Raw genomic sequence first — 144179 nt, 5'->3', positions numbered from 1 at the left:
AGTCAAAAACTTCCAGGACCTGCACTCTAAGAAAAAATGGAGGAAAAAAGTAGCAACGGCGCGCCTTCCTCCCTTCTAGCGACGCGCCCCCAAGCGGACACGAGAAAAGGGGAGGAACGAAATGTTTTTCTCCTTCTCCAGGCAGACGGGAGAAAGCTTTCGCCCTCCCGACTCATCGTCTTTCGGTTTCGTTTTTCGAGCAGGTCGCGCACGTTGTTTAATAAATAGCTGTTGAGTTGATTGAGCTTCAGCGGCAGCGAAGGCCGCCTGTAATTCCGTCTTCTAGTCTAAACGTGCGGAACATTTCGGTTGCATTGACGTTTTTATCACTAATTTTATCAAACGAGCAAACGAAGCCGCTAGAAACAGCGAAGTTCCGGAGCAGTGCCAGCAGCGCCACGTACACTGGGGGATGGCCGTCTCCGGGGTCTCCGGATTGCGTGACTCGCGCGGCACGGAACTACAGCCACTGCAGGCTGCAGCACTACAGACTACAGGAGCGAAAGCACGCGGAACTGTGTCGACGTTTTCGACGTTATCGAAACCGCAGGAACTGCGTCCAAGACAGGCAGGTTTTGTTGCCGACTGCCTGGGTGCCTTCCCCCCTGAGTTCGGTTCTGTTTTCCGATGCCGAGTGCAACCGGCGTTCAACGTGGTTTTGTGTTTGTGCGTGTCAGCAGCATAGCTGCAACATCGTGATGACAGTGTTGGGTTGTGAACAGAAGACTGGAATTATCGCCGATGTGACCATGTGTTCGCGTATCAGTGGTGTAACAAGAAGATGAGATCGTAAACTGTTGGGCATTGATGCCGCAGGTCGGGTTGTGATTGGAGGGGGCGGGGTGTCGCAGGTTGACATTCCGCTTTACATTAAAAAGTTTAATACCACTTGAGGGATTACGTGCAATCGATCAACGTGCGGATAGTCATGTTGGAACGCTGGTCTGAACAGTAGAAGCTCCTATCGTACAGTGGCCAATGTGACTGTCGGAATGGTCTCGTCCCCGACAGCGATTGCGCTCTGGGGCAAGGACTGAACAGTACGAAATCGTGACGTAAAGTACGTATATTTACAGTATGGAATTTCGCCATTAAAAACAATAGTAGGTAAAATCGAAAAAAAAAGCTACCCTTTATTTTGCTGTTTAATTATACTACGGTTGCTGGAGAAACTGCCCTCCGTGGCGCGCTGGGATGAGCGCTAGAAGTTTTCGGGCTCGCCTCGGCGTAGTTCCGTACACTTAAACCTGCCGCAAGTCGCGGCTTTGACTGCATTCAAGTTGATCGAACAGCGATTTCTCAGTCCGTGAAGCATCACTCCCAGCTGACTGAATATCCGCTCTACAGAGATTAATTCAAACGGCAATTGCAGCTTTGCGCGAACAGCACAAATAGAAAAACAAATAGAAATACAAGCTGCGACGTGCCGTGTGGGGAAACAAACTCATGGCTTCGAACCGCATTGGAGCGGCTTGATTTATTGGCTTTCAAATAATTACGGCATGATTGAGCGTTTACTTTTTAATAAGAGATTCAACCCCTGAGCCATTCAAAATACTTTCAGAGGTATGACATTGCAGGGAAAAAATCAACATGCTGGGAATAGTTTTTATTGCTTAGGGAGTCACCGAAAAGTTCCGCACGTTCAAAACGACCAGTATAAAAGACGGAAACGCAGAGCACGGGTGTAGTGTTCGGGTTAGTGTGGTGTTCCGTTGTATTGATATTTGTGTGTGCAGTGCATGTACTTAATGTATGTTCACCTGATGCTTGTAATAAGTGTATGGGTGTCAGTGTGTATAGTAGAGGGTCCTCAAGCGCAGTAGTGACCTAAAAAAAGCAAATAATTTTTTGTAGAACATGAATTGGGCGGTACCTAGCGCCACCTAGCCTAGCTACTTGCAATTACTCTGCTTGACCCCGCCATCTGGTGGCTAGCGATTTAACCTTCTTTCACGCTACGCGATAAACAGCGGCTTCGAGTTCGTTCTTCCGAGAGCGGCTTTTGGTTTCGCGGAGTGAGTTTGCCCTTCTCCGTGATGTGCGGTTGACGAAGGAATTGTGACTCGAGGAACACCAAAGGTAAGACGCAAAGTGCGCGAAGTAACTGGGTATCGGTTGTCTCCGTTTAACATCGCAGTGCTGTCGACGAGAAGACCGAGTAACTGCTTTGGAAACGCAGGTTTCTGTACCTGTGGGGGGAATCTGGCTTCGGAAATAAAAACAGTTTGCGGAAAGCTCGTGTTACGCTTTCATTTGCTGCTGCTCTCGTCCCGTACAAGAGACGTAGCGTCCTCGTTAAGCCTTATTGGGCTCGATTTGCTCGATTCGGGGCCGCCATATTGAGATGCAAGCGACGGAGGAACTTTGCTCCCCTGCTTCAGGGACGAAGGTTTCTCCCTTTCTAAAGGAACATAGGTTACAAGACCGTTCCTCCCGTAAGGGAGGACTATACGTACCCTTTTTTCTAAGAGTGTGGGATGGGCACCTCCGACCAGCTTCAGGATGCGGGAATGCCTCCCTGGCGTTCGATAAGGCGGCGTTCGATAAAATGGCGTTCGATGAAACGGCTTCGATGAAACGGTGTTTGCTGAAACGGCGTTCGATGAAACTGCATTCGATGGAACGGCTCAATGAAACGCGTTCGACGAAACGGCGTTCGATGAAATGTCCAGTCCCACAGCAATACGAGGTTGGGTCTGTGACGCGTAAGTAATTCTAATTTTCTGAAATACGAGCGGTATAAGAGCCTCACATCATTCTTCCACGTAACTCCCACACACCGGTACCACCATCGCTGAGAATTGCGAGATTTGGGACAGTGAATATTCCGACCAAGTCCAAGATCGATGCGCACAAGCAGCCCTATTTCCGTCGCTATCCGAGCTTGCCATCGCGCCCGCGACACTGCCCATGTCGAATGCCGCCGTGGCGAGTACTCAGTGACGTCTCGCTCACAAAGTCAGGCCTAAGGAAGAACATGTCCCTTCCAACTCTTCAAAATGTCCTGTATGTAAAGTTTGCTTTCCTTGGGCAGAACAAGTGCTGCAAGGACATCAACCCTACTAATGACGTTTTTGCACGTTTTAACACGGAAATCATGCACGAGGCGAGTAAGCCGGGCACGACTGAGTGCTTCATAGATGTGACTGTAAAAACTCGTGTGGAAAATTTTTGTACTTTTGTGCTTGAAATAAAACGTTCAATACATATCAACATGTTCTAGATCTTGCAAGCTGCTCCTAAACCCTAGATATGCAGTCGAAGCGCCTTCTAATTGAGCTCCCACATTCGAGCGCACGATGTTTTGGGCTCTGCAGAATATGGCTACTTTAGGCATACATAAATCTCTTGCATTTGGCTATTTTTGGGCTGCACCGTCTGGCATTTTGGCGGTTTGAGCTAGAAACTACCTGGCAACCTTGATGATTAATAAGTCACATTTTGTAAATGCTTCACAGCGATAACTACCCGAGGCAGTTCAGCAACAACTAAAACATATTTGGGTGCCTCAACAATGTGTTCGTGTAAAATAGGTCGTGAAACAATTTTTGTACTTTCAGTGAATGCCGCTAAGAGCTAACGCCTGCCCTTAATAACTTGAAAAATAGTAGTACCTTAAGGTGCTGAAAAAATAAAGGAAAGAAAGAGCCCCCTCTCCCCCCTCCCTCCAACTCTTCATTAGAATAACCGGCCATGTTAACTGATGCTGATTATATACGTGCCAGTGCTCATCATAGTCATGCATTGGGGTTGGCGAAGCATAATGCATGAGCTGAGCTTCAGACATTGTTAGAATTCGACTATTCTCCTCTCTGACTTAACACGACGCACTACGCGAATGTCTGGCGATGCTGATTGTCATGAACTCGACTCCGACTCATAACAAGCCAATACGTTACGGTGCAACATGACTTGCGGTGCGACGTCATGATGTCATGTAACGTCACGGTGTCAACAACGCTAATAAATATAGTAACGTTCTAAATTTTAATTGATTTACGCAGTGGGTCTCATGACGTCATTGGGCCACGTGACATGATATTACTTGGCAGCATGTTTCTATAATAGGGCTCTTGAAGCGCGTTTCCGACTGGTGTGTTTAGCGTGCCATATCTCCCATACATCAACAGTAGTCCCAAGGTGTCACCAGATGACGTCACAAAAGCTGGAGTGCTCTGCTGTCGGATGACAGAATCCTGGCGGTTGGTCGTAAAAATGCTGGCGAAAAGCACGAGCGAACGCGAGTGTCGCTGTCGTCGCGGCGTCCCAACTTCTGGCTGCCGAAGCTACCGTGAACTGCCACAGTGAAGCGCGACCTGCAGCAGAACAGGCGTCTGCCACATCAACCACCGCTGCTGGTCAACACCAGGATCGCGACAGGCGACAGCACGACACTTCTATGATGTGATCAAGCGAAAATTGAGGGACAACATTCTTGGGCGGCGTAATCACCAGTCGGGGACGCGTTCCACTCATTATACCACTTGACATTATGAAGTGACCATGTGACACATGATTAATTATACTGCGGAAACAAAGGCGCTAGAAGAAGTCACAATTGATCACAAATTGCAATTCTGTATATGACAATTTGGTAAATATATAGAAACTCAATTGCCAACTTTTTAATCTCAAATATTTATTATGTGATACTAACAAAAAAGGAAAGAAATGCATTGAACTGTTTTGAACCGGTTACCGTTATATTTTTTTCGGTTTGGTTCCGGTTCAGTTCCAAGATGGCGGCGAAGATTTCGGTTCAGTTCAGTTCTGGTTCGGCTAAAATTAACGGTTCGGATCCGGTTTTCGGCTGGGTTCTGTTTCGGTTCGACACCACACACGCCGACCCGACGGGGAAAGCCAATGGCTCAATGAGTCAATTAGTAGAGCTGGGATTTCCGGGAAGAAATTAGTGCTAAATGAGAACAGCATCGGGGCAGAAAATGCTGAATTATCGGGACACTGTCCGGGACAATGTACGCTACTATGGGCGCGCTTAAAGTGCTTATTAACGCTAAAATGCCTATTTTACTTTTTTATTACCCAAACATACGTTCTTTTCTTGTGAGTTGAAGGAAATGGTCAGGGACAAACTGCTTGTTTGAGTCTTTTCTCGGTTAGCAATTTTCTAAAGTCCGATAACGATTGCTTCACTCCCATTCAGATTTGGTTGACATGAATGCGTCTCAAGATCATCGAATTTAAAGTCGACGGCTGTATAGGGGCCGAACAGGCCCGCGAGGAGAATCGGCTGATCTGACGGGTTACATCTAGATTCGACGCGCTTAGATTGCATGCATGTGAACCCAGCCAAAGGCGTCAGCGAAAGACCGAGGGCTCGTTCGACAAGTCATAATTGCCTTTTGAAGTTCTTCTTTGACGTAGCCACACTATGTCACGGTTTTTCTCAATGGATTCACGATCTTGCATTTCGCAAAGCCGTCCAACGTCTCTGCCACAGAATGGAGTGTTCAAAACTGCGTTTTTATATCGAGCCCCCCGGTTTACAGCCGCGCATTCAAGTTTAGAATAAATCCGTACTTTTCAATTCTGCACAGCTCACTGGCAAGACCGTCGCTAGTCGCAATATTTTTGCAGTCACTTCGTGGTACAAGTTGTTGATTTTAATGTCTTCGCAAAGTCCGCCACCTTGCAGTGGTTTTCTGCGTAGTGAACTGCTGCCCTGATTTCCCCATCGATAGGGTTACCACAGGCTTAGGAAGCCACCGAAGACCATTTGGAGCGCGAGTGGCTCTTTCTGGGGCAGATGCTGAGTTAAGGCGATTCGTCTGCAGCAGCCATCAGAAACTTCCGCTGCACTACCGGACAATGGCGTAGTGCATCCAGCGCTGTAGAATAGAGAAGGCAGCCGGCTTATTTAAAGCAGCTCATGCGGTTTGAATGTTCTCAAAGCATTAGGTGAAATACAGCCGGGGTGGCATCTTGCCGATACAAAATGTTATAATAGGCGAAAGTCACACTGTAAAGAGGCCCGGAGCTGAGCCGGTTGATTAGACATGCCTACTTGATTACCAGCTGAACATTTAGGAAAAGCGATGGAGAGAAGAATACAAAGAACCAGCAGTGTGGTTCTCTGTATTCTCTCCATCGCTTTTCCTAAATGTTCAGCTGGTAATCAAATAAGCTGTAAAGAGGCGTTTCAGCTAAGTAACGTGACACTTTATGAGAAATAAGAAAAATCGGGAAAATATGTTTTTTTTTTGTTGTTGTTTTCTGTTTTTTTTTTTTTGACACTCAACGAATAAACAGCACCATTCGAGACAACACAGTTGATGAAAACAAAATATCAATTGCTCGATAGACATGTACAGGAAGCTGACACTGCTACCAGGTCACTTTTCGAAATCTGGACATGCCCCGGAAAGTTAAGCTCTACAATTAGTCACTGGAGTGGAGAGGAGTGGAGAAACGGAGACGTATAGTTCGAGAAGAAAAGCCTGGAGGTTACTGGCGCTCAACCAAGAACGCTTTAAGTAGAAACACAATTGCAAAGCAATTGCGGTACGTTTCTTCTTTTTTTTACAGTGCGTTTTTGTCTTAACTGCGCTCGGCGAACGCTTTAGAATGCGAAAACCAAACGCCAGAAGCCCGCGTTCTGGCGCGTACGGCGAGTACAGTGGAAACAGAGGCAGCAAGCTTTAGGTCTCCCCACTAATTATACGAACCAGACGTCAGCGTTTTTTCGCGAGCTTTCTTCTCCTCTTCTCCGTCACTTTATCGGTGCGTACACCTGCTCAGTCTGACTGCTAAATTTGGGGGGAGAATTGGTAAGAACCCAGAAGATCACCGCCGAGACGACTGTTTTCTGCATTCTAAACAAATTGAAACTATCGCAGCTCAAATACTGCATTGCACGCATTATACGCCAACACACTGGTCACAAAAGAGGCCCGCGTCTTAACACACCAAGTGCGGGCACTGAGCAAACTCAAACCCCCAAAGCGCGGTAAGCGTCTTCGCATTCGCTGTCCTGGATACAGCGCGACGTCACACTCGCGTGCTGGTCTATAGGCAGGGACCTTCGTTTTCTAATATCATGTTTTTGTCTGTTTTTTCCAAAAACAGGGGGTTCAAATTGGACGGTATCATTCAAGTTTGTAATGGGGGAGAACTTAGGTTTCAATGCGAAAGCATTAACCGTCCCATGGAGCGAACCGTCGTTATCTGAATAATTGGCGGACGTTAACCTTGTCTGTAGCAGCGGTAAGCGGCACCGGAGTTTCCGTTGGTTGAGCGAAACGGCAGCTAAATTCCGTTTGTAGCACGAGTAAACGACAATCAAATTCTTATGAGCGAAACGGGACTTAAATTCCCATTAGATGCGACGCGACGCGTCATGTGGCTCCATAGCAACCGCGTCATCGTTGCTAAGGAGCCAGCCGATCTCCTGGCGGCGCAGCGGGTCTTGGGGGAGGGGGGGGGGGGAGGGGGAGACAGGTATGCGCTGGCCTGACGTTATGCCTAATGTTAGACTTAACGTTACATTTTGAGGTCGAACGTTGTCAATCGGTACCCACAGATAGGGAGACGACGATGAAGAGAGGATACGTGATTTCAGCACGCACTGCGCCGAGCTTCGCACCCCCTCCGCTGCCTCACCCAGCGGCGCAGCAGACATCAGCGAGCCAGGGATGCTTTCGTATTTACAACTCATAAAAAATGGTTAGGTGTCCTCGGAGTTTGTTTCTGGAGATCAGTACAGAATTGGGGATTTTTGGGTTAAACATAAAGTTCAAAGACAATATTTGACAATGAAAGCAATGACTGGTGGTCAGTGCATGCTTTATTTAGAGAAAAAAGTCTTTAGTGTGCGTAAAGTCGGATTAAAACCGGATACTAAGTATATAAAAGCTCACTTGGTCACTTCAATTTTCAACATTTTTTGTTTACAACATAATCATTTGCATGCCCAGCATTTACGATTCAGTAGTAGACCTGTCCAGTCTTCAAACATAGCTTGGCTGAGGGAATGTTTTCAAAACATAAAAGCTTCTGTTTGCAACGCGCAGCAATGTCAGCGTGGCATTCTGTATTCTCTAACCAAAACTGCCGGCGCAAGAAAAAAAGAAAAAAAAAAACAATTTCTACGAAAGTGTCCCTCAAATGTATTTGGTATTTCATATCTCATGCAATGCCTTTTTTATTAACAAGCTCGAATGTTTATAACGCCAAGAGAACAGAAAACATGAAAATGGTAGATTTTTTGTTTAGATTGCAGGTAAAAAAAATTAACCCGATCAAGAAAAAAAAAACATGTTTAGGGTGTAAAGAAAGAGAATCATCGTTTTTTACCGGAAAACGAAGGGCCCTATCTATACACCAAATAAACTCGCTGACGTCCCGCCACGGTCATGGCGCCGCTGTGAGCACTGCGCATTAGACTGCCTATATTTCAGAGAGTGTCTATCTACTCGATCGAAGTCACGTAGTGTATTGGCCGCATTCGCAATACTAGCTACATGGAGGTGATGAACGCTTTGATAGTCTCCAAACGTCTCCGACTTCCCTTCTGCTTTCCTCCTTGCCTCGCGAAAACACGGTGCGTGCACACTTGCCACCGATCGCTGCAGGTGCACTGTAAAAAATTTTGACGCCATTTTACGGGCAAAAGTTGCCGGTTCAATATTGCCGGTATGGTTTGCCGTAATCTAGAAACGGGACTGTCTGTAAAACCAAGGCATATAATTCCGTAAAATGACGAAACCTCCGTAGTTCACTTTACAGACAGTTATCCGTTTTCCATTTTACGGGTAAAAGTTGCCGGTTCAATATTGCCGGTATGGTTTGCCGTAATCTAGAAACGGGACCGTCCGTAAAAACAAGGCATATAATTTCGTAGAATGACGGAACGTCTGTAGCCCACATTACGGACAGCTATCCGTAGGAAATGTGAAAGCTGTCCGCACTAAATACCGAAGGACTATACCTTTCCGAATTATATAAGGCCAAAGCCTCGAGCCATCCGTACCACCTGCACCTCTGATACATCAGGCGACTCACCTGGCAGAGCTCTAGATCTGCCAGGGGTGTCACCTGACTTATCAGAGGTGCAGGACTGGTGCGGATGACTCGTAGCTTTGGCCTTATATAATTCGGAAAGGTATAGTCCTTCGGTATTTAGTCCAGGCAGCTTTCACATTTCCTACGGATAGCTGTCCGTAATGTGGGCTACAGAAATTTCGCCATTCTACAAAATTATATGCCTTGTTTTTATGGAGAGTCCAGTTCAAAAAGACGTAAATGTCAAGTGTTTCATTATTTAGTGCAAAAAGCTTCCATATTCAAGCAAGCCTAAGTCACATGAAGCTTTTGGGGTAGATTGGTATGGAGAGTTCATAGCTCCGTCATTGTAGATACGAACTTGAATAATCTTTCATCCTCAGCCAAAAAGTTCATGTTTTGCAAAAGAGAAAGAGCACACAACCGGCACTTCTCACTGCCAGGATTTTGTTTGTGTGAGCTCAGCTGTTTCTATAGATGACAGCTCAACAAACGAACCAATTAAGAAGTTTCGCCACAATACCTTTATTGGAAGAAGGCATGCCTTGCTTTAACTTTGGAGAAAATTTACATTATAGTTGTCCTTGTGCTGGCCATTTAGATGCCCCTCCATGCTTGTGCTTGAAGTTGTCATTCAATTCAAGACCTCCTCGGTATCTTCATGGTGCATGTAAGGGCAGCTTGAAATAAAGAGCAGAAGAGGATTTGCATTCAAACACAATCACAACAAATTGTATATGACATGCACGGTTAAAGTAAGTGAGCAACGTGCTTACCAACTAGCCTAGCTCCTACTAAACATGACATATAAAATAAACCCCCCGTAAATTGAACCAAAGTAAAAATTTGCATTGATTTGAATACCGAACATATCAAGTGCTTGAGAAATAAAACTAGCCAATTGAAATTGCACAACTATTCAGTGATGTTAAGCATATTGGATTGAGCCAGATCTCCCTTAGTATATACAGTAGGCTCGCGATAATTCAAACTCGGATATTTAATACTTCTGGTTAAGTCAAACAAATTTCAAAACTTTCGTTGACCCGCTACGTTTTCAATGTATTTATAAGCCGCTTAACTCGAACGATGTTTTCGTGTAATTCATACTTTTTGTTCTCGCAGCACCATTGAGCGCACTTCTTTCGGAGCACCGGTGCACTGCGGAGAAGCAACACCCGTGGAGCTTGCTTCCGCTGGTGTTGCTTTTCCGCAGTGCACCGGTGCTTGGTAAGAAGTTTGTTTAACGGGGTTAAAGCAGAGCAGAACCGTGTATAAACTGTTTTACTAAAAGAGTGCGAGAGATAAAAGGGGAAAGGGCTATCGTGCTTTCCCCAATGCTGGAGTGTTAAAGGCAGTGAAAGCCCCAGATGAGAGGCTTTGCCAGTGTTCGGTGTAAGCATTGCCCGAACTTCGTTCGTGTTTTGTTCTCTGTTTTAAACTCCCAAACTTAATTAGAGCCACGGCCTTGGATGGCGACAGTCCCCCGGTCATCAAGACACCATTGCTCAGTTATACGGTGCACGAATAACGACAGAAAGCGTCGAATACTGTCCGAGAGCCTGTGTAGCTTGCACGAAATCCGGCAAGGCGAGTATGACTGCACTGTCTTTAAGCTCCATCGCTTTCCACATGACTCCAATTTCCGGCAGTAGTGGCTTGCGTCCCTAAACCGAAAAGACTTTTCCCCAACACCATCCTCTCGACTGTGCTCGGAACATTTTGTGAATGGAGTGGGCATGACATTTAACGCTGTACCGTCGATGAACACGGGGTGCGCTCGCAAGGTGTGTGCAAGTTTTCTCCTGATATTTGCTTTCAGCTTGTAAAATTTTGGAACTGAATTTATTTTAATATAGATATTTCGAAGTGGTGACATTGACTCAATTTTATTATCTACAGCACTTAGTTGAAGGCTGATTTTCGTCGCCAGGTGTGGCTGGCGATTGTCAAAAAGTTAGTTCTATTGCTTTGCCTGAATCCCAATCTCCTGCGCAATACCAGAGAGCCATGAGCCCATGCTGACCGTCACAATGCGACTAGATTCTTATTTTCAAAATTAGTACATAATGTAGCTGGAAAGAAACCTTCAATTTCTGTTGCTTAAAGTTGAAACATGCTCATGCATCACTGCTTATAAACATAGAAACATGCTCATGCATCGGTGTTTATAAACGTTTTATTTGAGGATCCCGTGCCAACGAGTGTGTCTTTTGTCGAGAACTGAAAGCAGCAAAGTCGAGATGGGCCTTTTGCCGGAGCGAGTCGGTCAATGATTCAACGATTCGAAATTGATGCATGAGCATATTTCAACTTTCAGCAACAGAAATTGAAGGCTTCTTCCCGGCTACATTATGTACTAATTTTTAAAATAAGTATCTAGTCGCATTGTGACGGTCAACATAGGTTCATGGCTCTCTGGTATTGCTAAGGTGATCGTGATTCAGGAAGACCAATAGAACAAGCTTTTCGACAATTTTTAGCCACACCCGGCGGCAGAAATGAGCCTTCAACTCAGCGTTGTTGATAAAATTGAGTCATTGTCAACACTTTGAAATATCAATATTAAGATAAATTCAGTTAGAAAATGTTACAACCTGAAACAGCCATTATCTCGAGAAAACTTGCACGCACCTTGCGAGCGTACCCCATGTTCATCGACGGTACAGCGTTAAGTTCGGTGTGCGCTCCATTCACAAAATGTTACGAGCACGGTCGAGAGGATAGCGTTGGAGAAAATTCTTTTCAGTTTACAGAAGCAAACCTCTGCCACCGGAGATTGGGGTCATGTAGAAACAGCCGCACTCACCTTGCCGGATTCCGTGCGAGATACATAGGTCCTCAGACTGTATTCAACGCTTTCTGTCGTTATTCGTGTACCCTAAAACCGAGCAATGGTGTCCCGATGACCGAGGGACTATCGCCATCGGTGCTTGTTGCTTGAATTAAGTTTGGGAGTTTAGAACAGAGAAGAAAGCGCAAACGAAGTTAGGGCAATGCAGATGCCTAACACCGGGACGCAAATAGAGGGCTTGACAAGATCTCTTGGCCAACCAGAAGCCGAAAAGAATCTCCTAGCCGTGGTTTGGGATTGGAGGGAAATGTTAAAGAGCACCTCATGTTTAAGAGAGAAAAAAAAAAGCCGCTCACCTGATGTGCATTTCTGGAAACAGGCTTTGACTAGCAATAAATTATTGCCTCAGGAATGAAGTGCTGCTTCAGTAATGGTTCCTGCACAAACAATTCAAGTGTAAGAACACAAGCCCCAAAATTTTCTTGCCATCCTCCTCCGTCTACTTTTTTGTGCATCTAATTAATTTCATCCCTTGGCAAATCCTAAAGATTTCGAAGTGCTTATCCTACGTCTTTCTCCTAGAGCCTAGTTCATGTTGCAGAAACTTGGCTGAGTGGATAAGCTGGAGCGTTCATTGTTCATTGAGACACTTTTTCTTTCACCCCATCCTGCTTTTGAAAGCAGAAATCCTCTCCCTTGAGCACGGTCATTAACGACTTTTTACAGATCATACGCAGGAGGTTGGCATTGCCAAGACAAACTCATGTCTTTACTTTGAGCATGGAATAAATGTATGTCTGATCTACGGAAAGTTCCTGTTATACCAAGGCTCGTACTATTCCGTTGTCAAAGGAGCAGGCATTGTTCATAAAAGCTTCGCTTCATTACATTGTTTCAGAGAACAATTGTTCTTTTTTTAATAGGGATCAATTAATCATATTAGGACAATTGTCAAATAATGGCAGATTCACGCGATGGATTGAATCGCAATTTTCATCCGTGGACCGTTTGTCACGTTACCATCATGTCGGCTATTCCTCCGATTTGCACCTCGTCAGCAGACGCCCAGACTTAAGGGCAAAGTGCCCTTCCATGCCCAGATTTTTAGCGGGTGAGTAAAGGCCCGTTCACACTCTTGCGACCGAGAGAGACCAGACCGGTTTTTAAGCCTCTTGCGACTTCTTAGGTCCAACTCCGCTGCATCGCATCCGGTCCTAAGAAGTCGCAAAAGGCTTAAAAACCGGTCTGGTCTCTCTCGGTCGAAGTCAGTCGCAAGAGTGTGAACGGGCCTTAACAGTAAAAGCATTTACGGTAGAGCACCAACAGCAGAGCAATATTTTTAGTTTTCGAATGAGCCAAACAAAGATAGTGCACTGTAGTTTGTCCATTCGCTGTTTCATTTTGTCGAACCATTCTTATTTTCCACTCGTGAAAGAAGCTGCAAGAACTTTGCCAAGCCGACAAGCCGCAAGTTCTGGTACTCCTCCGGGTTGGTGTCAAGAAGCTTCAGTGAAAACTTGCCTAGCAAGCTGCAAGCTTCCCTGCATGTCCACCCAGTTTTCAACCCAGCCAAGACCTTTCTTACGGCTGTAGTGTGCTGAAGAGTGGTGCACAAGCAAGCAGTGCATGAAGGTATTTCCAAATGCCCCTCCGCAACACCAGGACTTCATCACTTAGACGCTGAAGCCTCCTGGAGCAGGACGATACTTGTGTCATATGGTTAGTAAAGCTAGTAGCGCTTCACGCTAAGCCTGTCATGATGCTTTGTCTTGCTCGGTATATAACAGCAGCACACAATACTTTTTCATAATAGCAGAGTGATCGTAGTCGCAAACATCACTTCTGACCTTGGAAACTGTGCCACAGTGCGATGTTGGCATTTTGCGGAAATGCAGGGCCGGGAATAGGTTCAGTTTGTCCTTGCTGTCATCTGCTCGTCTCCTCCGTAGGGATGTGCTTGGAGGACTGATGCTCCGTGGACGTCTTGTCACTTGATCAATTTATCTGCGGATAAGTCCATGTGAATCGGCAATAAGTGGACAGCGGAATCTGCGGTGACTTAAAGGGGTTATAACCCGAAAATTAAACGGATCTATTATTCTTGAAATGGATTGCTCATAGACTACGTAGTATATACACCAAGTTACGCAATTTTAAAGCTCTGGTAATTGCACTATTCAATTTACGAATTTGTATCATTTTCATCTAAAGACCAGGCAACACTGCCCAAGTTAGTCACATCATGGTGCCCATAAAGCATGTGACCATGAACGCTCTTTCATTCTAGGGGCCCCCATGATCGCCCAAGCTCTCCTCGCCGCGGTACGATCAAAACCGCTCGCGCAACTCGGTAACCCAAATGCTTTTCTCGTTCTCGCCGCCAGCCCGTTGACCTTCCATCCTGCATGCGCCTGCGAGATATTCCCGGGCGACAGTGACCACAACGAGTTCGTCCGTAACTCGCCGTCACTGGAGTCTGTCGCCAGCGGGTCGCAGTCAAAATGAACAGCTTTCAACATCTCTTGATAGCAATCATACTCATCGCTGCTGCAGTCAATGTCGAACACTCTGACAATGCGAGCGATGTCGTAGACGTAATCATCACAAACCGCATGCTCGAAATGTGGAAGGTAAACGAGAAAACTGAAGCTCGAGATGCCAAAATAGCCAAATCTGTCAGTGCGTGCAAGGAGACATCGCGCTGGAGGCTGGCTACAAAGCCAGCCTCCAGTTCTGCTTGGATCCGCCCCTCCGAGGGATTCACATTTAAGTGGATTTATCCACGAAACTATTGCGCCATTCTCAAAACAAATCTAGCAGGGTTACAGGAACATCCAATGGGTCCTAGCACTATAGCTATCTTATATTGTATTTTTGGCGTGTCATTTCACGCCAAACATTTTTGGTGACGTTGCCTGCACGTCATAAAAGTGTGTCTCGTATCCAATTAGACATTGTCGAAGGAACGAGGAAACTGCATAATAATGTCGCACACTGTTTACCTTAACCGTTTCTTTTTTCTTCAGTTTTTGATCCTAAGTTGTTTTTTCTATATTTATTGCACGTACAGCCCAAGCTGCACATGTCTCCACAATCAGTCGCCATCCTTAAAAATGTGTACAATGAAAAAAATACATGCTGCCATCTCTGAGCAGCACCGCAAACTATGCTCGGAACAAGCCTGGGATGTCCAAAAAGAGCCAAGGGGCGAGGTATAGTGCGCGGATGAGTTACACCCATCCTAAACGGTTTAGGAACAACCCTAGGTGGACGAGCGAGGCTCGTCCAAAATGGGTTAAGGTGCACCAACACCTTCCACGTTGTTGAATCTTATGTAGTAGTATATGATCCTAAATTACCAGACTAGGTTACAGAAAGTAAAGAGTAAGAGGAGGACGGGACGTCATACCTTTTTATGTTCTAATTTTTTCGCCAGTCCTGTATTAAAAGGTTTTCATAGTAAAAGTGACGGTTGTATTTTATCTACCCTTTTGTTTCTCGCAATCTCCTGCCTACCAACTCAACCAGCAAAGTAATGCCCCCCCCCCCCCCCCCCAACACAGATCCAACCCACAATAGATATTTTTGGATACAAGATGCCATGAATGTGCTGTGCATGTGAACCAAGCTGAAGGCAAATTTGCGGTCTGAGGGAATAAAGAGTTACAAAACTGACAAACATGGCAGTAGCATACTTTTCACTTTTGCACATGTACAAGAACCGCTAATTTCTATTAGAAAAGCGGAAAAGCCCAAGGCTATCAGGTTACTCACCGTCAGCAACTACCAGGAAGAGAAAGGGGGGGGGGGGGGGTCTTGATTGTGAGGGCAGCTGGTCTGTAATGCTTGTGCTTTCCTGAAAGTTGCAAGTAAGACTTTTAAAGAAAAATGACCCAAACTATTGCAACAAAATATTCTTTCATTTCATTTCTCATACCAAAAAGGTTGGCATGAGGAACTTTGCCCAACTGACACGACGCAGAATCTGGTAGTCATCTGCGTCGAAAAGCTTCTGTAAAGACGCGTCTACCACGCCGCAATCACTTTGAATCTCCAATCAATCTTTCACCCAGCAAGACCTTTCTTGTGGCTGTGGTGTACTGAAGGCACAAGTGCAAAGTGAGTGGAGGCATCTCCAAATGCCACTTAGCGGGCCCAGGACTTCACCGCCTCCACGCCAAAGTCTCCTCGAGCAGGACCATGCTTGTGTCTCTGCCATGGTTTGGTTTAGTAAGGCTAGTGGCAATTCGCACTAAGCCTATCATGGTGTTATGTCTCACTCCGCACGTAACAGTGGCGCACAGTTCTTGTTCAAAGCAGCAAATGTCGATTTCGATCTTGGACAACAGTGCCACAGTGTGGTCACAAACATGTTCGGCTCGTCCTGGCTGTCATTTGCGTGTCTGCTCCTTCGTGTGGATGCGCTTGGGAGACGGACGAACCGCGGACATGATCAATCCGTCTGTGGGTCAGTTCGTCGTGTGAATCAGCCATCAATAAGGAGTGCTGTTCATTTTGAACTTGATATAAATAGCCCTTTTGCAAAATCCCCCAAGCACGAAGATTTGTGCGAGACTGTCCCTCGCCTAGCCGCTCTGCCTTGAGATTGCATTGCCTTGTCGCTTGCCTCCTCTTAATCCTCGGTTTTTCGATTCCATTACCTGTACTTATCTATTCCAATGTATATTTTATTGCTTCTAAGCATAGGCGTAGACTTCGGGGGGGGGGGCATCGAGGCTCGTGCCCCCCCTGGTGAGATCCGCGGGGGGGAGAGGGGGGCAGGGCAGGGCCTTACCCTCGGGCCCTGCCCTGCCCCCCCCTAAGATACAGCGGTGTGCTGTATCTTAGTTAAGTAAGCGGCAGTCGAAGGCATACGCTACAGTGCGAGTAAATGGAGCGAGCGTGGGTGGCCAAATCACAGTGCGCTCGGCTTTCGCATCACGATAGTTGATTCAGAGCTGTGCCTATCCCTATGACATGTGCGCGGCTGTTCATAAACGGCTCCTCTCGACTGTACGCGGGCCTAATTGAACCAACACAAACAGCTAACAGTGCGATACGAATCTGTAGCAATGGTAGTACTCATACCGGGAAACGACGCGCGAAGCGGCGTGTTGTCCGTCGGCACTCCTATCGAAAAAGGCAAAATAAAGACACAAATACTATATATATATATATATATATACACAAGAAATATTGTGCACAGAAGAGAATAGAAACCCTTAGAAGCGATAAAAATACACTGGAATAGATAAAAATATGTAATGGAATCGAAAAACAGGATTAAGAGAAGGCAAGCGACAAGGCAATGCAATCTCAAGGCAGAGCGGCCAGGCGAGGACAATCTCTCCCACAATTCCTCGCGGGCGGGCCGGGGCGCTCGGGAAAATAGCGAATCGTCTATTAACTGAGCAGCACCTTTCTGTAGGATGGCTAACCCAACCTAAAACCCCTGGATATGTTTGTGTTAGTTTCTTAAGTGGTGTCAAAGTGCCAGTGCACGAGGCCCGTGCCGCACTTGGACGCAAATGGCAGTGTAGCCCTGAAATGAAAGGCATTTGGAAGTGTGTCCCTCGCGTTCATACAATTTAAGCTGAACCGTATGTACGCGATTTAGCGAGCGACGGCAATGAGCGACAAAGAGCTCTCATTGCTCGGTTTTTGGATCTCTAGAAAGCTTTGCTCATCGCCTCGGTCGCTTGCTCCCGTCGCTTTCATGTGGCTTGCCTCGTCGTGCAGCTGATCGAGCGATAGCAAAAAGGATCGCCATCACTTTTCTTGTTGCTCGCTAAATTGCTTACATGCGTTTTATACTTTATAGTTGTTGGCACTTGCCAAAATGTGAAGCATGCATTTTATTCAGGGCTTTGCCCTTGCTGACTCTCAGACTGCTGGGATAACTTTGGGTTCCAGTGAAATACGACCACGTGATTTCTCCCTTTGCTTATGAGCTGAGGAGGAAGTAGTTTAAAACACTTTTTTTTTCTGCTTTTTTTTTTTTGACAATAATCAATGCGCGGTTTTTTTTTGTTTTTTTTTTCTCTCCTAACCTTTACAGTGAAGTACTGCCAGAGGGTTAGTAAATAAGTGCACCATACACAGAATTTTTTTTATAAGAAGTCAGTGCCCCAGTCGGGAGAGAACTCGTTTATACTCTTCGCAAGCAACATCATCAATACAGACCTTACTTCTAAAGGCGCACGTCACGCAATGTTTCGAGTAGTTTCCGAGGACGAAAATCGAACTTGAATCTAACCTCGCACAGTGGAAGCGAATACAAGCGCCATCACACTAACGTGTACCTTTAGCAGTCATGGGTTCCGCAAAACACACCGCCTAGCTGTCTGATACCAAGCCGCCACCCGATTTGCAGAAATCAAGCTCCCTGATACACTCACCAAGTGTCTCGCTTGGCCCCCCTTGCCTCCGGTGGGACCTTTGCCTTTGGTTGCGTTCCCGCAATCTGAGTGCCCGTGCAGTGACAGGTCGGTTCCGTGGCTTCCTTGGCAAAAGCTCGAGGGTCATCCAATGCGGAAAGCACCTGTGCGACAAGGAACCGCACACGTTCGCTTTCACGCCGACTGCACACAAAAGGATCACGTTATAAACGCTCCGAACAGAAAGGACTCAAAAAGTAAAACGAGTGAGCGAGCACTCACCAATTAGACCCATATCCACAGCTGGCTTTATGGGCACGCCGGCACCTAGGACGCTTCCTTTTTCCAAGAACGTTCTTTTTGATGTTTGTTCCTAAAGTCTGAAAGCGCCCGAAAGTTGCGAAAGTTTTGAAACTCGCTTCGTTTTTGAAAGTTTTTGCGTTTTGTTACGATGGCGATGGCGATGCGGCGATGCTCGTTGGTTCCGAGTTCCGACCAAGTTTATTTGACGCAACATGAATTTGCTTGTTTTATTCGACTTAAAATAAAACTTTAAGATATAAAAAAATTGTTTTAAGATTTATAAAATTATTTGTAATAAAGCATGTCGAAGCGCAATGTGTACTAAGCTGGAGCTTGGCTTCGTCAGCTTCGTTTCAATTTGACATGGCGGCGACCACTATTGTGGCGTGTACCGTGCTCGACCTATTTGCTGTGCATTGGTTGTCCTGTTATCCACCTCTTGCGATCCTCATCAGCCCCAAGCATGCTGTCTAAGTATTGTGTCCTCGCCGGAAAGAATATCCAGTCTTCTTGGAAGCGTTGCTCGAATGTCGTCGGCACCCACGAACCGACTCGGCATGCCTCACGTCGTTGCTTGGTTCCTCCGCGTTTCCGGCGATGGATCCCCCAGCCCTGGCCTCAGCCCTACAGGACGTAGCCGGCGAAAAACAATCTACGACAACGCGGTGTCTTTGGAATGCGATTGCTACGATCAGTGGCTCTTAAAACCTCAGTAGCCCCCCTTCAATAGTGAACTCTGCGATGTGAACGCCCTTACCTTCAGTGTCCGGAGACTGCTGCAAACCTCCGACGAGAGCGGACGTCTTCTCCGGGCTCCGCAAAGCCCAGAGAACTGTACGCGACTGTACGTACGTGATCCTGGTATAAACATCGCCGCGCTCCGTCGGCCCGCCGCAGCACGTCCGCCGAGAGATCGGTTCGCTCGAGTCTCGTTCTGCGAGCGGCACGCCCGTTTCTGCTTCGAATATGGCTACAGCCGACATCGCCGCTTCGCAGCTCACCAATATCTCTGCGTCCATCCTGAGACAGGACATGAAAATCTCTCTAGAGCGAGACGACCAAGGTGGGAAATGGATCACCCCTGGAAAGCCCCGCAAATCTCGTCTTCCGGCCGACTTTGACCCCGAACTTCACGTAGTTATAGTGCATCTCCCAGTCCGTCGTGCTGGCGCAGCTGCGCTGCCTCTTGACAGTTTGCCGGCGTTCTTGCAAGCCGCACAGCTCCTTGCTCATACATGTACCGACGTGTCGCTCCACCTCCGGCAAAATAACCGTCCTCCGCACCCATCACGAAGCGATCGTCAACTGGCTACTTCGCATCACCAATATCACCTTACAAAACATTTCCCCTCCCGTCCACTCCTACCAACCCCCGACGAGATCATCAATGATCTGGAGTCTTATCAAGGTGACATCCTTTAAGCAAGGCGAGTAGGCACAACAGGTTCAGCCATCATCACCTTCATCGGAACCCATGTCCCTTACACAGTGTACTACCGCCGCCTTGAATTTCGCTGCCGTCCCCACAAACCTCGAGCCCATCATTCCAACAGCTGTGTCGAGTACGGACACCGCACTCTGGCCTGCCCGGGCAACCAGCGACGCTGCCCTTCGTGTTCCACCACCCTGGCCCGCCCAAACGAACCCCATCCCTGTACTCCCTGGTTTGCGTTGCCTCAACTCGCAGCGTGGTTCACAAGCAGGGCACTTGGTCCCGAATAAGCTGCTGCACCTTCACTCACTCCATGAGACGCATCCCTGAACAGTTCTAGCGGCATGTAAAGCGTGGATGCAGGATTCGGTTTATGGCAGTCACCTTGACAATTGCTACAGTGGAGCACACTGCTTACAGAAAGGATCGTGCTAAGACTGTAGGGGTGTGCTGGTCGTGGTACCTTTTCTACTGCCCTTTTGGCGACGCCACGACCTGGAGCTGGAACCTCTCACAAGCATGGCAAGGGGCTGCTATACTGTGCATGCTACCTGGCTTCCGTGAAAGCTGAGTCCTATGACCTGCCCAGCGAGCCACTGGTGCTCATTAACACGATTTAATTAAATGTGTGCATACTAGACGTCTTCAAGTTGAGTCGCTCGCAGTGCAGTGTATACCATAGAACCATTTCCAGTGGCCCCAAATACTCGACAGTTCGACGGTACAGTGTGCTCAGTCCACTTGTTCTCAACATGTTTATTAATCGTGATCCCTGCAATCAACTCCACTGCTGTTACGGACGACCTGATACTGGTGCCGGTTATCAGCTGGCCGCAGAAACCACCAGGGTTTGCAGAACAACATCGACAAGGTCTACTATAAACAGCCAGCTATGCTTTTTCGCACAGCCTGACGACAGTTTTCTTCAAAACGTGCAGAACACTGGGTTTTGTACTTAGCGTGTCCAGTAGACCAGGCCATAACAGACTTACGTGCCTTTCACCAGTGGCGTACCAACTTGGTTTTGAGTTGGGGGAGGGGGGGGGGGCAAACTAAACCCCCTTCCCCTCCCCTCCTCCCCCCCCCCCCCCCCCCGGGACCGAGGAGCGGTGCCCTTGGTATCCCTTGGGCGCTGCCAGCCAGTGTTTGCCCTGCCCACCCTTAGCAAAAAGAGGCCGTACTTCGAACGAAGTTGAAATATATTAGTACGAATATTCATTTTGTATTTATTCTGTATTATTTTGGCCGCATTCGAAATACGCGCGTAAGGTATTCAAAATACATTATAAATATGAATAAAAAAATATTTTAGATATACCAAAAATATTATCCTTCACACTCAAGATTCAATTTGTGCATTAAAAACCGGTTACACAATTTTTTTTTATTTTCGATTTTGTCAGCAAATGGTGTCCCTGTGGTATTTGAAGGCACTACTAAATACATCTCACAAAGCTACATTAGAAACGAACACAAACACAAACACCATGACGCACTGAACAGCTCATTCACAGTCCCGTTGACTGCTCTAGAGCCTTATATAACCTACATATTGAAGGTAATCATTGTTTCGGTGACCACCTCTGCGCTTATTAAGGTTCCAAGTATTCGATCTTCTCCTCGGAAGTCTGTCAAAGGGGAAACAGTGTTTTGATATTCGTGGACGATATCTCTTAGTAAAAGGCATTGGTACAACTAATAACAATGCGGCGCAGTCCTTAAAACAATATCCACACAAACGGCTCATAAAATACATGTTATTGCTTCTCTGCGTAGCACCACTCAAGACGAAGCGAATCAAGGCAGTATCTTCACTTTAAAATACTGTAAACGACTTTATTTTCGTGAGGACCTAATTCTCGCAAGGTTCGCGAATCGCCTACAATTCCGAAAAATAGGTCCCGTGAACAATTCCGGCAAAATGCAAAAACATTAAAATCTATATTGCGATCCCAGCGCGTCGCGAAAATTAGAATTTGCGAATTATTCCAAAACTCCAACTTTGACCTAAATCGCGAAATATTGAGCACGCGAAAAATAAATATTTTACAGTAGTTGTTTTGCCTTTCCATTTTAGTAGTTGACTATTTAATATGGTAGTTAATGTCACTATATTAAAGTCACTATTCACATAACGTACAATGGTGAGTATACACGTTCAGTGTACTAACATTGTGCTAACAAAACCACGCCAAACGTATCTGTTCACAGCACCTGCTGAAGCTTTCCAGCATCAGCAAATGTTGTGGTTGTAGTTCCCGAACCCCGTTTGTGATTGGTGTGCAAGGAACTGATCAGGTGTGCTCTTGATAGAAAAAAGGAAACAATAACATAAACTGGGCTGATTTATCAGTGCGATGCTCCGCAATTCAGTTGACAAACTAATCAAATGTTGTATTTAGGCGCTTCAGTGTACTCCATATATGCTTGAAGTGAACTTCTAGAAGGGGAGCTTTTCAATATTTTGGTAGTTTAAGTCAAACTACCAAAGTATTGCAGTCAAAAGGTACTTAGAGTATAACACAACCGTATTTACGATTTTCAGGTATTTTAAGAGTATTCTGGACGTATTTTTGATTGTTCCATTTTTTTAGGGTTGGAGTATATTTTGCATGGATTAAATACATATTTCAAGAAATATATGTGAAAGGTATTTTGTGCCTATTAATTTAGTATTTAAATATTTCAAAACGCATGAAGGGAACTTCAAATATAGTTTAAGTAAAGGTATTTTAAAATGATTTTTAGAAGTATATTTTAGTACTAAGTAAAAAAAAAGAAGTTTATATTTTCGGTCTATTTCTCGTGTACTTACAATTATGAACTGTATTTCAAATACACTCAAATTAGAATGTGGTATATTTCAAACGTATTAGTTTTCGCTAAGGGCAGTGGTGGCTGTTTTAAGGGGGGGGGGCAAAACACATGACTTGCCCCCCCCCCCCCCCCCCCCCCCCCACTCTAAGAACTGGGGGACAAGCGCCCCCCTTGACCGCCCGGTTGGTACGCCCATGCCTTTCACAGCCCTGGTCCTGCCACACCTAAAGTATTGCAGCTCCATATGAGACTCCTGTGAGATTGATATTGTAAGATCAGTTGAAAGTGTTCATCGAAGGGCAACTATACACTATTCTTCGGCAGCCAAGCTCACTCCGGATCACTCACTGCTTTGACATTGGCTAGAATTCTGGCCCTTCAATGGACGACCAGAGTTGATCTCAAGTGTGGCCCTCGACAGGTTGTCTTATTATGCCTCCTAAACAGCGTTGTGGAACTGCAAGTTCATGAGACAGCACTGAAAGGAGTTGTTTGCAAGAATTGGGCTGGTGCCTTTCAACCGTTTCGTACTGTAGAGCAACAGCCTTCCTTCTTGGTGTGGTCTTCACCGTTCTGGCAATCCCTTTATTTGCACTCACGCAGAACCCCCCTAACAATCATCACAAGCTCGAAAACATTTGTAGACAGGAAACTCGCTACCTTCACTCCCACTGAGGTAGAGCAGTGCCTATGTGCTTTAACGTGAATTGCAGACTTTTACTTGATTTCTATTTTGTGTTTCCCCCCACTTTTATTTCTTCCTTTTTCAGGGTACTGCGGGTTTCTTGGTATAGTCTTTGGCCTCTTTACTATAACGAATTGCTCTTAGCAGGATTAGACGATAAAAGCACTTCTAACGCTTTTATCCTCTACTATGGTACTCTTTGGCACACAACTGTACTATTTTATTCAACCTAACGAAAAACGGGTTTTATGTCCGTTATGTAAGAAACGGACACACTGTCCGTCAGAATTACGACAAATTGTTTGTAAAATTACGGAAATTTTTTACAGTGTGGTGTGCGCCATTGAATTGCCCACGCTCCCCATGATATGAGAACGTTGTTTTCAACCTAGGCTTCCTGGTGCGCATGCATGTGCCTCATATCTCGCGAGACTTGGTTCTGATGTCGGCGAACGCGGGCTTTTTTGTAAACAGTGTGGCGTTGTTTGGGACTTGGTAGATAAAAGTCGCTGCCATTTGTCTTTCTTTCAGGGCGGACGTCCAGGAAGACCCCATGGAAGCAACAAGCATGGTCTTAACAGCGCCTTCAAATATCACTGGGCGTTACGAGCCAGTGTCAACCGATACTGATCCGGGATATGCAACAGTTAGAAACGGGCAAACGCGAGAATGGGGCATCTACCCCCCGTATTCGTACCCTATGCAATCTGGACGACGATATAAGACACCTCCCTATAATATCGAGGCCCCGCTTTCAGGATGTTGCAAAGCATGTGGCACAGTTATCCGTCTTGTTTTCTCACGACCCGACCGTCTCCCAATGGCCCTCTGCGCTCTCAGCGCGTTCACCACCTGCACCTGTTGCATGACTTATAAGACGACCTCGTGCATTGGGTGTGTGTTGATGAAAATCAAACGACCCTCGATAGATTTGCTAAAAAATGCCCTAAATGGCTGCCCCTGGGAATGTTCGGAAGAAGTCAAGCGTCTCATATTAAACTGGTAGGGTTACGTTTTTTTTCCGAATTTCTCGCCTTCGAATTGTTTGTATGCGGATTGCATTAAATAATAAACGGTTGACAAGAGCGCACCTGAATTGCGTCTAATTATGCAAAACTCCCCCCTCCAAAAAAAAAAACATATATATATATATATATTTTTTTTTTAATAAAAAATGTGTCGCAGAAAGCACAGTCTCCGCTAGTGCTGGCGGTAACGCATTACAAGTAAAGAGGTGTTTCTGGTAAAGCTTTACTTTTTTTCAGTAACATCGTAAAATACTCAATATTTTTTTTGAAACAGTAAAGTCTAGCGTACTTATATTGCTCACTTAGAGTAACGGTGTCGCGTTACGTTACTCGCTTGATTTTCCCAACACCTAAAAAAAAGTTTTCTTTTTTTTTTTCTAGGCGCCGTCGTGTAAATTCTGCGTTCGTATTTTCCTTGGCATTTTTTTCTTTTAGGGTATTTGGAAAGGCGCGTACAAAAGTTTAGGTGATTGTGTTAAGTTTCTGCAGTTACATAAGGTTTCTTGATATAAAGCGCTTATGAACATATGCAACGTCAAAGTTGCGAAACGCTTCATTGCGTAATTAAAATGTAACTCCAAGGCAACCCACGTCACTTTTTTTATTGATAAAGGTAAGTGTAACGCGCTAATTTTATATTCAGTTAACGTAGGTCGGTAATGCGTTCTATTTATTCGCAAATAACGAGAAATGTATAATAGAGTGTTCTAGTAATACGCATAAGAGCAAACGCAAGCCCTCCCTCCCACCTTAGCGTTAACGCTGCGTCCTCCACAGTGCGCATGAGCCATACGTACGTACTGCAGCGAGCTATGCGTACGTACGCTCGCTCGGTTTCTGCGAGCGTACGTCGGTCCCCTGCGTGCAATTCTCGCTGCTTTCGTCGCGCGCGGGAAAGCGCGAGACTACTCCTGTTTGGAAAATGGTTGCGGTGAGGCAAACCAGTGGAAGTGTTACACACGTTGAACGGGTTCGCTTCACTATTGGAGGTGACCTCAACCTTGTGGAAGAAAAAGAAAGAAGGGGAAAAGGGCAAGGACACCCGGAGTTCGGAGCTGGAGATAAACTAAAGAGCCGGTGCCGAGCACGGCCTCCAACTGAAGACCCGGACCACTAGACAGCCTTGCCCCTCCTCTTCATCGGACTCTGAACTTAAGTACAGATTAAACTTTTTCACAATTGTAGCGCTCCCCCCGTGTGACTTCCACGGAACAAGTGGAACTCGGCTTGATCGGGCGGTATACTGACAGGCGACCCACAACCTCCTCAAAAAAATCAACGCGACGAACCCTTTCGAGCGCCCACAAAGATGGGTGTCAATAGCCAAGAAAGTTGGCGACGCCGTCGAACCCAAAAAGATGTTTACCGTGCGGTCGGTACGCGAGCGGTGCGACCTATTGCTTGCATACTTCCAATCAAATGACGTGGCTAACATAAAAAAGCAGATACCACAACACACTAGAGCGAACTATAGATCAAACTGCTAATCGCACAACCTTAAAAAAAAAAAAAAAAACGTTCACAACAGGCCACTGGAAAGAGATTCACGCACTTCGTAGCAAAGCGAGGAGATTCGCGGTGTTAAATTGGCTTGACCGAATACCCACCTTGGATTGTTTGAAGCAGTTTGCAGGAGCACATCTAGATGGCACTGCAAGTCTAAGTATCGTTATGTATGCGTTTGCCTTCCGCTACACTAAAAGTGCGCGTTTAACGCGCTCCGTAACGTTACGTAGACAGCTAGCGTGCGTTGTACGCAGTGCTGACGCAAGGGTCTTTACGCTATTCTGAAACACTCTATTAACGAAATCACAGTAAGTGCACGGGCGAGCTCGTGGAAGTTTACAATACTTAGTATAACCCAAGACTGGGGCAGAAGCAGGAATTTCGCTTTTACTGTGGAAGAGAAAGTGACAGGGACAGAGCACCTCTTTATTTTCTTTAAGTGGAAGAGAATGTAGCAGGGACAAACAACGTTGTTTTTTCCCGTTACTTTCTTTTCCACTTTAAAATTGTTTCCTGCTTCTGCTCTATGCTCGTGTTAAAATAAGAGTAATATGTTTCTTTAGCTCTTTTTTGTAACGCTCACAACACTTGTTTTCGGCAGACTGCGCTACCGGACCGGACCAGTCGGTAAAGTTTCAGCATATAACTTTTGTCTTATCTCAAAAGTTACAAGCGATTTTCAAAACTTTTCAAGGGGAGAATTGTGTCCGACGAACGCAACAATTACATAGAGCTGAACGGCGTGAGCTAGACTGAAAATGGGCCCCATTTTCCTATTAAAAGTTTATAAAATCACATATATGACGTTGAAATAAGAAGACAATTAACTCTAAACCATTTGACAGCTGGCTCCGACCGTTAGCCCTGCACTTGGGCGGTGGCTGATCGTTGGCCGATGCGAAACCTCTTTTTGCGGCGACAAGCGCTATTTTCATAGCGTCTATGTATTTATTTCTTTTGGTTGAAAACTTTACATTTCAGCATGTCATACAGAATCTAGGTGTAACTTAGCGAACGTCGAAGGCTACCGTCCCAGTGAGCCAACAGCGCGTTAAAGGAAAACACATGACTATGCTCCCACTATTCGCGTGCCCAGATCGCTGCTCTATCTCCCGCGGCGAAAACGGCAAGCGCTGTATGCTTCATCCCACCTTAGCACGGACTAACTGCGAAGGCTGTGCAAGCGCGAGCGGCTAGCTTCGACTGCCTTGAGTGGAGCAATCGCTGCACGAGAACTCGTGCAACCGCCGAGGCTTCATCCAAAGCAACTAGCTCGGGCTTTCGGCACGCGTGGCTAACAATAGTCCATGCCGAGGTGAGACAAAGTGTAGTGAGGGTCACCGGGTTCTCCTGGGTCGCTAAACTCGTCGAGCACAACTTTGAGCCCGAAGTTTGCGGAACGCGCTAATTGGACTCTCGCGACACTGACGTCGCGCCGAGCGAGGTGCCAATCATTCGAACGCTCATTTCTTTGAGAGAGGCAGAATGTTGCAAAGTTCATCGAGGCGCGCGTGCGGCGCGTGAGGGGCGCGAGGAGCCCGCTGATTGAACGGCTTCGCCGATGACGTAGCGCCCATTTGTCCCTACATCCCTACGCCAAGCTAAAATCAATGCTTTGCAGATTGTCCCTAGGCGACCTGCTGACGCTCAAAATCCCTCCGAAGTTTGTGTAAAAAAGAAACCTCGTTTGTCGAAGTTGTCGCTGACGTCAAAGTGACGTTTCGGAACTTTGCGAGAGCCGTGGTTTAAGCTCGAGATCTTCGTTTCGGATCAAGGCGAAGTTAAACTTTGTCAGCATGGCGGTGCCATGCGCTGCGGCCGAGCTTATCTTCCGCCACCGTCGGCGTCGCTACTGAGACCACCGGGGACGCCTTTCAACTCCCAGACGACGACTTTCGGCGACAGTACCGGCTATCGAAAGCCGTTGTGCGTTGACTCTGCGACGAGCTTCGTTCGGCGCCCGGACTTCGAGGCGGCGGAAAATCGCGTCTACCATGCACCGTGGAACAACAAGTTCTCTGCGCGCTCCGGTTCTTCGGAACGGGTAGCTTTCAACTTTCAAGGCATGGTGGCGACTGACGAGCACCTGTTAGTCTCCCACATGACTGTGAGCCGGGCTTTGCGGCTGCCATCGTTTTTTTTTTTTTCTGTAATATCCGAAGAGGTACTAATAAGCTAGTATACAATTCAAAATGTTGGGAAACAAACAAGAACCGGGGTAATTCTTGGGAAGGGTCGAGTCTCCTGGCAGCCGGCAGAATTATTTCCCCGAAATTATACTGGCAGTCGTCAATCATTGGCCATCAAATCTGTTCATAGAACGACGTGTCATCGACAGATAGCTTTATCGGCACGCGATGTAATCACATGAAAGAGATTTTCTTCCGTTAGAGGTATATACACATTAAACATTTGCACACCTTTATACGTCTAAGTGGGGTGTCCCATAACTAACACACCAATAAATGTAGCGATGGACCTTATAAAAAAAATGTAAACCTCACGCCTTTAAAAATCTGTGATATTTTAAACATGTTTCTTAAAACGTGTGATAATGCACTACACCTTTTTATAAAGATGTAAAACTACAATACTCCTCGTCAGGCACGTAGCCAGGGGGGGGGGGGGGGGGGGGGGGGGGGGCATAAGGCCCAGACCAACCCCCCCCCTCCCCGAAATCTTCCATTTTGCTGGGACCTCCCCTCCCCCCTCCCCCTCATAAAGCACTTTCTCATGGGCGCCCCCCCCCCCCCCCCCCCCTTTAAACAAAATTCTGGCTACGTGCCTGCTTCTCGTCAAGGTGTAATTACCACAGTACATTTCTTTTTTGGGGTGTACACAGTGGCCCGGGACCCAATAATATGACTGAACAAATAAATTACACAAACGAGTCGCCGAAACAGCACGTTGCTTCTTGGCGAGTGTCGAGGCAATTTCGGCCGAAAACCGGCTTTTCATATTGGCCGGATGTACGGTTTTGCGCCTCGTCCCGACATCCGGCAGTATGGGGGGACCGATGCAAATAAACGATTTATGTCTAATAGCACTGGCACCACTGATTTCTTAGGAGGCTGGATCGCGCATAGAGGCCTGTATTGATGGGGTCGAGCGGCACCACCGGCAGTCATCGCTTGACACGATATAACGCATCCTATAGGAGAAAATGGAAAAACTCAATTTTATTAGGTTAGTAGGTTGTTCTCTATTATGAAACTTCTATCGTGTTTCCGAAAATAACAGTTATTATTGTGGGCAAGAATATTAAACGCTTTAGAACACCAATCTTGTTTAACTAAATGTTGTGTGGTTGAGGGTCGAGGGCGACTTTGTTGGGCGTTAACTGTGATGTGTTTAATGAGACAAGGGCTACCGAGAGTTATTGTGAAGTAATTCGTGATTTCGGAGTCATCAAAGCTCAGCAAACGATAAGTTAGAAGGCCTTTACTGGAGACATTCGCATCGTTTTAACCACTTCACGAGTTTAGCTACCCTGGGTAGCTAAACTCGTGAAGAAAAACATTCTTCGCTTTCTGACGTAGCGGGAGGAGTGACCAAAAGAACGCCGCAAAGTTTCCTCCTCCCTGCGCGCGCTCAACTTCGCAACTTTGGACGAAAAATCCTCCGCGATCCCTAGGCGGGGCACGAGAGCACGAGACAGAGCGGGGAGGCGAGCGTTCACGCCGCTCGCTGTACATTGTCTTTGAGCTCTCTAGCGCCGACAATCCCGTCATGTCTCGCCCAGGCGAGGAGCGAGAGCAGACGACGAGAGTTCGTCCAATTTGGTTCGTCTGCTACGATGCGGCATTCGCACAGCGGAACAAAAAAAAAAAAAAGTTGGTTTTCTGGTCGAAATTGCGTTCCGCGGGCCACAAACCCAAACGCGAGCTTGAATTGTTAGCGTCTGATATTTCACGAAGGGAGGAATCGATGACCCGTGTTTTATTTGCAAAATTTGAGTCGCTTTGTTGCCGTACAGACGCTGAAATCTACCAGCATGTAATGAAACGCCCAGGACAAACACAGAGGCCGCGAGATCTCGCATCATGTATGTGCGGGTGAAAAGTGGAAAATTTTTTGACAAAGCTCCCACAGCAGAAACCTGTGACGCATTCACTCATCGTCCGGGAAGGCTAAACATGGAGACGTTGCCCGAGGCTCACGCAAAGTCATATTTGAACGGTAGCTATCTTGCCCCGTCGTATTTTGTTTGAGAAAGCTCTCGTTCTCAATGCCCTCATCAGGGAAATTAAAAGTCTTACGAAACGTATTGTTAGATGTTCCAAAGAACTAGAGTTAAGTCGCATCCTTTCAGGGGTTCACTCATAATACTATGCTTAAAACGAAGCAAGCTCTTGCGCGTAGAGTGCCATCAATTTTCTCAGGTGTAAGCTCTTTTGTAGTCAGCTGGTTTCGGAAACTTACGCCGTCTGTCGATATTTCGGACAGCCGAGTTCCTTAATTGGAAGTCATCGCAAATATAAGTTACACGTTGCAGCAACCAAAGTTTATAGATAAACGATGGCAGCGACTGCGCTCTCGCATGCCCACCCATCATGCCGAACAAAAAGGCGCTAGTTTCGGTTTGAAGTCGGTACTTTTCTACAACACCTACGGCGTCAGCACCAGTCTGCACTCGGTGCATTCGGCAAGTTCGTTCGGAGCCTGTTAACCGTGCAGCATTCCGCGGGTGCAATGCTTTAGAACTCTCACAGTGCAAGTCTGGATCGCGGATCGGGAGCCCGTCACTGGCCTCGCCGGCGGCCATTGCTTGACAACACGCAATACGCCACGTCCTGTCTAGTTCTCCCTTCATTTTCGTCCTTGTTGTTTTGGCGTATTACACCATGAGGCAATACACTCAAGTCTAAGGGAGAAACACGCAAAAATAGGAAGCTTGTACGCGGTGCTCGAGGGCGAGTATATTATAACGTGCTGCAATGTAATACCGGGTGCTTGGAGATCAAACAGACATTCGTCAAACGTTCGAACATCGATTAAAAAAGAATGGCCCGGAGGACCACCGATTTTACCGACGTCGCTGGCTTCGGTTGCTAAATAAATGGCACGTTTAGCGACTCAACGGCACGCTCCGAGTTTCAGTTTGTCACGGAAGCCCTCACAGCAGTTCAAAGAAAAAGCTTTCACCAAAAGTATTATGTACATGCGGCTAGAACGATGCGAATGGCCCCAGTAAAGGCCTTCTAACTTATCGTTTCCTGAGCTCTGATGACCCCGAGATCACGGATAACTCCACAATAACTCTCGGTAGCCCTTGTCTCATTAAACAGATCACAGTTAAAGCACAACAAAGTTGCCCTCGACCCTCAACCACACATCTATTTAAACAAGATTTGTATTCTAACGCGTTTAATATTCTTGCCCACAATATTAACTGTTATCTGCGGAAACACGATAGAAGTTTCATGCTCGAGAACAACCTACTAACGTAATAAAATTGAGTTTTCCCGTTTCTCCTATAGCTTGCATTAGATCGTGTCAAGCGATGACTGCCGGTGGTGCCGCTCGACCCCAGCAATACAGGCCTCTATCCGCGATCCAGCCTACTAAGAGATCAGTGGTGCCAGTGCTACTAGACCCAAATCGTTTACTTGCATCGGTACACCCATACCTGCCGGATGTCGGGACGAGGCGCAAAAACGTACATACGGCCAATATTGAAGCCGGTTTTCGGCCGAAATCGCCTCGACACTCGCCAAGAAGCAACGTGCTGTTCCGGCGACTCGTTTGTGTCATTTATTTGTTCAGTCATTTTATTGGGTCCCGGACCACTGTGTACACCACAAAAGAGAAATTTACTGTGGTAATTACACCTTCACGAGAAGCAGGCACGTTGCCAGGATTTTGTTTCAGGGAAAGGGGGGGGGGGGGGGGGGGGGAGGGAGGCGCCTGTGACAAAGTGCTCCATGAGGGGGAGGGGGGGAGAGGAGGCCCCAGCAAAATGGAAAATTTCAGGGGGGGGGGGGGCGGGGCAACCGGGCCTTATTCCCCCCCCCCCCCCCTTGCTACGTGCCTGACGATAAGGTGTATTGTAGTTTTACATCTTTAAAAAAAGGTGTAGTGCATTATCACACGTTTTAGGAAACATGTTTAAAAGATCACACATTTTTAAAGGTGTAAGGTTTACATTTTTTTTATAAGGTCTATTGCTACACTTATTGAGGTGTTCGTTATGGGACACCCCAGTTACATGTATAAAGGTGTGAAAATATTTAATGCGTATATACCTCTGGCGGAAGAAAATCTCTTTCATGTGATTACATCGCGTGCCCATGAAACGATCTGCCGATGTCACGTCGTTCGATGAACTGATTTGACCGCCAATGAGTGACGACTGCCAGTAGAATTTCGGTGAAATAATTTTGCCGGCTGCCGGGAAACTGGACCCTACCCAAGAATTACCCCGGTTCTTTTTTGTTTTCAAACATTTTGAATTGTATACCAGCTTATTAGTACCTCTTCGGATATGGTAGCCGCAAAAAATCTGAGAGCCCAGCTCACAGTCATGTGGGAGACTGACAGGTGCTCGTCAGTCTGCACCATTTCTTGAAAGCTACCGCTTCCGAAGAACCGGTCAGCGCAGAGAACATGTGGTTCCACGGTCATGATAGACGCGATTGTCCGTCGCCTCGAAGTCCGAGCGCCGAACGAAGCTCGTCGCAGAGTCAACGCACAACGGACTTCGATAGCTGGTACTGTCGCCGAAAGCCGTCGTCGGGGAGTTGAAAGTCGTCCCCGGTGGTCTCGGTAGCGGCGCCGACGGTGGCGGAAGATAAGCTCGGCCGCAGCGTACGGCACCGTCATGTTGACAAAGTTTAACTTCGCCTCGATCCGAAGCGAAGATCTCGAGCTCAAACCACGGCTCTCGCAAACTTCGGAAAGTTCGAGTTCGAGAAAAGTCTATTCCGTGCAGTGTTGCCAACCGTAGGGTAATTACTCTACTTGTAGGGTATTTTAGGCATTTTTGGTACATTGTAGGGTTGTAGGGCCGTCCGGCCATTTCCTTGCCAAAAGTAGGGTATTTTCAGACTTTGCTTCAACAACAACGAGCATGATACAAAAAAAAAAAAACAGTAAAAAAAATTAAAAAAGCTGCTATGCAAGCTTTGCATAGCTTTACAACCCGTGTGCTGACACACCACGATATCGTGCAATACGAAAGTATCCAAGTTGCAAGACGTGCTAACAAAGAGCACCACACACCCAGTTGGAGAGTATTGAAGAGCTGGAGCAAATCGGAGAGGTGGAAGGAAGTGGAGTTGCACTTAAGAAGTTTGGAGCCAGAAGAGGTATCTTCCCAGTGTAAATGGTCCTGCTAATTTTTCTCTGATAACTCTGGCCCATCCGGTAGTCCTTGTTACACCTGCGAAACACGTGGCACCGCGGGCGGAACCACCCCGAGCCCACCAGAACCGGCAGCCACCTGTTCAACTGGGCTTTTCTACGTGCTGGCGTAAGGTGCGCATGCTGCAAATAACCATAGCTGGAACTACCACTCGTCCTGGGCGCTCTTTTGTTATGGCGCGTTGCAATTAACTCTCCTTACCATGCCCATAGAGCGTCGATCACGGATGATCGACGAGTACAAAGGTCGATTTCAAAGCTCTCGCGGAGCTTTCGCACGTTGTGCAGTCGGTAGGCAGTTTGAAGACCGCCTACCGACTGCACAAGTAATCTACAGCTGGGAGACTCGTCGCCCCTGTGAGGCAGACCAAGTTCTAGGCTGTATAAACACACACACAACCCAATAGTTGGGACTGGAGGCGTTCACTTGAGCGAACGACGTTTTAGCAAACGAAGCCGAAACCATGGCGTTTCATCGAATGACACTTTAGCGAATACGGAAGAGCCGCCGGCTTCCCATCCTCCTTTGGTGTAATAGCTTAGTTTGTCGAAATAGTACCTTAGTTTGATGAATCCCGAGGCGGTACACCCAAAGAAGCTAATATACCGCTCGGATTAGCTTCCTTTTGTAATGAGCCGCGTTGTCTGTCACCGCGAGTGCTGGTCCCAGGTAGCCCAGTTTTTAATTTCACGACAAATCGGCTAAACATGTTGGTTGGAGATGTATATACGCTCGCTACATCACTGTTGTGCTGATGTTACACAGCACACATGCAAGCATGGTGTTCTAGAATAACGCATGTATGCACGTGCATGCATACCCTGTCGCTTTGCACAGTATTAATATTACCCTGTATCTTCATAATCCATGCAACCGTATTATTTAAGCAAAGATTTACCTCGTAGGGTAAAATGTAGGGTAATAAGAAACATCTGTAGGGTAATGTAGGGTTTTCTGGACACTGGCGTGGGGTATGTTCGAAAAATAGGTTGGCAACACTGATTCCGTGTGATAATGGAGTGGTATACAAAATCCCCCTGGAATGTGGTTTTAAGTATGTGGGTCAAACGTCGAGGTGTATAAATGATAGATTGACTGAACAGAAAAGAAATGTCAAAAACAACGCGACTGATTCGGAAATAGCGAAACATGTTCAAGAATGTAATAATTGTATACCACGCTGGTCCGAAACAGAAATAATACACAGGGAAGTAAACGACATCAAAAGGGTTGTAAAGGAAACAATAAGGATGAAATCAATGGGCAACTGCATTAGTCAAGTGTCGTTACAGCTTAGCAGCAGTGCAAAAACCTTCTTGCGGATTTGAGAGTTTTGTTAAGTGGTTGTTGATTGCGAAAGGGTGTAAATGGTTTCCTCCTTTGTGTCTTCGGTTTGGATCAGGTGGATTGGTATCTTTCGTTGCCGGGTTGTTTTGGGATTGTGGGCCGGGGAGGAGAGGAGGAGGGTGTGCTATGTACGCGAAGGTCGATTGTCTTCCGGGAGAGCGGAGCTATGTTGTGTTGGTGAGGGGGCTTTGTAGGATTGTCGAGGTCGTTTGATTATTGTGGTGGAAAGAGATAAGTTCTTTGTTATCTTTTGGCTTTGGAGGTCGCGAAGGTTCTGTGGTGAAGATTGTGGAGTGTATATAAGAGGGTGACCGAATAAAGTTGTCTTCAGCTGTGTTAGAGACGTATCCTCGACTGTTCCTTTTAATTCTACTTTGAAACTTCCTCTTTTCCTGCCTCAGTCTCAGGCTAACATCAGAATGGTTAATTTCCACCAGCTCGCCTGCGCACTCACTACAATATCATTCATTAATTTTAGCTTGGCGTAGGGATGTAGGGACAAACGGGCGCTACGTCATCGGGGAAGCCGTTCAATCAGCGGGCTCCTCGCGCCCCTTACGAGCCGCACGCGCGCCTCGATGAATTTTGCTACATCCTGCCTGTCTCAAAGAAATGAGCGTCCGAATGATTGACACATCGCCGGGCGCGACGTCAGCGTCGCGAGAGTCCAATTAGCGCGTTCCGCAACCTTCGGGCACAAAGTTGTGCTTGACGAGTTCAACGACCCTGAGCTTCGCTCCAATCAACATCATTCACGAGGTAGAAATGCGGTTTTTTTTTTTGTTGTTGTTGTTGTTGTTTTTTGCCTACATGACCACGGGGGCACGTGCACCCGACGGCGGACGGACATACGGACATGGCTAGCCTGGCTAGCCCCTAAGGAGCTTGGCCCCTAAAAAAACTTTTTTTGCAGTTACCCTTTAATGCCGTGAATTCTGAACATCTCATGAAGAGATGGTCATGGAGAAGACGGACACTCCATGGCGGAAAACTCAACCAGTCAGAGAAAAAGTGGCGGTTACAGGTTAGTGATCATTCATCGGTTCTCACTTTCATATAAATACTCGTGGGGGCCAGGGGAAGGGAGGGCACAGATAATGAGATAAACGGTGGCCATCGGTCTCAGGAAACGGTAAAGGATCCCATTTCTTTTACGGGTTCTTTCTCGCTCTCTCGCTCTGCCAGCACTTATTAGGTGGCCTAGAGCCCCCCCTCCCCTTTTTTTTTGTTGACAGTTGACTGTAAAGTGAGGCGGGGACTCGACCACCATGCCCAGACAAGTAAACCAAAAGAAGTGTCGTCCGTACTCTCGAAGACGATGTTCTTAGCCTCGCGCCGGGCACTTTTGTGCCGTGCCCAAGAGCGTGCTAGAATAAAGTAGTGCACATCCAGGACAACAAGAATTTGATTCCGTCGCGCGAGACAGCATCGTCTGTTACGCGAGTTGTGAACCGACAAATCGAGCGGGTACGGACCCACGTTTCATGCCCGAGCAGGTGGCGGAAGTCGTCGAAGATGTTGAAAAGGGTGAAACGGTGTAAAACACAACAACAAATAAACACGAAAAGCTTTCTCCTGCCCGGGGTAAGAAGAAAAACACGATGGTACGCGACGGAGAGCCTGCTCGGCTTTGACTTACTTGATTTTTGTCTTTCGTATATTTACACATTCCTTGCCCATGTTCTTAGTGGTTCTAGTCACCGGTCATACAAAAAAAATCTTTTCTTTTCGGCTATTTTCTCATGGCAATAATTATTCCTGGAGAAGGGGAAAAAAAGGGGACGAAGAACAACACATGTTGTCCTTCGTCCCCCTTCTTCCCCTTGTCCAGGGATTATTATTGCCATTCTTGTCCAGCTCGGTTGCACCTTTGCATTAATTGCATTTTGATTATTTTCTCCCATTCCTGGTGTTTTCTATTTTGTTGAACTTGCTCTTTTTTATGCTGCTCAATGTTCTGCTCGTATTGCTCTAGTTACTTTATTATGCTCATATTTTTAAAAAGTAACGAGTAATTAAAGTAATTCGTTACCAACATTTTGTAATGAAATTACATTACGAATTATTTCCGAAAAAAAAGTAACGTGGCAATTACAAAATTACTTCAAAAAGTAACGGATTACAAGTAATCTATTACTTGTACCAGATTACTTCCCAAGTCTGCCAATCACCCACTAATCATTCAAATCAGAGCTCGGCGCTTTGACTTCCCTGCGCGCTTTCGTCTCCTTCCCTTCCTGAGTTTCTCGCCGTATTGAAGACGCTGGCTTGAAGTTGTGCTTATAGATGAAGTCTGTTTTAAGGAGCACTTGCGAAATACAAGCTCTTTCAAAATAATCGTGCTCGCACCCCTCTTTCATATTACGTTGGAGATAACTTTGAAAGCGTAGTCTAAAACTGAGATATATACATGTATGCCCCACATTTTTACCCGCAGATTAACAAAGTCATACTGGAGCCTAGAAAGATCCACAGAGCTGTCTTTGGATAAGCAGTCTACGACGCTGATCTGGATGACTTGGAGATATTGTGTGCTAATATGCATTTTTAAAGACTTCAAACTCTCAGAATCATACTTGATAAAGCCCGGGAAAGGTTTGACCAAGTATAACATGCATGTCGTAAACTTCTTGTTTTGCCGTTGTAGATAGACGTTTCTAGCTTGTTCATTTATTAAGTTATTTCATTTTGACATGGCAGCCGTAAGGCCAAAGCAGGATGGCAAAAATTTAGAAAATATAAAGATACTAATGTCCAAAAAATATTAATCATATAAACACGCACATTATGGCTATTTACATCATTCGTGATTATGATGTTCTATTCATGGTCACGTTTTACAACAAAAAATGTTTTTAAAAGTGCGCGTTCAAGCAATTAGCAACAATAAATTTGGGATGTTTCGTTCTAGTTAGGTTATTGATGTTTTCATATGCAACATATTTCTGAATATCAATTAAGTAATCATTATGCAGCTATTTAAAAAAAAGGATTTCTTCGAGTGAACATCATCCTCCTACTTTTAAGCAGAATTTTGGCATCGGACTTCATAAGGGAGACAGTTTGTGGGTCGATACCGATTGAATATAAACCATGCAGCGTTACATTGTATGTGCTCTAATTCGGAAACGTTTTGTTGCAAGAATGACACCCAAATTGTGCTTGCGTATTTAATCATTGATAATCTCAGTTACGTTTCTACTGTTAATTTAAGCTCCCCCGAATGAAAAATCCATCAATGTAACCCTGTTTGGCAGTCAATAGACAGTTTTAGTGGATCGTACGCTAAAGCCTTGCGTACGCAATAAAATTGCGGGTCGGGAGTGCGCGTGCGCAGAACGCAATAGGAGAGCTAGCGTATTGCGTACGCACGCAACGCTGGGGATTTTGCATGGCGGGCTAGCGGGCTCTGCGGGACGTTCTCGAGAGATCTCGGACCCAACGAGAGCACCAGTTTCAAGATGGCGGTTACCTCGACTGGCGCAGCAAAGGCGACGTGGTGTTTTCAAAGTTCTGTGTTACGTGAAATTGCGTGGTGTTCAGCTCGGCAATTCTTTCCGGGACCTACGGCGATCGAATGAGATCGCCGTGCAGCTGAAGGAGTGCACAGTGAAAATGTTCGCCGCTTGGAATGTGCGTCAACGCTGCGATCTGCTCAACGCTAAGCCTATTCGCACAGTTCATCGCCGACGGACGAGCGACTCTAAAAGAAATCACCGAAGATCTCGCTATGCACTGGACATCAGTAGGTCATGAATTTCATTCCGCGATAGCATTGATAAAAGGTGCCGTTTCAAAGGGAAAATTGACGGAGGCTCCGTGATCGAATTTCGCTACGCACTCTAGCCTGTTTCACATGCAGCGATTTTGGCCCTAGAGCGGCGCGATTTCTGCCGTCGCGGCGCTCTGGCCAGCACCAGCAATTCAGTGGCACGAGCGCCGCGACGGCAGAAATCGCGCCGCTTTAGGGCCAAAATCGCTGCATGTGAAACACGCTTAAGCCTGGTTCAGACAGTTGCGTTTGACTGCGTTTGATTGCGTTGCGGCTGCGAGAAACCAGGACATTCCTGCTACTTATATCGCGTGCTAAGATGATTCTTTGAATTGGATTGCACGCTTCACTCGAAGCACAGATGTGCCGGTGGCTCGCTTTCGGTTCTCGACGCAACGCAGTCAAACGCAATCAAACACAAGTGTCTGAACCGGCCTTTACTCGTAGCCTCTGTCCCCGCAGAAAAGCGCGTTTGACGAGGCAGCTGCTGCTTGGTTTATTTTGAAATAAAATGATTGGACACGTTTTTATTTTCAATATTTCTTTCCAGGAGCATGGTTGCGCTATAAGCGCGCGAAAATCTGCAGCTCTAGCAAATCTAACCAAGATCATGCGCGGTGCTCACTCGAAAACGTAACGCACAACTAAATTCGGTCCGAGCAGGTCATTTTTAGCGTACGCTATACTATTGCGTATTGCGTACGTAAGAGCCAGCAACGCTATACTAAAACTGTCTAATGTTTTCTAGTGGACGCTGACTGTGCCTGACTGTACGTCAAGCATGTCTGATTGGCCAACAAGTTACTCTGACCGACAGTCAAACTCCAGTCAGATGGTTTCATGGTGGCAGTCTGCCGCCGCAAAATGCCGTCAAGATTTCTTGGTGGCGATTCTGATTGTGCATCGATTGTCTCTGACTGTACGTCAAACAGCTTTGACGTGCAGACAGACGTGCGGTCAAATTTAAGGACGTAAAGTTAGTTCGGATACCACAATTTCGTCAAATCTATGAATATAAAAAATAATATATGCACGAGAAAGCGACTTCGGGACGTGAGCCCATAAAACCGCTGATGTCAGAGATATGGCAAGCAGGGCACCCGACACCCCTGATCAGAAGACCGCCGAAACGCCGCTTCGTCCATAGAGGCTTCTCCGAGCTTCTATGAACGATCGCTCGCCACTCGTTTTGTTTGTCCGCTTGCTCCAACCTGTCGATCCTGCCCGGGCTCTAGAATGTCTTGTTTTAATAAAATTTCTCCTCGACAAGACCCAGCCCGTCGTGAGTTCCGATTATGTAAGGAACTTTAGCGGTGTAGTTGAAGACGACAAGGTGTACTAGGTCTACTGGGCCGGAGGCGCGCGAACAAAAGTAGGGCTCTTCGACGCGAAAGTACTCTATTTTGCAAGCGAGTAGGACCGCAGTACAGCGATTGATATGCGAGTGCTTTGCATAACATGCTGAAGGCTTAACTGCATTTGCAGCCGAAGCATTCTTTAGAGCGATGAATCACTGTCGGAACCTCGTGCTGCAATACTGAAATGCTGTTGACTTGGTCCGAGAGGTTTAGGCTAGGAAGGTTATAGTTTTCTATCTGGTGTGGGCTATTGGCCTTACCTCTGTGTCGCAGCTCATTATTATTGTTTCATGAAGAGCGCAGACAAAAAGCATCCGCGAGCGTAGTTCAGATATGTCTGCTGCTCGCGTTCGTCCTTGGAAGCCAGGGCTGTCTGTCGTAGCATGCCTGCTTGCTCTGTAGCTTCAACGGAGTCGCATACGGTTTGTGAGTTAAAGTGTATACGGTCGTCTTGAAAGGTTCAGACATCTAGGGCGTTTCTCTGAAACATGCTTAGGGTGCTGTGGGCCGGTCTGCAAATGAGTGTCCTTTTTGCCTGAAAAACGCAAATTTCAAAAATGAAAAAAAAATAATAATAATGACGGGTACACACTTTTTCTGATTTTAGATGTATTGAATTACATTCATTTTAAGGACTTGTAAACCGTTTGATAGCCATGCTAGATGGCCACCTCGGCTTGTAAACCGTTTTATAGCCATCCAAGATGGCCGCCTTGGCATGGGAGCTTTTATGTAAACGCTGCCTTTGATGAAATTTCCTTGGCAATGGCAGTCAGACGTCATCTGATGGACCATTAGGGCACGTTCCACCAGGGATGCTGACTGACAGTCAATGTCCCACAATACGTATCTTGATAGAATTTTCATTAGGGCAGGACCGGCAAATTCTAACTTCCGTCTATGTCTTCAAAGCTTTTTCTGTGTGTGTTTGTGTGTGTGTTCTTAACTGGTGAGAGTTATGCATACATTTCAGTTATGAGTCGATTTCAAAAAGCGCACAGGGATTTGCAGTCCTGAACATATCTTGAAAGCATCGCCGCAAAACTATAGACGAATTGTGCTGTTAGTTTTTCCGCGTTATGTGCATGTCTAGACTTTTTTTTATACCTCCACTGGTTACATTAGTTTGTCAATATCTGCAAAATTTCCTTTTGATCATTAGATCATTTGTTTCTTACTTTATAAATCTGTCATCGGCAAAAAGTTAAGTTTTCATACAGGCTCGAATTCCTCGGCCTATATTGCTAATATAAATGATCAACAACAGCGGCCCAAGAACAGACCTCTGGGGCACTCTTGATATAACGTATGACGTTTTAGAGATTTATTTAACTGCACAAACCGTTACCTACCAACAAGATAAGCTTCAAGCCAAGTCAGAATGTGATCATCGTTCAGAACATACTTGAGTTTATGAAGTAGTTTTGGGTGAGAGACACGTTGTTTTTGCGATGGTTCGACAGTGGCACGTAATTTGTGACACTTGTTTCGCATATTGCGATAAGCGTATCTTTGAAAAACTGTAATAGAAGGATTATGCCAAGGTTTTTAGTTACGCCAAATATATTTTGTTACGTGTGCTCCTCCCTGTAATAGCATCTGACCAAGTGATCGCGGGTTTTTAAAGGTGTTCACGAGCTGAGCCTTCTGCTGAACTTTACCCATGAGACCTTGTTTCGTGGCCGGCTAGAGTTTTTGTGTCTGGGATTGTACTTTGGGACGGAGCATGTCTCTTAGGCGCATAAATCTCGTGCCCCCCCCCCCCCCCCCCCCCCAAAAAAAAAAATAATTTTGCCTTTTTAGATTGGTTTACTCAAAGTTGGTGAAGAGGGGAATATATTTATATTTTCTTTAAGGGAAACACTGAATACATTCTGCCGCCACCGAATAAAAAATCTTAATTTTCAGCTTAGCAGGCTGGAAGCGGAAGGGTACCCCTATCACGTTCTTCAAGATGTTCCTTAAACCCTGCGGAAAAATTAAGGAAAGACAACAGCACAATCTGTAACAGGGGGCATAGAAGGATGGGCGGACCTGCTGTTTTGCAATACATACACAACATGTCCTATAACCTGAAGAATGTGGCGCATTGCCTTGATGTACGGGTAGTTCTTTTAACGTAAAAAACACGTTCTCCATGGTGCAAAAAGATAAGTAGATCGGCAGAGGAATCAGCTGTGCAGCGAAGAATCCGCAAAAAATGGCATGTAACCAGGTTCCGCGTGTGCCTCACAAGCCTTACGTATGAAATCTCCCTGACATGTGCAAAGGTGCACGCTCGCCAGACGGGGAGATGCCCAATAAAAGGGTCAAAAAGCATGCGTTGGCGAATAGGCAATCCATGTCTGGCCACCCAGTGGTCCACGGTGATCATCGAGAGTGCAAACCCATCTTGAAAAGACCATGCGACCGTCCCGTCTTCCTAACCCGTTGTCGACAGCTTGGTGCGACCAAAGAGAAACACAGGGTCGAAGCGCTCCCCAAGAGAGTGGAAGTCTGGCGCTCTGGCGTCACTCTGGCGCGTGGCGTCCTGCCGGTCCGGTCAAACAGTCTCGAAACGGTTGGAATCGGGTGGCTGAAGAATCAGGGTTCCCCTGTGGAGATGGCCCGGACCAGGCCGCCGGCGTCGGCAGCCTTGACTGCGGCCCTTGCGCAGAGCACGACCCGAGACTTGAAGCGTCCCACCCGTAGTCTGGCGCCCCTCTGGATGCCCTGGTTCAACTGCCGCAGGCACGCCATCAATTCCTCGTGGCTGTGACAACGTATCTTGTAGCCACTGATCAGCTCTCTGTTCAGGGCCTGCAGCTCCTGGTACCAGTTCCGCATCGACTTGCTGCAATCCGGAAATAACAGAAGCACGCTCACTGCAACTTTAATTTCACGAGAAAAAAGAAAAAGAAACTATACACTTCCGTAGAATATTCTAAGATTTGTAGTGGACATTGCAGTTTTTTTTTTTCAATTCCTGGTTATTTTATTGAGTTAGTGAAAACCTTTATTCTATTCCGAACTCTCTCCCTTTTTAAAAAAATGCTGGGTACACTTTGGATTTCTCGCTTTTTTTCGTATGAACTGATTGAACACTCGACCGCGAACGCTCGTGATCAATGCTCGCTCATAAAAAAAATAAAATAAAATTACTTGGTGCAATGATAAAATATTGAGCCCAGAGTCGGGGGGTCCTAGGTTTGACTCTCGTTGGGGAGCTCCTACAATTTCATCCATTTCAATTTACTGCTTATTTAAGAAGCGTGTTACGGATTCCCTAACAGTTTCTGTAGCGGTATCCACCCAGGCGGATAAGCCATCTCGGTGGCTCCGAGGCGAGAGCGTCGGCCTACGGATCCCCATGTGGCGGGTTCAAATCCCGGCCGAGGTGCCCGCAATCTGACGGAGGCTTATTGCGGAGAAGGCGCCGTGTAATCGAGCTTTCGGTTGCACGTCAAAAGATCCCCAGATGGTCGAAATTAATCCTCAGTCCTCCGCTGGGGCGTGCCAGATGCCCGCCGTTGGTTTGGCACGTAAAACCCCCAAATTTGACTTTGACCAAGGCGGATACACTTGCACGTACCCACGCGTAGAGTGTGGGGGCAGATGATAAAATTGAGGCGGCTGACTGGTCCGGCGAGTGCGTAGCTTCCACCGCAGTGTCACTTTGGCATGAACATAGAAGAGTTGAAAACTTTCCTATGTAGTATCGTTACACAGCTCTGTTAAGTCGACCTGGGACTACTCACTTGGATCTATGGTCAAATTGATTTAAAAGGTTTTTAACAAGCGCAAGCAAAACAAGAACAATAAAGACACAAAGAGTACAAGTTTTAATCTAACGTCGAAGTTTCTCCCCGTGTTCTGGTACCGTACTCACAAGTCGCCCATGAGCCTAGAGTCTTCAGCCCTCAGGACGAGGTCACGAACTATAGTGGCGGTGTCCGCCATGTTGGCGGATATGGTAAGCCTCGCGGATAGGTGTTCTTGAACCTGCGAAATAAAGGAAGTGGCTCGCACTTTTCTAGAACGCACACATTCATCCCAGCAAGATAGACTTTGCGCTGTGTCGGGTTTTCTGCTAAAGTCGCCAGTCGCGGGACGTGCGCAAATAGGCAGGTGGTTAAAGACGGGAAGACCGTGTGGACGCGTTGTTGTACTGTCAACCTTGTGCCTGTTGCGGCGGTAACTTTAGTGTACCACCGCACTGATTTAATGCTTCTTCATGACGCTCAGCAAAGTGTCTGCGTCTCCATTTTTCTTGGACATCGACACCTTAATGCAAGCACTAAAATGAATATTTCAGCTGAACAACAAATAAAACAATGACATTTTTTCCCGGGACTTTCTAGATGGAAGTCATAAAAATATCAATATGCAGTAATTTAACTTTTGAATGCGCACAGTTTTGTTCAACTTCTTTTTTTTTTGCCATGAATTATTTTGTTTACGTTCACAAAATAAACAAGTTCAGCTTTTTCGACAATATAGAGCAACGTTTCCTAGTACTGTAATTGCCTCTGCGCCATAAAACGCAGTGAAGTAGATTTTGATGTTTCCTTAAAAACATTTTATCCTAAAAAATGTCCCAGAAGGTTGGGCATGACCGAAACCAAATGTTTATCTTAACTACCTGTGAGACAAACCTGGTTCGAACTTGCGTGAGACGTGACGGTCGGATATACTGTCATCGTGCCTGCAGTGAATACCGCGCCTTTTGTATGATCTATCAGCAGCGTGGTCGACTACGGCGTTAAGCCAGGTTCACACTGCCCCTACATCATGACAAAGAAGGTCTGCGAGCACGAGTCACCCCAATATCCGTGGTTCGAATGTCGCCTTTCAAGCATCTTTCTTGAACTCATTGGCATCTGGCATTCGAAGCACGGATCTCGCGGTGACTCGCGTTAAAATTTGCTTGCACCCTGAATTGTGTGTTCTGTATAAGCAGGTGTGAACCCCGGCTTCAGAGACTTTATTTTGTGCATACATCTTTCCATCAGCCAGTTTTGTTATGTCAACGCTGCCGCGATGCATCGAGGGAACTTTATTCTTTCTGCACGTGCGACAACCTCGCTGGAGCTGTGCTCATGCAGAGCACGAGGCGGCACGAACCGTCTTGTGCACTGCTGCCTGCCTCCTGCTAACTAAAGTTATGGCGGCGTCACGCGTACGGCGAACGTTCAGTTAGATCGGTCAATTAACAAGCAGTTGAAAAACTGTCGAGTTACAGGGCTGTGGCGATACTACTAGCGTGTCTGGAACGCTTCTCCGACTGGTTTGTTTACCGTGTCCAAAAAGTGATCCCTCACTTTCCTCCTGAGAGAAACATACAAGTTCCATGCAGTTTTCTGATCGCTACCCTCGCGGTATCCCCATGAGCAGCATTGGATGTTGCAGGCACCTGTTCTGTTGTAGATCGCTCTCCAGTGCACCTGCCCACGGAAGTATCGGCAGCCAAAAGTTGGGACGCCGCGGCGACAGCAACACTGGTATTTGATCGAGATTTTCGCGAGCGTTTTATTAACATACCATCAGGATTTCGATATCTGACAGCGTGACACTCTGACTTCTGCGACTTCATCTGTTGCCACTTCGGACCCACTTTTGATAGATGGGGAAGATATGACACTAAACGCACCAGTCGGAGACGAGTTCCAGGCATTATAATACCAACTTAGTGGTGACATGTTAAAGGCAAGAAGAGGTTCTTCAGAAAAAAAGAGTTTGAGCTGAATTCTAGAGTAGTTTTATCCCGTGAATTTGAATAAAACATTAGTCTTTCCCGGAGATGCAACTAAATGCGGGAAACATCCGACTAGTCGTTACGTCAAACTAAGATCTTTAGGCCGCCAAACGAGTGTCGCTCGTGTGGGCAGCACATCCAATACACCTATTGCTAGAGAATGCCGGGATTTGTGTTCCACGCGCCACAAGCGCACGCCTTTCCCGTATAAAAGATTCGAAGTAAATAACCAAAATAAAGCGTTGCCGAACGCGCATATCGATAGTCGTCCTTAAGGGCAGGAACGGTCTTGTAACCTATGTTCTTTTAGAAAGGGAGAAACTTTCGTCCATGAAGCAGGGGAGCAAATAATTCTCCTGCTCATTATGGCAGCCCTGAATCGAGCAAACCGAGCTCAGTGAGGCTTAACGAGGACGCTACGTCTCTTGTACGTGAGCAGAGGCGCAGCAAATAAAAGCGCAACACGAGCTTTCCGCGAGCTGTGTATATATTCCAAAGCCAGATTCCCCCGCAGGTACAGAAACTCCTATTTCGAAAGCAGTTACTCAGTCTTCTCGTCGACAGCACTGCGATGTTAAACGGAGACAACCGATACCCAGCTACTTCGCGCACTTTACGCCTTACCTTTGCTGTTCGTCAACCGCACATCACGGAGGAATGGAGAACCAATCCGCGAAGCCAAAAGCCGCTCTCAAAAGAACAAATTCGAAGTCGCTGTTCATCGTCTAGCGTGAAAGAAGGTTAAATCGCTTGCCACCAGATGGCAGGGTCAAGCAGAGTAATTGCAATTACTAGGCTAGGTACCGCTAGGTACCGCCCAATTCATGTTCTACAAAAAAATATTTTTATTTTCTCAGGCCACCATTACGCATCGGGATTTTCGGGAACCTCTGCGACCTCTGCTATACGCACATCAGACACCCTACGCATACTACAAGCATCCGGTGAACATGCATTGAGTGCGTACAGATACATGTCACATACAAACATCAATACAACGGCACACTAACCCGAACACTATGCCCGAGCTCTCCGTTTCCGTCTTTTATACTGGTCGTTTTGAACGTACGGAATTTCTCGGTGACTCCCTAAGCAAAAAAAAAAAAAAAAATTCCCAGCATACTCCTTTTTTTCCAGCAATGTCATACCTCTGAGAGTATTTTGTATGGCTCAGGGGAAAAATATTTTATTAAAAAGTAAATGCTCGATCTTGCCGTAAATAATGAAAGCCAATAAATCAATGCGGTTCGAAGCCGTTAGTTTGTTTCCCCGTACGGCACGTCGTAGCCTGTATTTCTATTGTAGCGTTTGTTTTTCTATTCGGCTGAAATTGCCGTCTTGAATTAATCTTTGTAGAGCAGATATTCACTCAGCTGAAAGTGATGCTTCACGGGCAGAAAAATCGCATTTCGATCAACTTGAAGGCAGTCAAAGCCGTGACTTAGGGCAGGTGTAAAGTCTACGAAGCTACGCCGTCGCGAGCTCGAAAACTTCTAGCGCTCATCCTAGCGCGCCACTTAAAGGGCAGTATTTTTAAACAGCAAATTAAAGAGTAGCTTTTTATTTTCGATTTTACTTACTATTCTTTTTAATGCTAAAATTCCACACTGTGAATATACGTACTTTCCGTCATAAGTTCGCACTGTTCAGACCTTTCCCCAGAGCGCAATCGCTCTCGGCGAGGAGACAACTGAGAGTCACAATGGCCACTGTACGATAAGAGCTTACTCTTCTGACCAGCGTTCCAACATGACTACCGGCAAGTCGATCGATTGCACGTGCCTAATCCTTCAAGTAGTCTTAAACTTTTTAATGTAAAGCGGAATGTCAACGTGCGACACCCCGCCCCCTCCGATCACGTCCCGACCAGCGGCATCGATTCCCGACAGTTTAAGTCATCTCATCTTGTTGTTACAGAACTGATACGCGAACACACGGTCACATCGGCGATAATTCCAGTCTTCTGTTCAGAACTTACAACACTGCCATCACGATGTTGCTGCTATGTTGCTGACACGCATAAATACAGAACCGCGTTGAACGCCGGTAGGCACTTGGCATCGGAAAACAGAACCGAACTCAGCACGGAAAACACCCAGGCAGCCGGCAGTAAAACCAGCCTGTCTTGGAAGCAGTTCCTGCGATTTCCATAACGTCGAAAACGTCGACACAGCTCCGCGTGGTTCCGCTACTGCAGTTCCGCGTGGGTCCCGTAATCCGGAGCCGGCCATCTTACCCAGTCTAGATAGCGGTGCTGGCACTACTCCGGAACTTCGCTGTTTCTAACGGCTTCGTTTGTTCGTTTGATAAAATTAGTGATAAAAACGTCAATGCAACCGAAATGTTCTGCACGTTTGGACTAGAAGACGCAATTACAGGCGGCCTTCGCTGCCGCTGAAGCTCAATCAACTCAACAACATTTATAAACCAACGTGCGCGACGTGCTCAAAAAACGAAACCGAAAGAAGATGAGTCGGGAGGGCGAAGGCGAAAGCTTTCTCCCGTCTGCCTGGAGGAGGAGAAAAACGTTTCATTCATCCCTGTTTCTCGTGTCCGCTTGGGGGCGCGTCAGCAGGAGGGAGGAAGACGCGCCGTTGCTACCTTTTTCCTCCATTTTTTCTTGGAGTGTATGCCATTCGTTTTAGGTATTTGCTTTAGAAAAGTTACTACTGCTGACGCCAGCACGTGCGGCGGGTGGAACACCAATTCCTGCATTCTCCTTGATAGTTGAGTAAATAGCAATAAGCCTATAGCAAGCTTGCCAAGTATATTCCCCCATGCTCACACCAGTCGTGACGGTCCTATTCTGACCATATTGAAAATAGCAATAGTACGCGCGCATAGCCTTTATAGGCACCGAAAATACGCGAGAGCGGAGATTCCGTAATCTTCTTGAATAACGTAACGGTCCAGCAAGGGGGGCTTCAGTTGTAAGCTGAAAATAATTTTCTTTTGCGTCCGTGCACCAAATTAAAAATAATATTCTCGACATTCACGATCCCGGAGGTCAGATGATGACGATTTAGGTGTTTTCTTCGGATACAAAACCATGACAGTTTCCATTTAAAAGCAACCTCTTTCCAGTTTAGCAGAGTGGATGCTGGAAAGGGAGTCGCCTCCTCTCCACCGTTCGCTCTGCCAAAGGGGAGAGAGCTGGGAGGAGCTTCTACCTTGCTCTTCGACTGTCATCGATTATAGAAGACGAGTCCTGAGAATGACGTCATCGTTGCTGGATTCGCACCCCGCCCCAGGCGGCAAACACGCTGAAGCTCTACAATAGTTTGCCTCAAAGTGACAGACGCGGCTGCCGTTTTGCGGTGTCTGCGTTGTGAGACGCAGCAAGACCCGCTTTGCGGCGACGCTGACGCGAGCTATGCAGGGCTGCGTGGATGTACCAGTGATGACGTTTGGAGGGGAAAAAGGGAGACCTTGTCTTTTGGGTTGCATTGGCTGTGATCGCATAAGCGGCATCATATATTCCACACACAAAACAAAAGAAGCTGTACTGCAGTACGTTAGGATGCAAACGCTCCAAAACGCGTTCCACTCCCAGTAGACAAAGATGGCGGCGCGCAAAAAGCAGTTGTTCGAATGGTCTTTGTGATAGTGCATCTGACCGCATCTTTTTCGGTATACTAAGGCAGCCATTTATCAAGTCGCGCTGTGCATGAAAGGCTTTTACTCGGCAACAGAGCACCAGGTGCGGAATATGCACGGATTGCAGACTATGCACCAGGTGCAGACTGTATACATGTAGAAGCTTTCCTTTATTATCCTATTATTTTTTGGCAGATTATACATACAGTGGAAAGTACGGTAATTCCAGTGTTGGTGACATTTCTCGTCACGCGAAAAAGATTTTCATTTTTTATGCAAAGTTATAACAGTCGGAGGTGCCATAGAACCTTTCAGGCTCCATTTAAAACGAAGCGGGGTTATTTGAAGTTGCGCGTCAATTAAGAAAAAAAAATACGTGCCTTGCTCATGAGAAGCTGCAGGTTAGCGTTATCTTCGGGGAAATGGGCCGTAGACTCGAGTTCTTGCAGCGACAGGAAGGCTGCAAGGGACTGGACCATTTCGGCGGCCACTTCCATCATGTCCGTCTCTATGGTTACCTGTGAGGAAAAACAGAGCTCGCAGCTTGCTTCGCGTGGTACGTGGGTGCACCGAAGACAGACTTCATCTAGTCACTGACGTTACGAGAACGGCAACGGCAGGGCTTTTCTCCCAAATCCTCGGCTCCCAGCGCGTACTTTTGGTCTTCCGTTGTACTTTGTCCATTCTAGCCGCGCTCGTGATGCAAAAACGCCGAAGAGGTGTCGAAGGTGGAATGCTCAAGCTAGGAGTTGGACGAGTGAAGCTCCTCTCTGCCATTCTCACCTTGTAAGTGACCACTCGCGAGTCGAGCAAGACTGACGGCCCCTAACGGTAATACACTGAACTGGGCGGACCAGGTCCTTTTCGCGATTTCTGTTCGTCTGTTTTGACTTCCCTGATTACATGTTTTCGGTGGTTGGCACGATATAACAGTTGTTCTGGTGGCTGTAGTTACTGCCGCATCAACGTGTTGCCGAGCTCGCTCTCAATGCACTCTACGCAAACGGATAAACCAGATGTGAATTTATCACCGTTCATCAGCACCATAAAAAGACAGTAGGTTCATCGTTTCCCTAGGCCAAGCGTCTGAAAGGACGCTTAGGCCAACACATCGCAGCAGGCTTTAAATTTAGTGGATACCAATATAGGCCAGTCATTTTGAGACCAATCGTTGCCTGCTGAAACCCGAGCATTGTGCGTTGAGCTGGCACAGGCGTATAGTTAACAGAATGTATGCCAGTGATTGAACTGGTGCCAGTGCGCGGTTCAAAATAAAGGTACAAATCGACTAGTCTGAAAGCGACTTCCGGTAATGCATTTCTATGAGGAAAAGTGAGTGAACTTTCTCCCTGCGCTTGATTCTAGGAGCGAATATCCCGAATAATTCGCGCGTACTAGATAGCTTGGAACATTTCTCATTCGCGCACCCCATAATATTGGTCAGTTTCAGTGTTCTTACGTGAAGCGTCTTTAGGGTAGGTTTTTACATTAAGTGAAGAATAAAAAGCGTCACAATGAGTTTTTCCGCTCACTTTATCTGGGTGATTCGCCGGTAAATTTGCCGGCTCAACTTAACGGCAAAATTGGATTTGTGTGTAAGTCACGTGACCCCATTTCCCGCAAAATTTGGAGGGCAACAGGGTGGAGAGCAGTGGGCGGAGTCAGTGAGTAGAAGAGAAAAGAAGAGTCCTCGTGATTAAGCTCGAGAAGAAATGACTGGAAGTAAGTAGCGCTACACGAAATCAAACCGCTCATTGGTCAATGGGGGGAGACGAGTGGGTAGTATCAATGGGATGGAGGAGTGAATGGGCCAATGAGTCATTAGGGTGGAGAGGAGTGGATGGAGCCAATGGGTTGGACCAAATGGCCTGTATGGGAGTGTAGACTCCTAAAGGCATAGCTCGAGAAGAAATGCCTCAAGGTCATAGTTCTTTCTAAACCAAGAGCGTCTCACGCAGCAACAAAAATGCAGGACTGTTTGCCACACATTTTAGAGCGCAGCTCTTAGGCGCCCGGTTCCGTGTTTCGCGGCGTCCGCGCGGCGTAAGTGCGCTAAATTTAACAAAAAAATTGACGTCACGTGACGTTAACACCAACTCAATTCGTCGCTCAATTTAGCAGGCAGAGTGACGTCACAAGACTTTGTGTCACGTCACCTATGAATCATTTCAGTTTCTCCGCTACATTTTTCGGGGAAATTGACGTCACGTGACCGTTAAATTTCCAGATCACGTGGCCTCAATTTTTCAGCAAACGTTTCCGGGGAAACTTTGGCACGATTGGAGGGTATAAAGGAGGAGGAGGATGGGAGTTTACGGAGGCGGCGGATGGGACGTTACGCAGGATGTGAAAAGGAGGGTATGGAGCAGGAGAAAGGGAGAGGGAGAAAAGCAGGAAGGGAGAAGGAAATAGGAGGAGCAGAGGGTACAAAGGAGGAGAAGGTGCATACCCTCCCCTTCTCCTCCTCAAGTGCTCTGCTCCAAATTCCCGTTACAGGGATTTGTAAACGTCTTTCACTTTTAGAGCGCCGCTCTTAGGCTCCCGGTCTAAAATATAGCGGCGTCGCCGTCGACGTCGGCGTAACCGCCCCGCTAAATTTATCCGGAAATTTAAATGGTGTTGAGGTCATATGACGTCATTTTCCGGCATGTTTTTTGCGGGGAAGCTGATTTGTTTCTGGGGTCAAAAGGAGGGGAGGAGGAGAAGGAGGAGAGAAGGGGAGGAGGGAGAGCCAATGAAAAGAAGGGGAGAGGAATCGTAGTGAGGGGGAGGAGCAGGCAGGGTACGGTGGAGGAGGAATGGCGGATACGCCCCTCCTTCTCCTCCACGCCTTTCGAGGAGGAGCAGGACAAGGTATGCCTTTCCTCCTCCTCTGCACCCTTCCTTCCCCTCCTCTCCTCCTCCTCAAGAGCTGCGTTCGAATTTCGCATTACAAAGATTTGTAACTGTCTTTCTTTATTTCCATCAAAATTATGACATTCAAAACGGCGCTAAAATTGCTTCGCAGAAGTGTTTGTGTGCACCGTCCAACATTGTTACTGGGAACACGGCATCCGGGTGTTAGAGCACAGCTCTTAAGTGCCGCTTCCGGATATCGGGACGTCGCCATCGGCGGTGCCGCGCTAAATTTAGCAGGAAATTTGACGTCACGTGACGTCAACACCACTTCGATTCCCCGCGAAATTTAGGGCGGAAAATCACGTCATATTACTTGGTGTCACGTCACCTATAAAGAAATCCGGTTTCTCCGCTAGATTTAGCGGGAAAATTGACGTCGCGTGACCTCAACAGCAATTTAATTCTCCACTGCATTTAGCAGTGGAGAATTGGTGTTGCATTTAGAAACACCATTTTAATTCCCCGCTAGACTTAGTAGGAAAATGGACGCCACGTGACCTCGACACCAAGCCAGTTTCCCCGCAAAATTTAGCGGAGAAAAGGACGTTACATAACTTGGCGTCATATCACCTTTGAACAAATTCAGTTTCACCGCTAGATTTAGCGTGAAAATTGACGTCACGTGTGGAGAAGAAGGTTGATGAGAGGAGGAGGAGGAGAGAGGAAGAGGGGGAGGAAATGATGGGAGCACAAAGAGCAGAGGAGGAGGTAAGGAGAACAGGGTACGGAGGAGGAAGAGGGGCAAACCATCCCCTCCGTACCCTCCCCTACTCCTGCTCGAGAGCTGCGCTCTAATTTCGCGTTACAGAGATTTATAAACGTCTTTAATCTTTTTGTGCGGGGGTTTATGTTCCGAAGCCACGAAGAAGTATCTCTAAAATGAAGAGACTAGAGTGCCCGCTCAGAGGGAAAATACAAAGAAATCCCAGGAAACAAAATGTCGTCGTAGCACAGTCAGCGCCACGAGCGCGTGCAGGGACACGCTCTTTCACGCGCTTGAGAACAAAAAATAAAAATAAGCGTTCGAAACAAAATGGCCAGATGTCACCACCCCAAGCAAAGCGCACATGAAGGCACCCTAGAAGAGACGTCAGGAACTACGCACTAGTGTGCACGCGTAGCCGATAAAAACAAGGTAAAGTCAAGGTGTGAGTGTGATTTGCAATAAATAACATTACACTTATTCACTCTTCTGATCATATTGTCGTGAATGACAGACAAACAGGCAGCAGAAAACAAAATGAACTAAAGATTCAATAGGGATTAACTTGCGCCAGAAACTAAAAAAAAGAACTGGTCAACAAAGCAGCAGGGAGCGTCGACGGCAGCAGCAGCAGGCACGGTGTGTCGGCGACGCAGCTTCATATCGCGAGAGAGAATCAGTGAATAAATATGCTATGCGGTGCTCTGCTCTTTATCTACTTTGCTACTCATCTCGAGTATTCGACCGACCTAGAATGTTTGGGAAAGCGCTAGTACGAGACTGACTACTTATCGTTCTGGCCTCCATATCATTTACGCTCGGGGTAAGAGTATATGCGAATTTTCTAGATTAACGGAGAAGCTACCTTCTTGATAATGCATGCAGCAATATATGGGTGCAAATGTAAGTTTGTTTAGCTTTCAAAACGCATATCTACGTACTCGAAAGCTCTTAAAGTGAGGAAAGTTTAGAAAGCTCTTTTTGCGCAATAATTTCCACACGAGAATCAAAGCACTTCATTCTCAATTTTCACCTTTTAAATGGTCATTCTAGTGCTTATAAATATTGCACATTATCAATATTATTAGCGTCATCAGGCTGTTAGCGCTTCTTGAATAAGTACGTTATTTTTTACTGTTATTCTTGCTTAGGTTCGCCGCTTGATTTTACTGCGCACTTGCCGGGGAATATAGGACTAGACTCGGAGTCATGAAGAGGTAAACGTTACTCACTTATCGTAAAAATACTGTAACTAAAGCAGATGCGCTTTTATGATGTTAATAAAGCTACCTTCTATTGGCTATGACCCAAGTAGCAAAGGCAGTTCCTGTTGTTCTCCGTCAAAGAGACACAATTCCCGTGCGTTTTTCATTAGTAAATTTCCCCTGGACCATTCAAAACAACGCCCCTCCAACAACACACTCCACATTGACGGGAGATAGATCCCAAAGGTCTCTGCCCTCAAAGTCCTAGAGTTTCAGATACAACCCACTAGACTCCGTCACCACTTTTTTAACGCCATAGAAAGGAATATAAACCTAACTATGCGGAGAGCAAGTCGTCTGCTTGTTGCGCAGGACTTGGGTTGCGGTGACGTCAGAGCGACGCCAAGCTGTGATTGGCTTTGATTTAAAAGATAGTGGGTAGATTTCAATGATACCTTGAAAACTACACCTATTTTGTTTTTCAATCAGCAAATAAGAGCTCGGCATCCTGACGTCGTCGCAGCTCCTATGCACGAAACAGACGAACTTGCGGTCTGCATAGGTCTCCTCAAGAGCGCCACCAACAAACACGCAGGCCTTACCGAGCAGGACAGGGTCCGCCTGCTCCTAGCCTTCGTCGTGAGGAGAACAGTCTGCTCCATCCCCTACCTTAAAATGACTCTGGCAGACACCGACAAAATTGATATCCTCATTAGACGCCCCTACAAGACGACACTACGCCTCCCCCCCCCCCCCCCCCCCCCCCTTGAGCACGTCCACTGCCAGACTCGAAGGCCAACGAACTCGTCGAAGCTCTCCTATTGGGACAATACAAACGCCTCGCCTGAACCCCCACAGGAAGACACGTTTTGAAAAACCTAGGAATATGATACCACACCCTATATCAAGGTGCCACAACCGTTCTCCCAGATACCCAGGCACACATTCTAGCCAAAATGCTTCACCGCGCCTTGCACCGCACGCACCAAACCGATCGAAGGGAAAAACGTGTTCACGCCCTAAACAAGAAGTACAAAAGCGACTCACGAGTATGTACGTAGATATAGCGGAATATAGACACCATGAGGCTTTCACTGCAATCGCATTTTACAATATCTCCAGCAATTCACTAGATCCAACCACATTCCGGGCGCCCATCCCGGAACTGGCGGTAAAGGCGGCGATAGCACTGGTTGTTACGCACAACCCTACCCCCGGAACAATCATTACCAATTCTAAAACCGCTCTCCGAAATTTCACCACCCGACGCATATCCACAAGGGCACTCAAATTTTTCTAAAGCCCCCCCCCCCCCGCGCAGTCCCAAGTTTCAACTCATCTGGACCCCGTGCATTCTGGGCTCGACGGAAACGAGGCGGCCCACGACCTAGCCCGAGGACTTAGTACCCAGGCTTGTCCGAGCTCGTCTTCCTCCCACAGAGCCCGGTCCGCGCGAGACCGTCTGATCAGATATCACAACATAACCACCTATTACCTCATCTCCCGCGGCATCTCTCTGCAGGCGGACCAATCCCTTAGCTTAAAACTATCCCACATCTGGTGCCAACTTCAGACGGGAGTTTTTCCCAACTCGGCCACCATAACTCATATCCACCCCAGCCTTTATCCAACCTCGGCGTGCCCCTTATGTTTCTCCCATGCCAACCTGATAGACATCATCTGGGTGCGCCCTCAGGATCTCTTCCCTGGAATCCCTTCTTCAGGAGAGGTGGTCCCGACCCGGACCTAGAGGCCCGCTTTGTCAAGAGGGCAGAAGAGGTCGCCGAAAGGCCTCGGGCGACTGCCACAGCGGGACCAGAAACTTAAGGAGGAGACATCCAGGAGAATACGGGAAATCGGACCCTCACCAACCATCCCAACCAGGACGTTTCTTCTCCTTAACCCATTTCCTCAGTCGATAAAGTTTTTTTGTTTTTTTTTTCTCTTTCTCTTTTTCCCGCAGACCGCAAAAGTGGACTGGTTGCTGTGTGCTTCAATTTGAAACCGAAAGCCCTATAGACAGTGAGGCCAGCTGAACGGCTAGTTTACATTATAATAACTATATGGGCACATGGCTCGGCACGACCTGTTTCGACCGCCATATTTTCTTGATGGTGGTGAACCCTGTAGGTCGCTGGAGTCGCGAATAGTGCGACAAGTGCGAAACTTTAGCTCTGATGTACAGGTCCCGTCAAAGTAAAACGGAGCGCCGGAGCGGCGACCGAACTGCCTCGCCGCGCTATCTAGCAGCGCCGGCTGCAACTGATAGATGCCGTCTGCGCATGCGCGCGTGTCGTTCGCGGACGCGGTCTCCTCCGTCCTTCTTCTTTGATCCTCGCATTATCGGCGTCTCGAGCTGCCAAACGGTGTTCCGATAAACACCGCTAGGTGCTCGGCTCGGACTCGCACGGGGAGATAACACTGAAGGCACGTGTGAGAGAGGGGCGAGTGTTGTCGACGAGCACCGCCCCTTGTGCTACCAGGCGTCGATTTTAGGAAGAGCGTTGCGCCGCTCGAACCACCGATAGCGCGTAGGTGGGAAGAAGAAAACGGAGGCCCCAGCGGAAGGCACGTTCGCATGCGCAGGTGTAGCCTATCAGTTCCAGCCGGTGCTGCTAGATAGCGCGGCGATGCAGTTCGGTCGTCGATCCGGCGCTCCGTTTTACTTTGACGGGACCTGTACGCTACAACGGTTCGAGAAAGACGCTCGGGTCAAAAATTCGAATTTAGCGCGCAGTCAGAATGTGAACAGGCTTATCATGTAGTTGAGCTGAATCACATTCGCGCACATCAAGAGTAGAGAGAGCCGGTCAAGTGAACTAACAATCCTTCTTTAGGCTATTCAAACCGTCGTGAGAGATACCTGCATTCAACTGCAAACCGGCATAGGGCTGGTTTCGTGAAGAAACATCATTGGCTTTCTTCCGGCTATTTCTTTTTCCTTTTTCACAACTAAGTATTTTTGTTTTGTTTTTTCAATAGGAACACGCCCGCTACGATCCGGAAGAAAACAGATATTACGTGTGCTCTTGGGCTGGATTTCTCGCTTTCTATTTTCGTAGGGGATTTATCAGCAGCCGCGAGCGACATGCTTGAGCAGATCTCTCTGTTTTTTTTAATTTAAAACACCTACGATGATCCGATTACACGTGTGAATGGGTCACGTTTGATGTACAAGTATGGGCTATAAATATATATATATATATATATATATATATATATACATATATATATATATATATATATATAGATATATATAGGTAAAGTAAGGTAAATATGAAAACAATGGACCGGGAAAAGTTAATAAGTGAAAGATGCGTACTGTCGGAGTTACTAATTCGAAGTTTATTACGACGTTTCGAGCGGGGACCGCTCTTCATCAGGTAGCGAGTATACAGCTCGCGAATGTTTATATACCCCTAAGAAGAAATTAGAGGGAGTAAAGTGCCGTAGAAAATGGAAACAGCGTTGACAAAACAGATAGATTACACAGAAAGGAGAGGGCACCAAAACCTGACAATCGTCCAAAAAAAAACAAAAAAAATCGGTTTGCAAAAAAAGAGATTATTTACGCTCGCGCAAAAAAAAAAAAAAAAAAAGAAAAAAGAAAAAAAAAAAGTTGTTGGTGGAGAGATTATTTCCTCTCACACAAAAAAATAAAAAAATAAAAATAAAAAGTGTTTGCAAGTCTTGGGTTGGGAAGGGGTGGCTCGTCTTCAAACCAGAAATAGGGCACATGTGACCACCGACGCCCCCAAATCCCGTGACATTCCTTTGTGCTAGAGGTCGAAGTTAAACACTTTGGGGGATTTTTCCTTGGATAAGGAGTGGTAGGGATGTGACAGTCTATGCCTGCCTGAGATTAACCGCTTGAGCCGCATTTATCCGTTTTGGAGGTTCTCTTCGGACTTAAACGTATTAGGATGTGGTTTAACTATCGATTGTTAAGTTTAAAGATCTCCTAGTGTCTTCAGCGGGTGCATCTAGAGAAGCTCAAGGGCGGAGAGGATCAGCTCTCCAACGAGCCAGCTGCAAACTAAACAGTCTTCCCGGACTTTCATTAATGCCCTGGTTGAAGGTATTAAACTTATAAATAAAATATGATTCTTTTTGCTCTCTTTCAATTTTTGTGCTGAAGCCTGATTCCAAAATTACAACAGAAATGTGCTTGATTGAGTGATTAGAAAGAGACAGGTGCTTTGAGAGCGGAAGGTCGGGGAGTGTTTGTGCGTGACATTTGTGGTTGTTAAAGCGTAGTCTGAAAGCCAAATTAGTCTGTCCGACGTACTGTTTATTACAGACATTGCAGTGCAGGAGATAAATCACGTTTGACGTGCCGCAATCGTAGCTACCCCTTATGTTCCACATGAACTCTGAATTTGTGCTCGTGGCGTTCTTTGTTTCTAACATGTGCTTGCATACTTTACACCTGGGCTTTCGGCATGGTCGGCAACCTAGGCTTGCGGGAGTGGTAGTTTTTGATTTTACTAAGACGTCCCGGAGATTCCTGCCGCGTCGATAGACGACCCGAGGAGCGGCGGGAAAGATTTCTTTGAGGCGGTCGCTCTGTGACAGAAGATTGTAATTTTTGCTCAATATGTTGTTGATGTTTGGAAGATTGCCTGTATACGTTAAAATAAGGTTAGACTAACCTTATTTTAACGTATACAGGCAATCTTCCAAACATCAACAACATATTGAGCAAAAATTACAATCTTCTGTCACAGAGCGACCGCCTCAAAGAAATCTTTCCCGCCGCTCCTCGGGTCGTCTATCGACGCGGCAGGAATCTCCGGGACGTCTTAGTAAAATCAAAAACTACCACTCCCGCAAGCCTAGGTTGCCGACCATGCCGAAAGCCCAGGTGTAAAGTATGCAAGCACATGTTAGAAACAAAGAACGCCACGAGCACAAATTCAGAGTTCATGTGGAACATAAGGGGTAGCTACGATTGCGGCACGTCAAACGTGATTTATCTCCTGCACTGCAATGTCTGTAATAAACAGTACGTCGGACAGACTAATTTGGCTTTCAGACTACGCTTTAACAACCACAAATGTCACGCACAAACACTCCCCGACCTTCCGCTCTCAAAGCACCTGTCTCTTTCTAATCACTCAATCAAGCACATTTCTGTTGTAATTTTGGAATCAGGCTTCAGCACAAAAATTGAAAGAGAGCAAAAAGAATCATATTTTATTTATAAGTTTAATACCTTCAACCAGGGCATTAATGAAAGTCCGGGAAGGCTGTTTAGTTTGCAGCTGGCTCGTTGGAGAGCTGATCCTCTCCGCCCTTGAGCTTCTCTAGATGCACCCGCTGAAGACACTAGGAGATCTTTAAACTTAACAATCGATAGTTAAACCACATCCTAATACGTTTAAGTCCGAAGAGAACCTCCAAAACGGATAAATGCGGCTCAAGCGGTTAATCTCAGGCAGGCATAGACTGTCACATCCCTACCACTCCTTATCCAAGGAAAAATCCCCCAAAGTGTTTAACTTCGACCTCTAGCACAAAGGAATGTCACGGGATTTGGGGGCGTCGGTGGTCACATGTGCCCTATTTCTGGTTTGAAGACGAGCCACCCCTTCCCAACCCAAGACTTGCAAACACTTTTTATTTTTATTTTTTTATTTTTTTTGTGTGAGAGGAAATAATCTCTCCACCAACAACTTTTTTTTTTCTTTTTTCCTTTTTTTTTTGCGCGAGCGTAAATAATCTCTTTTTTTGCAAACCGATTTTTTTTGTTTTTTTTTTGACGATTGTCAGGTTTTGGTGCCCTCTCCTTTCTGTGTAATCTATCTGTTTTGTCAACGCTGTTTCCATTTTCTACGGCACTTTACTCCCTCTAATTTCTTCTTAGGGGTATATAAACATTCGCGAGCTGTATACTCGCTACCTGATGAAGAGCGGTCCCCGCTCGAAACGTCGTAATAAACTTCGAATTAGTAACTCCGACAGTACGCATCTTTCACTTATATATATATATATATATATATATCTTCAGGGTGTTTTTTTTTTTTATTCTTACACATTTGTTTAAAAAAAACGTGAAAGCTACACTAATCCGGTTTGTGCAGGTGAGTTATACGGTCAGGCGGACATTATGTGGGTGGCTAATCTTTGCGATAAGTCGGCTAATTAATTAAACTTCGTTAATTAACTTTTTAATTAGTGAAAATACACATATAGTTCCAATTGGAACCTTGCTGAGCATTATCGAAAACCACTAAATCAACTATATCTAGAAGGATATAACGCAGGGGTAGCATTTTACGGTGTTCTGTAAAAACGCTTCATTTGGACGCGTTTCAAGATTTCGATTTCTTATCGTAGGGAATATTTGCGCCCGCGGTCCTGCTCTCCGGTGGTCGCGGCGCCGAAGCCACCCCTCGCCTCCCTCTTAGAATGGAGGAAGTAGGGCGCACATGCATGCGTTGCGCGTCTCAGCCACTGGGGAGCAGAACCGAGGGCGCGGTTATGCGCTCCGATGAGAAACAGAAACCTGGAAACGCGTCCGAATTGAGAGTTTTTACAGAACGCCGTAAAATGCAGCACCGGCGTTATATCCTTCCAAAAATTGTTCATTTAGTGGTTTTCGATGATGCTCTACAAGCTTGTAATTGGAACCATATGTCGATTTTCAGTAATTACACAGTTAATTAACGATTTTTTATTAATTAGCCAACTTATCATAAAGATTAGCCACCCACATTATGTCCGCCTGGCCGTATAACCCACCTGCACAAACCGGATTAGTGCAGTTTTCACGCTTTTTTTAAACAAATGTGTAAGAAAAAAAAACCTGCATATATATATATATATATATATATATATATATATATATATATATATATATATATATATATATATATATATATATATATATATATAAATATATATATATATATATATATATATATATATATATATATACACATTTAATGGGACCCGAAGAAGTCACATTTTCTTCGCATAACTGTGATAAAAAAACGTCCAGAAAAACATTACTAGCCATGGTTTCTTCCTTGAAATGATCGCACTTCGCATCTTGCCTTAATAAACAACAATTAAGCGATGGTGCCAGGAACGCGTCTCCCACTGTTGTTTTCAGCTCGTTCTAGAAAGGTCCTCTGATTTCCTCCTGATGACTCCATAGAAGTGTCATGCTGTCGCCGACCGCGATCCTGGTGGCGTCGTAGCAGCGGTGAGGATGGGGCAGATGCATGTTCCGCTCCAGATCGCTCACAGGCATGACAGTCCGCGAAAGCTTCGGCAGCCAGAAGTTGGGACTCCCCGGTGTGAGCTACGCATGCGTTCGCTGGTGATTTTTACCGGTACTTCTAGCACCATAATCGTGACATGCAACCGCATGACACTCCGGCTTCTGTTAGGTCATTCGCTGCCACCCTGGGACCACTTTCGATGGACGGGCGGGACAGGACGCTAAACACACCAGTTGGGGACGCGTTTACGGCAACGTAGATTAGAGCACACGTTCACGTGGCTCCAAGAGTGAATCAACGTATGACGGTAGCGAGCTCTACGGTGACGCAACCCGGCCCGCAGTCTCCGCATGCAGACCACCCCCCCTCCTCCCCCTCCCTCCCTCCCTCCCCCCCCCCCCAAGTTGCTCACCTCACCGTTGAGCTCCACGCGAATTGTGATGGGCTTGAGTTCCCTCAAGGAGACGTAAGTGACATGAAAGCGATCGTCGGGACAGAGGTCCTCGGGTAGCAAGAAGTTCTGGTTCACCCACGAGGCTACCTGCAGAGACGATTCCGCACACCGAACTCAAGAGCCTCTTCTCGAGTGGTGTTTCGGTGCCATCCGAGAACCTTAAGGTCTACAATTAAGTAATTATCCGTTAAAGGAATAATTATGTTATTTCGAAAAATAATTATAGCGAAAAGAAAGGAGAAAGAACACGGACAACCAATCTATTGGTGAATTAAAGACTAAGTAATCCGAACACGTTTTAAATACGATTACAGCATATTCCGGACTATAGTCATACCTGGTGTATAGTCCGTAGCGGCAAATTTCACATGAAGAAAATACTTTTATTTTGTTTAGTCCGCACACGAAGTCCGCACCTGATGTGGAGCATATTCATATACACAACACGCCTTGACGTATTCCTCCTTTATTAGCTTACAAGGAAACTCGCATCATACATAAATCATCAATAACACCCGCTGTCATTCGCAAGATGCTTCTGATCTCGTTAGAATGAAAGATATATAAAAATCATTGCAAAGACTTCTTCCAGCGGCGGTCTCGAAGCAGACGATTTACAGTGCGTCCCTGGTTTTCAGAGTGTAGCGTTGCCCGACTGAGCTGGACTGCGAGGTTTCACATCAGTGTTATGTGGCAGTCTGCGTAAGCGCAAATCTGAGCACTGGTGGTGCCTAAATGAAAAGCAAACCCGACGGCTTCTTCTTTTTGTTTTCCTCCCCCCCCCCCCCCCAAACAAAAAAAAAAAGAAAAAGAAAACACAAAACAATAGCAGTTTTTTTTTTTTTTACTTTTTTTCTAATTTTGCATTATTTTTCCACATGAATCTTCTGTCCCGAAATTGGCGTATCATTATATTGCTGCACATAAAACACTTTTGTGAAAGGTTTTACTGCACTCCGTTTATTGGCTTATTTTCACAGGCATTTAATGCCCGAACAGTGCTCGGAAAAGCACCCTGTAGATAGTCCGCACCGCGTAAAATTTCAATTTCTGAACATGTGTAGCCCGCGGTCTGTGTACCAACTGAACTTTCCAACCTCACGCCGTGGAGGTGGCACTTCGGGCGCTCGTCCGGTCTAGTGTGGGCAAAAAACGCCACCCGGGTCGGTTATTTTTTTTTTTTCGTTTTTACGCAAAAACAAGTGAAAACTTGCTTCCTCCTCAAAACGTCGCGACCCGGGCTGCATGCAAAAGCTAGAAAAAGTATCAAGATCAGATCTCGCGTTTCCTGGCTGCCTGCAACATTTGTTCCAGAACATGGATGGGTGAACATGATGGTACATTTGAGACTTGGTAGGAACAACGGAGCACTCGAAGCAATAAAGAAAAGAACAAGAAACGTCTCAAACACAGCTTAAATTAGGTTTTTTCACCCCTTATATATTATGTATGCAACACCATCACTATAGTCACTAGACGCAACGATGTCCCACAAAAAAAAAGAAAAAACACAAAATCCTAGTACGAAAAAAAAAATCACACCTTTTAACACAAACGGAGGTACGCCTTCTCTTATCTCCCCTAATCTGGGCTACGAAACATTTACACAAATGGTCACAGCTCAACGCCACTACGACGTTCCCTTCACCGAACGCAAAGGGTTCACAACTGAAGACAAAGAAACGACCTTGCATCACGTGAAGGAACCAAACATACTAAAACTGCGCTTTCTCTAACAATCCGCACACTCCAAAGAGACAAACATAGCCACTGCTTACGTTTCGAACCTGTCTACTTTGATTCGCGACATTGTAACAACCTACAACATGCCTTTAAAAACACACACACAATTATGGGCGCAGATATTGTTTATACTCGTTCCCAAACTGCAACGACGCATGACGACTACGTTTAACGAACGTCTTCATAAGAATGTTTTTTTAATGTATGTTTTATAAGGTTACGTTCTTTTGTGAATTATTTTTATTTCGAACCTGTTCACTTTACATGCATGACATTCCTGATTCATTGGCTGAAAACATGCATAGTTTATGATGATGAGGGTCCATCCGGTGGTGTAGCCTGAGACGAGCGGATGGAGGAGTGCGGGGTTGTAAGGAGGAGTGAATGACTATGGCGCAAATAGATGAGTGAATGTGTCCCGGACTTTCTGATGAACTCCAACAGGGAATCCAGGATTGCATCTTGGTGTGCTTCCTCGCCGCCTGAGTGGATCCAAGTTTCTAGCGTTGTCAGATTGTCGCTGGCGGCAAGTTGTTCCCAAGCCGTCTTCCAGTATTCGTTTAAGCCTTTGCACGGCCAAAGCAAGTGCCTGATGTTTGCCGGCCTTTTTTGTTTGGTTTTTTGGCTGCATGTCTAGCAGATTGACTTTTCTTCTTTAAGCAACCCAAAGGCTTCCGTACCCCTGGGTAGCGGGTAGTCCTCGGTCGGCCCGATTCCCCTCAGGTAGTCTTTTCTAGCTTGTCTGGCTAGTTCGGCCATTTTCCATTGAGTCTACCGCCTCTTTATGGTCCTCTCAAATGACTGGGCCAGTAGCAGAGCTGTTATTACTTGCTGCCTCGGCTGCGCCCCGGTGAGCTCACTCGTTCTCGGGAATCTCTGTGTCCCGGTACCCACTCAATTGTCAGCACGACCCTTCGCTCGTAGCTTTTTGGCGATCGTTTTGATCATATTTGCAGTTCTGTTTTCGGGTTTGCTGCCCCTACACACTGGGAGTGCCTCTTGAGAGTCGGTATAAATCCTGGCTCTCTTTGGCTCTTTCGTGTTGTGTCGTGTATCTATGCTGGCTTTAAGACTTTGTGTCAGAGCTCCTTGGCACACGAAGGAGTTTTCGGATAATATCGTGGTGCCTTCCCTGTATAACTTTTGGTCGACCCAAGCAACGGCCACAGTCTTTTTGCTCTTAAGGCCCGTTCACACGATGCATTTTTCTCGCGCATCTAGTGTCGCGAAATGTAGTTTCGCGAAATGGTTGCGCCGTCTGAACGGGTCCGAAAAGGACGCGCGCATCTAAAAAAAGTTGCGCGCACACCTCGCTTCTGGAGCGAGCTTTTGCTGAAACTTTGCCGAGTCCTGTCAATCACTCTGAGGCCGCCGCCAATGGCCGCTCGGAAACGCTCTCACGTGGCCTTTGAGGGGGGAGCGAGCTGTTTGAGAAGACCACTTCACTGCCAGTGTTGTAGCGGAGCCAAATAAAAAAAAAAAAAAAAAAAAAAAACGAAACAATGAACGATGAATACTGCCGGCGGTTTCGCAAGCACGTCAAGCAGCACTGAAGGAAAAGTGAGTAGCATATCGGAAAAAAATCCAGCGATGGACAAAGACAATTAGCGGGAGTCGGCGAGATTAGAATAGTGCTCATAGCGTTGTTGTCGCGACGATACCGCTGGGTAAAAGACCATCGAGTAAACTGAAACCAATTGTTTGCTTTGTTTACAAGCGAACATGAAACCATGTGCGCTCTATTAAACAGTTGGCACAGTAAACTCGGGGCAGACATGGGCGCCGAGAAGTAACCAGACTGGGCACGTAGCGTTTCTATGAATACCATGTGCATTCATAGGAGCTTTGGCAATGAATTGGCTGCGTACGGGTTCGGCGCCGGCACATGTCTTGCACGTACAGCTTGCCGCCTCAATCGGCTTGGCGCACACGCGAGATCGCTCCAAGTAGTGCAGTATGTGAGAAAAAAGATTAAAGTGAATTGACTGCATAAAATGCGCAAAGCAGGTCCCCAGATAAATAGCGACCTGATTCGGAGCTCACTTAAAACGGTGCATCGGTGTGTGTTGTTGTTGCACGTGAAGCGGTACCTGTGAACGAGCACATTTTGCAAAACTTGAGTGTCGTGAAACTGCTGCGCGCCTAAAAGATGCATCGTGTGAACAGACCATTAGTGGCATCTCTGTATCGAATTCCTTCATCATGTGTGTGTTCCTCGCACCATAAGGCGTGTTTTGTTGCGGCCCGCGCTCTGCGTTCTTGATTGTCTGCTTTGAGCGTGGGCCGATGGTCGACAATGCTTTTGTCTTGCCACAATGGCTCTTGGTCTTCCAGTTGGGGTCAGCCTCTCTGCCTCGCAGCCCATGCTTTCGAGCAGCCTTCTGACGTGGTTTCTCCTCTCGAACCTTTGGAAGTGCGCTCTGCTCTGCGCCGCCGCTAGCTCTTGGATTTGGCTCATTCTGCGTCTTGTTCAGGTCGTCTGGGGCCGCAAAACTGGGAGGTCGCATAACGAGCCTCGTGGTACGGTGATTTCGTCTTTCCATTTGCTGTCGATTGCGTCTTGTTCGGGTTGAGCCAATTGCAAGATTGGCCGTTCCTAGGGCATTGACCAATATTCGGATGGTTTCTTCCTCCTCTCCCCAGTATTTGTTGTTCATCTTTCGTATAAGCTTTAGGGTCTGCTTCTACGATTTCTTCAGTCCCTGTATCCAATTCGTACTGAGGGTTGTTTCTTCTAAACTTACATCAAGCATCTTTATGTGCTTCTCTTTTGATATTTTCTGTCCCTCAATTGGTAGTTCCCCTTGGTTCGCATTGCCTTTCCGATGGTTCCTTGGTCTGGCCACGACTATGAATTATGTCTTTTTGAGCGACGCTTGCATGCCGACCTCTTTGAGGTACTCTATCACAGTAGGGAGTTTTAGAATAACGTAAGCAATTTTAGCGCACGCTAGCGCTAAATTTATCGCGTGTACTAGCACACGCGACGCAAGAGAGTTTTAGAACAGCCTTTCTCCGTCGCGACGCAAAAGCCCAAGCAGCTCGCGCTTGCGACGCCACCAAGATACAGTCACAATTTTTATTTCACACACGAAATGCTGTAACTTTAGAAACAAACAAGTTTCTTGGTTCAGAGTACTATTTTGTTTAAACATGAGAATGTGACGCGAGCGGTTGACCGGTCGTGACCGCTTGCGTCGCTTCGGCAAGAGAGGTCTCGTGTACTGACCTTCGCGCATCGTATACCTTCGCCGCATGCATCAATGTTAGCGCGCCGCATGCATCAAGTTACCGGGGATTGTTGTCATATGTCGTGCCGTATTTAAAATCACAGTCGCGAGGATGCCGCTGACGTCGCACTCACGACGCCGCCAAGGCAGCTGCCAATATAATTCTGGGAGCCGCCATTTTTTAACTCTGCTCGTCTTGGCTTTAGCCAAATTATCATCCCTAATCATCCTTAGATTAGCGCAAAGAATCTTTGCGTACGCACGCTATTTCCCAGAAATAGCGCACGCTAAAATTGCGCACGCAAAGCGCAAAACCTGGTTTGCGTTCGGAGCATGCGCAGTGGCGACGACGCTATTCTTTGCGTACGCAAAGCTTTAGCGTGCGCTATTCTAAAACTCCCTAATATCAATCATTTGTTCCATGGTCTTCTCCTGGTTTCCTCGTGATCTTCTCTTCGTCCATAGTGTGTCATCGCCAGCATATATGGTGAATCCCAGGCCACTATACCGCACCGGAGTCTGGCCAGGAGACCAGCCATCACGATATTGAAGGTCGCTGGTGATATTACAGCAACTTGCGGGACTCCTTTGCTGCTGGGCGTCTCCGGTTCCCTTGTCTCTTCAATCTTGAGTTGAAACTTTTCATTCATGATGTAGTTTTGTATGACAAAGACCGTTCTGCCTCTGAAGCAACAGGTTCTTTGGCGCTCTGAATGACTGCCCAATGTGGACCCGTATCCAATGCCTTTTTTATATCTAGGGAGCCTTGTATACCCGTCGCATCCTTATTGGCAAGATCGGGGTTAAGCTGAGTTGTGACCATTTGCCTAAATGTTTCTTAGCTGAGTTTAGGGGAGATAAGAGAAGGTTTACCCCCGTTCCTGTTCAAAGCTGTGATTTCTTTTTCGTACAAGAATTTAGTGTCCTTTGGTCCCGGGACATTATTGCTTCTGGTGAATGAAGGGACGGCGCTGGAGACGTGGTATATAAGGCGTGTATCAGATAAACTTTGCTGCTGATTTTGACGCGTTACTATTTATTTTCTATGTATTCCTTCGCGTTTTCTGATTTCCTAACCGAGGGTCAGGTTTACCATCATGTTCAACATACACCAGCTCGCCTGAACTTTGATCCTTTTATACATAAATAAGTGCAACTTTTTTTTTTTAAAGGGGGGTTTGCCGTTTTTTCTTTGATAGTTTTGCTTTAATAACGCATAAAAACGTTTAACGCGTAGTTAGTAAGCTGCAAACGCAAAGCAATATTTTTAAGCGATATTTACTAAACGTTCGAAAATCTTTGCAAGGGTTTGAGCGCTAAAAGTTCTCAGGGTTCAATGTTCTTTTTTTCAATTGACATGCTCGAGAGCCTGATGGGTCGGAGTGGTGGTTGTTTGAAGAGCTGAAGTACTGGGGATGGTCCAATGAGGCATAAATTTACAGTTACACTGCTCACACAAGCTACAAACGACGCGGTGTTTGCTAGAGACATGGCGACATGCTTATGAGACGTGTCTTTTGAGATGTGTCTACAGGAGACACGTCTCAAGCCCGTCAGAAGCATGCATGCTTGCTTCATAAGTTTGTATGTTTCGAGCTTGTCTACAGGCAGTTTTTTGTATGACCTATGTGACACATACACGAAAACAAAAAAACGCCTCAGAGAGTATCTGCAAGCTGTTTGTTGTTAGGTGTACTCGCAGCGTGAGCGGGGTTTAAGGGTAGAGAAGTTAGCGTTACCTTGGTCTCCCACGACAAGCGACCCATCAGAGCGTTCGCGCACACGTTCCTCCCCAAGCGGAAGGCTGCTCAAACTGGACAAGGCTTTTAAAAAAGCGTGTACGCTTAAAAAAAAAAAAAAAAAAAGAAACGAAAAACGTGAACGTTGCTTTGTACACGCATGCGTTTTGCCCGAGAACATCAATTACGCAGAAAGCAAGGCTTCCTCCCTTGCCTCCGCGCTTGACCTTGACAACAGCCAGCAGAGTTTGTGATTGGCCACGTCCTACCCTACTTCATTAACGCGCAGCAAGGCCGTGTACAACGACTCTAGCAAAAAGTGATTTCCCCTCAAAAAAAAAAGTTTTTAAGCGGAGGGGAAGCACAAAGAATGCCTAAACTTTTATCCAGCACATACTGGTCACTGCAGAAAACGTGTCCTGTGTGGGCAAGCTTTCGACCACGCGCTCGTGAAGAAAGCACTCACCCGCTGCGGTCGTTCAGCCAGCTTGAAGCGAACGCTGCCTGTCGGCGTCTTAGTGCGCGCTTCGTCCACCAGCAGGTACATGGCGAACTTGGGCAGCTGGCGGGACACTTCGAACACGTGGAAGTGTTTGCTAGAAAAGACACGGGCGAGACATTTCACGCTGCTCGCGAAGCGAAAATGAAGGAGTACTCAAAACAGGACACAGCAAATGCTGAGCACAGCATTCGCTCTACCGAAAGTGGAGGTTTTCCTCCGGTTCCAGACTGCTTCTAGACGTTTTCAAGTGCCTCAGCGTTTTTGCCCAGATGCTCGCAGCCATCTTTTGTTTGTACTGGACTGGACTTGATTCCGGAGGCCTCGATGCGGTTCCAACCGTGCTCTTTCGCCCCGCTCGTTCGCTCGTCGTGTTCACTTTACTTCTGGGCGTAGGCGTACGCTGACGCACCGCGAGCGGCGTTTATCCCAGTGACCTGCCCCACTCAGGCGTACCGAAACACCTACACCCGAGCCGGCGGAAGCCATCACGCTATCACAAATACAAGAAAGTATTGTCCAAACGCTCCGCAACCAGCTGCCGCGTCTCCTCGCGGAACACTTCAAACAACCAGAAACGGCCTCCTCGGTAACTCCCCAACAGAGCCATCATGGCCGCGCCAAGTAAATCGGTGCTCCTCCAATGGAACTGCCGTAGCCTCGCGGCCAACGCGAGTGAATTAAGTGAGCGTTTAAGGACGCTAAAGAACAAACCTCTCGCGCTTCTTCTCCAAGAAACGCGAGGAACCGCACCTGGCATAAACGGGTATAAAGGATATTTCCAACCTAGTATTCTCCACCACCCTTCTGAAGGTCCGCCCACCATAGTGGCCCAGGCAGCGGTGTTTGTGCGAAAAGACATTCATCACTGTCAGATAGACACCACAAGTTTCGGCACAGAGTACCAGGAAGTGGTGGCCGTGCGCATTTATCACGCACGTGGCCGCGCGCTCCTTGTAGCCTCCGCTTACGTCCGTCCTGGTAGCGGCAGAAACCGAAGCGATAACTACCAATGGCTCAGTAGACTACGCACTCTATATCCACTGGACGAGATAGTGGTGGGCGGCGACTTCAACGCCGCCAACACATCATGGGGCTACAGATGGACTTCCCCGCGCGGTCGGCACCTCGAGGAAGAAGCGAACGATGCGGACCTCTTCCTTATAAATGATCTCGACTACCCTACTAAATTAGGGCTCCATCCCGGACAGCGAAACACGACACCGGACTTGACCTGGGCTACGAAGGAGACCATCCGAGAGTGGCGCTGCAACGGGGACCCCTGGAGCAGCGACCACTTTCCCGTTTGGCTTGAACTTCAAGGTCGAGTGGCCGAGAGGAGGAAGAAAGTGAAGTATGTGGACTGGGATAAGTACCGTGAATTTATCCAAGAGTCGGAAGAGGCCTCCTTTCCTGTAAAGATTCTCCAAGCATCAGAATCGGCAACACGCTCGATTGCGTTGGATGCCGAAACTCCAGCTCCCGATAAACATCTCCTCAACCACTGGACGACTCGGGAGCAGCTACACGACCAATATCTGCAGAAAGGCAAAACCCACGCAGACTTAGTTCGCGTTCGTCACAAGACAGCGCAGATTCGCCGCCATTCCAAACACCTCGGTAGACAGCGATGGGAGGAGCACTGCGCGTCCTTCGGTAAAGACACCGGCCTCCGCAAGCTATGGGGCACTTACCAAGTCCTCAGCGACAAGAAAAAAAAACGCGAGGAGTTATCGAAACGGTGTTGCTGACCCAGGGTATGAGTCACGAAGAGTTTGAAGAGGAGGCCGCTAATATTTTCTTCCCGCAACCTGCACGCAACCCCCCTGCCTCCATCTACGAACCCGAACCGGTGGACGAAACAAATGAGCTCGAGACACTATTCACGCCAGCCGAACTGCACACTGCTCTTGAGCAAGTCCGGGTCCAGAGCGCACCAGGAAAAGATGGAATCACCTGGACCATGCTCCGGAACCTCCCCGCACAGGAGAAAGACACCCTTTTGGATACCGTCAACGAGATCTGGGTGAGCGGCCAACTTCCGCCTTGGATGAAGCACGCCGTCGTGGCCCCCATACCTAAAGCCGGTAAACGCTCCAACGAGGTTCCAAACCTTCGTCCGGTGTCACTCACATCGACGATCTGTAAGCTTCTTGAGCGGCTATGCCTCAACCGTCTGAACCATCACTTAGAGGAGGTTTCCTTCTTCTTCCATCCTCACCAGACTGGCTTCCGTCCGAACCTGAGCACACAAGACAGCATCTACCTTCTGAGAAGACTCCTTAGTACCAAACGGGGACGCAGGCGGACCGTGCCTAGCATCCTTGTTGCGGTGGATCTAAAGAAAGCTTTCGAATCGGTCACCCACGAAGCAGTCATACGAGACCTAAAGGAGGCGTACCCGGGCAAGCGGATGCTGAATATTATTAAGAGCTTCCTCTGCAACCGAACCTTCGAAGTCCGCTCCGGGCGCGGTGAACCGAAGCAGTTCTCAAGTTGCGTTGGAGTGCCACAGGGGGCCATCCTGTCCCCACTCCTTTTCAACGTAGTCATGACCGGAGTTGCCCGCAAGCTTGAACTCATCCATGGCGTACGGTTCACGCTGTACGCCTACGACATTACCATTTGGACAGAAGCAGACAATCACGAGGACACCGAATCGGCAGTCGCAGCACTCCAGGCGGCGCTGGCGGCGCTGCACGACTACTTGAAAGATACAGGAATGGAGATATCTGTGCAGAAGACGCAATACATTCTCCTGGGAGGCTCTGAGGCGGAACAATCCAAGGTTACTCTCACCATTGGAGGCGCGTCCCTGAAGCGATCAGACACAGGCTGGATACGCATCCTTGGTATACCCATCTTCGAGCGTGGTGGTGCAGCCGAATGGTTAAAGCAATTGACGCCCACTTGGAAAAAGATAGTGCACATCATTAAACGAATTTCAACTAAATTTGGAGGCGCCACCTCCGAAATCGCGCGCACTCTCGTGTACGCAGTCCTTGTGTCTCGGGCCACGTACGGAGCTGTGTGCTTCCAACTGACAAAGACCCAAGTCGAAAAACTGGAGACCCTCTACCGAGCCGCCCTTCGGGTGATCACCGGCTTGCCTCGCCACACCCGAGTGGAAGAACTATATCGCTACGGAAGACTTCCACCCCTACGGTTCATTATACAAGATTGCCGCGAGGGAACCCAGGACCGCCGTCTCCTCACTCTTCAGGGGCAGCGCCTCCTTCTCTCAGACGACCCTACCATGGCTGCCATTTTAGACGAGGTTCCACCGCACGTGCCGCCGTGGATGGACTTGCCCGTCACGGACGGCAGACCACTCAGCCGGAAGACCAACGCCCAACGCAATGGGCCGCAGCGCGCCACTATCGCCCGCGCACTCAACGAACCCTCAACAGACCCCACGGAGATGCGGCTTTTTACGGACGCATCCTGGAATCCGAACACTCAGATCGCTGCCGTTGTGGCGAGAACCGAAGACGGCTATCATCGCCTACAAAATTACCACCTAAACGAGACACCCTCCACCACCGAAGTGGAGCTCCGGGCGCTTCAAGTCGGTGTAAATTGGATTTTCACAGACCACCGAATTGTGAACGAGCAAACCAAGACGGTCACGATCTGCACTGACAGTTCCACAGCTATCCACGCCTTAATCGGTCCTCCCAGAGTCGGAACCACGGAGTACGCCATAAAAAGCGGCTGCAACATAATAAAAGCACAAAAAGACGTCGCAGTAAAAATCCAGTGGGTGCCTGGGCACTCCGGTCAAGCGGACAACGAGGCCGCGCACGACCTGGCGAGCGAGGCTTGCACTTCTCGCCGCTCGCAGGGAGTGCCGATCTACCGTCCATCGCTTGACCACAGCCCGGAGGAAGAACGACGACGACGGAAGCAAATTCGGAAAAACCGGTTGAAAGATCATGTACCACCCCTCGAGAATCCATTGCCTAAAGGTCTACCTCGGGGGGCCCAAGTGCTTGTTGTTAAAGCGCGAACAGGCTTCGCTATCACAGAAGACATGGTGGCAAGGTGGTGGTACAACCAACTGTGCAATCAAGAAGGCGATCCCCCACCACCTCCAATCACACGTTGCAGCAGCTGCTCCGCAGATCAAGCACCGACCATCAGACATCTCATCTGGGAATGTGACGGACTAAAAGACGTCAGAGAAAAGCACCGACCACCAGGTGTGACCTCCTACGAGGGGTGGGTTACTCCGGTACAGGACCAAAAAACGACCTTGCTCGCACTGTGGAGTTTCGCTTGTGAAGCCTCCATAGTGCGCCGCACCTAACTCGTAACACCCCTTTAGCCCCTTCCCAAACAGGCCAAGTGCCACCCTTTTTCGGAATAAATTTGCTACTACTGCTACTCTTACTTAAAAGGGAAAGAGCCTTCTCGCACGCTTCTAACAACGCTCCGCTTCGAAAACAGCAGTATGTGGATCATGGTCGGCGATCGAGGGAAGCTGTGGTGACTGCCTCCGAAACCGCCGACGTACCTAGAGAACGTACTCTCTCTCCGAAGACAATAGTACCAGGACGTTACGAGGTCAGATTTCTCATACTTCGCTGAGTGAGAACCCTTTGCGCTGCACACTAACGCATATCCTCGCGAATCAGCGTGGCAACAGCAGCGATTTCGGTGTCATCTTTTGGGCCGCGAGAAATGCTACCCTTCGTTTCTCTCCTTGGAAAGAGGCTTGGAGCGTGCTCATCAGTTGGGTCCAGACAGCCAGTCACGCGCTCTGCTGGCTGCCGCCAAGTTCTCCACTGTTTTCAGTCCCCAACATCCCGAAAATAAGAAAGGGTGGGATACAGCGGCGAGGAGGAAAGCCGTGCTGTTCGCGTGGTTTGTGCCCTGACTAAAAGCATACGCGAGCACCGGACCGTTGACGTTTTGTTTTGGCGTGTGCGTTTTTTTTTTTAGCTCTTTTGGCCGTGCATTGCTTTTGTTGTGCCCTGTATTGGCAGCCCTTGAGCAACAAAAATGGCATTCTACGCGCAAGGAGTAATCCGCGGAGGCTCGGAGAAGTAGTGCCGCCACGTCCATGTTCAGACAAAGTGATGAAACCTACACGCTCGCAGCTGCATTTTAATAATGAACGACCGAACGGTTTTTACGGTCGCTCTCTTATTGTACCCGCGAATTGTGTCACTATATTTTCCTCACGATGTCGCTGTCTTATTGTACCGGCGTTTTTACAGAACGTCCGGGAAAACTGTCACCTGCAACGCGCCTCCGACTGGCGTTTTTACCGCGCCAAAGTTCGCGCAGCAGAACCCAGGCATCCTGAGTTCGATCCACACTCCTGCCCGTTTCAATCTGGATAACCATCGTACCGGCGTGCAGTTGTGTAACAGTACTCCCTGGTGCAAATTAAAGACCCCAGACTAGCGCTTATACTGCACTGGCTAAATACACTAATATTATACTCGGCGACAACTTTTCTTGGCAATGCAGTGGAAGGTACGTCCCGCGTCCCCTCTCCCATTTTGAGTGTACATAGGCTTTCCTCCTCCCCCATTCCCGGGGAGAGGAGGAGAGCCTGCGTACACTCAAAATGGGAAAGGGAACGCGGGACGTATCTTCCACTGCATTGCCAAGAAAAGTGGTCGCCGAGTATAGGTCTTTTTTTTATTCAGTCTTCGCTGAAGCACACAAATATATACATATCCAAGAAAGCTTGACAAGCTCCCCACAGAAATATCACACGAGAAAACTTTAAGAAAGGCAGGGGATTGGTGCACACCTGTTTTTCTGCCCGACGAAGACTTTGAGGTGAAGATCGACGGCCTGATCCTTGGTCGGAAACAGCGGAATGCTTGCTTCGGACGTCACTGCGTCGTCCTTCGGGTGGCTGCCGCGAAACAAATAAGAGGTGGATAAAAAAAAAAGGGTAAAATAAGTGTACGTGAGAACACGTTGCCTAGCTTAGAACTCGACATTTAAGGTCGTATAAACCAACGCACAACTTTGACGTTGCGTCGCCGCGGTGGCGCTGGTATCGGTAGAGCGCGCGTGCAGACACTTTACCTCACTCGAATCCACGGTTTCTGCGCACGCGCAGAGCCCACACCTCGTGGTGTGGGCCAACGCGGGCCCCTTTGTAAACAGCGCGCTTGCATGTATTCGGGACTCCAGCGACCTATAGGGGGCGCCACCACCGAACAAACATAGCGGCTGAGTCCAGGTCGCGTCGGATCGGCCGGGCCGCCTGAACAGGTGGCGTGTTCAATTTAACAGATTTTCTTTTGTTTAATGCCCAATTTTAAAGGTATTTGAACTGAGACGGTTAAGTGTAGCCGGTGCACATAAACTTGCAGAGCAAAGTTTTGTTTTCCAACTGTGTTTTTTGTTCTTTTCATGTCAAACTTTCGTTCAGGAGATTTCGTTCGAAACCGAAACTATGGGCTCTGGAGAAACGGTAATATACTAATCAGTTTTGATCATCTAAGGAAAGCTGCAATGACTGCAGAATTCTCCCACCCACAGTAATTTTCAGCCAACTCGCATGCCTCGACCATGCGACTTATCTGTCCGCGAAATCGGGCTTTTGTCCGTATCCGCGTTTAAGAAACAGCTTCCGTCGTGTGCTCGGTCAACAACACAGGCTGCAGGAAAATTACGAAAATTAAGCAAGCGCTTCTTGAGCCAAGGAGCATGTTAACCCGCCGGCGCCCCACTAAGCAGCTGATACTCGTATTTCAAATCAGGTTTTAGTAGCAATCGAAAAGTCATTTTGATGAGCGGGTTATGTATTATATTACTATGTCCCACTAAAGCGAAATTAGTATATTCTTCGGTTTGAAATATGAGCTTAGTTAATTAGCTATTAGGTGAACTGCTGAATAAAAGTAGCGAAGTGGTTCTAGCCGGTAGCACGGAGACGAATGCGGACGAACTGAAGAGATTCTTCATTAGAGATTCACACAGAACCTCTCTGCATTGCACTTGACTTCGAATCCTGAACGGAGAAAATGAGCATTGTTGGTGGCCGGTCAACCTGAGGAATCCCGGAGAAAAGCTCACCGGAGATAAGCTCACCGGAGAAAAGCTCACCGCAAAACCGGCGGATGCGGCTCACCGGCCATTGAGCGAATGCGGAGAAAAGTTCACCGATTTTTTCTTCTTATTTTTATATATAGGCTGCTAAATCACTCGTAACATATGTCAGTTTATTATCATTAAAAATCGCCGGCTTTGTAAAAAACACGAAAATGTCTTTTTCGTAATATTTGTTAAGCTTACGGTGTCGGGTTTATTGTTCCCAAGTCAATAATTGCGGGTGAGTGTTTTCTGTGACTTACTTTCTACGCAACGAAAGCCTTGAAAACTTTGTGAACTTGAAGAACAGGAAAAAGTTCGAAAACGTAATAATATATGTCTGCCTAAAACCTAAAAATTCAAACTGTAAATGCCGAAAATCCGACATTTAGACGAAAAAGATAAGTTCAGGCACCGCAACAACGCGGTGCCTGAAATTATCTTTGAAGCTTTTGTTAACCTTTGAAAACAGGATAAAACAGTCAGTAGGATATCAAGGCTGCTTTCTTCCACGGACATGCACGTTTTCTAGCCGTTAGTGCTGGTGTTTCCATAAGTTGCCTTTGTGTGATAGTGCCCTTCTATAGCGAGCCACCCATGACCTTCCGAGCCGCACACTGGCACCGTTGTTACTCGTGACCTATATAAGAAGTGGTCCTCTGTAAGGTAGCGAATAGGGCGAGATGGTAAAGGTCATGCCTGATAAAAACCGCTCAAACGACGACTACGGAGTGAAGACAACAAACACGACAGGACGACGCTGTTCTCGCAACTAAAGTTTGGTTAGTGAAATTAACAGAAAGAAAACAGCGTAGCCGACAGCTGATTACATCAACAAACACCTACTTCTCTATTAGGCACTACATAATATTTAGAGCTGAAATGGTTCCCACACCGCTATTCATATTAGCTCGCAAAGGAGAAACCTCTTTATATATCTGACAGAGCTACTGACGGCGCACTGTCAACTGTCAATAAAGCGTTGTCTCTTTTTACCGGTGTACGATGTTCTGATATTATACCCATGCGGCTTATTTAATATACAAAATGGGTGATTACGAATTTCTGAGGAATTGTTAAATATGCACAATGAACTTCAAGAATATTACGAAAACAAACGAGGAAATATTTCTAATGAAGTGACGAATGCGAATTGTTTTAAATTGCCACGTTTGCCGCAAAATCCTCTAAGTTAAAAAAAAAATCGGTGAGCTTTTCTCCGCATCTGCCGGTTTTTCGGTGAGCTTTTCGCCGGTGAGCTTTTCTCCGGTGAGCTTTTATCCGGTGAGCTTTTCTCCGCCGCCCCAACCTGAGCAATGTAGACGTATATTGCTGCTGGCTTAATTCGACGGGGGTATAATATAAATATTGGAGGCGCGATAGATCATAATGCCGTGACAGCTTCTAACGTTGCGAGACGCGTCCCCCACCTTTTGAAAAACAGATAATTTCCCTCATTCATCATTTGCAGCGAGCAGGTTTTCCTGAATCAAATAATTGCGAAATCAACCCAACTCCTTCAGAGTGGTCCAGCGGATTTTTCGGCCAAAAGCAGCCAAGATGACTAGCCAACGCACCGACCGGCGTGGGTGGCTCAAACTTGAAGCTAACCGAACACAACCAAACTCAAGAAAAGCAGCTATCGAATTTTCCCATTCACTTGAAGGAGGTGGCATTGGTGTTCCCTCCAGTGAAATGCCTCGTCTGTCGTCCTCCCACTGTTCTACATCCTTATAACGAAACCCCTTATCAGTTACCAAGCAGTCGTCACTTTGAATGTGATTCGAGACAGACAAGAAATCAGAACGTTTTTCCGCGATTCCTCTTCATCCAAGAAATCGAAAACACGTGGTGGAAGGAAACAATCTACTGAGGCTTCACCGCACTAATGAACACTCAGGCAAACTTAAGAAATTTTCGGACCTTCGTGAAATTACACTGTTCGCCATGGCGCCGACAACACGTGTCCGCGAAAGCCACCAGAGACGCGCGGAGGGGCGCGGAGCGACCTGGACCGGCTGGTTCCCGGTCTGCCCGCTTGGTGGCGTCCATTTTGCTGGAGTCGCGAATACGGTGAGAAACTGAGGGAGAGGAGGACATGAGGGCTCGCGCGGGGGCGTAAAAGCACCGAGCTGATTTCGAAGTGAATATTGTTCGAACGCTTTCGAATGCCGAACGTCGGTGTGCGGCGTTCGAACTCAGGACACTGCGCGAGGAACACGCGACTACATTGTTCGCTCTGAATAAAGAGAAAGAGCGGGCAGAGAGGAAGCGGCTGTTTACAATTTGCAAATACCGTATTTACTCGCATATTGGTCGATACGTCGTATAGGTCGACCCCCTAACTTCGGGACCCCCGAAAAAAAAAAAAAAGTTGAAAAATATAATACCGGGATTCGCGTATTGGTCGACCCCCCAGTTTTGATGAGGCGATTTTTGAAAAACAGGTCGACCTATACGCGAGTAAATAGGGTAAGCAGTCTCGCAGTTTATAAAATTATAACTGTATAGCACGCACTTACCCGCCTCCCCAACTTTTTTCTTTAAATTCTGCTGCATATACTTTACTGGGCCCGTTTCGTTCGGCTGACGTAGAAAAAGCATTTCTACTTTCAGGATCACTAGAAAGCATATGCGAATATTTTCTATCATAATGCCTAGATGAGGTCGCAAGCGTTTCTCCCACTAACAACAATTTTCCATAAAAAAAAAATTCCCATGGCCACGGAATTAATATATTCTGGGATTGATACATTTTTTTTTTTATAATGTTAGACATCCAAGGGACCGTCCTCATGACCGAACAACCGCTAACTATCCCGTCGCCCAAAAAACGCCAAATTATCTCGCTGGACAACACTTATAACTTCTAAATGTAGCGGCAAGTCCCCTAAATTGGCAACACTGGGGCGAGCTTCTTAAGCTGCGCTGCTGGATCAAGAGCGACTTACTGGACAAAGCTTTCGCCGCTAAAGATTCCTTCCGCAAACAGCATGACGGCATGTATGACGGTTTCGTTGTTCGTCTTGAGTGCTACCTCCACGTGAGGCTGGGGAAAAAGAACCAACGCAAAGCTGACACATATTTCTAAGCAATGCCTAGGTATATCTTGCTTACCGAGATGTCAGCCGTTCCAGAATTGATGGCAAGCAGTGTTTTCAACTGCGTGCCTGCCTGTAAGTTGCAAAAACACGAATATCGCAACTTATTAAGGCAGCTGCCTGATACCAAAAATTTCATACCGAAGTAGCAGTACTCGTTAGTTATTCAAATATTAACGCGTTTATTTTTTACTGGCATTAATTACCGTTAACCATTTTGTTCTTAGCCCGAGACTCAGGCAGGAACAGAGGAAAATTTCAAAATAGAAGAAAAATGAACAGTCGAGGCACGTCTCTAACACAGCAAAAGACAAGTTTATTTGGTCACGCTCTCATATACACTCCACGAACTTGACCACAGAACCTTCTCCACCACTAAAGCCAAAAGATAACAAAGGTCTCATCTCTTTCCACCACAATTGTCAAACGACCTTGACGTTTTCCACAAAGCAACACACCCTAACCCTTCCCCTCTACTCTCCGGCCCACAAACACAAAGCATCCCGGCAACAAAAGATAGCAATCCACCTGATCTCCACCATAAGACACAAAGGAGGAAACCACTTACACCCTTTCACATTCAACAACCACTTTACAAAATCTCAAATCCGCAAGAATGTTTTTGCACTGCTGCTAAGCTGTAACGACACCTGACTATTGCAGTTACCCTTTGATTTTATTCTTATTGATTCTTTTACAACCCTTTTGATGTTTAACTCCCTGTGTATTATCCCTGTTTCGGACCAGCGTGGTATACACTTATTACATTCTTTAACATGTTTCGCTATTTCCGAATTCGCCACTTGTTTTTGACATTTCTTTTGTGTTCAGTCAATCTGTCATTTATACACCTTGGCGTCTGCCCCACATATTTAAAGCCACATTCCAGGGGGATCTCATATACCACTCCATTATCACACAGAATAGACTTTTCTCGATGCGTATTATACTTTTATGGAAGGGTGTGAACTTACTCAACTTGTAATCCCAACTAAAAACCGGATCTACATCGAACTTTTTGCACAAGCCTTTAAGTTGTGAGAAATTTTGCGATAAAACGGAATTACAATAGTTCTATATTTTGGCCTTTGCTTTGGTTCTCCTGTACATTTGTCTGCAATTTTTGCGGATAACTGCTTCCCTACGAATTCATCCTCATAACCAGCACTGTTGAGCCTTCTCCACTGTCTTTCTACTGATTCAGCCAAGAAATGTGTACATGATCTCTCCATGGCATTTGTGATTAAAGACTTCACTACACCCGCTTTCAATGTTTTTTAATGGCAACTCTTTTTTGACAGCAGCGGTTTTGCGTTTCCTTTTCCATAATCCCAACATAGCCCTTTTTCATTCTGAGTCATAAGTTATAAAAACTGCCCTTTACCATTCATGGGTCGTTCGACCGTAAACCTCAGTTCCGGGGTTGCCGATCTAATCAATGCTTCCAGAGTGTCAGACAATCCCTCCCGAAAAGAACAGATCAAAATGTCATCGACATATCTTTTCACAAAACAGGACCCCGACGCCAGCTTCTGCAACCTATCAGATAGAATACAATCCAAAGAATTTAGGTAAATTTCCGCTAACGCCGGTGCTACACTCGACCCAATGCATACTCCCTCTTTCTGTAAATACTTTTTCCCTTCATACTCTACTATCTTTGACTGCAAGTAATAATCAAGAATGGCAAGAAAACTGTCCACCGAAATGCCTGATGGCGATTGCAACCTTACCAAGTTAATTTCAAGCCCCCTTTTACCCTTTCCAACAGCCGACTCCTCTCTAATGAGTAATAAAGATCCTTGATGTCCATTGACAACACATCTCCTTTCCTTCCATGATGACCTTCGAGTATCGTGAAACTGTCCTCTTTTCCTGCCTCATTCTCGGGCTAAGCACAAAATGGTTAACATCCACCAGCTCAACTGCGCAGTCACTACATTAGCATTATTTACCGTCCTGTAAATAAATTGAAATATCCTTATTTTTAAGTCTAAGGAATGTCACTATTGCGTTTGGATTTCCGTATCAGGCTGCGATGTGCGGCAATGACGAGCTACGACAGCGGCTAAAAGTTTGCAGTGGGATTTCATATATTGATCACATCTCTACAATACAGCGAGGCACCGATGGCGGGTTGGACCTTCAAAGGAACGGAAAGCATGACGGGTTTAATCAAAATTAAGAAATAACGAGTTGCGTAATTTGATAGACAATGTTGTAAGATACTAACAAAATTACTTTTTTGTTGTTATTCTGGAGTGTAATGGGTGCGTTACCAAGTTATAGAAAATCTAGCGCGTTACCAGTAACATCGCGAAGTACTTCTAGCCCCTTTAGATCCAACCGGGCTTGAGGCTAACCTCTTTAATAAGGTTTATGCAAACAGTCTTTGTAGGCTTAGCAATATTTCGAGGGTTTCAAGTAGGCAGATTGGCAGGCATTGAAGATCGTTCGAAAATTAACGCTAAATGACTAATCCCGGAAATATGTAGGAAATTTACCGCTCTTTCTCAAACACCAAGTTACGCCGAAAGGTTTAAAGGGTTCCATTAGAGACGTCACATACATACCGAGGTAGGACACAAGCTAGAATAGGGTGTTTCCACGTTAGACTTTACAATAACGGTGCGGGTAATATTTTTGTTATAATAACGCGACACATACATGTGAAAGATATGCTCTGGGAGGAACATTCAGTTATATTTGAATGCTGCAGCTAATTTGCTTCCACACATATGCAATTTTGACGCTTTTTTACTATGGTAATTTCCACAGCTGTCAACAACAGCCTTCCCAAGCATGGAGGCGGTAAACTTTTTCCTACTTATTTTACGAAATGTTTGTAACACGTGCACATAATATTAACAATTACAATAAAAATTTTATATGCCTTAAAACAATGAATCCCTTAAAGTAAACAAATTTTAGAGACATATTCACAAATTATGTACCACCAAGCTACTTTATAAAAAATGTCCCCAAGTGTATCAAAATTAGCGTATTTAATTGTATCTTGCGAAGATTTAAAAGGGAATGCTTATCCGCTGTTTTAGTTCTGTTATTAATGCAGAAACAGAGCTTTCTCTAAATGTGGCAAAATTTCACGGCAATCTTAATAACAATTCTATATTTTATTTATTTTAACTCTCTTTAATCGCCTGTGGTATCTTGAACTAACTTGTAATGGCCAAATAGTGAGTAACATATGACATATACAAATAGTGAGTAGCTTATGAGTAACAATTAGTGAGTAACATTTTACAAAGCGCGGTGAGGACTAAAATTGTAAATTCAGTACCTTTATAAACAAAGTTTATTTTGGAGCAATATTTAGGTTAAAATTTCAGCGACGTTTTTGTAGTTTCTTTATCACAATTCCAGGCAAATCGGGCACTATGAAGAAAAAGCCGAAGTACCCCCCAAGGCGTTCGCAATATCAGTTTGTGCAGACACAAAATACACACCCATGGCGGTGCATATTTAAATAAAAAGAATTCACACCTATAGAAACGAGGCTGTGGTTTCTCACTTCATACTTGCACGACGTTGTCGCGAATGTTGAAACGAAGAGCGCACACCGTATAATGGTGTGTTTACAATTGTATTTTTGCGGGCGGATCCGCTTGGGCGGCGAGGGGATATTGGATCCGGGTGGCTATATCGACTCGTCGCTAGCGGAAAATTTGAATATGGGTCCCGGACCAATGAGACTTTTCGCCAGTGACGAACGGATTTCGCCACCCGGCTCCGAAACCCGCCCGCCGCTGGCTTGGATCCGGCCGCGAATTCGCAAGGGTAGAAGGACCATATAGAATATTGGGTGGTGCACGAAATAACCCAATCCCGATTCCCCCGTGTCGATATCCCCGCTGCAAATTCCCCGCGTTATCTCCCCCGACCTCATTCCCCCGGGTTCCAAAAACCCCGTGCCCCCATCCCCTTATCAGTTCCCCCCGTCCTCTGCCCCCGATTCTCGTTACGGGACGAAAGAAAAACTGCATACCGAGGGTCAACAAGAACAAAGAAACCTCGAACGCGACCAGGTGAGTTCTATTTAAGGAACTTTCAACATTGGATGCTTCCCAGACGAGGTTGAGATGCAGGAGATGGAGGTCGAATTTTTAAAGACGGAAAAAGGGAAGGAGGCCTTAGTACTAGACGGATTTAAGTATTGCTTTCAGCGGAAGAACCAAGATGAGAAAACTGCCTGGAGATGTGCTAAATACTGGACAAATAACTGCAGAGCAGCAGTTCTCACGAAGCACAGAAAAGTCGTCAAGACAACACAAGGTGAGCTAATGACTTTGTTTTTTTTACTTTCGCAAACTCTCGTATTGCTGTTCAGCTTGAGAAGGGCACTGAATGAATGAGGCTAAAATATGCTGCGGCGTTTCATTATCATCACGTCTATGTGTTTCAGAGCACAACCATCCACCTGATAGCAGCCAACTTCGGGAAGCGCGACTGAAGAATGCACTGAAGCAAAGGGTTAGGTTGGAGCCGCATTTGCCAGCACCGGAAGTGTACAGCAGAGAGATCTTAAATCTTGTGGGTCAAGTAAGCAAAAACATTGTCTCGTCTTTACATACTATGTTTTATTACACGCGTATACGTATTCATGGTGTCCGCGATTGAACCTTGTTTGTGACGGGACCAATTTGTTCTAGGTTGACGACACGGTGATGGCTGAGCTGCCGACTTTTGAGAGCGTGAGGAGCACCATGTACAGGGAGAAGAGAAAGCAGCAACCGAGCCTACCAAGGGACATGGCCGAGATTAACCTTGGAAGACTACACACGGAGACACTCGACAAGCGAGACTTCCTGCTGTTCGACGTCAGCATAAGTGCAGGCCGTGTTCTTTGCTTTTGCACGCAGGAGCTGCTTTTTCATTTTTCGGAAATGGTTGAAGTGTTCATCGATGGGTAACCGGACAAAAGCTCACCGGACAAAAGCTCACCGGACAGAAGCTCACCGGACAAAAGCTCACCCGTTTTTTGACAGACCCGGGCAAAAGCTCACCTCGATTTCTTTTTTTTTTCCTACCCGGGCGAAACACGGGCTGAAATAAAGTGCGGACGCAGTGGACATTGGACCATTTTTAGGAGAACTTGTACCTCATCCACCAGTGAGTTGCGAATTTTTTAAAAATACTTTGAAAGAACGGGAGTTCGGCCTTTTGGAAAAGTACAAGACAGATGACCAATTTAAAAAATTGTGCGGGATTTTAGATAGGCTCGGGTTCCTTCCACCACAGCTTGTTCCACAAGAACTAACCACCAGGGAAAAGTCTACCGGTGACATTGTTACCTGCTGAACTATTTTGATTGCACGTATTTCAACGGCCGCTTCCGTTATGCTTCTGTTCCATCTGCGGCGGCAGCCAGAGCGAATTCTTCCCTTCGCCTGACTCTGCGCCGACGGCGACCGGAGTTTCCCCCGGTACGGTGGAATATGTACGACACCACTCTTCAAGATAAAGACCGGATGAGCAACACCTGCGAAAGGAGTACCGGGTTCCAGAAGCTCGTCGGCCACGCCCATCCAAGCGTCTTGAAGCTGATTGAATGCCTACAGCAAAATCAGGCGCTCGTTGCCATGGCATTGGCAAAAGCCCGGAGAGGTGAGCCCACCGTAAAGCTGGTGCGAAAAATTACTCTGCACCTGCAGAATCGTCTTAGAAATATTTGCGAGGGCTTGCATGTACATCGAGATCTACCAAGACTGCTGGAGCTAGTGGGGGACTGCATTCGCCTCTAACCAATCGATAAATAAACTTGTTTCTACTAAAATCAACAAACCATGCGCCTGTCAGATTTAATTTATCGTTACCTTTTTGTGTCGCACGCATGCACCTAAGTTTCCGCACTCGTGTTAAGACCGACATGAAATTTTCTCGTGGTGAGCTTTTGTCCGGGTCTGTGAAAATATGGGTGAGCTTTTGTCCGGGTCTGTGAAAAAATGGGTGAGCTTTTGTCCGGTGAGCTTTTGTCCGGTGAGCTTCTGTCCGGTGAGCTTTTGTCCGGTGAGCTTTTGTCCGGGATTCTCATCGGAATCCCGGACAAAAGCTCACCCATTTTTTGGGTGAGCTTTTGTCCGGACAAAAGCTCACCCACTTATTGTGACTGGTCACAATAAGCGCCGTCAAAGAGGGTTTGAGCTTCAACATCGCCTACTTTCTTCTACCTGGGAAGTCTCGAGAAGTATATGTGTCGGCCTTCACGAACTTCAAGACGGCGTTGGACGCTCTTCGTGCACCTCTGTCTCAGCATTGTCCGTACGGACTTTGAACTGGCCCTTATCCAGGCTTTTCTTTTCGTTTTTCCTGGAATCCGGCACCAGGGTTGCCATTTTCACTTCGCTCAAGCAATCTGGAGGAAGGTTCAAGAACTCGGACTTGCCAAGGCTTACCAGGAAGATTCTTCGGTAACGATGTTTGTACGCCAGACAATCAGTTTGGCCTTTGTCCCGCCAGCGTTCGTACGTATTGCTTGGCGGGGTTTGAAGGCAACTGCACCACCAGCCCTTGGAGTCCCACAACTTATCCTGTACTTCGAGGATACTTAGCTCTTAGGAAACTACGACACCCAGCAGTGGAACCACCACCAAAACAGCGGAGCCCGGACAAACAACCTAAAGGAGGCCTGGCACCGGTCAGTTCATTTTTCAGTATGGTATAAATTTGCTATAAAAAAATCAAAATACATATTTACCAGGAGTTGTAATCCTTGTGCTTTTTATTTACAGAAAAATTAACAACGCCATCGGGAAAGCGCACCCCAATGTCTACACTTTCGTGGAGCACATCAAGCGGGACGAGGCCACTAGCAGAGTCACCCTCCTCCAGGTATCCAACGGCGGCCAAGCCCGAAAGCGACAAAAGAAGTGGGAGATGAAGGACGAAGCCATCAGGAAGCTCGAGCAGCGTCTGTCCAATGGAGAGCTCAACGTTCAAGAGTTCCTGAGGCTGGTGCAGCGATATTGCGGTATCTAAGTAGTGGACATTGCTTCAACAAAACTGTATACATTAACATGTTAATAAATCTCCCATAATTTGCAATATTGTCAATCACTGAACTGACACAGGATCACGGAATAACAGTGTGCGTTGGTTTCAAAGAACATCGGAGGTGATCACCGGGTGTCCGTATCGTTTCGTCGACACTCGTTTCATCGACACCATGTTTCGTGAAAAAACTAGCTTCGTCGCACGTGCATCACAGGGACCCATGTTAATCCAGGCGGACCACCCGTCCACACGCGCCTCGCGGCGACAGACACAGGCGACTTATTACAAAAGGAAGCTAATCCGAGCTGTTGGTGTAACAAACTTTTGATGAAACGATGTCGATGAAACGTCGTTCGATCAACTGATTGCCATTGGATAGAGAGGCACACAAAAGTTACAAAATGGGGGAATTGGATACGGGGGTGCTGGCGCTCGGGGGAGGCAAGACGGGGAATTTGACAACGGGGATTTTGACACTCGGGGGAAATAGCACGGGGCATTTGGGACGGGGGAACTGCCACCGGGGGAATCGTGCTACAACCAGAATAGTTCATGTCGAAACATGCAATGATGCGCCCTTGCATCACAACAACGCGCACCTTCCTCGAGCGCTCGGCAAGAGCGCGGAAGGAGTCGAAACTAAACCAACAAAACGACAAAATATTTCTTCACTTGGCGACGTGACGGATGGTGCAGGAGCGACGGAAGACGGCAGCGACCGTGGCGGGATTGTAGAAGCCGCGCTCCTCGCGTGCAGAACGAGCGCCAGAGCCGCGACTACGGTGAAGGCGAGAACTATTTCTGAGTGGGTGAGATCGGTGAGTGAGTGAATTATTGAGTTCGATGAGGGAGGATAGCTTGTGAGTTTGGTGAAGGCGTCAATTTGTGAGTGCGGTGATGGGTGTGAGTTTGTTCATTTGGTGAGCTCATCAGTTTGTTGAGGGGCGTAAGTTGCTTAGTTTTGTATGTTGATGAGTTCGGTAAGTTCATGATTTTGTGAGTGAGCACTTGAAGGTGAGTGTGGTCGCGAGGGTGACGGTGAGTGAGTTTCAAAGTTTGCTTTATTTTGAATTGGCCGTGAGCGAGTAAGTGTGTTTAACAAAAATGCCGGCCTTTGCGCCTCAGATGCCTTATTCTAAGGGGACCAAACTAGCCAACGGGCCAGGGGTTCATCCACTTTTTCAATAACGTTTAGGTGGCTTACTAATAATAAAACAGATTAAATTGAATTTCAAATCCCACCGAGATGGTTCCGTAGCGCTGGTCTGTAGTTCCCTTCGGGGTACCGCTCGCCGTCTTCGCTTGTCCTTCGTAGTTGCGCATTTCCAATTGAAGCATCTGCATTGTGCAATGAAAAAAAGGGACAAATCATACAATACTTATTACTGCTACTACTTCGCCCTCGGAAGGTGCATTTCGAACCTATAACTATTTTCCTCCTTGCGTTCCTTTTTTACTTATATAGACTTCGGAAAGTAAATCAACCGCCGACGACGTGTCTCGATGGTGCCACCGGGTTTCACCGAGAGATGTCATATTTTGAAGACGGTTTTAATCAATACACGCTAACCGAAGCGAATATTTCAGTTACTTTGTTTATTTTAACTAATGAATTTGCTAATTATCAAATTACAATCTCAATTTTACGTCCGCGCCGTAGGTAAAGTTATTCCAAAGGTATCAGTTCTCACTTTCTAGTGTGTGTTGTTTTAATATCATCTGGTGTCTTCAAAAACAAAAATCGTGTATCTAACCGGAGCTGCATCCTTCCTGTAAGCAGGTGGGGGTCCAAGTTCTTTTTCCATGAAACAATCCACAACGCTCATTTTGATTACAACGGCAGGAGGATGATAGCCTGGACTCATCGGTTTCTTCTTGTACAATATTGCCAATGAGGGTAGTGCCTAAGCTACGTCTACGTTTGATTATAGAATCGTCCGTCTTAACTAGCCTTTGTGCAAATAGGCTCATTACTAAAGTGATCGGTACAGAGATATGGCCAAGAAATATTCATAATATCGTAAATTCAGTTTAAAGTACTATACTGAAATTGGCTTACCTGCTTCTTTTGACTGAGCTCGCGGACAGTGTCTTGTTCAAAAGTGGCATCCACAATTTGCTGCCTCAGCTCTGCCGTGGTTGGAAGATAGCCTCGCACTGGAAGATGACTTGTTCAAGTTACATTTCGGCCGTTCAAAGATTGACGTACTAGGGTGATTAAAAAAACTGTCCGCACTCCCGTTATCTTATAACTTAGCCTCACTGTCTTCCCAGAACTCTTCGTAAGACACTGCTGTCTCTCCAGTCACCTGTGGGCACGCTTGAACTTGTAGAGTCAGTTCAGTTGTGACCGTGGTGCCAGTAACAAAGGCTTTCTCATTTGTGATTTTCACGGAAGAAAAGCATTGCGCAGTGATTTGGTTCTCGTAGTCTGAAAGTGTGTCCGGTGCCAATATTTGGCGCACAGTATGGAGAAAGTATTTTGTTGTGAATAAGTGTGTTTGAATGAATACAGCAGGTGAACGAATCACGCCCAAGAGTTAATCACAAAGAATTGGAGCCGGACGCCCGACCCCGAACCAAATGACGGAAACATTGAGCGTGCATGTGCACTGACTCTGTTGGATACACGAGCGACAGTGGATGGTGGGGAAATCACCTTTAAACCACTCAAAGCTCTGCCTATGCAATTCTGCACGACAGACTTGGGTAGCCAAAATCAAAATACTTGATGGGTACCGAAACGTTTGTGCGGGAGAGTTTTGAATACACCCTCGTGCTTACCGCACATCTACCACGCGATTTAAAGATATCTGCACGGAAGCAGCTATACTTGATCACATTTTTTGTGTCGTATCAAAATGTTCACTTTACTCTGTCACACTATAGCATGGGAATTCACTGAGGCACATCTTCTCTAAACAGCATCAATGCTCAAGATCCCATCGCGGGGCTACAGCAATAAAAGTTGTCTATGCGCCGAGTTATTATTGACTACAATCAATATAAGCAGTCATGCCATACCAAACCATATTACCAATCCAACAGCATTTGTTAAAGGAGTTGCTCGCAGAATACACTGCCGCCTAGTGAATGGCGAAGCAATGTAATAAATCCAATATTTCACTTGGAAGTATTCTTTATTTTTCTTGAATTAAACAGGAACCTGCCGCTACTTTATGAGTTTGGCAAGGACTCAATTTAACAATCATTGCAACGTTGCTACATCCTTTATGAATGTAGCAATGTTCAACGAGGCCTTTAATATTATATTTGTGTATATAATTTTATTATTTTATATGCGTAATTGCGTCTTCAAAAAGAACGCGAATACACATGTCTACGTGACACACACAATGCCTGAAGGTTCAAGACGTTTCCTGTTTGTGATGCAGATACTTCAGTGCATAATCTACATTTCGCGAACCCAGAGCGAAAAGTATATTCCGCTGGTCTCGCCCGAAAAAAGGAACTCCGGAAGGATACTTCCCCAAACGCTTACGCAAATTTGGCGCGAGTGACACCTTCTCCGCTAACAAGTAGGAGTTTGTGGTGAAAGGAAAAGGCGATACTCTACCTCCCTCATTTAGTAACTCTACGCGCAACGGCGCGTGCGCGGCGCATGTCATCGTGCCCGCCGTGACACTTCTTCGTTATTGTTCTCTCATGGAATTCGGCAGACAAAACACATTCTGTAACAAAACGTGTCTACCTTCGCCGTTGACGGAGCAGACGATGAGCTCTTCCCGTCCGTCTCCGCAGTAGTCTGCCTGCACGATGCCCGCAACACCGTGCGGGAAGGAGTCCCGGAAGACCACCTCGCCCGTGGTCACGTGGCGGCCGTCCACCTGGGGACAAAGTTCACGAAAGCTCGGGAACAACGCCACTAGCGCAAAGGAGAGAGGTTCTCAAGAGCCGAAGTTGTGCTGCTCCTACATCATGCAAAAGACTCGGTGTTCGCAGCACACGTGAGGACAGAACCGTATCTGCGGACACGCCCCAAGTAAGTTCGGGGCATATTTGCTTCCCCGCAGGGGGCACCTGTGAAAGCAGGTGTTTGGAGAGTGGTGGCTCCACGGACCCCGAGCTCCGCAGGGGGCGCCTGCACCTTAGGTGCTAGGTGCTTGGTGAGTAGCGTCACCACGGACCCTAGCCACTTTGGCGACACCACAGACCCTGAGTAAAAGTGGCTAAGACCCACCCACGTCTGGCTGTGCGTGGCGAGCCCGTGTCCAGGGAAAAGGGCATCCTGGTGGTTGAGCTGAGCCCGGGGTAGGTTTGGACCCTTCGGGGCCCCCCGGGCGAGGCAACACACCACTTTGGCCCCTGCTTCCTATAGACGGGTGTCCTGGCTTGGCCCGACCAGGATGATTCAGTCAGTCGCCACATCTTCTACTATCCCCTCTTATCTTTCTCTTTTATCTGCTCTTCTTTTATTCCTTTTCACCTTCTTTGGCGGCAAGGGCTAACCTTGGGTGGCGATAGACCCCTTGTCCGGATCCACACTAGGTTATAGTGCCTGGGCAGCACTGGTAGTGTAATGTTGTCAGCAAAGCCATATTTGTTATGGCACATTGCCTACCCCTGTGTTGGGCTCCGTGGTGGGTGGTGCACCCGGGGCACCGAAATTCTCTCCCATCTCTATGGGTACTAAACAAAAAACCTTTCTTGATCGGCCCCCCAAAAGGGGCCGCACCGAAGTACATGCGATTAATACTACTATATCTGCAGAAAAATTTCCAAGATTCCTTGTGATGCACTCTGAGAGTGAGAAACCTTTGGCGAAACTGTCACCATTCCTTGTTTCCAAAACACTTGAGTCCATTGTTGGAAAGAACTTCTCTGCCAAGAAAATGACATCCGGAGATCTGCTCGTTGAGATTAAAACCAGTGAACAGAGCACAGCACTCTTATCACTAAATTCAGTTTCTGACTATAAAGTGACAGTCACTCCCCACCGTACATTGAACACAGTAAAAGGTGTGATTTCTGAAGATGACCTCCTCGAAAGTACAGAAGATGAACTCGTAGATGGCCTCAGTGACCAAGGAGTTGTCGCTGCAAAGCGAATCTCCCTTCGTCGAGAGGGGCAAGAGATCAAAACAAAACATGTCATTTTGACTTTCGAGTTGAGCAAAGTTCCCGAGTCAATCAAGGCTGGGTACTTGAACTGTAGAGTACGGCCATATGTGCCGAACCCCAGGAGATGTTTCCATTGCCAGAGGTTCGGCCATAGTGCCCAGAGCTGCAGGGGCAAGACGACGTGCGCCAAGTGCGGTCAGAACGATCACCCGTCAGACAACTGCGCAAACCCACCCCACTGCGTCAACTGCGGCGAACCACACGCCGCTTACTCCCGTTCTTGTAAAAAATGGAAAGAAGAGAAGGAAGTAATTACCCTCAAAGTAAAAGAAAACATCTCGTTTCCTGAGGCCAGGAAGCGACTTTCTTTTCTACAGAAAGGATCCTTTGCTACGGTAACACGCACAGGGGGCGTGTCACCGAAAACCTCGGTGGGAACCCAGGTCTGTCCCAAAGACCTGGCAGCCCCGCCGACACCCCCTGCCCCCCCAAGGTCGGCTCCACGACCACGTTTGTCGTTGGAGCCAAAAGGTTCACGGTGCCTGAATGGTGCTGCCGCGCCTCTCTTAAAGGAGGCAATGGACACCATGGCACCAAAGGAGGTATCCCCTCCAAAGGCATCAGGGGTGGTGCCTCTCGCACCACCCTCAGTCCTTAAAGAGGGTCCGTCGCAGACCACCTCCTCTAAGGAGCTGGAGCGGACACCCTCGTCGTCTGCTCGCTCTTCAGGCCGAGGCAGGGCTTTGCCCACTCCCGCCTCGACCAGCTCTCGAAAGCCTGGCCAGCTGGACGAGGCATACTCGACCGCGAGCCAGCAGTCAGTAGATGAAATGATGGATGAGAGCATGCCACCCTCTGACGACGACCTGGTCCCTTCAGGTGCTGAGTCATCAGTACCTTTTCAGGTCGTAGAAAAGAAAAAGAAAAATAAACTTCCTAGAATTTCGCCCCCAAAGGGATCGTAGTCCCTTTAGAAATGAATCATAAGCAAGTGTCCACTTAGTTATCTTGCGGTGTCCTAAAGGCCAGTTATAATTTTAATTTTAATTTCCAGTTTTAATCTTCACCATGTCTCTGTTTTTACAGTGGAACTGTCGTGGGCTTTTTTGTAATTATGATGATGTCACTTTTTTATTAGACGAACACCGCCCTGCTGCCTTCTGTCTGCAGGAGACGCATCTTAAAGAAACTAGGTCAAATGTACTCCGCCATTATCAAGTGTTTAGACAAGATAGGTTGCACTCTTGTGTGGCGTCTGGTGGTGTTGCTGTAGTTGCCCAGCGCACAACCCCATCTGCCGAAGTGGCTCTCTACACCACTCTCGAGGCTGTGGCTGCCCGAATACTGCTAGACCGGGTGATTACCGTTTGTTCAGTGTATATATCACCGGGATACCAGCTGCAGTACGAAGAGCTAGAGGATCTTGTTAGTCAGCTCCCGGCTCCATACTTAATTTTAGGCGATTTTAATGCACACAACCCATTGTGGGGGAGTGGTAAACGGGATGCTAGAGGAGCACTTGTTGAACGTTTTCTTCTTTCCACGGGACTGTGCTTACTTAACACTAAAGAAGCCACACACTTTAGTTCAGCAACCAGGACTTTTACTTCCATCGACCTTTCTATCTGCCATCCTTCACTATACTCGCTGTTTTCATGGAGGGTCATCCCAAACCCATATGGAAGTGACCATTTTCCAATTATTTTAGAGTTTAACAGTCCTCCTGCTGGTCTTCAAACGCGTACCCCTCGTTGGAAGTTTGAGAGGGCTGACTGGGCAACTTTTAGCAGCTCTTCAGTTTTAGCTTGTTCATCACTTGATGATCTTTCCATCGATGATGTCACTCTGCATATCACTCGACACATATTACAGGCCGCAATCATCGCCATTCCCATGACGTCCTCGCATCTCCCAAAAAGGCCGAAGGCGTGGTGGAATAAAGACTGCCGCCAGGCAAAAAAGGAACAGAATCGTGCATGGGGTATCTTTAGGCGTTACCCTACTTCAAGTAATCTGATTGGTTTTAAAAGAAAAAGGGCCCAGGCAAGGTTTATTCGAAGAGAAGCCAAGCGGCAAAGCTTTAGAGGATATGCCTCTTCAATCAATAGCAGTGCATCTATAAAGGAAGTTTGGGACCGCGTGCATAAAATTGAGGGTTCCTACGGCGCTTTCTCTGTCCCACTCTTGTGCCGGAATGGAATATGTCCTGCAAGCCTTGACGAACAGGCTGACATTCTTGGTGAGCACTTCAAATTTGTTTCTAGTTCCGAACACTATACGCAATCATTTAGGCGGCATAAGCTACATGCAGAAAAAAAGATTGTGCCTACGACCGGTGGTTTGCAAGAGCCTTATAACTCTCTTTTCATGCTGCACGAACTGCAGATGGCTCTCGATTCGTCCGGACAGACTGCCCCTGGACCGGACGGTATCCACTATCAAATGCTTCAGCACCTTCATCCATCTACTCTAGAGCTCATCTTGTATCTTTTCAACCGAGTTTGGGTCGAGGGTCTTTTCCCATTGTCCTGGAAGGCTGACGTCATTATCCCCCTTTTAAAGCCAGGAAAAGATCCTGCCTGTGCCTCCAGCTTCAGGCCTATAGCACTAACTAGCTGTCTTTCGAAGAAATTAGAAAGGATGATCAACAGAAGGCTGATGTTTTATTTGGAGAGTAATAATCTTCTTGACAGGTACCAATGTGGCTTTCGTTCAGGACGATCCACGGTCGACCACCTAGTTCGTTTTGAGACTGTTGTGCGAGAGGCATTTGTAAATAAGCAGCATTGTGTCTCCGTCTTTTTTGACCTGGAAAAGGCATTTGATACAACCTGGCGCCATGGCATACTGCAGGATCTGTTCAGCTTAGGTGTACAGGGCCGAATGTTAAGTGGCATTCAGAGTTATCTTCAAAACCGGACTTTTCGCGTGAAGCTTGGGACAACTTTTTCTAGAGAATTTTCGCAGCAAAATGGAGTACCTCAAGGTGGTGTACTTAGCGTCACTCTTTTTATTGTGAAGATGAACTCAATTGTCCGCGCAATAGCTCCATCTGTTCAGTACTCACTGTACGTCGATGATCTGCAGATTTCTGTATCGTCTTGTAATCCATCCATATGTGAACGTCGGCTGCAGCTCACAATCAACAACTTGGTCAAATGGGCTGATGTCAACGGTTTTAAATTTTCTCCTGAGAAGACCGTCTGTGTGAGTTTCTCACGTCGCCGCGGAGTTTTGCACGAACCTTCTTTGACTATGTATGATGTTCCTATCCCAGTGAAAACTGAACACAATTTTTTAGGTCTTATATTTGATTCCAAATTGACTTTTGTTCCGCATGTCAAGAGCCTGAAGATGAAATGCTTTAAATCGCTTAATATACTTAAGGTCCTGTCGCATGTGTCATGGGGTGCTGACCGTCTTTGTCTCTTGCGTATCTATCGGTCGGTCGTTCGATCCCGTCTTGATTACGGTTGTATTGTGTATGGTTCTGCCCGGACATCGGTTCTCAAAATGCTGGACCCTGTTCATCATCAGGGGTTGCGGCTTGCTACCGGTGCTTTTCGCACATCTCCTGTTCTCAGTCTATACGCAGAAGCAAACGAGCTCTCTCTAGAGAAAAGAAGATCTGAACTGGGCTTCACATATTTTATGCGAATTAGATCGGTTCCTAACCATCCAACCTTACACTGTATGGAACAAATACGCTACGAGCGAACCTTCAGTAACAAGCCTTCAGTTGTTCCACCTCTTGCCATGAGGGTTCGCAATTCTGCGGAGTCTGTAGGACTGAACGTGTTGCCTCCAGTTGTACAGTGTTTGAGTTCGGCAGCCCCTTGGGACCTAGTTCCCATTCAGTGCGAACTGGAGCTAACGAAATTCAACAAGAAAGACACTCCTCGCGAAGTCCTAAGACAAGAATTCCTTGAGCTCCAAGTACAGTATCACGACTTTATAAGCTTTTACACTGATGGTAGTAAAACTGATTCCTCTGTGGGTTGCGCAGTGATCGGGCCTGGGATGCAGCTTGTCCGGAGAATAAATGACAGTGCCTGTAGTTTTACGGCAGAGCTCTATGGCTTACTCCTCGCCACAGATAAGATCCTTAAACAAAAGCTTCACAAGTCAATTGTTTACACCGACTCACTTAGTGCTTTACGAGCTCTTGCCAGAGTGGGAAACGATCGCAATCCACTCGTAATAGAAATAAAGAACAGGCTAATTTCAGCCGCAAAACGGAAAAAGAAAATAATACTATGCTGGGTTCCTTCACATGTCGGAATTGCCGGAAATGAGGATGCTGACAGAGCAGCAAGTACTGCTAAGGATCGAGAAGTCGACCTGTGGAAAATACCTTACAGAGACTATAGGCATGTTTTGAAATTTTCCATAAGACGCAAGTGGCAAGAGGAATGGGACCGAGAAATAAACAATAAGTTGCGAGCAGTAAAACCACTACTTCAGGAATGGGAGAGTGCACGACACCGCGAGCGTTTTTATGAGGTGGTTTTGTGCCGACTGCGAATTGGTCATACCCGTCTTACCCATGAGCATCTTTTGCGTGGGGAGGATGCTCCGGAGTGTGAACACTGCTACATTCCGTTAAGCATCCTACATATCTTACTTGTATGCCCTTTGTATGACCAAGAACGCCACAGACACTTTGCTAAGGTTTACCAAGAGCATACACCATTACATCTCGCCCTTTTACTCAGTGATGAGCCGTTGATTCCACACAAGTGTGTTTTCAACTTTCTTAAGGATATAAGACTCCTGGACCAGCTATAATTTTAATAGTTCATCGTACTCATTGCCACATCTTATGCGCTTGTACTTTCATGATCATTGTTTTATTAGATTACAAGCTACTATAGCTCTTTCTTCTCTTCAACCTTGATTCAGCAATAGTCCTAGTTGTTGGCGCATTATAGCCTTGGTCGCTGCTGCGCCATTAAACCCCAATCAATCAATCAATCAAGCATATTTGCTTAATACGTATCTATGCTTCCAGCATGTTTCCAGACAGTTTTTGTATGACCAATGTAAACGTCATATTAGAAGGAAACACGCCTGAGGCAGCGTCTGCAGACTGTCTTTTTGTGTTATGTTTTTGCTGTGTGATCGCGCTCTATCTGTTTGACAAATACAATTAAATGCACTGCCATGGGTGCCGGAAACAAGTGCCGGGAGGCTTAGGTGTTTCGAGTACAGGTATACATTAGACAGTGTTGACAAGTAACGATAGTCATGCTCGTAAACGGTAGTGTTTTTTTGTATAGTAAATGTCGCGGAATAAACACCCACTACCCGAACGACCCCCATTTATAGTTGAAAACAGCTTCGATCCATGTTCTGATTTGATACTCCAGGCATACTTTAAACACGTGCTTCGCACTTCGAGCGCTCTTTGAGAGAATAAGATAGACTTTTTTATTTGTGGTGTTTGTTAGCACGCCACGAAAACCCACCACCTCGTGTAGCGGGAGTGGTGCGGGGCATGCTTGGTTTGGGAACACCAAAAGAGTGCGCTGCTCCTTGTCCAGACTAATTAAAGCAATGGGAGAGTGAGACGTTCACTAATATCTTATAATCAATCAATTTTTCATTTTTGCACATTTCGCATAAGTAACGGAGGCGGCTCTCGCCTAGTGACTCACCAATGCGGCGCCGCAAGGCACCCTGCTCCGACGCTCTCCTGGCACAGTAAGCATTATGCGCGTTCACGAACTTTGCACGTGGCAGTGTCGCTTGCTACACGAACCCAACCCAATGCTTTGTTGTCATTTGTATAGACGCCAAGTAATGGGTTAAATTTTGAATTCGACATAGGCACAGAAAATTATGTGAATCCGAGTCGCATACAGCAGTAATACCCTGAGTTCATTGTGGTGAACATGTAGTGTCTACCGAAAATAAATAATTAATTCAATGCTCAATTAAAGGCAAACACTTTGAGTCACCTTTCCGTTGCTCCACCCGGTGATAAGTTCAGGTACTCCATCACCATCGATATCGTATCCGTGCAAGCAGGTCACGTGGTTTTTTGACTGGAAAAAGCAATAAATGGTTAAACGACCTAGATTTTCGTCAGTGCTTTGTAATTCGAAAATCTACATAAATTGAAAATGGATTACCCAATGGTGTAAACATTAAAATCTGTTTGCTTATTGCTCCCTCAAGTTATGATACAAGCACAACCAACTGAACACTCCCCGATTGAAAGTAATCAACGGACAGACCAAAGTAACATCACCATTTCTGTCAGAGGGGGATCTTCAGGCCAATTAAGAATAAATCCGGATTCCTCTTTTAAGTCGAAAGCCTTACATGTGCCATTGAGCGACAAATCGAAGTAAATGGCCATTAAAGTGCTATTCAGCCGCATGCGCGGCTCAATCGTATGCTCAGGGATGACCCTTGTTCTTGCTGTCATCCTAGAAGTCGTCCTAGACCTCTACGACGACCTCTCTTATCACAGTACGTAAAAAACAAGCGGTGTCCGCCGGCGCTCTGACCGAAAAAAAGACCATAAAATACGTTATCAAACGTATTTTATGGTCATCATTCGTCATCTACGTGATGACACCGCCGGAGCCCCGTGTGCAAACGTTGTGCTTCGGACTTCATCGCTGCTTGTTGTGCATGTGTGTGTGTGTCTGTGTGTGTGTGGGGGGGGGGGGGGGGGGGGGGTTGGTGTATCGGTATTAAGGCTGGCACCACTGTTGGCCCGGGCCGAGGTGTGGGCTCGCGGGCATTAAAAAAAGAGACCAGCCTCGTTCCAGCTGTCATGTCTACGGCCTGATTCCTAAACAGTCGGTGGCAGAGTGATCTAGCACACACGAGCTTGGAGCGCGGGGAGCGAAAGTTCGCGCTGCAGAACCCAGGGATCCTGGATTCAATCCACACTCCTGCCCGTTTCAATACGAATGAGCATCCTACCGGCGTGCGGTCGTGTAACACTACTCCCTGGAGCACATTAAAGACCCCAGGCTAGCGGTTATACTGCACTGGCTAAATTGCTCATCTCAAGTCGCCCGTTGAGGCAGACTAAGTTTTAGGCTGTATAAACATACGCCCCCCCCCCCCCCCCCGCGATTTTTTTTTTTTTTTTTTGTGCTCGTTGTGTGCTTTGTGCGATGGACTGTGAGGCGACCCCGTCTACATCTACGGCGTCTTCCGCAGCCCACGCAACTACGCCACAGCCTCCTTAAGGATACTGAACCGAAATTTCGAGCTCACTAAACAATGCCGGGCGGATAGGAGGGAAGCTGCAAAACCAAAAAATATCACTCATACCGCGATATATCTAACGGATCGCCGTATTTTTTTGGAAAAGGAGTGCGCGATTGAACCCGACCGACGAGGCCGACGAGACAAGGCACGTCACGATTCCCATTCTCTCTCCTCCTCGCTACGTCCCGTCAAGCAGGTGAACCGAAGCGAGGAGGAGAGAAGCGAGGTAGCTTCTCCACATTCTCAAATTCTTCCGGAGGACAGTTACGTCAAAGAACTCGCTTGATCGCGCCCTTCTTTTCCTAAAGTACGGCCATCCGTTTGAGATATCAGTGTACGAGTGATGTTTTGGAGCTCGTAGTGTCCCGTTCGACACTTCTGCTTACTTTGCGAAATCCAAATTTCGGTTCTGTATCCCTTTAAGTGTCCTCCTCTATAGCGTCGATCTAAACGTTATCCTCTTAGGCATCGTTCTCGACGTCGTCCTAGACGTCGTCCTTAAGGTCATCTTAAAGGTCGTCCTAAAAGTCCTCCTAAACGTCATCCTTGACGTCGTCCTACAGATCGTCCTAGAAGAGGTTCTAGACGTTGTTCTTGACGGCATCCTAAAGGTCGTTCTATATATCGTTCTCTAGGGGTCATTCTCGACGTCGTCCTCTAGGCGTCGTTCTCCACATCGTTATAGAGGTCCTCCTTAAGGTCGTTCTAGAGGTCGTCCTAGAAGTCGTGCTCGACGTCGCCCTAGATGTCGTCCCCAACGTCGTCCGAGAGGTCACCCTAGACGCCTACTTGGCGTCGATCTCTAGGAAGTTGTCATCGAAGTCGTCCTACACGTTGTCCTAAATATTATTACGCGTAGATATATTACTCAAAACATTCCTCCCCCGGGGCTATAATGATTTCGACTTCCTACAGGTAAGCACTCTTAAGTGTACTCGTGAAATTTTTCTGTGACAATGTATTCGACTCAGATCCTGAGTGTAGGCGCGAAATCAATGTTGTCTTTGTAAAGATTGAGCAAATGGCACTCAAACGGTCATTGCCAATGATATACTAAAAAAAACGTTACACGCAAAACGCTGAATTAAAAGTACCGCTGAAATTTATCCTAAATAATTAAATACTACAGTAATTCAGTAAATTGATATATTATTCAATATAGGGATAAAACTGGAAGTCACATATTACATCGGGATTGCGTTTTGTGTATATTGTGGCTTATCATTTTTTTTTTCCAAGCTCGTTCTAAGATGTATTTTTCCTGCTTCCTAATGCGCGCGTTTCATCCTGGAAATCCTCGAACCCCTTTTTGGTTTCAGGTTGCGCCAATAATTTATGAAATGATAAACTCACCTACCGGCCAACACTGCACCCATCACTGTATCGTCTGTGTCGGCCTTTTTGACAGCAAAGGCAATGTGGCTCGGTTGTCACATTCGGGGAATCAACCCACTCCGAACCCTTTCTCATGCAGCCAGCTTACACGTGCCGTCCCTCATCGGCCCAAAGTGGCAACATGCTCTCGCCGCCGTCGGAATTGCCACAAGAAAGACGTCCATCACAACGACGAAGAACGTTGTAGGGCACGCGATACGCTGCGTGGCTTAATGGTGGCCTGTAAATCGGACACGTACTGCAACAGTGGCGGGCCACATCGAAAGCGTTTCCTTATTTTCTGTTCCTGATTTTGTACGATTTCCAGTCGTTTTATTTCTTCACTGGCTACGGAATTTAGTGCACAGTGCACACTAAAAATATAGCAAACGCTGAAGTCCACTCCTCACACATCATACAAAAGACACGGCATTCGCTGCAGATATGATGACAGAAATGTCTGCGGACGCGCCTCAAGCATTTCTTCGAAGCTCATCTTTGCTTCGTACACAACTATGATTGAACAACCTTGTAGACAGTGTTTGCCTTACCAATGTAACAGGACCGGAATACAGGAAAGAAACAAGCAACAGACAGGGCCCGCAGACTGTATCTTATATGATGCATTAGCAGTATGATCGCTGCTCAAGGGTTGAAAGCTCACTAAACGTTCGACCTTCGGATAAATTGCGGAATTTCAGGGATACCATGGGCCATCGGCCACTGTCATGTGGCCGATATCGGGCTACCTTGATCCTCCAGATCCTGTCGGTTCCCTTGTAGACTCCGATGGTTCCGTTACTCAAGGCGTAGGCGAAGCAGTCCTCCGTGATGGGACAGAGTGCTGTGATCGCCTCCGTTTCCGTGATTTCTGACACGATGATGTCCTCCTTGAAGATGCGGATGTCAAAGTCTTCAGACCCGACCAAGAGCTGCAAGGGCGGCCAGAAGGCATGGAAGCGAGAGGGGGGATTTTCGTGCAATCTGGAGACATATAAAGAAAACATCTTGCTTTTTTTTCTTTTTTCATTGCGTTATTTTTTTTATTTTTGATATTGCAGTGTACAACCACTCTCCTTTAATATATCTGTGTTCTGCGCGATAGCTAAGTTCCGTCTTATTAACCCTGCTCTGCGCGATCCCGAAACACGGGTCAAATCGCTCCTGCAAATGTTACGCATCGCACAGAAGAAAAGGTTGACGTCCTATTTATTGATTTCTGCCAAAAATAATCTATTTAGAAAACTATAGTCATTTGGCATAAATTATGCTCCTAATTACTTTTCAGTCAATAACTTATTATTTAATAGATCTTAATATATGCCTTCGACCAGAAACGTTTCGAGCATTGTTGAAAAACACAAAATCAGCGCACTTTACAAAAATACAATGCACTTTCAGCATTTACCGGCATTACAAGAAAACATGCTAGAATAGCGTCAAGCAGACTGACCTCATTGAGCCCGTCTTTTAGGTAGTCGTAAAGCGCCAGCGCTCGCACGTTGTCCCCGGTGACCTGCGAATTGAGTAAAAGCCATTCTCTCTACCGAAATCTTTAGGAATGTCGGAGAACGGAATTTTTAATATTTTCTGAATGGCCTCAACTGTCCGAAATATAAGACGGTCTTGCGAGCGCTGGTGATCAGTTCGTCGAACGACGTTTAATCGATAGATCGACTGTTTCCTATACCATCTTAGATTTCATCAACAGTTTGCTTCATTGAAAGGTTTCCCGCCTTCGTGGCTTGACACAACTTGCAATGTCTCGATGAACACGAGCACGCTGTTTTCCCAACAGACCTTTCTTTTGGCATCTCGCCTGATTCAGGGGCGCTGAAAGAGTAGCGGGGGAGGGGGGGGGGGGGGGGGGCGAGGTTGGGGTAAAGCACGCCGTAGGGCAAATGAAAGAAAGACCGAATCGCTTAGCGCTCTGGCTCGAACTAACCGCACGCTTATTAAGACATTTTTGACCCCGCGACTGCCCGCGCCACTGAGCTCGCCACACCGCGGGCACGCGCTGCCCGCGAAAAGGGCTTTGTCGCTGGCTTTTACAAGGCTCCACCTGGTAGCATGGATCATAGATAAGAAAGATAGATTTAGGCTAGAAAGAATAGAAGAGCATTTACATATATAGACTAAAAAGTCAAGTTCAAAACCGGTAATACATGGTGGCGACGCGGCTGGTCGTGTTGTCTATAAGAGATGTTTTCTGCCAACTGATGCGTTTGTTTTTCAGGAGTGCGGAAGTTCATTTGTGGGCGTGTTATCAGGCGTCGAGTCAGAGAAGGCGGGTTTTGTGCGGTCTATCGCGATAGTCAAATTCAGAGTTACAGTTCTGTCGGTTCGGTTGAGTATTGTAAACGAGCCGTCGTACGGTTCAACGAGGCCCTTCTTCTTGAAGTATTTGCGGACGAATGCATGGGAGCCAGTTGTGAGCCCTTGGCTTACAATTACGTTGCGATAACTGGGAAACCGAGGATATTAGGGTTGGAGGTCTCACGTAAACCGTCGCAAGTCGTCCAAGTACGGTGGTTGTTGAACAGTATGAGTACAATTTGATGCGTGGAAATATTTTCCAGGAAGCCAGAGCGGCGATCCATACAGCATTCCTGCTGAGGTGCATTTAAGGTCTACTTTGAATGCTGATCTAAAGCCATGGAAGACGAACGGAAGGTGATTGGTCCAATGAAGTCGGCCGTCTCGTGCTTTCATCAATGTTTTTAGCTGTCGGTGCAAACTTTCTATTACGCCGTTTGCTGATGGGTGGTAAGAGGTCCTGAGCACATGGTGTGTTCCAGGAAGTGATGCTAAGGCAATGATGAGCGAACAATGGAATTGCCATCCGCGGTCTGTTGCAGGGTCGGGTTATGGCGGGGTGCCCTGTAAAGGGAGCTTCAGACCTGAAAGGCGCCGCCAGGGGACACATCCGTGAGGTGTTGAATGACGACAGAATACCCTGTATTGTTAAAGATGTGATAGCATTGGTGAGGCGCCTCGCACGATTGTTGCAGGGGAGGCCAAAGTTCGCCAGAAAGTCTGCTCCAAGTATGTCCTGACAAAGGTCCGCGACATTCAATACCCAACAAAAAAATTGCCATAGTCCTATACGATCGTTAGCCACCGCTAGCCAAAGGTGGCAATGGAGGAGTTGGTGACGGTTTGTATAGGACGCAGTGCGTTGCGCTCGCTGACGGTCAAGTCGTGACGCGGGCAAGACGCTCACTTCGGCCCCTGTGTCTACTAAAAAGCAGTGACCAGAAAATGTATCTATGGGCGGGGGTGTTTCCCTTGTAACTCTGCTGGTTAACACAGGGCTCTGCCACTTGACTGCAAGGCGCGTCGCGCAGATGAACGGGCCTGAGGCGAGCCTCACCTCGTTTGTCAAGAGGGTCTCTCATCGGACGTCCTCACAGTGGAAATACTGAAAAAAATCTGCTCAATACCTGCTTAAATATTTACAATCGTTTTTTGCAAGGGCGGAGGTTCATGAGGCACCACAGCGGCGGTGGATGGTGACGAATAATCGGCGGTGCAGCCTGCCAGCATGTCAATACGACCTCGTGGCATTTCATCGGATGCTGCCAAAACCATTCGCATTCCTCGTTGTAGTTCTTGAATAAGAAACCCTCGCAGGATACGGTTTTCCGAGACGGAGGGGTCGCGATGGTTGGCATTTCGTGGAGGAGTCGCAATGGGTGGCGGTCTCTTCGTTCCTGGGCTCTCAGCAGCTGTTGGATTCGTGACCGGTCTAATGCCGTTGTTCACTTGAGCAGAACGGCATTTAAATGATTGTAAGCGTCGTCTCGTGGAGACAGCGATAGCATTTCGTCGATGTAGTCAGCCACAGCTGATGACAGGGAAGCGACGACATGGTAGAATCGCGACACCTGGGTGGTGATACGCCGAATATCGAATCGCGCCTTTACTGGCGTGAACCAACTCCGTGGGTTCTTCGGCCAAAAAGTTGGAAGGGGCTAGTTTATGGTTGCGAATTTGGCGTCAGAAGAATGAGGAGACGCGTCATCGCCCGAGTGAGCGTTACCTTGGTTCATCTTGGTTGAGGTAGCTAGACAACGATGTGGAGGGCCTTCAGATTCAGGGCCACCATTTGTAGGGCAAATAAAAAGAAAAACAAAAAAAAAAAAAAAAAAAAAAAAAAAAACGTCCGAATCGCTTGGAGCTTTGGCTCCGAGTAGCCGCACATTTCTTATGACGTTTTCAACCCCGTGACTTCCCGCGACACTGAGCTCACCGTTCGAGGTCCGCGCTGTTAGCTCGCGCAGCCTGCTAAAAAGGCCTTTGTCGCTGGCTTCCACAATTGCCTAAACAAATTACGTGTTAACCTTTAGCCAGCTACCAAATTTGAGTACGCACTTAGTAAAAAAGAAATAATGATCATCATCATCATGGTTTATTATTCTTTGGGGGCCCATGGGACATTATACAAGGGGTTGAACACTTCAAAAAACAAACAAATAACACAACTATTTATCAACAAAAACACGCTGCAATCTAGTTATAGGTAAGAAAGAAAAAGCTAATAGCTGCAGAAAATTCTTTAGTGTCAGATAAGGAAACATTTACGTCAGACATTGAGTTTCAGCAGTTAATGCACAATGTAAAGCAGATATTTGGCGAGTGACGGTTGACGATGAAATTGGACGGAGTTTACAAGAATGGCCGAGACGAGGGAAAATGCGGTAAGGAGGCGATAGCAAAGTCTGTCTGAGATCACTGTTGGAATAAAAGATCCGATGAAGAAGAGAAAGACGACACACCCTGCGGCGGTGAGAAAGAGTGTCAAGGTTAGCTGATTGGCGAAATCCGTATATACTTGCGTAAGGGGAATAGTCGGAATAAATAAAACGGAGGACTCTGCTTTAAACGGATGTCGAAACCTTTTTTGTTGTTGCGATGATTCTCGATGAAATGCATTAGCATTTAGCGCAGGGGTTCCGAATTAGCGAAAGATGAGGATTGCAACCTCCCAATGGTCATCATATATATTCAGAGAGGCCTTTTGTCCTACCGGGTGTCAGTAATATCGGATGCAGTCCACCCCAGCTTCCCTCGATCACCATCTATGCTCCACAAACTGTTGTCGTCTTCGCAGAGCCAATCTTTCCTCCGGGCGTCAGCCGTATCGCGCAAACGGGATCCTCGCTGCGCCTCAGTTCTGCGTTTTCGATTAAGGCCACGGCCGCTCGATCCCCTCCTCTACCACTCCCGGAGCGCGTTGTTTTAAGCGCACCAGAAGAATATTTCCCTATTGTAAAAGGGAGAGCAGACGTAACAAGTGAACGAACGGAGCGAAAGAGCACGGCGGAAAGCTCGCCGCGGCCTCACGAAACCAGTTCAGTCCAAATCAAACCACGACCGTCCAAAAGAAAGACGGCTGCATACACCGGAGCAACGAATGCTGACGCATTAAAAACAGGTACGATGTCGACGGAATGTCACAAGAGCACGTTTTCACTACAAAAGTTTCCAGGAAACGCCACAGTGCTGACGAAACATGTGCCGATGAAAAATTGTCCCCGAAACATGTAGCGACAAAACATGTTTCCACAAGACAATATAAATCCTTCTATGAAGGCCTCGTAGTTCTTGTTATGCTTTTCTTTCACTAATAAAGCGAAAGGTGAAGCCTGGGGGACCCAACCGCATACTTGTAGCCGCATCTAAGAGCCTCGAGCACAGGCGATTCAAAGAATATGGTGCTCCTGAGAATAGTGCGGTAGCACCCGCATTTTACGAAATATATTCCACTGACTAAACTCGTGGAAAAACAAAGTTTTCGCAATTTACAACAATTTGTTATTCTATAGATCGCTTAATATGATGAGATGTGATGAATGCTCTTAATGGTGGAGCAGGTTAATGATAAAAGCATTTTGTAGAAAATGAAGCAGGCATCTGTCGAGGTGTGCTGTGTACGAGACATTTTCACGTGCGGAGTAGACAACAGGGGCACACGGTGTGGACTACGCACCAAGATGTGATCGCAAGTTCGTCTGCTTCTTGCGCAGCTGCTGCAGTTACGTCAGAACGCCGAGCTCTCATTGGAAGATAGTGGGAGACCTCAAGGCAGCTAGCATTGGGGTCGGCCCATTACCCTTCCAATCAGCACCAATCAGAGCTCGGCGTTCCAACGTCACTGCGACCCCTGCGGAAAAAGCAGACGAACTTGCGATCACATATTATTCAAAATGCCTCTATGTAGCAGCTAGCGGAGGATGTAAAATAGGTTAACCGTATTCTTCTTATGGAAACTTCGCAAACGTGGGCAGACCCTCGCTGCATTGCAACGTCAACACGCGGCATGCACTCGCGTATATTGGCTGTTTTACCGAAGTCAAACTTTTCCTGGGAAGAGCGCGCAGAAAGACCATTGGTGTTCCATTATAGAAAGGTGCCTGAAACACGTCTTCGAAATGTGCGTTCGGCGTTTTGTACCATCGAAACATCAAAAAGTGGTTCCGAAGTGTCAAGTGATGAAGTCACAAAAGCCGGCCTGTCACGTTGTTGGAGGCCGCGATTCTGGCGGCTGGTGGCTTGGACAGGCAAAAAGGACGAGCGAACGCGGGTGTTGTTGTCGTCGTGGCGTCTCGACTCGTGGCTGCTGAAGGTTTCATGGGCTGTCAAGCTAAGGAATGGCAGACACCTGTAACAGGACAGGTGTCTGCCACTTCGCCCACCGCTCCTGCTACGCCGTCAGGATCTTGGCGGCGGCGACAGCGAGACACTATTATGACGTCATCAGAAAGAGATTGGGGGAACACTTTCTAGAACGCTGCAAACACACCAGTCGGAGACGGGTACCAGGTACCATGGCCAAACGTCATGAGTAGTGGAACAAAGAAAAATATTGAGACTGCAGGCGAGCTGGGTGCGAGTGGAACATATTGCAATCCTGAGATTACGTTGCCATCTTGCGGTGGCAACGCAGTCTCAGGCAACGCAAACACTTTGAGGCTCGTCAATCCTCAAAGTGTCTACTGCTTGGGAACGGAGCGAGGGTCCACTAATGATGACGTCATGCGCATGTATTGTTTTCCAGGTGGTATTGACTTGCCTCGCACGTGTGTGAAAGCATCCCCGGGTTCAAATCCCCCAGACGCATAACAATCCTAGACGTAGCGCTTACGGTCCAGAAGACGTCTTTTCCCTCGTGGTCGTAACCCTGGATGGAGCAGTTGCCGCCCACGAGTACGACCGGGTTCCGCAGCGTTCCCAGGTAGCCCGTAGTGATGCAGTTGGCTCCGTCCGGAACCTGCACACACGAGAGATGCATAAAATTAAGAAAATTCCGATTGATCTGGTTTTGTTATTTCATACCTAATATAAAGTGGCTAGTGGATCTTATGCTGTAAAACGAGCCATACACATCGGCACATGCACACAGCAAACTCTAATTTTTACCAAACGTGCATTTACCCGGTGAAATTTCTATGCGTAGTTATTTTTCTGTAAAAATGAGACGAACAAATATGCAGACGTCAACGGCGGACGTGTTTCCAGGCCGCCCAGGGGGTGCTAAATGTTACTTCTGGCATGAAAAAACTGCCAGTTACTGACGAACAATAGCCAAATTAAAAAAAAAAAGATCAACTGAAGAATTTAGTGTATTTCTACGTTGCCCTTTGGATTTCTTTACGGCCAGACTGCTAGGTTCTAATTCTTTTAAGTGCCGGTTCTCGAGTCACATGAAGAAAGCTGTATTTTTTATATATACACATGTCTGCTCTAATGCATGAGAAACAAACTCCCCGAGCTTTGCAGCAAATTAAATTTTAAAACAGTACAGCGAACTTTTGAATTTATTTAGAAGATAATAATTAGACGCTGTTTCAAGGAGCGAAGTAAAAGGAAAACAAATATTTTTATCGATTCCCCCGTTATACTGGGTGATTCAAGGACACGCCAGGCTTTTTAAATCGACCGCAAAATTCGGTTTCTTAACCTATCGCGCTGCGACATTGTGCAGCGTTGCCCACGCATGGTGCATTTTTTTTTTTTTTGCAAAATTGGCAAGGAGGGATTTTGCCTGAGGAAAAAGTAAAGAAAGAAAAAAGGCTTAGCTTCTTTGGAAACGCAGCGACGCCACCGGTCTTCAAACAACACGGCACCGTTTCGCACGGGAGACAAGAGATGGCGCGAGCGGTCGCGACGCCAACTGCCGCCAACGAACGATCACACGACGCCGAGAGCCGGCGTCTTTAGCAGACAAGGAACTGCAGTTCCTTGTTGTTACCGTGCCTGTTTTTGTTTCTGCGACTGTCGCCGCCTGGGGAACGCGCGCCGCTTTTGGGTCGAAAAGATCGTCTGCTAAAGACGCTGGCTCTCGGCGCCGTATGCTCGTTCGTTGGCGGCGTTCGTTGCGCCATCTCTTGTCTCCCGTGCGAAACGATGCCGTCTTGTTTGAAAACCGGTGGCGTCGCTGCGTTTTAATAGGAGCTAAGCCTTTTTCTTTCATTACTTTTTCCTCGGGTAAATTCGCTCTTTGCAAAGTTTACAAAACAAAAATGCACCATCTGTGGGCAACGCTGCACAAAGTCATAGCGCGATAGGTTGAGAAACCGAATTTTACGATCGATTAAAAGAGCCTAGCGTCTCTTTGAATCACCCTGTATAGTTATCGTGAAGATTAATAGATATATAAGCCAAGTTACGTCAATTTCATCGTTGAATTCAGCGCAGGGCCTAAATTGATATATAGGTCACAGGACGTCATTTGCTCCTCTAAATTTAGTGGGAAATGCACGGACGAACAAACTTTTCGAAGTAGGGTGTTTTCCCTCAAAAACGTCTGCAGTCGTATTTCGTTTCATGGCTAGAAACGTCATATCAATTATTACGTTTTATGAGCAACGCAGAAGGAGCTTACTGAAGTCTCAGCCTTCTAGGCACGTACCGCCTTATCTAACTTAGACAACCACTTCCTTTTTTTTTACACTTTTTTTTCTTCCGCAAGGCTTCTAAATGTGTCTCGGAGCATTCTGTGCCTCTCCCCTTATGTTGTCTTTTTTTTTATTATTATTTTTTTTTTTACGCTTGCGTTGCGCGGCTGGCAGAGCTTGAGGCGCGGGTATCTGGCAGCCGACCTACTCCCTTCGACCGTAGCCCCTCACAAGGTTCATAGAGGACGTTGCGGCACGTTTCACTACGAAATCAACCTTAGACTTTAATAAGAATCCGAAACAAAAGAGAAACAAATTAGTCGTTAGTTTATTGAGAACAGGCGTTCAGTCTGCCAGCGTATGCGGCATTGTTACCCACTCTATATAACATTTAGCCAGGTCATTACGACTGCTTGCCTGGGCTTTGTAAAAAAGATACGAAAATGAAAATTTAGATGTAGTTCTCACGTTCAGAAATAAATTGTGCATGATCAACAAAATCTGCCAAAGCCAATTGCATGCCTGTATTTTGAGCGGATGGCTCTATTTTTCGTTACAAATGGTCAATTAGAGAGCGTTAGAAGACCAGCCATCCAAGAGCTTAATGCGTCTCGGGTGATCCGACGTCTCCAACGCGCTCGCGACGTCAAGTTTCAACTTCTCGGCCAGTGCTGCAGGAAAAGTGGCGTGGTTGTGAGCCTCGCCACTTGGTGGCGTCAACGCTTTACACCCTGGCTGTTCGAGATGCTCGCTCCCCTCTCCCTGCAGAAGTTTAATAAGCGCGGGAAAGAAGGGAAATCTGCTTCAGTTTAGGCTAGGTGGCGCAAGCTACTTCCAGTTGCACAGGCTGTAGTCATTCACATCCAACCAGCCAGCCAAGTTTGACAGACTACGCTTGCTCGGAGCTCAGCGCGAAATTCGGAGAGCGGCGCTGTTTTTATGAGAAGATGGGCGTAACGACATTCGGGAACCTACCAAATGCAATCGAGCAATCGTTTTTTCTTTTTTTGCTTTTTGTGTGTTTTCTTTTTTTGAACGAAAAATAGGCACCTGCATGCGGTGTGCTGAGAAAGTAGTTGGCATTTAGGTGTAGGTCTAGAATCTCATTGTAGTACCCATTTAACGTACATGAGGCAGTAGTAATGCGCAACCGCATGCCGGTACGATGCTCATCCACGGAGATCGGAGCGGGCCGAGGCGGGGATTGAACCAAGGATCCCTGGATTTTCATTTCACAGGTACGCGCTATCTTGAAGCAGCTGCGCTAATTATGCAAATTTGCCATTGTTTGGCATGTCCTCTGAACCAATAATGGACACGATAGGCTGCGTCAGTGGCTACGCTTACATGGGCTACGTTTACGTGGATGCGACCACAGCGCATCGGATCCAGTTAGCGAATCGGATCCACTTCAACCACTGCGTTTACATGGATTCGGAGGATCACAACGCAAACCTCGCGACCTTTCGATTGTTTCCGGAATTTCCGGTTTGCCTAGAGGCATGCAACGCAACGCTCCCGTGATCCCTCGCTCGAGCTCTCAATTCGATCCGCTAGCGTACACATGGAGAGTCTCGATTCGGATTGTCCATCTCAAACCACCCCGTTTCAGCGGATCGGATCGGATCGGATCGGATCCGATCCGATCCGAACAGTTCACATGGACCGATTCGACTCGTTAACTGGATCTAATGCGCTGCAGTCGCATCCATTCGAACGTAGCGGATACGAAAGTTGCAGATCGAATCCAGTTAGCATATCGAATCGTCCCATGAAACCGCTTTGATTATCTTGCGAAACGCATCGAATCGAGTCTGATCCGATCTGTTCAAAGGGGTTTGTTTCAGATTCTCGAGCCAAGCCGGGACCTCCATGTAAATTCTAGCATATCGATTCGAGTGTCTGAAGGATGGTACACTGTTAGCAAAAATAACACGCCCAGACATGTAAACCGTTGTCCCATAGCGGACACGTCGAAACGTGTTCGTTTTACACGCAGCCATCTGTGTTTTTCATCTACACATGAGGTGCTGTGTAAACTTAACACGATACACCGTGTTTTTCTTCCGCTGAGCACGGTTCAGCGTGTTGGCTGAGCGTGCTCATAAAACATGGCGGCCAGCAGCCGAGCACAGGCGAGGGACGAGCCCAGCAAGCCGCGCGCCTTTCGGCTGAATTGAAAGCACACAGGACGGCGTTTGTTCTCCTTCGATGTCTTTTATACACACTAAACAGTCTCCAAGCGGCGGACGTAGCTACGCGCAAAAATACGTACGTGCGTCGTCGGCGGTCGGCGGCGTCGGTATACTACGATCGAGCCGCTAGACAGAAAAGCGAACTTAAATGGACAAATAACTCGAGCAAACTATTTCAAATCGGGCAGTAACTTCCGCCACCTAGCGGGATTTCTAGCAGTCTATGAAAAAAGTTTGTTAATATGCTACGAGCCTACGATCGATCACAAGTAGACACAACCCCCACATACATCACACACAACACCAATACCACGCATTACACATCACCGACATATACACAAACACAACACCCGACACTGCGCCCGACACTTCCTACTTAACATGCTTTTCTCTCCGCGGCGTATATAAGCTTGGCATGTGCGGGTGAGCTATTTAGTCGCTGACCGTTACAGATTTATAGAAGAAGACACAAAACACGGCGCAATGGACAGCCGTATGTAAGAACTCTTTGCATTTAAAAAGTATGGAGGCAAAATCTATAATGTTAGTCCGTTGCGAAAGATAACGATGTATTGACAATAAATCCTAAACCGGTCATGAAGAAATTCAAATTTTTGTTATTTTAATGCTAGACCAGTGTTATGAGCAGTCCGACTAGCTTGAATCAGATTTTTTTTTAATTATTAAGATTTTATCATTATATAATTAATAATAAACGGAAATGATGCTTGCGCAAAGCATTTTTTTATATATTCTTGTGAAGGACATGTGCTCAACACTTCACTTCCGCTAGTTGCAGTACAGGAGCAGACGCCTTCACTTTTGGGTCGTGTTGATGCACTTTGTTGTCGTCTGTCGTGTCGGTGTTGAGTGGAGCGGTGGGGCTCGGGAGTTCGTGGCCGGTGTTATTCGTGATCACTAATGTGGGGCGCTAATGCGTCTTTTTTTTTTTTTTTTTTTTTTTATACTGCCACGCTGTTACCATTTCGAACTTTGAATATACACGGGCCCGTAGCACTGCATTATGCTGAATGGCGAGCTCCTTCTCTGCTGACGTCGCTTTTCTGGTACCACTCGTGGATACTGCAAGCGTTTAAACAGTGTACACCGTCTCGCCTACATCCCCGGTGACGTATTCGACCTGTTGAAACGTTTTGCTTCCGTCATTTTTAAGTACGCAAGGCAGTTATCTCGTTGCTCTGGTTCCGGTTATAAAAGCAAGGCAAAATGCTCGTAGTTCCCGCCCTCAGTACACGTTGGACATCTTCCACACTCTGACACCGGATAACTGAATGAACGAGGATCTACATTCCCTTCAGAGGTCACTCTCGCCGCTTCCTCACCGTTTAGCAGCAGGATCAGCTGGCGACAAGCCAGGGATAAAAGCATTCGTGGCTTGTGAGCATCAACAGCCCAAGCGCACTCGGTGCCGACGCGGGCGATGCGGGTTTCTGTCAACGGGGAGGCCAGCTCAAACCGTGACCGTTCCAGCTCTTCGTCATGGCACGGTGTTGCAGAGAGCAGAGTAAAATACAACTACACGGACCACCGAAGCAAATGCACTGCTATCGTAAATCTTGGCTTGTGATTGCGCCTTTGTAGATCATCTTATTCGTTTTACTGGAGAGACGCAAACGACAGGCATAACAAAATCGCTTGCATACTCCGCATACCTCGCAAAAGCATTTACCCAGTCACCTTACGAAAAGCGCGAAACACGGAGTCCGCACCGTCCTAAGCTTCTTCTGTTTTTTACCTGCTTTAGAGCAGTTTGTACCCGCTTTTAGATATGCCTACTGAAACTGAAACAGGGCAGTGCCATAGAAAACAGACAAAGTTGGGAAAGCTTGCTCGCTCTCTCCTATTTCTCAACTCTCAAGTGATTGTACCATAGTAAATGCACCAGCGCCTTTCCAAAACAAAGAAAAAGCACTATGTTCACCACGCAAAAATTGGTCTCAGGTCATGCATCTGTGGGCAGGTAGGAAATCTTGCCCCAATTTATTCACACCGCATGATGAGCGCAACAAACTCGCACGAGATTTAAAGGAAAATATCAGTGGTGACTTAAGTTTCCCTGAAATTCTGTTACCGGCCGTTTGCAGGACCGAGTCATCTACTCGAGCTGTGTGCGTCGCTGTGCGAACGCAGTCCAACACGAAGCATAAAAACGGCAGATCTAGGACAACAATCCGGAGTCCATTGTTCAATTTAAACGACGTAATTTTGTTGAAAACGCCCACAGCTTTTTACTCACGGTATGCGTCGGTATACTTCCACATTTTGAAACAGAACGAGGGAAGATTTACTTTTAAAAACGCTCGCTGCGTCCTCCCGGACCAGCTGGACCGGATCAGCTGATTACGACGGACTAAACCCACAGCAACCAATTCGCGCTCCGTGTTAGTGTGGCCGGTGTGGCTTTCTACCTCCAAGCACCGCACCACACACCACGGACACTTCAGCTCTTTGTCGCATCGCCGCGTTGCACCAAACAGAACGAGATCGCCGAAGTAAACGCAGCGCTGTCGTGACCCTTGGCTTGTGGTTGCGCACTCGTCGTGGACCCTGTGACACCCTTCGCTTTCCAAGCACACACGACGATTGCGAATGATGCTTTCCGTCGTCCGGGAACATCACAGGGGCACGTCTCCGGTCACGTCTTCGCTACATGTGCTCGCAAACCGAGCACCTTCCAACCTTCTTGTCCAACCAAAAGAATACCGGCGCCATGTTAAACGTGCGTTGTTGCCAGATTTTCTCCGACCAAATAAAAAACAACGAAAGCAAACCGGTTCTAGCTTCCAGCTTACATCTGCGTTACGCCGTGGCCAAATTTTCTCTGTCAGCTCTAACTTAAAGATGACCTACAGATGCAGCAACACTGGACACCACGGAGCGCCGTAAATTCTGAGGAGGATGCATGGGAAGCGGCGGCACCTTCGCTTGCAGTTGGAAGGGTTGAAGCCAAAACGAAACCAACTGCAATGTCGCGTGTTCAGATCAAGGGCACGCTTTTTATAGCCATTGTAACTGTTTAGAACGAGTAATTATACGCCTAACTTTATTTTTGGTGTGTGAGAAACAATTATCAAGACCCCTAATATAAATACAAACAGGGCGACATAAGGGAAGCCGCATTGCCATTGTCGACCACAAACAATGGCAGCCAGCACGCACGGTAAGCGCGGGGTTCGCCCCGTCTCGCGACATGGCGTAATTGCTTTTGGTGCTTATCTGTCTCCGAGACATGTTCCTTTCCGCGGAATTTGACTCCACGGTCCTTTCTAGGTGTGTCCCCAAGCGCTCCGGTGCTTCGGTATCCGGCAATGCTGCGGTCGTCGCCGGCGGTGGTGCGTGTTTTCGAGGTCGGCTACACGGTTATGCGTGTATGACCGAACGAAAACACGTTTTTTACGACCTCGCATGATTTTTGAACGAATTATCCGTTACTCAACGTGTAAATTTATGGTAATTTGTGTAAATAGCGTGTTTTTCATCCCAAATATTCACCAAATACACGGGACTTCCTAACAGTGTACAGGGAGGGAGGAACGAAAGGCTAAGATGACCTTAATACTCCCCCCTCCGCCTTGTGATACCGTCCAGACAGCGTCGTCGCCGATGGAATCCACTAATCCAATCCCCCTTTCCCGGACAGGTCACGTGGGGTGCGCTGTCGCACCGGTCGATTCGAACTCATGTAAGCGCAGTGGTTAAAGTGGATTCAATGCGCTAACTCGATTCGATGCGCTACAGTCGCATCCATGTAAACGCAGCCAATGTTCGGTGTGAACTCGTCTTTGCTCGTATCAAAAAGGGTTCGACGAAAACTTTGATCCAGTCAGAAGCTTCCTGCCCAGGATATGATGACCATCAATATTGCCCGAACAACGTTAGAAAAAGGTCTAGTCGTATAGGTTTTTAACACCCACCTCGCGGAAGAAGAGGTCGGCGTTGTTCTCGACGTCGTAGGCGAGCAGTGCCGTGGCCGTGCCCACGAGCAGCACATCCTCCTTGGCGCCAGGCCTCAGGCTTCCGGCGACGAGACAGTGCACCGCCTGGCTCAGGCTCAGAAGTGACACACCGCTCGACTCCCCTGTGGGCCCGCTCGGGCCGCGAGGGTTGTGCACCAGCACCTGGAAGCATACCTTCCTTCAACAGGGCTGACAACGAATCTCAAAGAGCGCATATGCTCACACGTAAACATTATTCTTTTACGTAATGTTAATAACCGTGTTTTGCTTGCCACGTTCAAAACTACTCATTGAATAGGCTGCCCTGGTTTGTAGGAAACACGTATGTCCCCACGATTCTCAACGCGAGAAGACGTAACCTCCCATAACAGTAAAATAAAAAAAAAGACGCTGCTCTGTGAATGGGCCTTAATTATCGTCGCACGTTCAGCGTAACTACCACGAAAGCAAGGCCCAGAGCCGCAGTCGTACTTCTGATGCACAACACAAAAGACTCAGTATCGCTGCACATATTATTGACAAAAGTATATGAGGACACGCCTGCAGCAGCTCCGAAGCTCTTTATACGGGATGTCCCCCAAAAAATGTGCAGCGTTTTTGTTTTGTTTTTTACCATAAATCTAAAATACACATTGCCTCCTGAGCTCTCGAATACATGGAGCTTTAGGGCACCAGAAACCGACAACGGGCGAAAATGGTCCTCATTTTTTCCGTTGAAATTTTCAGAAAATCATTCTTAACTTTTGAATAAAGTATCGGTTTGTGCTAAAACTTTGTAATCCGGTTCGGACTTCTAGCGCTATCTTTGGGTGGAAAATGAGCGTTCGGCGACGCCTAGTTTATTTTTAACGTAAAGAAACCCTGTATATTGCTTTTGGGGACCTTGTACATGCGTGGGCTCCGAAGATGTATGCTTATACTGGTTTCGTATGACCGACGTGAATGTCACACAAGCATACTTGTACACGTTACCAAACAAGAGAGTAACCGATTACAATTACAATTACTTCACTGTAAGAAGTAATCGATTACAATCACAATTAGAGATTCAAGAAAGTAATCGAAAAATTACTCTAAAGTAATCGATTATTTCCCAAGTTACTTTTCCTTCAACGTTTTTTATTACGGTAACATAATCCTTGTCCGTGTCTACTCCCTTGTGATTGTCCGTTGTGTCGCGCAAGAAACTTCTAGACTAAAAAATCCTTGAAATCTCGCGCTCAGTTGTTCCGAAAGAAGAAAAAAAAATTGATTGTTTTTGTTTAGAGCTGAGTGAGTGACGCTAACACACCCAATCCATCCCATGAAAAAAAAAGCGATGCTTAAATACATTACTTATAAGAGTCTGGATAAGGTCATTCTTCGTACACAAACGCAATCTCCGGTGTATAAAAAAACGTACCCAAAAAACGAAGCATAGTTAAGTGACTTCCTCGAGGTCCCATGCTTAATGGTTTCAAAACAAAAAAGAAAAAAAAGTGACCGTTTCCCAGAGCTGTGTGACTCCAGCCATATCTATGCCCCCCCCCCCCCCCTCACCCCCTCCCCCCCCCCCCAAAAAAAAAAAAAGAAAAAGAAATTTAAAAAAAATCAGCCTTTCCACTTTGGGGAAGAAGGAAGGCCAGCGGAGCTGTACCTTCCTTCTGTTTTTAGAGCGCAGCTCTTAGGGGCCCGTTCCCGGCTTGAGCGGCGTCGCCGACGCCGACGCCGTTTAGAGCGCAGCTCTTAGGGGCCCGTTCCCGGCTTGAGCGGCGTCGCCGTCGGCGTCGGCGTCGGCGTAACCGCAACCCTCGTAACCCTCGTGAGGGTTACGAGGGTTACGAGGGTTAATGTCATGAGGGTTACCCTCACGAGGATCACGAGGGCCACGAGGATTACTTACCCTCGTAACCCTCACGAGGGTTACTTACCCTTGTAACCCTCACGAGGGTTACGAGGGTTAGTAACCCTCGTGAGGGTAACCCTCGTGAAGGTAACCCTTTTGAGGGTTACGAGGGTTAGTAACCCTCGTGAGGGTAGCCTTCACGAGGGTTACCCTCACGAGGGTCACGAGGGTTATGAGAGTTACCCTCACGAGGGTTACTCACCCTCGTAACCCTCACGAGGGTTACGAGGGTTAGTTACCCTCACGAGGGTCACGAGGGTTATGAGAGTTACCCTTACGAGGGTCACGAGAGTTACCCTCACGAGGGTCACGAGAGTTGCCCTCACAAGGGTTACTAGGGTTACCCTCACGAGGGTCACGATGGTTACCCAGGTCGTGACCCCCCCTGGGGTCACGTGACCTGGGGATACCCCCCGAGGTCACGTGACCCCCCGTTGACGTCATAGGCACTGATGACGTCGTCAGTGACGTCACTGATGACGTCACCGGCATCCGCATCGTCATCATCCCTGATGACGTCATTAGTGACGTCACTGATGACGTCACCGGCATCCGCATCGTCATCATCATCACTGATGGCGTCATCAGTGACGCTATTGATGACGTCATCGGTATCGTCACGTGGCCCCAGGTCACGTGACCCCCCGACGTCACGTGACGCCCCAAGGTCACGTGACTCCCACAAGGTCACGTGACCCACAAGGTCACGTGACCCCCAAGGTCACGTGACCCCCCGCCCCCCGAGGTCACTTGACCCACCCCCCAGTACCCTTCCCTCCTCCTCCTCAAGAGCTGCGCTCTAATTCGGCGTTACAGGGAGTTGTAAACGGCTTTCATTTTTTCATTAATTGTACCTTCTGTTCTCGACAGTGGCTTTCCAGGCGAGCGGTCTGCTCTTCTTTCGCAAGGGGACTTGAAGCGCTCGACGGACGCGGCGGTTACGGACCCATTCGCGCTGTTGCGTACGTCGCCGCTCCTTCCGCACCCTGTCTTCTTTCCCCGAAGAAAGAGCACGCGGCCGACCCATCGTCAGTCCAAACCGCAACAAATAAGACACAGCGCGGATGAAGAAGAGAGACACGTGACGTGCGCTGCGCTCGTCATGTGCGTTTCTTCTTCGTCCTCGTCTGTTCTTCGCGCTGTTTCCTACGATGAATTCCCACCAACTCGCCCGACTATGAAAAGAAGAAGAAGTACCTTGTAGGTGGTCGATCCTTTTTCTGCGTTCCACATTATTTTTGAAAGATTGCCGACGCCTCTGGATTAGAGCCTGATCTGTTCCTTCGCTACGAAAGAAGTAAGCCTCTTTTATACCCGGACCAACAAATCATACTACTGAAGGCCGCCAGCTACGTGGACCCTTTAAATCTGGGTCCTACCAAGGTGCTCCCGGATTTTCCATCATGGCAAACTCCGATGGAGAGCCTTCATCAGATGGAAGACCAAAATCAGGCCCTTCGGTGACGGCATTAGCGAAAGATCAAGCCGGCCAGCCAGGCCAAGAGAGAACATCAGGTCAAGCGCTTAAGGGTGTCAAGCGACGCAAAGGAGAAAATGACGACGAACCTGACGATGACGACCAAGATGAGGATATAGGAGCGTCTGAAGTAACATCAGACTCTGCCATGCACGTCGACGAGGAGAAAAGTGACCCGGAGGGACTCATACTCGTTACACACCGACGTCAGCGAACAACTGGGGTGCCAGTTTTACTGACCCCAGTCAAAGATGACCAACGACTCCAAAAACAGAATCCGCTCAAACTAAGCGAAGAAATAGCGGCAGCGGCAGACGCCCCTCTTGTGAGACATCATTTCACTGCTCGGGGAGGTCTCCTTGTAGATGTTGCAGACACTGCTACCGTGAACAAGCTGCTGAAGGTTCGTTCTCTCTGTGGAGTTGCGGTCCAAGCAACCATACCGAAGACCTACATGCGGAACAACGGCCTCGTGACAGGGGTACCTGATTGGTACTCGGACAGCGAGCTAACGGAATTCCTGGAACCGGCTGGTGTGATCGCAGCCCGCCGACTCTACCGACGTCGCGCAAAGGTTGGCGAAGTGGCTAAACCGACTGACCGAGTCGTTCTAACTTTCCGGCCAAACACAGAGCGCCCAGTAAGAGTGAGCCTTGGGTTCACCATACATGAGGTCTGCGATTATGTTGAAGCCCCCTCCCGATGTTTCAACTGCCAGGCACTCGGACACATAGCCAAATACTGCAAGAACGCTGTCAAGTGCAAAAAGTGCGCAGGACCACACGCAACCAAAGACAGCAAGGGAGAAGACCCCGTGAAGTGTGCAAACTGCGGTGGGGACCATCCCGCAAGCTACGTCAACTGCAAAGTGCGCTTCGGAGCACTCGCAAGAAGCAAGGCTTTTGTCAATAGACCACGACAGGCTTTGAAGCCAGTGGAGACCGTGGAGGTCAACGATACGGCCGCATCGCAGAAATCACCTGTCGCACCAGTTGCGATGTCAAAACCTACAGACAGCCAAACAACATCTGGCATGAAACCACAGGAGGGGCGACGAAAATATAGGAAAACGAACAGCGCCAGTAAGAATCTAACAGAGAAACAGGCGCTACTCGAGGAGGAGTTTCTTCCCTTACCACCCAGAGAATCGCAAGACCCCAACGTGTCCCAAGCTCACCGGGCTTCGTCGACGGGTAGACGCCTCTACAGTAGAGCGACAGAAAATGTCCCACCACACCCAAAGAGAGAAACTGATCTGTCTGGGACATCAAATGTCAACGACATAGTAAGTTTGCTTTTCTCTGCCATACGAGGCTTCATTGCCCAACTACCTCCAGGCCATCTAAAAATGGTACTACAAGGAATTATGGTTTTCGAAGTGACAATTACTGATATGATCCGAAAATGGATGTAGTTATGGCTCAGGATCCAAAACATCAATCAACAGTGCCCCCTAAACAAAGAAATGTGCCATTAATAATGCAATGGAACTGTGCGAGCCTCCCAGTAAGATTGGCGGCGCTGTCCTTATATTTACAAACTTACCAAATACCAATCTTAGCATTTAGTGAAGCAGGACTACCAAATAATGGTAGTATTTCCGGATACACATGCTACAAAAATCCCACAATTAAAGGATTTCCCCACGGATCTGCGGCGTTATTTATGCGAAAAAAGCTTCCCCAACATAGGATTGACACAAGTGACCTGTGCACAGAACATCTCGAACTGATAGCAGCGCATGTAGTCGTAGGTGGATATCCACTATGCATCGGCTCAGCCTATGTGCGTCCGGGGAAGGGCAAAGCTACTGTTGCGAGTGCGGTTGCCGAACTGTGCAAACGCTGCTCAGACCCTATTGTGTTATGCGGTGACTGGAACGCGCATCACAGCCTCTGGGGGAGTGCAAAAGATGATGCTAGAGGGAAAGCACTGGTTCAGGCTTTTGAGGATTGTGATTTGGCTATAGCAAATGACGGAAGTCCGACATTTTTTAGATCACCTAACACATACAGTGCAATAGACATCACGGCATACTCATCAGACCTCAGCATACAATGGAGAACCTATCAAGATACAATGGGCAGTGATCACTATCCCATATTTATAGAGTTAGCAGGCGTTTGCTCAACACAGCAACGCATTGGACACTTCATTCACTGGGACAATTACAGAAAAGATCTCACAGCATCATCGGAACCCCTAGACCAGGCGATAGTGATTAGTGCTGAAAGAGCCACAATCAGAATGCGCCTTCCAAGCCATTATCCCGAGCCCGACTTGACACTATTTAAGCTTTTTACGCAACGTAGACAAGTAGAAAGAAAACTTCAGCGTATCTATACACGTGAAGTAAAAACCGTGCTAAATATAATAAATGCAATCATTCGTCGATATGCAAAAAAGACCAAGCGCAAGCAGTGGGATGACAGCACAGCGTCGGCCGATGCTAACAAGCCTGGAACCCACATTTGGCGGATTTTGAACTGCTTTACGAGGAAAAACGAGACGCATACATCTTACGCTTCAATGGCACTTCGTCTGGGCGAAAATCTAAAAGACACACTAGAAAGCTTTGCGAATTATTTTTCAACGCCTCAAAGTGAGGTTGGAGCGGAAAGCTACGCGGTAAAAAAGAAATCACCTCTTGACGCTCTCTTCACCGCAGGCGAACTAGCCGCTGCACTAAAAAAAGTGAAAGCCGTTTATAACTCCCTGTAACACCGAATTAGAGCGCAGCTCTTGAGGAGGAGGAGGGAAGGGTACTGGGGGGTGAAGTGACCTGGGGGGGTCACGTGACCTTGGGGAGTCACGTGACCATGCCGATGATGTCATCAGTGATGTCACTGATGACGTCATCAGTGACGATGACGATGCGGACTCCGATGACGTCATCAGCGATGATGACGATGACGATGCGGATGTCGGTGACGTCATCAGTGACGTCACTGATGACGTCATTTGTGACGATGACGATGCGGATGCCCCCGAAGTCACGTGACACCCCCAGGTCACGTGACCCCCGCCGAGGTCACGTGACCTCCCCGATGACGTCATCGTCACTGATGACGTCACCGGCATCCGCATCGTCATCGTCATCATCCCTGATGACGTCATCAGTGACGTCACTGATGACCTCACCGGCATCCACATCGTCATCATCACTGATGACGTCATCAGTGACGTCACCGGCATCCGCATCGTCATCGTCATCATCACTGATGACGTCATCAGTGACGTCACTGATGACGTCATCAGTGATGAGGACGATGACGATGCGGATGCCGGTGACGTCATCGGGAGGTCACGTGACCCTGGGGGTGGTCACGTGACCTGGGGAGGTCACGCGACCTCGGGGGGGTCACGTGACTTCAGGGGGTCACGTTACTTTGGGTGTCACGTGACCTTGGGGCCACGTGACCTTGGGGGCCACGTGACCTTGGGATGACCTTGGTTACGCCGACGCCGACGGCGACGCCGACGCCGCTCAAGCCGGGAACGGGCCCCTAAGAGCTGCGCTCTAAAATGTGTCGCAGAAAAAGTGCACCAGGTCCTGACGGGATCACAAATCAGATGCTCCAAAACTTACCTGACGGACGACTAGGGGAACTTCTGAATTCCCTCAATATCATATGGACAACGGGAAACATACCAGAAACTTGGCGAACAGCATGGGTTGTTCCTATACACAAGCCGGGAAAACCGAGAACATCATCATCTTCATATCGACCTATATCGCTAACGTCATGCGTGGCGAAACTTATGGAGCGAATGATCCATTATCGTGTCTCGTGGTGGCTTGAGAAATATCTACTATTACCCAAAGAGATGACCGGATTCAGAAAAGGCCTCTCAACAGCGGATAGTGTGATTGACCTATTGAGTGCTGTTGAGCATAATCACTACAACAAGAACTCAACTCTGGCAATATTGAACATGGTTAAAATTGCGCACAAATAGAAAGGTACAGAGAAGAGGGAAGAGGGAAGAGAGAAGAGACAAGTGCAAACTCACAACTCGATGTATTGATGGAAGAAAAAGGAACAGCCCTCGGTATCAGCTCGAGCCGAGGCCACACTCGCACGGGGGCACCCGAGCACGCGGAGGACACACACCATCAACCACACTCGAACGACTGTAGAAAGGCTATTTCCTTGTCGGTTAAAGCCACAGAAGGATGGCTGACACAACACTCGCCTAAGCGGAGTATACTAAAGGCTTCAAAAATTTCGCGAGTGTTTTTTTTTTGGTGAATCTGCCAATTATCGAGGTCTTTTGTAAAGAAGGTGTACACTTACACGCTTGACAATGCTGAGGTAGGTGACCCCCACTGTTGAATTTAGAGAAAGATTGTGCTCCCTTAACCGGTCATTAATACACCGTCCCGTCTGTCCTACGTAGGTTCTGCCACAGGAAAGGGGAATGCAATATTCTTTGACATCAGCCAGGCTTATGACAATGTACAGCATTCCGCAGTTCTGAGAAAGCTAACACAACTTGGAATGACGGGTCATTTACAGGTCTTCCTAAAGAATGTTTTAGCTGGACGAACGCTCCAAGTTCGGCTGGGACGAGCAGTGAGCTCGCAGCGTAAATCCCTTTGTGGCGTGCCCCAAGGAAGTGTACTATCGCCGATACTTTTTAATATCCTTTTGTCAAAGTTACCAGAAGCACTCCCCAAGTACACTCTTCCTACTAGTATGTCAATTTACGCGGATGATATTTGTATTTGGACTTCAGGCTTCAGGCATCATGGTCTACGAAATGCTGCTCAAGCTGCGATTAAAGCCTCGAGCAAGTACTTAGCTGAGTGCGGACTCCATTTTTCACCAGAGAAGACGGCGTTCATTCTTTTTCCCGGAAAAGATCGAAACAGCACACGAATAGATCTTCAGGTAAACGGAACTCCGATTCGTCGTGTCCGGCAGCATCGATTTCTAGGCTTCTCCATCAATTCTCGGCTGAATAGGCACTCACAGGCAATGGCTACGGCAAAGTCCACAGTGGTAGTGAGAAATGCCATTGGGAGGGTGGCAGGACAGTCGTGGGGGAACTCTCCAAGGTCTATGCTACGTCTCCATTCAGCATTAGTAGTTTCCCGCATCTTATACGCCCTCCCTTATATGAAGCTATCACGGTCCGACTCTGAACTTCTCGAACGCATCCACAGACGAGGACTTCGTACAAGCCTTGGTGTCCCCAGTTCTACCAGAAATGACCTGGTGTACAAAGAGGCACAAGCTCTGCCACTGCCTCTTTTGGCAACGCAACGCCTACTCCTACAGAAGCTCCGCTTGCACGAAACAGCTACTGGAAGGAGCCTGCTCCAACGACTAGCGAAAAGGACGAGTTCGCGCTTTCACATTTCTTTACAGACTCTGAAACACCTAGGGTGGCAATCAGAAGCGCGACCAGATAGTTTTGACTACCAACCTAAGCCCCCATGGGAGGATACATCCCAAAATGCAATGAGAAGATCCTGGGTATACCAAACAAGAAAATATCAAACGAAGTGGTGCTGAAAATGTCAGCAACGGAGTACATTGAAACAACATTTAAAGATTTTTTGCAAGTTTACACGGATGGTTTTGTAAATCGTCATAAAAGAAGTAGCACAGCCGCCTATAATGTGCCAGCCTATAACCTTCAGTGGAGCGGCCGTATCGACCAAATGGTGTCCTCCACGACCGCAGAAATAATAGCAATTGTGGAAGCACTCCATACTCTTAAGAGATTTACACCGCAAAAAGTAGTTGTGCTCACAGACTCTCAGTGTGCACTGCAACAGCTAAAACATATACAAGGAACATCGGAAATCGCGGTGGCTGCTCGGTCCGCGACAGAATCCCTTGAGGACTCCGGTTTCAAAATATGTTTTCAATGAATTCCCGCCCACGTTGGACTCACCGGAAATGAAAGAGCGGACAACCTTGCTACGAACGCACACAATAAAGAGCGAACAATACACACACCTGACGACCCGAAAGCTTTCCGCATACGTGTCAAAGAACATCTCGGCTCTTTGTCGGAGGCAAAAAATAGCCAACATCAACCCTGTCTCTGTGGAAGCCTACGCCGCAAGGAAGCAACTCTACTTTACCGACTTCGCACCGGAACTGCTCGCACCAGACAACTTTTGCACAAATGGGGTAAGGTACCTTCAGCCTCCTGCGACAGTTGTGGTGTTACAAAATATTTAAATCACCTACTTTGTGATTGTAATAAATTCGAGAGTCATCGAAAGGACTTCGCTCAAGAACTTAACAGGCATAACTTCAAGATCAACGACATTACAGATTTAATATATCCAACTGGAAGAAGAGCTCGAAGAAAGCTACTACAGACCCTTTTCCTAAACTTCCTCCAGGCGACTGGACTACAAGCACGACTATAGAATGAAATACTGAGTGCCATCAACACTTGAAAGACCGGAAGTGTGCGTGACTGGACTTGTGACTTATCTTCGAAACAAGACAAACACTAAGTTTTTGTGTTTTTTTTGTGTTGCGTGCGTGTGTGAGTGTGTTCTTTTCTTCTTCAATCATCATTTATTTCAGTTAGTTTTATTCATTTTATTATTTCATTTTCATTTCTGGGCGGGACAATGCCGGCCTAATCGGCAAGGCTAAGTCCGCCCAAATATTTTAATAAAGCGTCACCTCTCTCTCTCACCCGACTATCCATTCTTCTGTGATTGCTGAAAAGGCTGCCGTCATCTATAAGCGACGGCAGCAACCAGACTGGTTGCCGCGGTCGCTTATAGATGGTGGTAGCTGTGCCGTGAAGGTTTGTGTCGACATTTCTTTGGTACCGGACACGATCCTGGGAAACGTAGCCCTTAACAGCTCCGCTGTAAAAAGTAAATAGAAATTGAGAAAAGTTGCAATGGGTAATTTTTTAATCAGCGAAAAAGTAATTCAGTTACAAGAATCGTTACTCATTAAAATGAGTAATTAAAGCGATACAAAAATATAGTAAAATGTAATCGACTGCATATAATCTATTACTTGTAATGCGTTACGTACAAGTCTGCATACAAGGCAGAAACACGCCTCGGACAATGTCAGCAGACTGTTTTTTGTATGATCTATTGAGGTGCCACTGCGCTTTTCGGTTTGCTTGATCTGTCTTCCGCCGTAAAAATGCGCGCCCGTCTTTTTTTCTTTTTTGTAACAATAATTATGGACACATAATTTTCTCGTCATAAACTCGACCTTGAATAATCTTAACAGTGCACCTCGATCACATTTATAGGCGACTCCATCGAAATGGACGGCACTCAGTGGCTAACACAGAAGGCTGCAGCCGCAGGTTCGCTCGCCATGCCTCCTCGACCGAATCAGATATTCACGGCGCCTGGCGGTCTAAAGACAAAGCCGTGAAGGTAGGTTGGAAAACACGCGACGAAAATCGCCCATAAGACTGGGATATACCGAGCGTCAACACACACACACGCGTTGGACTTATCATTTACGCCTCGAATATCCAGAATTCTCCCACGTACAGTAGTGTAAGCTGACGACTCAAACTTTTTTATTTTTTCAATGGAAGTGTAAAAACAACTCACAGGTACAGGGAAATGATTAGTTAAACCAACTGTGAAAAGGGCTCGAACGAAATCAAGTTCAACTTTAGGTGTACACCAGCCGGCATTATGAAGGTGAACACCTTACCTGGTTTCTTGCCTGTTTTACGGCTTCCTAAAGCTATACTAACTCTCAACGTCTCAAATGGTATGTGGCTTGGGGGTCTAAACTTTGCGTTCTACTCCTCTTCTGGAACAGAGCTTGTTTCAAAATTTGCAGGCGCGTCAAAAACAAGAAGAAGGCTGTTCATCTTCGTATCGCTCACGGCTGTACAAAACAAATTAGGTTATGTTTAGCCCCACCAATAAGCACGATGCTGCAACATTACAACTGGCCAATTTAATGATATCCCCATATCTCAGGAACAACGGCAAGCGTATCTTGGCGTCTGGTTAAATGAACAATTTACCTGGAACACCCATGCTACTAAACTAACTAGTGATTTATCGAGGTCAATCGGTTTAATGCACAGATTATCAAATTTAGTACCTAGCTGTCTAAAGACAAACCTATATTACTCCTTGTTCTACTGAAACATTTGTTCCGGACTTCTCATATAAGGAACAACCATTAAGACAGATTGAAATAGTTTAATATTATTCCAAAAAAGGGTACTACGCATATTTCAGAGAAATCAAAGTAAAATTTGTAATTTGCACCACTGTAACCCACTATTAAAAAAAAAAAAGCATTTAAAGCGGACCAGATCTCTTTCTTCCAGCTTTTGAAAACAATCTGAAAAGAAAAACTTGATTAAAGAAATAAAAGCGTTACAGGTGCCTATGAATTTCGAAATGCCAAAAGAAGGAAGTCAGAACGAATCATGAAAGAATAAAAGAAAAAAAAAACTTTCGGTTATCAGGTTTCTGAGCTGCTGAACACTTTGGGTGACCATCCCGACTTTTTATTATCATTCCATACTTACAAGAACGAAATAAAACACGTGCCTACAGAAGGCAAATATGTCTGGGGTAAAGAAGAAAAGAAAAAAAAAAACTTTAGTAAAATTTATACTGAAGAAATTAATAATGGTTTGGTGCCAGTATTCCTTTTCTGTGCCGTCGCCTTTGTGTAGTAACATTGTTTTTGTGTGTGCCAACAGCGAGGTGAACGTTTTTGTGCCTCAATTATGAGTTATTACACGCCTGGTGTATTAACAGTATTTTTTGTGTTCCAATAATGTAAGCAATACATTTTTTTTTTGTTTTTTTAGCGTCAGTTATGAGTTTTTAATTGTTTTCTTGTGATTTAGTTGTTATTATTAATTGTGCAATTTGATTATTTAAATACAGCTGCAATTACTTTTTGTTGTGTTCCTAATGATTTCGAGTTATTTTTCTCAGAGATGCGTTCATGTAAAATGCGCATGTAACTGTGAGAGGTTTTCTTTGCTCCTCTGCATGTTTTTTTCTTCTATTATTTATGTACATATATTGTGTGTACTGCTGTAGACTGCGGGGTTAGAGACCATCGTCAGGTAGAAATGCCTTTTTTCTTCACCTCTCTACCGGGCTCGGCCCGTGAAAATTCCAACAAAACTCAAACTTTAAACATCAAACATCGCATGACTGAAACCACCTTCCCTGCTCAATTCCCGCAATTAGTGATGCTGTTCTCTTTGAGCAAACTCTTACCAAGAGCACCATTATTTGCGATTGACTCGTTCGTATTCACTCAGCTCTGTAAGGAACTTTTTACCTTGAGGGTAAAATAGAAACTAGAAACTAAGGGACACGAGAACATAAGCGCTAGCTCCCTTTGTGGTCACTGAACTTGTCGAACGCGTTAGAACTCGAAATCCAGACGCCGGATGCCGGCGTAATGCGTTCTTATATTTCTTGAAAACAAACAAAATCATTCAATCGACTAACACCACACTCCTAAATTATAACGTAAAAATGCGCGAGGTTTCTCCTCCATCTGCATGCAGGTATTCGTATTAACAGAACACGCAGTTTGTCTGCCTGTACATGATTTTGCCTACAATAAACTATGTTTCGATCACTTCTTGTCGCCTTTATTTCCGGGGCTGAGGTTCTAACAAAGATATTTGATTGCTTTAAAAGGACGTCATTGGCCTTAAACAGTGAGAATAAAATTACTGAAACGTTAACGGGTGAGTACCTAAAAAAATAAAATAAAATATTATTTTAATCGAAGTAAGCAAGAGCTGAAAATACGAAACCGAGATTGACGTTAATCGAAATCGAGGCTAATTTAGCGCCTCTGGCTGCTGCTAGGTGTCCTCCGTGCCGTTCCTCTATATGAGCCGGTAGGATTTATGGGGATGTACAACCTTTACTTTTACTCTATCCCTCCATGGCTTTGCTTCTACCGAGTAATCCTTCCAACCGGAGCTTGGCGTTCTGACGCATTCGCGCTTTCTCGCACTTCTGCCCGCATATTGAATAACAGCTAAAAAGGGTCATAAAACGATATCGATTTGAAGTGTTTATGCCTTTCAAGAGGCGTACTGGTCCTGGTCTGGCTCAAGTATACTCGCACAGACCGCCACTGACTCAGACGCTTTTTTGGCGCGGTGAAACTGCGAAGATAAAAAGAGGCTATTTCTTTAAGTCTTGCCTTCGCAAAGATTGATGCCGTAAGTGTGGGACCAAAACCACCCGCCTGACGATAGCCGAGCGCGGCTCACGGACTGGACACGAGAACTGCGTAAGCAGTCGACTTGCGCTCGTGACAATCAATGTCTCGGCGGTCACTCGAAAAGTAGTTTCTTGTGTCCAACCACTGCGGTGATGAGAACAGCCGAAATCTAACAATGCCTGCAGCTCAGCACGCGTTTTCTACTTTGCCGACCCCAGAGCGTGGCTATGATTAACGTTGGCAGCATATAGGATTGGGACCAGGTCAGGCTCATATTTCTTGAACTATTCATGCAACTGTCATTGCCTAAGAAAAAAAAAACGAACGCACGTTTATTCATTTATTAACGTTATGGATTGATTCCAATTAGTATGTAGCGAAAGTGAGAAATATTGTTTCCTGTCAACTTTGAGTCAACTTTGAAGGGAAACTGAAGAAGTTCTCCATTTTAGTAAAACCACTTAAATCGTCTTCATGTAAAATATCGAGATTATTTTTTTAAACTTTTTTTTTCCGGAGGCTACAGATGATCTTCTTCAATATAGAGGTCGAGCCCCTCCATCCCGGTGCGTCATGTCATGAAAGGAGTTTTCGGAATTTACGCTCTCGCTCGGGTTCAGAGCCTATCAAAGATATACACGAGCGCTCTTGCTATTTTCAAATATTTCAGTAAAAGAGTTCACGACTGGCGTCAGTGCGGGGGAATTTCTACCTGACAAGCACGCAACTGCATGCGCAGCCCACAAAAGCGACAAGCGCTTGACTGCCGAAAGATCATTTTAGGATGTAACGATCTGATCGGACATTATTTGTGTTTTCCCGCGTTTAGTAACATCTTCGGGTAAAAAAAGAACGTAACATTCAGATTCAGCGGATAAAAATACTCTAGAATTCTACAGTCACTCGTTTCATTTTCAAGTAGGTTTTTCAGCTTCTCTTTCAAGAAACGCAGGTTCTGGCCAGTCCCAACTATTTTATTACCGCTCCGCGCTCAAGGACATTGCGGCGTCAGAAGGTAAGAACAGATAACGAAGCTAAAAACGTGAACATAGGTCACGCGTTGCTTAAGTTGTCGCTGACTATAGTGAATTGACGAGGGATCCAGAAGGGCGCGACTATAAGCAGACGCTGTTTCTAAAGGGACAACTCTTTCAGGGAGCCTGTTGCAATCTCCGATGCTGTTAAAAAAAGAAAAGAAAGACGCTTTGAATGATACTGTTTTAGGCAAGCTTAGGTTAACTATAGTTTATATTTGTGTCTAGTAGTCATTGTTTCATTAAATGACAAAAAAAAATGACGAAAACTTAATCGCAGATTTTAATTAACATTATTAACTAGAGGGAGGAATCGCGGACATTGAGCGGGTGCCGGGAATCTAGCAGATTTGAAATTACGCTGGCGTTCATTCTGTAAGTCTGAAATGTTTTATTGTTTAGGTTCGGTAATTCGAAATAACCTTAGTTTGGTGTTGAGTTCTTGGGTCGTCATCTTTCATTACTCTCAGCGAAATGGCTGTCAGTGAGAACAGAACTCGCGACGCCAGTGAGATATTACGGTGGCAAACATTGGTAGATGTATTTTGAACTAATTTCGGCGTAAATGCATTATTTCGTAGTAAACGTATTCCAGATGAAATAGGCCCAGTCGAGCATGCACAAGGATTTAAAAAAAAGCGAGTGCTATATAACTCTAAAGTTTTTAAACTATATAACGAAAATTCCAAGCGATGTCAGACGCTATTAGAAAAACCTATATTTCTCCAAAGCATGTGATTTCGGTCGCTGAAGTTTCAAACTGACACTAACTATTTAAAAAAAAGCATCGGAAAGATGGATGTTTACGTCAGCAGGTATGGAAACATCTGGGTAACAACAAGACGTGATGCAGTACACATTGGTCTGTGCTGGAGGCCAGTCTGATCAAGAAAAAGAAACTCTTTTCAAATGAGATTTATTTTATTTTATATTGATTACGACAGTAAATTATACAATAAACTCAACATTGTTCTATGATGAAATCCAGCGGTCTTTTGTGCCGTTCTCGAAATTCCTGTTGCTTTTATTTGTATTTCTTTTTTGTTTTGCTACGCTTGAATTAATCAATTTTAATTTTTCCTTAATTTAGAGAAAACCTAAATTGATGGAAAGAAATATATTAGTTATGCATAGGGTTCCGTGTTTTCGGAGTTTATTTTTCGTCAAATTCTGAGGGTGTTTTTTGGAGTTTATTTTTTGCTGAATATTCGAAGATTATCGGACTTTTTATTTGTTTGAATACCGACCTTCCTAAATTCGGAGTTTATTTTCGCAGTGTTTTTATTAAAAATAAATAAATAATGACCATGTTGTAAACGTGCATGCCAGATAAAAAAAAAACGCGATTGTATCATTTAAGTTTTCTTGAGTTGAATTTGACGTTGGTGCCATTTCCAATAACAATACTAATTTGTCCGACGAGAAAAGTCGCACATAAGTATTGCTTCCATAAACACCGATACCTTAAAATGCAATACACTCCCCGAGGTAGTCGCTAGGAAGCTCATAGTAATCCCATCATATATTCCATCAGTCTAGCCCGCGGCCGCATGAGTTGGAGTGGTTAAGAATCTAAGAGAGAAGGTTCAACTTCCTCTCTTCCTTATTTTATAAATATCTATGTTCCATAGCTTTCACTGTTACAAAGACATGCCCTCTCCTTTCTCTAAATCACAAATCGCATGGCTGAAACTGGAAACCAAAAGAGTGGCTATTGTCGTGACCCGAATGTACAATGACCTGTTGCCCTGAATCAACCTTGACGAGACAAGCGGTAGGACCCCTTTTGACAACATTTTTCCAGAAAGGGGGAAATTCATCAAGTGTCTGAAATTATATCATTCGTGAACCACACACACGTAAAAACCAAATTTACACTTATCAAAAAAAAAAAAGGTGAATCAAAGGGGCATTTTGTGTCATGGTTGATCGAACAGAGCGGGGAATATCGTTAGGGGAAAGTGATCCAAACCTTGCGTACGCAAGTTTTTGAAACAACTTGTGTTTTGTTACGATGGTGCTTTCCCACTGATGTAAGCAAATAGGAATAAAAATAAAATAAGAAAACCCTGGGTCACTTACAGCTCAAAGAAATGAGTTAAGAAAAACGATGAAATGAATCATGATTTCATTACGTGTAGAGACCAAATCATTCTCATATAATTTTCAAAAACACGCAAGAACTTCGATTTTAAAAAAGATAAAGCTAGCCATTATCAAGACCTTTTTTCGAGATTTTACAACGAGCCAGGAAAGATATGAAAGACTGGCTATCACTCGTGCGGGGAAAATTTTCCAAAGAACGCAAAGTGTAACTGTCAACGATGGTGGCCAGGAAGTCTCGAAATTAATGAATAAGCATTTTAGAGAAGTTGGTTCACCTTTAATACACTAATCTACATCGCACTATTGAGACACAATCACGATAACCTCATAAGCAAACACGATAATGCTGCAGCCAGTAACACTATTCGAAGTAAAAAGACTATTCAATAAAATAAAAAATAAAAAAAACGTTGGCGTGGCACTGACGACCTCAAGCTAGTGCCCATGAATTATGTCTTGAAACATATAGGTTATTCTCTAACATCGTAAATAGTACATCAAAAACGGCGATATTTCCGGACAAGCTTAAAATTGCTTAAGAAACTCCTCTTTATAAAAGAGGCGGTGAACAGATGATACAGAACTACAAACCAATTTCGGTTGTGCCCATATTATCTAAAATATTCGAAGCGGTTTCAACAAAAATTAGATAAATTTAGTACAAAACATAATGTAATCAATAAATGCCAGTATAGCTCTTAAAAATGAAGACCTCCTGACCAGTCACTCGTAGAGGGGAAATATATGACAATGAAAAAAAATGAAAATATTCTATACACTTTAGGGTTCTTCCTAGAATTTAGGAAAGCCTTTGGCACAATACAACATAATATACTATTAGCAAAACTTCGATTGTATGGCACACGCGGTATTTTATTTATTTATTTATTTATTTTCATACTCAAGGTCCAGAGGCTCTACAGAAAGTAGTGGGTGATCCAAATGAAATCATTGGCAAACTTCTTGAAGTATGTGGCGTCCTGGATGGACACGATGGAGGCAGGGAGGTGGTTCCATTCTTTAGATGTTCTTGGAATAAAAGGGTCAAAATAGATGTTCGTATGACATGTCGGCGTGCCACCTTACACTGGTGATCGTTGCGAGGTGACATGTATATGAGGCTTGAAAAAGTAGTTGATCTTTTAAAATTGGGTTAGTATAATAGATTTTATGAAAAAGACAAAGAAGAAAGTAATTACGGCCTAAAGCGAGGTCAGGTAAGTTCAAAGTTGTCTTCATTGATGAAACACTAGCAGTACGAGAATAATTAGAAAGGATAAAGCGGGCTGCTCCGTTCTGGACTGATTCGAGAATGTGTGATAATATTAACATCTTGCAAACCCTGAGATGGGGAACGATAAAAAAACGGACGAACACAACAAATATTACATTACATGTAATTATATTACATGTCCCGGATCCCAAATGGAACAGGCGTATTCAAGTTTTGGCCTGACAAAGGTTTTATATACTTGCAGTTTGACCGGAAGATTAGCGGAACGGAAGTGGCGGCGTGAAAACAGAACCATACGATTAGTATTATTAGAGACATAGTCGACGTGCATCTTCCAGGAAAGGTTATGAGTTATGTGAATACCGAGATACTTGTATGAAGAAACAGCATCTAATGGTATATTATTAAGGATGTATATGGCAAGGTAAAGTTTTCTAGAGAGTTGGGAAACACGCATGCTTTTACATTTATTAACATTAAGCTTCATTACGTATTCAGCGCACCCGGAAGAAACTACGTCCAGGACTGACTGTAGTATAGCACAGTCTTGGGCATTAGTAATTAAGGGGTACAGTGCACAATCATCCGCGAACAATTTAATATATGAGGCAATTTGCGATGCGAGGTCGGTAATGTAGACTAAAAACAAGAGAGGCCCCAAGAGAGGCCCCAGAGAGGCCCCTGTGGTTCCCCGGACGCTACAGGAGTAGTAGAAGAATTATGCCAGTGACAGAAACATATTCTGAGTGGTTAGATAAAAAAACATTTAATCCAGCCCAAGATGTAAGGATCAATATTAAGTTTACTCAGTTTCAAGAGAAGTAGGTCGTGCGAGACAGAGTCGAAAGCCTTAGCAAAATCTAAAAAAATGCGGTCAACTATTAGCCCGGCATCAATAGCAAGCAACAGGTCATTCGATACGAACTGTGTTTCACAAGAAAAAAACCTCCGAAACCCGTGTTGATAATTAGTAAAAAAAGAATTGGACTCGAGAAAGGCTACAAGGTGAGAGTAAATGATATGTTCAGGTAATTTACACGGCACACTAGTCAATGATAAGGGCCTGTAGTTAAAGGGGGAGTGAGCAGTACCTTACTTATGCAAAGGAACCACCTTTCCTACCTTCGAATCGTTGCTTTGAATTTAATATAAAACTACCTTCGACATCGTTTGCAGTATGTTAACATTAATAACATTCTTTCGGACGCACTCGAGGTTGAATATGGCGTTTCACTGGGGACCATTTTAGGAACCTTGCTATATATTTTTTACATAAAAAATATAACAACCATTATAGGATTTCCGGACCTTTTCATGTACGTGCATGACAGCAACGAACATTCCTCTTCTACTTCCAACGTAAGCTTGGAATCTATGACGAGTAATTATGTCTCTGATCTCGAAGTTTCGCTTGAAATACATAAATTAGAATTAAACATTACGAAAACAAAGTATACCGTTTCTGCACCTGCATATATATGCGAGAGCACTCACATCCCATTATGCTGCAGAAACAATGTTATAGAAGACGTTAAAGAAGAAAAATTCTTTGGGGTGTGGCTTCATCAAGAGCTCGAATGGAATACTCACATAAAAGAATTAAGCACTGAACTATCGCAAGCCGTTGGATGCATATACAAAATAAGAAACCTTTTACTTATATGGCTGAAAACATGTATAGTATTCAATATTTTAGTCAAGACGATGTTACTTTATTTTAGTATGGGGCATGACGACGTCAAGAAATTGCAATTGGCTGCTCAATCTACAAAAGAAAATACTAAGAATATTTGAAAATTACAACGGCAGGTCTCAAGATATTTCGACAGAGCCACTTTCTAGTAAACATGGTCTACTAAAGGTTAATCAAATTTATTACTTCAGGCTACTGCAAACAATACACAGCGAAACGCTCTTTGAGATTCCTTCAGATGATGTAAAACTACACTTTTCTACACAAAATCAGAAGACATCCGAAAATACGCAGGCAGTATGCTAGCCAAACAGAAACATCTTAAGTGGAGGACATTCTTAACAATATTGAAGGTTTAATTGGCTTCAACTGCTCTCTTGTCCAGTTCAAAAAGATACTGAAGGCGCATCTAGTGAGCCTCGAAGTCGGTTTTTGATTTTCATTTTGGTACGAGTCATGTTTATGCTTGGTGTTCGTTGTTTCATAAGTTAGAAAAGAGTGTAAATATCTATATTTTGTTTTTCATTTAACTGTATGAGTAACTATTGATAAACCACTCTTAGCTTTTATTTTATATTTAATGTACATGTATGTTTCTTTCCGAAGTGTAAGACTTTTTTATGTGTTTTCTTGTAAAGTGCCAAGTTCCAATAACCGCAGAGGGGGCAGGGACCTCGTCAGGTGTCCAGCCTTCTGTCTCTGCCCACCTCCTGGTCAATCGGGGTAAAAATAAAAGAAAGGAAAAAAAGAAAGAAACCGTACTGGCGGAAGCAGGTCGGTCTGGTGTGAATATTGACTATGACGGAAAGGCACGACCACAAAAAAAGCTCAGCATGTAGTTTCAAAATTCAGGAACAGGGAACCCACCCGAAGATGCCACGCAAACGTGGATCGAAGGCTGGCGACTTGGAGAAATATGCAACATTACTTTTTGCCATGCACACTTCAATTTATACATACATGTATTGTCCAGTGCGTTAAGCTTTTTTTGACGGCGCTGTCGTTGAGTTCTTTGCAGAAGAAACAAAAATGCATGAATTCTTTTTTTTCATTTTGCCCGATTTTGACATAATTTCCCGTGAAATGGTGCATCTTTGAAGTATAGAAATGGAAAGGAGAAAACAAACTCGTCAGCAAAGAATGCTAGTGGGCAGTGGTGATGACATTGCACAATGCCACGATGGCCAACGCCATATATACCAGCAAGTTGGTACACACGATGTCATTTCTGCATTGTGCTGATATGGCAAACATGAAAAAGTGTGACAAGCTGACAGTGGCAAAGCAACAACCACCAATGAATCTTCTGAAGGCAAGATTCGCTCAACACTCCAAAGCCGTGCGACAGCACAACAACCGACGAGAGTATGATTTAATACTACGATACTCATGGCTGCAACCATGCAGTTAAAAAAATTTAAGAAAAAATAATGGTAAGCATTATTTTCTCGGCTTTCTGATACCTTAATTCACAACTAATGGGCACTGATTATGAGCATTGGATCCACCATCTCTCGGTTGAATGCTTAGAGGGAGGTGGTACAAAACTACCTCATGCAGTCTCACAACAACCCTAAAAAGCAGGCAAACCATGTTCATCAAAAACCGGTGGCCGTTTCCATGCTGACTTACGTTTCGGCCATTTCGCGCGCTTAGTTGTTGCTAATTGTTCCCGTTTCTGGGAATAAGAGGCGGTTATAACCAGCAGACAACTGCAGCAGTGTACTCTGCACGCAGCGAACAAAGCGAGCTGTCGGCCTCTGCGTTACGTGTTTTACTCTACCAAGCGTATTGACAAACGTATCTCTTTTTGAATACTTTTTTTTTAATATAACCTGCAAAAATAGAAGTCTTAAAGTCATTTTTTTCTTGGTCAGAAGCCTTTAGTGACCACACGGTCACGGGCTATATATAAAAGCCCATCGAACCTAAAGCATGTAGGCTGCAAAATAAAAATTCACTGAGCCTTATCTAATGCAAAATAGCTCAATCTACTTGGAAAATACCACGAAAATAATTCAGTCTTTAATCATCGTGGGTTAATCGAAAGTAACAAGTAATATAATTCGTTAGACGATACCGTAAAATAGTAACCTCAATGCTTCCCTCGTTAGTCCTTTAGAAACATAACGAATACGTTAGTACGTCACCACGCGTTACCACTAACGTCGCTACTCGAAACTCATTACTGACAACACTGCTCCCGAAGCACCCTCGAGGCCTACCTTGTCCGAGGCCGTGGCGGCCGTGAGGCAGGCGTGAAGTCCGTCGTACTTCCCGACGGTCACCTTCCTCGGCTGGATTTTTTGGTTCAGGTGAAACGTAAACACCGGCTCCAGGCTTTCCCTCCCTTTGTACGCCGCCATCTTTTCTGTCGGGTGCACCTGATCTACTACGCTGCCCGGAAGACCGCGTATCCAACTGGCGTTTTCAGCGTCCTCTTCCGCCCATTCACATCTACATGGGTTCTGAAGAGGCAACAAATGACGTCACAGAAGCAGGTCTGTCATGCTGGCGGATGTCGTCGTCTTGGTGGTTGAGCGTAGAAGTACTTGAAAAAGCACACGAGAGGACGCGATTGTCGCCGTCGTCGCGGCGTCCCAACTCGTGGTTGCTGAAGCTTCCGTGGGGCTGTCAAGCTGGAGGGAGACCCGCAGCGGAACAGACGTCTGCCGCAACTACCGTCGCTGTTGTGACACCGCCAGTATCGCCGCCGGTGACAGCCTGACTCTTCTATGATATCATCGGGCGGAAATCGTGGGACCACTTTTTGGGTTGCGTTGAACGTACCCAGTCAGAGACGCGTTCCAGGGCACCGTACCTGAGCGGGACGCGGCCGGTGTGTCATTGATCGCGCAACAAAGAACACACGAACGCCGTTGCTACGGCAACGCCAGGTGGCCAGACGTGGGACTTCTGCGCTCGTGGTTGAGCGCACATATAAAATTGGCGGCGACTTTTGTTTTCTAAGGACCTATAATAAGTAAAATAAAGTATAAATAAAAAAAACACTAAATAAAGAAAATATTTTTTACCTGCCTGAGTGGAATACGTATTTGCAGATATGTACGACCCTCATAACAAGTTCTCAAATTATTTGTGATCGCTTACTATTTGCAGTAATTTTGTACTCATTTTGTTACATTTATTAGGAAGTAATCTCAGAAGTAATTTCATAACAATTTCATGTACTAATATTACTGGTAGACGCTAATTATTTTTTCGCCTTTACAATTGCCTCCATTGATCATAAAAGTTTTCTACCAAAGAATCCTGGAACAAAATATCTGACAAGAGGAGTTTACCAAATGTGGTAGCTTAAAAAGATAAGTAGTTCGTAATTCGGCCGTTCAAATCCAATAATGGACAGTAAATAAGACCCGTTTTGAAACCGGTAGATATCTCTGTCGTTTTGAAGATTTGAAATATTCCGAAAAGTAACGATTACTTCCTCAAGTAACGGCCAATTACTTTATCCGCGAGAAAGAAATTAATCTTGTACTTTTTAACCAAGCGTATTCGTAATTTTATCGATTCGTTTTTTGAGTAACGTGTATGAAACTGCGCATATGCTACCGAATAAATCGTACCCTAGAAAATAAATCAACGCCATATTTACGCCACCATACGCAATTGAGGTAGATGTACGCTCGGCCCATGCCTACGGAAACCTAATGTCTCGTTGTCGCGGCGTCCGGTTCTTCTGGTGCATAAAGGCGGGAACACATTTGCGAAAAAACGAACCGAAAATCGGAGAGAAATCGGAGGCTGCGAAAATCGTAGCTTGCGATTTTCGGAAGACGAGCCACATGAGGTGGAATGCGCGGCGCGGAAATCGCAATGCGCTGCGGTTTTCGTGCTCCGACTTTAGGAGGCTGTGCGGTAGTCTGGCGAACTGGCGTCCCATATTTCGCGCCACTTAAAAACTTCAGCTATTAAAACCTCGTTGAATTCCACGCGAGCCTTTGTACCACCACATTTTGATAAAGACAGAAGGGTTTTCTACGAAGGTTGAGACGAGAACGCAGGGATGGCATACGATGTTGCCTCCGCTGCTTCCGAAGCTGCGTGAGCCGCCATGTTGCGAGCCGATCGTATCTTTTCGTTCCGTCTTGTTCCGGGCTTTCGCTCACCGAGCTTCTCCCCCCGAATTCGGAGGCGCCGTGCGAAAATATCTGGCGCTGCAGATCTTTCGGACCGCTCCCGATTTTCGGAAAAGGGGAGGAGCCTAGCTGCCGTGCGATTTTCGTGTGCGGTTTTCGCACAAAATTCGGCTTTTTTTCGCAAATGTGTTCCCGGCTTAACACCGCCTGCAATCCGGAGAACAAGTCGTTTGCTTCACGCGCAAGAGTTGCGGTGACGTCAGAACCACGCCAAGTTAAGATTCGCTTCGTTTGGAAGGATAGTGGCTAGACCTCAAGACTAGACACCTCAAGGTCTAGCCACTACGTTTTTTAATAAGCAAGTAAGAGCTCGGCGTTCTAACATCATCACAACACCTATGCAAGAGGCCGACGAACTTTTGCTCCGGATTGGAATCGTGCGAGAGGGCAATGACGGCACGGTGCGGCTCCTAACAGAAGCATTTGGGATGGACATTCTGCGCACCAGCCGACCGTAGTTTTCAATCACTGTCGGCTTACCTTAGTGTAGCACTGCACAAACCGTTCGGAGTCACCGTTGGTGCTAACGTTTCTACACAAGATACGGAAATCGAAAACGTGGACCCCCCCATGCGCTGACGAAAGCAGCCGCGACCATGTCAGTTCCAACATGAAGCTCAATCCACCAGCGAGCGAAGAGCATTGTGATGATAGGAGGAGCGAAAACTACTTCTCGAGTAGATTTTATCAGTTAGTGGCGTACGAGAATGTCGTCCCGTAGTGATTTCCTGACCTCCGAACCCACGGATGCTTCGTAGAATACGATACGGCACGGAGGTACGACATCCTCCGAGAGCTTTCAGCACCGGTCACACTGTTTATGCATCATTCAAAAGGCAGCCTGCCGACACCGTCTGAGATTTTCCAAGCATACACATGTACGAAACATACATGCTTGAGGTGTGAGATTATTATGCCATCAATTCTGCAGCGAACGGCTGCGTCACTGGTGAGATGTATGAACAGTGTTACCTTGACATGCGTCTGTCTCTCGCCACGGGATCACTCTACCATCCGCACCCAGGAACAGAGACCACGGTATCGAGTGATGAAAGGAAACTAGTTCAGTGGCCCGGTGAGCGCGTAACTCCTCACGCCGCTCCGTCTGCTTACGGGTGAACGGAAGAGAGTCTGAAATGCTGTATTCCAGTGGTAATGAGTTGGTGAACTGGCCAAGTTGGTTGAAGTCATACATGATGAGGAAAACAGCTCAGAAAACCCGGACTACGAAGAACGAACACGACGGGACAATGATGCACTCGCAGCTGAAGGATTTGAATGAAAGATGTCTCTGTTTCATATATTAAACTTCTTGAGTTGCGAGTACCAGCATTGTCTTGGCGTTTCGGTTCTTCTTCGTAGTCCGCGTTTTCTGAGCTGTTTTTCCCATCATGTAGTCCAATGGTCCTGGCCAATATCATATAGAACCGAAGCCTGCAAACCCCCTCCCCCCCCTCCCCTACCCACCCCATCCTTCCCCCATACGAGATCGATCCAGGCAGCACCGCCCACTTCGCGCCAGCATCAACAGCGCGTATTAAGCAGGGAACATATGAGCGGCAAAAACGGGCGCCGCGGGCTGATTCCCCTAGCAACAGCCCAGGACGCTGTAACGTGAACCTCTGCCAAACCGCCACGTCACAGCGTGCGCGCGAGTTGCCATGGAAACTGCCACGCGGCGCCCGTTTTTGTCGCTCTTGTGTTCCCTGGTTTACAGCGCCTCAGAACTCGCGCCATGCTAGCACGTGGCAATCAAGACTAACGCGTCTGAGGTCGAGCTTCACTGTGTTTGTCGCTGGGGGGAGGGTCGGGATACCGCCAACAATGACGTCAGGCGCAGGCTTCGTCTACTAAGTGGAATTCTCCTTGCCCGCTGTTGTCCAAGGAGCTTTAAATATTTTCATATTTTTTCTGTATCTGATTCATATGATGCTCTCAGCTGTAGGCGTGTGCCCCCCCCCCTCCCCCCCCCCCCCCCCTCTTCCGAAAAAAAAATAGTTTTCGCACCGAAAAAAATAAACTATGTACAGGAGTGTGTACCCCTTGAAAGAAAAAATAAACTCATTGATTGATTGAAGCTGATTCTCCGCCTAAATGTAGCACTAGTGGGCCGAACTACGTGCCACATTTTCAGAACTAAGCCTTGTCTCGTTCAAAAGTTATAGGTGATTTTCTGGGAATTTCAATGGGCAAAATGTGGCCTGGTTCCGCCCTGTTTTTCTTCTCTTTTTTCTTTTTTTTTTTTTGGGGGGGGGGGGGGGATTTACGTCATTCAGCTTTCTGCATTTGAAAGCTCAGTCGTCCGCCATTTTTCGATACAAACTTAAAAAAAAAAGAACGGCTTCACGAGCAAAAACTTCGGCGTCTACTTCGGACTGCTAGAGCTACATTAGGGCGGAGACTGAGTGTTCGGCGATGGGTAGCTTACTTTTCCGGCGCAAACAACCTCGTAACTTTTTTTTTTTTGGGGGGGGGGGGGGGGGGGGGAGGGGAGGTACGTTTTGTGAATTTTTTTTCTCAGTTTGATACCTATGTTTTCGCATAACGCATAACGGTGCGAACATCAAGAAGTTCCAGATGTCAAGCCCGACCGTGCTTTGACGCAAAAAGCGCGTAGCGCCAGAATCCCGACCGGTCGTGCCCTGATGGAGACCGTGGTCGTCGGTCGTGGCCACTTGGTCGTGTGACATCGTGAGGTGTTAAGCTTCGAAGTTGACCGCCGTGATTTTCCAACCCCCGAGTGTTTTGCCTACGGTTGTTTTCCCTATTTCTCGGCTACCATGAAGGCAGCTAGGCTATTTTTCCCACGCTGAGCTCGCAGGTTTTCCTCCCCAAGGTTGCTTTTCCCCTTTCCTCCAACTCATGTTTACCAACCGAAGCGCCCTTAGCGGCCCCCAACCGGTGTCGCGCATGCGCGATGGGGTGTGCGCAAGAAAGGCGACGCCTCGGATCAACGGGCCACTGGAATGTGATGTCGGCGTCGGTGTGAGACTCCGTTCTCTTTATCTCGTTTGAATCATTGATACTACATCTTCCTATCCACCCCTTACTGCTTTAGTGGCCTGAGCGAAATTACCCAGGCTCGTTACACCGCAAAACTCCGCGTAAACAATGTGACGTGCGGCAAATCATACCTAGTTTGTGTGATTTGAGATTTTCATGTGTTAACACTTCGATGCCACATGGGAAAATAGAACATTATGTAATACCGCCCAAAATGTAAGTAGTAAATTTAGAAGTGAACGGAGTACACAAAAGTTGAAGGTGAGAGAGGGAAAAAGAGAAAGAAAAACTTTATTTACAACCCCCGTGTCCGCGAAGTGAAATGTGAACAGAAAAGCATGGAAACTTGTTTGTATCCCATAATTATTTCTGATTATGTTTATTATTATTTCCTATATGTTGTCCAAGATGATGTTGCATTGGTAACGTCGTCATTGAAGCCTCGTTCGTTGTCCAGCTGCCGAGCGAGGATCCGCCACTGCTTGGAGTGGAGCAGGAACGCGTCCACGCACTCGTGTCTCCAGGCCCCACGCAGCTCGCGTTCCAATGGATCAATAAAATTCCTCTCCAGGCTCGTGCCGAGCTCGTACTGTGAAGAGACACGAGAGAAATGCATGCCTGTTGTCCTTGTTGCTCGGGGTTTTCACCGTAAGAGCCCGCAGCAGAACGACTCTCGCTATGGACGACCATAAATGTTTTAAGTCTATGAACTATCATAGTAATTTACAGTCTATAGGCAAGCGTATGCGTCTTGCAGTCTACGAATGACCATGTGTGTCTCACGGTCTATGGACAACCGCGTGTGTCTAAAGGTCCATGCACGACACCGAGTGTAGGATAATTAATGGACAAGCTTGAGCGTATTGCACTCTACGAACGGCAATAAGTGTCGTATGGTCGTCCATAATACTACATTTTGATTGGATTTTGATGGTTGTCAATCCGGCGATGCCTCCGTGCTCGAGGTGTTGCACCTACCCGATAGCACGGACACAAGAGCATTAACTGACCCAGACTGATATCCCTTTCACGCGGGAAAGTTTATAGAGGGTTTTATAATAGGGGCCACCAGTACTGTGGGTCACCGAACCAGCTTGGGATGTCGTAATGTGCATGCGCAGAAGGTCCGCGCTTGGCCAGTGCGACGCCCCAAGCTGTTTGGGGAACCTAAAGCGTTGGTGATAAACTCAGTTAACGTCCTTTCGATTACAAATTAGATTTTTCTCGAAGACCGTGCCACACGGAAAGTTTTATCGACATTAAACGCCACAATGATGATTATGCTCATTCGCTATTTTTCTAACGTATTCGAAAAAGAAAAAATCTAGTTTTCACGTTGAAAGAGCCTTAAATATACAGTTGAATATAAAGGGACGCAGATGTTGGATGGGAATTGCTCCTTCTATTGGGAAGGAGGTCGAACCTTCGCACCCCCAGTGGCTGAATTAAGAATTACACCAATGAGGACCACAACAGCGCCACAAAATATTTGTTTGTGTTTTGACGCAGAGTTCGACATTGGCTCGACTCACGTAGCCGAACTTCGCGCCAACGGTCGGCTGGGGCTCTTGTTCAATCAGTGAAGCCGAACGCGGACGCAGCAAAACATTGGGCACGAGTCTTGATTAATCCTTGCCCCGCGATCAATCGAGAGAGATGAAGTAAAGAATCCACTGCACTTGCCTTGTGTCGGTAAGCGCAGAATTACGCTGAACTACGCGGAAAACAAACTGCACGTAGCGCCCCTTATCGCTCAATCTCCTCGCCCAAACTCCGTTCACCCCTAAGCAATCAACCGCCTCCCTCTTCTCACGTGATTCCGTTTCCTGCGCTTGGGAATGTGATTACGTGGGCAAAGATAGGCGTGCGATTGGTCCAAGGAACATCGTATTTCCACCGCGCTGCTAGGTTTGGGGTGGACTGAGCATATTAAAGCCGTCTTCGCCGGATTCCACGCTTCAAATCCGATGTAAAATGGCATCTACGGCATCGTCTTTGGTACCAAATCTGAATGAAAGCCACGCATGTACCAGATCGCCCTTTTCTTATCACTGTTAGTAGTTGTTATTGTTTTTTTATTGTATGATGTAACACATTGTAATGGGAGAAAAACGAATGCGTATGTATTAACGCATGTAGATATCAACCTTGTTTGTGCACTTTTCAGTAAATACAATTTCGTATTCCTGGGAGGATCGATAACCGATTGTGTTACCGCACATCTGCTCAGAGTACTGAAAGCCAATGCTCCCTCTGCAAGACATAGGATTCCTGGATTTAATACTCGGAATTAGGGTGGAAATGCCCGTTTCCATCTGAATAAGCATGCATCGTACCGCCGTGTGCGATCTGCTATCACTACAGCGTGAGGCACGATAGCAACCCCAGACCAGCAGTCGCATTGCACTGTCTCCATGTTTCATATGCAGTGGAGACACTCGGATGCCCGCTTCCGCTGACTAACGTTCCACTGACCAAGGACACAGGCAACATGATTAATTTATATTTTATATTTGACCTTTTTACGGCGTTTCAGTCGTGCCAAAAGCAGCTACGATTGAGTTCCCATGCACGAACTCATTATGGAAGCGAGTCTCGTGTACTCAGCAGCGGTCGTCCTGA

The 144179-nt window shown here is 46.5% G+C and overlaps 2 protein-coding genes across 2 annotated transcripts in view; both read right to left on the bottom strand.

The window, feature by feature from the left end:
• Window positions 1–42389: 42389 nt before the first annotated feature.
• Window positions 42390–136757, bottom strand: LOC115328492 (Bardet-Biedl syndrome 2 protein homolog). The gene is made up of 17 exons (XM_042289194.1): window positions 136617–136757; window positions 114731–114934; window positions 106848–106973; window positions 101154–101216; window positions 100450–100632; window positions 97054–97140; window positions 89724–89859; window positions 88071–88168; window positions 87254–87349; window positions 79017–79073; window positions 78851–78948; window positions 74605–74712; window positions 68805–68934; window positions 61603–61713; window positions 49518–49673; window positions 43675–43787; window positions 42390–42639 (listed from the first exon to the last, which is right to left on the bottom strand). The coding sequence occupies exons 1-17, from the start codon at window positions 136755–136757 to the stop codon at window positions 42390–42392; spliced, it is 2157 nt and encodes a 718-aa protein (XP_042145128.1).
• A 5185-nt stretch (window positions 136758–141942) lies between these two features.
• Window positions 141943–144179, bottom strand: part of LOC121835209 (glucoside xylosyltransferase 1-like) — a 7650-nt gene continuing 5413 nt past the window's right edge. The window contains exon 3 of the mRNA XM_042289193.1: window positions 141943–142146. Coding sequence (XP_042145127.1) covers window positions 141943–142146 — 204 coding nt within the window. The remainder of the gene's footprint in view (window positions 142147–144179) is intronic.

This window comes from Ixodes scapularis, unplaced genomic scaffold (genome assembly GCF_016920785.2).
Source record: "Ixodes scapularis isolate PalLabHiFi unplaced genomic scaffold, ASM1692078v2 PGA_scaffold12__126_contigs__length_90152505, whole genome shotgun sequence".
Taxonomy (NCBI): Eukaryota; Metazoa; Arthropoda; class Arachnida; order Ixodida; family Ixodidae; genus Ixodes; species Ixodes scapularis.
The sequence above is the reverse complement of the archived record's forward strand: the minus strand, read 5'-3'. Positions and strand labels throughout refer to the sequence as shown.

Coding starts and splice junctions, on each gene's coding strand:
- LOC115328492 (XM_042289194.1), bottom strand. CDS start 136,757: ATGGCGGCGTACAAAGGGAGGGAAAGCCTGGAGCCGGTGTTTACGTTT. Junction 78,949..79,016: donor CTGGAACGGCTGACATCTCG/GTAAGCAAGATA, acceptor CTTTTTCCCCAG/CCTCACGTGGAGGTAGCACT. Junction 61,714..68,804: donor TGGCTGAACGACCGCAGCGG/GTGAGTGCTTTC, acceptor TCGTCTCTGCAG/GTAGCCTCGTGGGTGAACCA.